At 38.3% G+C, this 144,179-nt stretch overlaps 1 protein-coding gene and 1 long non-coding RNA gene across 16 annotated transcripts; both read right to left on the bottom strand.

Moving 5' to 3' along the window:
* Positions 1 to 66,496: 66,496 nt before the first annotated feature.
* LOC146400461 (uncharacterized) lies at positions 66,497 to 70,100 on the bottom strand. Its single transcript, XR_014812521.1, has 2 exons — positions 70,011 to 70,100; positions 66,497 to 68,246 (listed from the first exon to the last, which is right to left on the bottom strand). It is a non-coding gene; the product is annotated as an uncharacterized LOC146400461 (long non-coding RNA).
* A 4,330-nt stretch (positions 70,101 to 74,430) lies between these two features.
* TMEM144 (transmembrane protein 144) lies at positions 74,431 to 143,166 on the bottom strand. Of its 15 annotated transcripts, none has more exons than XM_084972172.1 (14): positions 142,842 to 143,166; positions 138,564 to 138,597; positions 127,031 to 127,074; positions 119,553 to 119,723; positions 115,834 to 115,956; positions 112,756 to 112,855; positions 110,095 to 110,175; positions 106,785 to 106,866; positions 104,709 to 104,785; positions 101,452 to 101,570; positions 97,058 to 97,177; positions 96,107 to 96,204; positions 89,632 to 89,685; positions 74,431 to 76,331 (listed from the first exon to the last, which is right to left on the bottom strand). In XM_084972172.1, the coding sequence occupies exons 4-14, from the start codon at positions 119,659 to 119,661 to the stop codon at positions 76,248 to 76,250; spliced, it is 1,047 nt and encodes a 348-aa protein (XP_084828298.1). In that variant the 5' UTR covers positions 119,662 to 119,723; positions 127,031 to 127,074; positions 138,564 to 138,597; positions 142,842 to 143,166; the 3' UTR covers positions 74,431 to 76,247. The 15 variants fall into 15 exon arrangements, 10 of the variants coding, with proteins under 10 accessions (XP_084828298.1, XP_084828300.1, XP_020956947.1 ...); XM_084972174.1 differs by having other exon boundaries at positions 119,553 to 119,720; XM_021101288.2 differs by lacking the exon at positions 138,564 to 138,597 and having other exon boundaries at positions 142,838 to 143,166.
* Between the last annotated feature and the right edge of the window lie 1,013 nt (positions 143,167 to 144,179).

Genomic DNA, 144,179 nt, shown 5'->3' with positions numbered 1-144,179 from the left:
CAACAATGAAATAGACCTCTGCAGTCTGACAGACTTTGAGTTCAAAAGGAAGATATTGAAAATACTGAAGGAATTAAGAGAGGATATGAACAGTAATGCAGATTCCCTCAGAAAGAAGCTAGAAAATACAAGGAGGAGTCACAATAAACTAGAAAATTCATTTGCGGAGATACAAACCGAGCTAAAGGCAATAATGAGCAGAATGAATAATGCAGAGGAACAAACTAGTGATGTGGAAGATAGACTAATGGTAATCACCCAAACAGGACAGCAGACAGAAAACCAAATTAAAAAAAAAAAAACATGAAAGCAATATAAGAGACCTATGGGATAATATAAAGCAGGCCAATCTACACATAATAGGAATTCCAGAAGAAGAAAAAGGGGATTGAAGATATATTTGAAGAAATTATAGCTGAAAACTTTCCAAATCTAAAGGATACTGATATCAAGATACAGGAATCACAGAGGGCCCCAAACAAGTTGAATCCAAACAGGCCCACACCAAGACATATTATAATAAGTGGTAAAAGTTAAAGATAAAGAGAGGATTCTAAAGGCAGCAAGAGAAAGGCAAAGTGTTAATTATAAGGGAATCCCAATAAGGCTATCAGCTGATTTCTCTACAGAAACACTACTGGCCAGAAGGGAGTAGCAAGATATATTTAAAGGACTGAAAAGAAAAAATCTGCAACCTAGAATACTCTATCCAGCAAGAATATCATTTAAAATAGAAGGGTAAGTAAAGAATTTCTCCAACAAACAAAAGCTGAAAGAGTACAGCAATATGAAACCCATTCTAAAAGAAAGAAAGGGCTTTTTTAAATTAAAAAAAAAAAAGAGGAGTTCCCGTCGTGGTGCAGTGGTTAACAAATCCGACTAGGAACCATGAAGTTGTGGGTTGAGTCCCTGCCCTTGCTCAGTGGGTTGATGATCCGACGTTGCTGTGAGCTGTGGTGTAAGTTGCAGACGAGGCTCGGATCCTGTGTTGCTGTGGCTCTGGTGTAGGCCAGTGGCTATAGCTCCGATTGGACCCCTAGCCTGGGAACTCCATATGCCGCGAGAGCGGCCCAAGAAAATGGCAAAAAGACAAAAAAAAAAATAGTAATAAAATAAAAAAAATAAAAAAAAGAGAGAGAGAATTAGGATGGAGGAAACCACAATTGGAAAGCAGTCACTTAAATAAACCAGCATACAGATCCAAACATGAAGATGGTTAAAAAAAAAAAAAAAAAAAAAAAAAAAGACATCAAAATCATACAATGTGGGTAAGGGAAGTAAGAAAAAAGAGATTCTTTTTTTTTAATCTTAATGATGTGTTTGAGTGTATACGATTATCAGGCTAAAGTAAGGAGATGTAGGAAGGTGTTAACATACTTAAAAAACAGGGCAACCACAAATCAAAGCCAAACATTACATTCACAAAAACTGAAAAGAAAAATACTTGAGTATAAAATAAATGGAAACCATCCAACCAAAAAAATAAAAGAAGAAAAGAGAAACAGAGCCAACTGGAAAACGTCTTAAAATGTCAATAAATAAATATCTATCAATAATCAGCTTAAATGTCAATGGACTGAATGCTCCAATCAAAAGACACAGAGTGGCAGATGGGATAAAAAACACAAACCTTCAATCTGCTGTCTACAAGAAACTCAACTTAGCACAAAGGACACATATGGATTGAAAGTGAGGGGATGGCAAAAGATATTTCATGCCATTGGACAAGACAGGAAAGCAGGAGTAGTGACACTATATCAGACAAAATAGACTTTAAAACCAAGGCCATAAAGAAAGATGAAGGACAATATTTAATGGTTAAAGGATCCATTTGAAAAGAGGATATTACAATCATCAATATATATGCCCCTACTGTAGGAGCACCCAAATACATACAACAAATACTAACAGACATAAAAGGAGAAATCTATGGGAATACAATCATAGTAGGAGACTTTAACACCCCACTCACATCAATGGACAGATCCTCTAGACAGAAAATTAATAAAGCAACAGAGATTCTAAAGGAAACAATAGAAAAGTTAGACTTAATTGACATTTTCAGGAATTACATCCAAAAAAAAAAAAAAAAGAAATAAGAATACACATTTTTCTCAAGTGCACATGGAATATTCTCAAGAATTGTTCACATTTTGAGGTATGAAGCTAACCGCAACAAATTTAAGAGTATAGAAATTATTTCAAGTATATTTTCTAACCACAATGGCATTAAACTAGAAATCAACCATAGGGAAAGAAATAAGAAAAAACCTACTACATGGAGACTAAAAAATATGCTACCAAAAACCAATGGGTCAATGAGGAAATCAAGAAGGAAATTAAAAAATACCTCCACACAAATGATAATGAAAGACACATCCACTCAAAATCTATGGGATGCTGCAAAAGCAGTGCTCAGAGGGAAACTCATAGCAATACAGGCCTTCCTCAAAAAAGATGAAAAAAATCTCAAATTGACAACTTAACCCAACACCTAAATGAATTAGAAAAAGAAGAACAAGAAAAACCTAAAGTCAGTAGAAGGAAGGGAAATCATAAAGATCAAAGAGGAAATCAATAAAATAGACATTCAAAAAACAATAGACAAAATCCATCAAACCAAGAGCTGATTCTTTGAAAAGGTAAACAAAATTGACAAACCTCTGGATAGACTCACCAAGAAGAGGAGCGAAAAGCCCCAAATAAACAAAATCAGAAATGAAAAAGGAGAAGTCACAACAGATACTACAGAAATACAAAAAACCATGAGAGAATACTATGAACAATTGTATGCCAACAAATTTGACAACCTGGAAGAAATGGACCACTTTCTAGAGACTTATAGCCTGCCAAAACCGAATCAAGAAGAAATAGATCAACTGAACAGATGAATCACAAGAAATGAAATTGAATATGTCATAAAAACACTCCTTACAAATAAAAATCCAGGACCAGATAGCTTCACAGGCGAATTCTACCAAACATTCAAAGAGGAAATCATACCCATCCTCCTTGAACTTTTTCAAAAGTTTGAAGAAGGAACACTCTCAAAGACATTCTATGATGCCACCATCACCCTGATTCCAAAATCAGACCAAAATACCACCAAAAAATGAAACTATTGGCCAATATCTTTGACGAATATAGAAGGAAAAATTCTCAACAAAATTTTAGTTAACCGAATCCAACAACAAAGAATCATACACCACAACCAGATAGGATTCATCCCAGGTGCACAAGGATGGTTCAACATACACAAATCAATCAACGTCATACACCACATTAACAAAAGAAAAGTCAAAAAGCACATGATCATCTCAATAGATGCAGAAAAACATTTGACAAAGTCCAACATCCATTCATGATCAAAACTCTTACCAAAGTGGGTCTAGAGGGAACATTCCTTAACATAATCAAAGCCATTTATGACAAGCCCACAGCAAATTCAATACTCAATGGAGAAAACCTGAAAGTCTTCCCACTAAAATCTGGAACAAGACAAGGATCCCTACTCTCAGCACTGTTATTCAACATAGTACTGGAGGTCCTAGCCTCAGCAATAAGACAATATATAGAAAGCCCTAAGGACTCAACCCCAAAATTAATTGATGAACAAATTCAGCCAAGTATCAGGATATAAGATTAACATTCAGAAATCAGTCACCTTTCTGTAACTAAAAATGAAACTTTAGAAAAGGAATACAAGAACACAATACCTTTTAAAATTGCACCTCACAAAATCAAATACCTGGGAATACACCTGATCAAGGAGATAAAAGACTTATATGCTGAGAACTATAAAACATTCATCAAGGAAATTAAAGAAGATGTAAAGAAATGGAAAGATATTCCATGTTCCTAGATTGGAAAAATCAATATTGTAAAAATGGCCATACTACCCAAAGCAATCTACAGATTCAATGCAATCCCTATCAAATTACCCATGACATTTTTCACAGAACTAGAACAAATAATCCAAAAATTTATGTGGAACCACAAAAGACCCAGAATTCCCAAAGAAATTCTGAGGAACAAAAACCAAGCAGGAGGCATAACTATCACTGACTTCAGGCAATATTACAAAGCCACAGTTATCAAGACAGTGCAATAGACCAATGAAACAGAATAGAGAACCCAGAAATAAACCCAGACACCTAGGGTCAATTAATCTTTAACAAAGGAGGCAAGAACATAACATGGGAAAAAGACAGTCTTTCCAGAAAGCATTGCTGGGAAACCTGGACAGCTGCATGTAAATCAATGAAACTAGAACACATCCTCACACCATGCATGAAAATAAACTCAAAATGGCTGAAAGACTTAAATATAAGACAAGAAACCATCCAACTCCTGGAAGAGAACATAGGCAAACATTCTCTGACATCAACCTTATGAATACTTTCTCACTTCAGTCACCCAAAAATAAACTAATGGGACCTAATCAAACTGACAAGTTTTGCACAGCAAAGGAAACCCAAAAGAAAACAAAAAGACAACTTACAGAATGGAAGAAAATAGTTTCAAATGATGCAACTGACAAAGACTTAATCTCTAGAATATATAAACAACTTATAAACTCAACAGCAAAAAAGCCAACAACCCAATTGAAAAATGGGCAAAAGACCTGAATAGACATTTCTCCAAGGAAGATATACAGATGGCCAACAAGCACAAGAAACAATGCTCAACATCCCTGATTATTAGAGAAATGCAAATCAAAACTACCACAAGATACCACCTCACACCAGTCAGAATGGCCATCATTAACAAGTCCACAAGTAACAAGTGCTGGAGGGGGTGTGGAGAAAAGAGAACCCTCCTGCACCGTTGGTGGGGGTGGGAATGGAAGCTCGTACAACCACTGTGGAGAACAGTATGGAGATACCTTAGAAATCTATACATAGAACTGCCATATGACCCAGCAATCCCACTCTTGGGCATATATCTGGACAAAACTTTCCTTAAAAAAGACACATGCACCTGCATGTTCATTGCAGCTCTATTCACAATAACAAAGACATGGCCATCGACAGACGATTGGATTAAGAATTTGTGGTATATATACACAGTAGAATACTAGTCAGCCATCAAAAAGAACAAAATAATGCCGTTTGCAGCAACATGGATGGAATTAGAGACTCTCATCCTGAGTGAAGTAAGTCAGAAAGAGAAAGACAAATACCATATGATATCACTCATATCTGATATCTAATTACAGCACAAATGAACTTTTCCACAGAAAAGAAAATCATGGACTTGGAGAATAGATGTTGTTGCCAAGGGGGGGGGGGGAGGGAGTAGGATGAATTGGGATCTTGGGGTTAATGGATGAAAACTATTGCCTTTGGAATGGATTAGCAATTAGATCCTGACGTGTAGCACTGGGAAGTATGTCTAGTCACTTATGATGGAGCATGATAATGTGCAAAAATAGAATGTGTACATGTATGTGTAACTGGGTCACCATGCTGTACAGCAGAAAAAAAATTGTATTGGGGAAATAATTTTAAAAAATAAAATAAAATAAAATAAAATCCAGAAATACAGCTACCAAAAAAAAAAAAAAAAGATTAGTTAAACTACATCTACTTTTATACTGTCAGCACACCTGTCTTGGACCTATAACTAGTTGATGTCAAAACACAGAAACTAATTTTGAAAAAACCCTCCAGTTTCCTTATACATCTGAACTGTTTGATTTGACTGCAGCATTTTTATTTCTTTTTATTAAATTTTTTTTCTGGAGTTCCCTTCATGGCTCAGCAGTTAACACACATGACTAGAATCCATGAGGATGTGGGTTCAATACCTGGCCCCGCTCAGGGGGTTAAAGATCCAACATTGCTGTAAGTTGTGGTGTAGTTCACAGTCGTGTCGTTGATCCTGTATTGCTGTGGTGTAGGCTGGCAGCTATATCTCCAATTTGATTTGACCCCTAGCATGGGAACTTCCATATGCCATGGGTGCGACTCTAAAAAGAAAAAAAAACAAAAAACAAAAAACCATTTTTTTTTTTCTTTTTATGGCCATACCTGCAGCATATGGAAGTTCTTGGGCTGGGGTTGAATTGGAGCTACAGCTGCAGGCCTATACTGCAACACTGTATCCAAGCCACATCTGTGAAATATGCTGCAGCTTGCCACAACACCACATCCTTAATGTACTGAGCTATGCCAGGGATCAAACCCATATCCTCATAGAGACAATGTTGGATCCTTAACCCATGGAACTACAATGGGAACTACAACTTTAGCATTTTTAAAAGATGGAAGAAAAAATAGTGAGCTAACTTCTTCAAAGAATTAAAAAAAAAAAAAACCCAAACAGCATCAAAACCAAATGAGAATAGAAAAATGAAGGAGAAAAACCCTCTATAATTTAAATTTTTAATATAAAACTTGCTACACACATATGAATAATTAGTAGAAAGACTCTTAGGCCCAGGAGGGTCCAGATTTATTGATTATTCCCTATTTTTAAAGGGGAAAATAGTAATGCCCACTTCCTGACATGTGGAGGAAGAGCTCCCACAGGCCTCCTCCTTAGGTTTCTAGACTACAGAAAAAAAAATGATGCAAATGAACTTATTTGCAAAACAGAAACAGACTCACAGACTTTGAAAGCAAACTTATGGTTATCAAATGGGGAAGGTGGAAGAGGGATAAAATGGGAGTTTGGGATTAACATATACACATTACTATATATAAAATAGATAAAAAACAAGAGCCTACTATATAGCACAGGGAACTATATTCCATATGTTACAATAGCCTATCATGGAAAAGAATCTGAAAAAAGATATATACATATTTATGTATGTATAACTGGATCACCTTGCTGTATACCTGAAACATTATAAATCAACAATACTTCAATAAAGAAGAAGAAGAAAAAGAAGAAAAATGCATGCCCAGTTGGTTTGGCTGCTACTTCTCAGTTTCACGTAACACAAACAATGTCAGGAGAGGGTCTTGGGGAGGATAGATGGAGTTGTATGAGGCAGGCCAGTAGCCCCTGAAATTAGCATCCTTACTCATTTCACAGTGGGGTTGCTTGCTGGCTTTGTCTGGATCAGCTGCCATCTGGGGGCTGGGCAGAAGAGGCTATGGAAGATGAAGCTGCTTTGCATGATGATGCTTCTGTGCTGAATAAGAAGGATGGAGAGGAGGCTTAGGTGGATCGGGGAAGCATGACTAGATAGAAATTGTTAGGAATTCCAGCAATTGGGCCTGTTCTCACTAACTCTTGTTTATCAAGGACATTGGTTATAGAATAAAAAATCCAAGAGAGTATAACAGTTGCTCAAACTGCAGTTATATTTGGCATAGAGACATACTTGATTCTTACGCCCAAATAAGATTTTACCAGTAAAAACTGAGGGTGTATTAAGGAGAAACAAAGTATCATGGGGTCCTTTCTCCTCCAGAGAGCATTCGTCTCCTATCTAAAATTGACAAGTTAAGATCAGCTCAAGAAACTCTCCTATTGCTGACAATTCTGCTTTACCAAATTGCCAGAGGGATATGTCCCTGCCCTTTTGTCTTTCTTGTGTTTGTGGAAGACAACTGGTGATTGACAATAATTTTGATTGCCAAGACACCCTGAGCTGATATGGGGAATCATTTGCAGGTTTCAATACATAAAGACTACAAATAAGGACATCCTGCTGTGGCTCAGTGATTTAAAAACCCAACATAGTATCTGTGAATATGTGGATTTGATGCTTGGCCTCACTCAGTAGGTTAAGGATCCCATGTTGCCTCAAGCTGCGGTGGAGGCCTCAGCTGCAGCTCCAATCAGGCCCCTGGCCTGGAAATTTCCGTATGTTGCAGGTATGGTTGTGAAAAATAATTACAGATAAAATAGAATAACAGCAAGCTCTTAAATAGATGCTTGAGCTTCATGACAAGGAGAATCACTACATAAAATAAGGAAGAGGGAATTCCAACCCAAGTCAGGAATGAGATGAGAAGAGAAGGTGTGCCAAGAGAATCAGGGTTAGGAGTGGGCTTGTGCAGAGGCCTGGAGCTGAGCTCCCCACCTAAATCAGGGCCCTGAGATGAAAACTTAGCACAAACTTGATCTTAGACTTGTGACACCCACTGGGTACTCAGAAAAAGAGAACTCAAAATTACTCAAGTCTCCCCTGACTCAGAGAACACAGGACTCCTTTGGAAACTAAGCTCCTCTCCAACATATAGTAAAAATGACAAACAAAAAGCCGCAACAATGACATGAACAAGAGTCAGAAAATGCAATAACTAAAAGAGTTTACATATGTAAATATTGTAGACATAACAGCAAGATACCAACATCATATGCTATCACTTATATGTGGAATCTAAAAAAAGGACACAATGAACTTCTTAGCAGAACAGAAACTGACTCACAGACTCTGAAAAACTTATGGTTACCAAAGGAGACAGGTTGGGGGATGGGGGCTGGGCTAGGGGTTTGGGATGGAAATGATATAAAATTGGGTTGTGATGATCGTTGGACAACTATAAATGTAATAAAATTCATTGAGTTAAAAAATATTGTAGACATTAAAACATCTGAAGACCATGAGGCAACAACTAGGCATAGAAAAAAGAACAGGTAATCCTGGAAACAAACAAAAAGAAACATTAAGAATAGGAGAATTTGTTTGGGATTAACATATATGCATTAATATATATAAAGTAGATAAACAAAGACCTACTATATGGCACAGGGAACTATACTTAATATTTTGTAATAACCTATAAGGTAAAAGAATCTGAAAAAAATATATAATATGTGTGTATATATATTATATATACAACTGAATCACTGTGCTATATGACTGAATCTAACATGATATTGTAAATCAATTATACTTCAATTTAAAAAATAAAATAAAAAATGAAAGGCAAAAGCAGAAGGGCACACAACAAAAAAAATCCTGTTGCAAGGAATAAATGAATAAATTATATAAGAATTTTTAAAAATAGTAAAATATACAGAAACTGAAGTTTTTTAAAATTCAACTAAAAGTGTAAAGGGCACCATCATTGGATTTAAAAAGTTAATTGAAAGATTAATGAATAAAAGCCCAGAGAAAAATTAGGCATAGGTATAAAGAGATGAAAAAGATGAAAGAAATGGTAAGATTCATAGAGGAGAAAATAAAAGTGTTCATCGACACATGCTAATAAAATTCCAGGAAGAAAAGAACAAGAAGTTAGGACAAAGGGTGGTATTAGAAGAGATAATGGCTGAGCACTTCCTAGAGTTGAAGACAGTTGGTTCTCTGGTTGAAGGAGTACACCAAGATCTAAAAGGAAGGAGAAAAATAAATTACATCTAGGAAAACCACAGCGAAATTGCAGAACCAAATGAGAAGAGGAAAAACTTCATCTGCCAGAGAAAAGAGCCAGCTAACTCATAAGGCATTATGATTAGACTGGCAACAGATTTCTCAGCAGGTGCAATCAATGCTACAAATAAGTGAAAATAACCATTTCAGTGTTCATATGTAAAAATCATTGTTCACCTAGAATTCTATACAGCCAAACTCTAACCTGAGCATGAAGGCAAAGTTAAGATATTTCCAACCATATAAAGATTGGAAACGTGTTTCCTGAGGATAAGTTGAATCCTTTTAGCTGTCGGCCTGTTGGTACTGACATTCTTATTTGGGACTTTAAATACTTGAGATAGGAGTTCCTCTTGTGGGTCAGCAGAAATGAATCTGACTAGCATCCATGAGGACACTGCTTCGATCCCTGGCCTTGCTTAGTGGCTTAAGGATCTGGTGTTGCCATGAGCTGTGGTGTAGGTTGCTGATGCAAATCGGATGTGGCATTGCTGTAGCTGTGATGTAGGCCAGTGGCTATAGTTCTGATTCAACCCCCAGCCTGGGAACCTCCATATGCTATGGGTGCATCCCTAAAAAGACCAAAAAACAAAAACCAAAAAACTTATTGGAGATAAATTCTGAACAACAAAGGTGGATGCGGGTGGGTTTGGTGGACAGAGGTTGAGCATCCATCGCTCCTTCTGGTGAAGCTTCCAGAAGGAAGAGGCTGAAGGAGCTAAAATCATGTTTCCCAGGCTCTGTGCAGTTAGATTCCATGTGTGACTTAGGCTCAATCAATCACCCTGATATTCATGCAGGGTTTGGGTTTGTTGTTTCAGCTGTTTCTGTTGGGGCACAGAGTTGTGGACTGTTCTTCCCCTTGCTGGAGTGTTAGTGAATCTCAGGGACCATGAGAAACTTTTTGCCCATGTTGAGAGGCAGTGTGGAGAGCAGCTGTTTTTTTGGATGCGGGTTGTAGCAGCTTGGCTTGAATTTTTTTTTATTATAGTTGATTTACAATATTCTGTCAATTTCTGCTATACAGCAAAGTGACCCTGGTATACATATATAGACATTCTTTTTCTCACATTATCCTTCATCATGTTCCATCACAAGTGATTAGACATAATTTCCTGTGCTATACAGTAGGATCTCATTGCTTATCCACTCCAAATGCAATAATTTGCATCTACTAACACCAAACTCCCAATCCATCCCATTCCCTCCCCTCCCCTCCCCCTGCAAATACAAGTCTGTTCTCCATGTCCATGATATGTTTCTGTTTTGTAGATAGACCATTTGTACCATATTTTAGACTCCATATATAAGTGATGTCATATTGTGTCTGTCTTTCTCTTTCTGACTTACTTTACTCAGTATGAGAGTCTCTGGCTCCATCCATGTTGCTGTAAGTGGCATTATTTTGTTCTTTTTATGGCTGAGTAGTATTCCATTGTGGATGTATGTACCACATCTTCTTAATCCATTCATCTGTCAATGGACATTTAGATTGTTTCCATGTCTTGGTTATTGTGAATAGTGCTGAGATGAACATAGGGGTTCAGGTACCTTTTTCTTTTTTGTTATTCATTTAGTTATTTTATTGTTATTTCTCTCAACACATTTTTTTCCCACTGTACAGCATGGGGACCCAGTTATATATACATGTATACATATTTTTTTCTCCCATTGTTGTGCTCTGTTGTAAGTATCTAGACATAGTTCTCAGTGCTACACAGCAGGATCTCATTGTAATCCATTCCAAAAGAAATAGTTTGCATCCCATTAGCCCCAAGCACCTGATCCCTCCCACTCCCTTCCCCTCCTCCCAGGCAACCCCAAGTCTATTCTCCAAGTCCACAACTTTCTTTTCTGTGGAAAGTTTCATTTGTGCTGTATATTAGATACCAGATATGAGTGATATCATATGGTATTTGTCTTTCTCTTTCTGACTTACTTCACTTAGGATGAGAGTCTCTAGTTCCTTCCTCTAGAATATACAAGCAACTTATACAATTCAACAGCAAAAAAGCCAACAACCCAATTGAAAAATGGGCAAAAGACCTGAATAGACATTTCTCCAAGGAAGATATACAGATGGCCAACAAGCACAAGAAACAATGCTCAACATCCCTGATTATTAGAGAAATGCAAATCAAAACTACCACAAGATACCACCTCACACCAGTCAGAATGGCCATCATTAATAAGTCCACAAGTAACAAGTGCTGGAGGGGGTGTGGAGAAAAGAGAACCCTCCTGCACCGTTGGTGGGGGTGGGAATGGAAGCTCGTACAACCACTGTGGAGAACAGTATGGAGATACCTTAGAAATCTATACATAGAACTGCCATATGACCCAGCAATCCCACTCTTGGGCATATATCTGGACAAAACTTTCCTTAAAAAAGACACATGCACCTGCATGTTCATTGCAGCTCTATTCACAATATCAAAGACATATAAACAACTCAGATACCTTTTTGAATGAATCTTTTGTTCTGACAGATGCCCAGAAGTGGGATTGCTGATTCATATGGTAGTTCCATATTTAGTTTTCTGTGGTATTTCCATACTGTTTCCATAGTGGTTGTACCAATTTTTCCCACCAAGAGTGAAGGAGAGTACACTTTTCTCCATACCCTCCCCAGCATTTGTTGGTTTTTGACTTGTTAATGATGGCCACTCTAACTGGAGTGAGATGGTACCTCGTTGTTTTGATTTGCATTTCTCTAATATTTAGTGATGCTGAGCATTTTTTTCATGTGCCTGCTGGCCATCTCTTTGTCTTATTTGGAGAAAAGTCTGTTTAGTTCTTCTGCCCATTTTTTGGTTGGGTTTTTTATTTTTTCGTTGTTGAGTTCTATGAGCTACTTATATATTTTGGATATTAAACCTTTATCTGTTAAATCATTTGCACAGATTTTCTCCTATTCTGTGGGTTTTCTTTTTGGTTTTTTTAATGGTTTTCTTTGCTGTGCAGAACATTTTGAGTTTAATTAGATCCCATTAAACTCATTGGTTATTTGTGTCTTTATTGCCATTATTCTAGGAGGTAGGTCAAACACAACATTGCTGTGATTTTTGTCATCATCTTGTATCTTGATAAAAGGGTAATAGCAGAGTTGCAGGGATTTTCTGTTTGGTTGTTTCTTGTTGGTAATCTTTTTCTCACTGCAGTTCAGATTATAGCTGTGAAAGGATAATTATTCTTTGAAGTGATTTAAAAAATATATATCACATCAAAGAAAAACTATATATATATAACTATATATATACAGTTATATAACTAGAACTATGGCTACATAAAATATACTCAATGGGACATCACTCAGCCATAAAAAGAATGCAATCGCATTTGTAGCAACATGGATGGACCTAGAGATTTCATATTATGTGCATTAAGTCAGAGAAAGACAAATATCCTATGATACCACTTATTATGTGGAATCTAAAAAAATGATACAAATGAACTTATTTACAGAACAGAAATATACCTACAAAATGATCTTTTGGTTACCAAATGGGAAAGGGAGCAGTGTGGGGGATCAATTAGGTGTTTGGAAGTAACACATACACATTACTATGAATAAAATAGATAACCAACAAGGACATACTGTATAGCACAGGGAACTATATTCAATATTTTATAATAACCTATAAGAGAAAAGAATGTGAAAAAGAATACACACACACACACATACATATGTATAACTGAATCACTTTGTTATACACCTGAAACTAACTTAACATTGTAAATCAACTATACTTATTAAAGAAGGATGGTTCTGAAGAGAGTGACTTCCAGATTGTAGGCAGGTTAGCAATTCCAGGAACCCATCAAAAAGTGTGGTGCCAGGATCTTCTTCATTTGACTAACACACCCATGCTCCAACTGCTGTGGGTGTTGGTTACTTACAGATCTTATCTAAAGGAATGCCCTGAATTGATGGCATCTGGATCCCCTGGAAAGCTAGACACCCTCTCCAGGATCTCATCTGATGAGAATTAACTATCAGAAATCTCATAGGAAACATCATTAATAATGGTGACTTACTGAAAACATCCTTGAATAGAAAGAACAAGACAACAGTACTTACTATCACCATTTTATTCAGTGCTGCCCTGAAAAAGAAAATAACTTCAAGTGTACATGGCCCTCAGGGTCCCTGCTTATGAACCACCAAGATAAAAGGGGGCTCTCTAGCAGAGCTCTAAGAGGCTCAAAGGGAAAGGGCTTTTATACACCACTGGCCACATAGCTGAAGCCAGACTGTGGAATTGCTTAAGCCAGGTGCTGACCATCAACCTACACAGCCTTAAACAAAGCTGGCCAATTAGCACCTCCAGAGGGATCTCGAATTTTAAACAGCACAATGTAGATCGCCAACTAGAAAATCAACTTCTCCTAGGCCGAGGATCGTAGCAGGCTTCTGTGCCTCCCTGGAGATAAGCAATGATCTGCCCACGCCAGCTGCAAGGTAAACCTGTTCTTACTCAAATGTATACAAATATCGGAAACAAAATTTTATACAATATTAACCTTTGCTAAATTCGTGTATGGGTAGATGAATCTGTATTACATTAATCTTTGACATTGTCTATAGTTTTTAAACTTTTCAAAGTCCAAAAGAGATTGGCAGGATTTTGTTGTGTTATTATGTGTAGAGTTTGTCTTTTTATACAGATATATATAATAATGAATAATATTATTTTACATACAACAAAAGATATTATGTATTACAATGTAAGATATATATCTAATTTATAAACTATGATAATCATAAATATAATGTGTGGTCAATTTTTGACCTTGTAATTATAAGCCAAGTACAATTAAATTGTTGGGCTCTCAAAGATTCCCATGTACAGTTTTGCCTCCTAATACATAACCATATTTTTAAATATATGATATCTTAGCAGGGGTTAGAGTTACTACCATGATTTTTGTTATAATTTAGACTGGCCCATTAACAGGAAAGATAAATTCTTGATAATAATGTGGAGATTGGCAAAGTTTTTACTTTCTAGGAGTATTTCAACTTCTTTCAAAGAAATTAAAAATTTCCTTAAAAAATTGTTATATTCTTACCATCTTAGGAAATCACAATGGTAATTAATTGCTTATTTTAATTAATTGTTTATTCTAAATTATAAAACTGCAACTGAATAGTCTTTAGCTCAGATATTTGAGTTATTTATATCTCTAGAAAAATAAATTGCGTAATTCTTAGCAAAAATTTTATAGAGGGTCTCACACTTAAGGTATCATCAGGGTCTAATCTGTTTTTCCAAATATTCTTCAGAGTCTTTTTTTTTTTTAAGTATCAATGAATTGTCTTTGGACAGAAAATTTTCTCTAACATTTCAAATAAATCCCCAGGTCTAAAGCCTCTTCCCAATAGTCCGTAAGGAAATTGCCTTTCATGATACTAGGAGGATTCTGCTAGTGGACCAATTTTAGAAGAACTTGTACCTTGCTCAGGAAATTAGAGTTATATTTGGGGCACTTATTGCAGTAATGTACTACTACTTTTTTTTTTTTTTTTTTTTTTTTTTTTAAGATAATGAAACACCCAAGTGAAGTGATTTGACCTAATACATCAGTATGAGAGCAGCAGCCAGATTCTGCTTGGGCTCAGATCACCACTCAGTTCCAGAAACAAACTGTTACTTTGCTTTTAAGTACAAGGTGGGGTCTCTGTATGCTACAATGGCCAGAAGAGTGCCTTTTGCAGACTAAGTAGTCCACATGTGTGCTTTCTGTCTAACATAAAGACATGTTCAGAAACAGCATGGATCCCTAGGTGACTTATGTTTGGAAATTTATAGGCCATGGATACAGAAACATCGTGAAAACAGACCTGTATTATTGGTGATATCTGATTTGATCAGTGTATATTAATCAATTTTTAAAGTCACTTTTCTCTGTGTGGGAGAGGTTTCAGAGTTTGCTAGGGACACAGCTTTCTCTAAAAGCTGAACATAATTTTAGACTTTAAGAATTTCAACATTTGGAAATAAATTAGGTGTCTTTGATACATTTGTAAAACCTGACTAAATTCACATTTCAGTTGGTACAGTGTTTTGACATCTTTCTCTTCCTTGATTGAAATAAAGCTATTTTTTACTAAGCCTTAAAAAACCCTTGGGGGAGGGAGAATGATAGCAAGTTTGCACAGTGGCTTATAGGTCTTGATTATAATGTGCTTTATCACTAAACAGTTATCTTAAAATCTAATGATTTTACATCTCAACAAGCACATGAAAACATGTTCCACATTGCTAATTATTAGAGAAACACAAATCAAAACTACTATGAGATATCATCTCACATAGGGCAGAATGGCTATAGTCAAAAAGTCTATGAATCACAAATGCTGGAGAGGATGTGGAGAAAAGGAAATCCTTCTATTCTGTTGGTGGAAATGTAAATGGGTGCAGCCACTGTGGAAAACAGTATGAGGTTTCTTAAGAAACTAAAAGCAGAGCTACCAGATGATCCTGCAATCCCACTCCCAGGCATATATCTAGTGAAAACTCAAATTTGAAAAGATACGTGCATCCCAATGTTCACAGAAGCACTACTTACAGCAGCCAAGACATGGAAGCAACCTAAGGTCCTTCAACGGAGGAATGGATAAAGAAGATGTGGCCCATATATTTCCAAGGAAATATTACTCAACCATAAAAAGAATGAAAAAAGGCCCATCTGAAGCAACATGGATGAACCTAGAGATTTTAATATTAGGTGAAGTAAGTCAGACAAAGACAAATACCACATCATATTATTCACATGTGGAATCTAAAACAAATGATACAAGTGAACTTCTTTACAAAATAGTAATAGACTCACAGATATAGAAAACAAATTTATGGTCACCAAAGGGGAAAGGAGGGGGAGGGATAAATTAGGAGTTTAGGATTAACATATATACACTACTATGTATAAAAGGGATAAAGAACAATGTTCTAGCACGTCACAGGGAACTATATTCAATATCTTACAATAACCTATAATGGAAAAGCCATTAATAGAAAAGAATGACAAAAGGTTACACACACACACACACACACACACACACACACACACACACACACACATTGGATGTAGGGATAACTAAACTGCCTGGCAGGTGCTGCAACAATCCGTTAGTTGTCTCATTGATACAACTGTCTCTTTCCTCTGGAGTGGCTCTGCTCTCCCTGAGCTGGGTCTGGCCAGGCGCCCCAGGACCTGTGGGCAGTCACACCAATGCCTAATCCCAGAGTGCTGGCCTCCAGCCTAGGGGCATGCGGTGACATACTGTGGCCGTGTTTCTGTGTTAGGATGAAATGCCAGTGCAAGTTTTTCGGATCTGCACATCAGACAAAGATAGTAAGTTGAAGGTGATAAAAAGCTCACGCCAAAAAAATCCCTAGAAATGAAAGTGCTCTTATAAAGACTATACCCTCTTTATTATCTTAAGACAGCCTGGATACTGGTCTCAGGTACTTCTAACCATCAGCTTTCAGTACCAGTTTGGTGACTCCTGGTCTTGCTATGAAAGGATGTGGATCTGATTCCAGCTCTGCCATTAATGATTCATGATGAGGTGGACACCAAAGCTCTGAGCTTCAACTTTCTGTCTGCAAAATGAGAGCTTTTGACTGGACTGGATGATCTCTGAAGATGCTTCTGGCTCTTTCAGTCTCATTTTCCTACTTGGAAGACACCGCCCCACTACATGATTCTGTAACAAAAATATCAAACATGTATCCCTTTCCTTTCCACGCAAACTTCCACACCCCCAAACTTCTCTGGTTTTCCTTGATGCCTCTGTTTCTTCTCCTTTATAGGCTCCTTTTCTCTCCTACCCTTTAAGTCCTGGCATTTCCCACACTCATGCTATTTTACCTTGTATTCACCCTCTACACTCCCTCCCTGTGGGGAACCTCATAAGTTTGAAGTTAGCACCGTATGCTGTGGGTGCCTTGAATTTAAGGAGTTTTTAATCTCACTGACTGCTGTGCATTGTCTTACTCATGGCTGTTCACACCAGTGTGTCCAAATGAACTGACCACTTTCCATTCTAAATCTCCTCCTATTTTCTAACATCACCATCATTCACTGGTCACCCCTGTATTTAGCCTTGATTCCTCCCTTTCCTTCACCATCCCCATGCAATCAGTTAAGTCTTGAGTCACGTTTTCACTGCCCACATGCAGAAAATCTCAAACGAAATAAATTATACTTCAAAACAACTTTAAATATACATACACATATAAAAAATGTATAAATATTAAAAAAAGAAAACCTCAAATGAAAAATTGCCCTCCCAACCTCCTTCTGCTCTCCTTGTCCAAGGTCTCCCTATATCATGCAATTCCCACCATTTCTCGCTAGGGTTTGAGAGATTTCATGGATTTTTTAATAGGCTACAGTGGAATACCCACTTCGTAGCCTGTAGGCTTGATGATATTTTGAAATTTGGGTTAATGTTTGAAGATCTATGTTGACTGCAAACTCTGATTATTGGCTGAACAAATATCCACTATGGAAAACAGTATGGTGTTTCCTTAAAAAATTAAAAATAGAGCTATTGGATGATCCAGTAATCCCACTCCGGGATATATATATCCAAAAAAAGTGAAAACTCTGATTTGGAAAGGTGCATGCAGCCTAATGCTCATAGCAGCACTATTTATAATAGCCAGTACATTGAAACAACCCAAGTGCCCATCACTAGACAATTGGCTTAGGAAGATATGAGATATATAATGGGATATTATTCAGCCATGAAAGGAATGAAATAATGCCATTTGCAGCAACATAGATGGATCTAGAGAGTATTATATTTAGTAAAGTAAATCAAAGACAACTACTACATGATATCTTTTATATGTGGAACCTAAAAAATAACACAAATGAGTCTATATGCAAAACAGAAACAGAGTCACAGACATATGAAAACAAGCTTAGGGTTACCAAAGGAGAAAGGGAGGGGGGCTTTAGCAGTATTGGATTAGAAAACTAATGTACATAAAATAGATAAGCAACAAAGATTTGCTGCATAGCACAGGAAATCATGTTCAATATCTTGTAATAATCTCTAATGGAATATAATCTGAAAAAAATGTATATAACCAAATGACTTTGTTGTATACCTGAAATTAATACAATATTTTAAATCAACTATACTTCAATAAAAAATGTCTCACACATAAATACATTACTGTTTTTCAAAAGTATGTAGATGTAGGTTATGACAAATAATATAAATAATAATTTTCTTAATGCTGCTGAATCTGTAGTAACTTTTTGACATTGTGTATTTTTTAATGTATACAACTATTAACAGTACAGTTATTATCACATGGAGGCCCTAAATTCATCCATGTTAAAAAGCAGGTCTTGATATTTGAAAAGGCGGGCAACCTGTAACGAAAATCTAAGCATCTTAAAATGACTCGCAGATCTTTGACCAGAACACTACAGCTCCTAGCTACCTCATTTTTTTTTTCTTTTTTGACCACCCTATGGCATATGGGGTTCCTGGGCCAGGGATCAGATCTGAGCTGAAGTTGTGACCTATGCCACTTAACACACTCTGCTGGGCCAGGGATTGAACCTGCATCCCAGTGCTGCAGAGACCCTGCTGAGTTGTGCCACAGCAGAAACTCCCTCTGCTTCATTTTTTATAACTACCTACCTGGGACACTTAACTCTTTGCGGTACTTATTATACAACATACTGTTTTTCTTCTATGTGCCTTTGCCACTATAAACCATTTTGCTACTGCTTGACTTTTCACTGGTGAAACTTATTTTTCCTTAAGACCCAAATCAGGGATTACTTATTTAGGAAGTTTTCCTTTATCTTAAGAACCCTCCCAGAGTTCCCGTTGTGGTGCAGTGGACATGAATCTGATTAGTATCCATGAGGATGTGGGTTCGATCCCTGGCCTCCATCAGTGGGTCAGGGATCCACCTTTGCCGTGAGCTGTGGTATAGTTGCAGATGCAACTCGGATCCCGAGATGCTACAGCTGTGGTGTAGGCCAGGGACTGCAACTCCAATCTGACTCCTAGTCTGGAAACATCCATATGCTGCAGGTGCAGCCCTAAAAAAGCAAAAAAACAAAAACAAAAACAAAAAAACCCTCTCATTTCCCCCAGTGGAAGTCTTCTCCCAATTCTTTATGCCTATCTCTGTCTTTATACTAATAAAATTGTATTATACTTAAAAATGATTGTCATTATATTTTATAACTCAAAATATTAAGTGTTTACCTCCTACAAGGACTGTGAACCCCCTGATATCTCCTACCTGCTTTTCCTTGGTCTCCTCAGACCTCTAGCATCTACTCTGCCATCAACAATCATTCAATATCCAGCCCTTCAGTCTTTGTTGAAACGTTATTACTTGTCTCCAGACATTATGCTGTTTATAGGGCTATTGAAAAGATAATTTTAGCAGGATACCTTTTATTACAAACTGCTTGAAGAGAATTTGGTCACTGAAAATTGTGACACTGTTTTGCTAGCTGTTGGTGACCTCCAGGATATAACATCATTGAGGGCTTCAGCTGTCCACAACCATGCTTAAAAGGTGGAGTGTGACACCTGTTGTCTCAGCCAAAATTTTGTCGCATATATAAATATTTGTTACCAAAGAAGCCAGAAAAAAGGGCAGAGTCTGCAAGCTTGATAAATTCCCAGCTTACTGTCATTTTGAGCATTTGGCCATCACATGAGTGAAAGGTTCGGTTAAGGCAGTTGGAACAATACGCTGGCAGCTTCATTCACCTAAACTTCCAGTTGGATAAGGTGCACAGTCCTTCAAGGATGGATATACAAAAGATTTGTCACTCAGGGAGCAACACAAGTGTTCCTAACTCTTGCCTCAGCCATCTCTATAAAACAAGTACACCTGTCTTAGACAAAGAAACTCCCCATTTCTAATACAAACCTCCCTCTGGGCAAACTTGCAGAAAACAAACTGACTGTATCTTCTAGCTGTGTTTACAAGACAGGAACAAGAGCGTTTCACCACAGGACCTCAGGATAAGCTGACTGAACTTCAAAATAGGGGCAAAAGTCCCTCTATAGCTTATAACTACCTCATTATGATGATAAGATCTCTGCCTACTTGGGCCATATTAGCTCAACTTGCTTCAGACCCAGACACCAAAGGGCAAACTATGGCAGAAAAGAGGCACTCTGGGATATGGCCATCCATTTCGACTCATCAGATGACAAAAGATTCCTGCTCCCCTATAAATTTCTTAACCCTTTTCTGAAATCAGGGAGACAGATCCTGTTTGTAATCAGGGAGAAGATACCTTTAGAACATGAACCCCCTCTTCTCATTCTCTGGCCATTGAATAAAACTCTGTCTTGCTTGCAACAGACTCAGTTTCCTTATTGTCAGCATGAACTTGACAGATGAGAGGCGCTTTGGTTCAGTCAGGACCCCAAGAGAAGGGCTGTCTAATCCTGGCCACAGCTTTGGAAGAGTCTTTTAGCCTGAGGAATGGCTTCTGAGGATATAAGCCCTAAGCTTTGCTAGATACCTCTCCCTTGTAAGAGTTGTGGTCCATGTGTAGTATTTCTAGTTGGTTGACATCTTGATCACAACTTATTGCATCAACAGGTAAAATGTTTTATATTCCTTATATTATATAACAAACTGTGTAGTATCAAAGAAAATGAGGCCAGAAACATTTGCAGCAGGTATGCCTTTTTTTTTCAGATATGTCTTGAGTGCAGGCTCTGATTAGTTTTTCAAATGTTAACAAACAACCCTGAGTTGAGATTAAAACTTTCACGCTCACAGGAATTCCCATTGTGGCTTAGCGGTAATGAATCTGACTAGTAACCATGAGGATGCAGGTTTGATTCCTGGCCTTGCTCAGTGGGTTAAGGATTTGGTGTAGGTCACAGGTGTGGCTTTGATCCCATGTTGCTGTGGCTGTGGCACAGGCTGGCAGCTGTAGTTCTGATCCGACCCCTAGCCTGGGAACTTCTATATGCTGCAGGTGTGGCCATTAAAAAAAACAAAAAAAAAACCCTACATGCTCACATATGTATAAAACATTGTCTAAGCTTAGATATTTTATGTCTCACACTGTAGAAGTTCCTTAAACTAGATTATTATGAATGGCAACTACCAAAATTAGAACTCATTTTATGCTTTAGTACCAAGGCAAAAAATAATCTTACATAGGCGTTCCCATTGTGGCCGAGTGGGTTAAGGTCCTACCACTGTCTCTGTGAGGATATGGATTTGATCCCTGACCTTGCTCAGTGGGTTAAGGATCCAGTGTTGCTGTGGCTGTGGTGTAGGCCTGTAGTTGCAGTTCCAATTTGATCCCTGCCCTGGGAACTTCAGTATGCTACAGGTGCAGACATAAAAGGAAAAATGGTAATAATAATCTTACATAACATTATTCTTGCAGTTGATGTTATACTAATACAGATTAGAAACAGATGTGTCGTTCATGAGAACTATATCCAACTTCTTCAGATAGAACATGATGGAAGATAGCATGAGAAGAATATATATATATATGTGTGTGTGTGTGTGATAGGGTCACTCTGTTGTATAGCAGAAATGGACACACTGTAAATCAAGAATAATTTAAAAAACATAAAAAAATAGCAAAAAAAAAAACAGATGTGTTGTTCACATGCAATAAATCAAATGTCATAATTTAAGTCTGTTTCCAACAATTATTTTGTGGCATAAATTCCATAAAAGATGTAATTCCTAGGTTCATGTCTAATAAAATTCACTTTTTATTACGAGTATGATGACCAAAGCTCCTTTTTTTATGATCTCTTGAGTGCATCTGATGATTCTTAACACACAATTATTAGACAAAGGGAAAAAATGCTTTCATATTAATTTGTAGAGATGGCTTGACTTATACCTTCAGAGACTCAAAGAGTATCTAAGAGCTTCTAGGTTCTTGGATTCCAAAGCATAGCAAAGAAAGGCAAAATGCTCCACTGGCCTATGTTTACAACCCGACCCTATGGTTTTACTCTCTTTTCTCAATGTCTTATATACACTTTCCAGACTTTTTAAAAATAAGCTTTTCCTTCAGTTTGGACTAACCTACCCCATATTTATGCTCTAAATGGACAATGCATCCTTGAAGGGGACTTATAACTTCCCCTTCTTCTTTTTTTTATTTTTATTTTTTTTATTTTATTTTCCCACTGTACAGCAAGGGGGTCAGGTTATCCTTACATGTAAACATTACAATTACAGTTTTTCCCCCACCATTTCTTCTGTTGCAACATGAGTATCTAGACATAGTTCTCAATGCTATTCAGCAGGATCTCCTTGTAAATCTATTCTAGGTTGTGTCTGATAAGCCCAAGCTCCCGATCCCTCCCACTCCCTCCCCCTCCCATCAGGCAACCACAAGTCTCTTCTCCAAGTCCATGATTTTCTCTTCTGAGGAGATGTTCATTTGTGCTGGATATTAGATTCCAGTTATAAGTGATATCATATGGTATTTGTCTTTGTCTTTCTGGCTCATTTCACTCAGTATGAGATTCTCTAGTTCTATCCATGTTGCTGCAAATGGCATGATGTCATCCTTTTTTTATGGCTGAGTAGTATTCCATTGTGTATATATACCACTTCTTCCGAATCCAATCATCTGTCGATGGACATTTGGATTGTTTCCATGTCCTGGCTATTGTGAATAGTGCTGCAATGAACGTGTGGGTGCATGTGTCTCTTTTAAGTAGAGCTTTGTCCGGATAGATGCCCAAGAGTGGGATTGCAGGGTCATATGGAAGTTCTATGTATAGATTTCTAAGGTATCTCCAAACTGTTCTCCATAGTGGCTGTACCAGTTTACATTCCCACCAGCAGTGCAGGAGGGTTCCCTCTTTTCCACAGCCCCTCCAGCACTTGTTATTTGTGGATTTATTAATGATGGCCATTCTGACTGGTGTGAGGTGGTATCTCATGGTAGTTTTGATTTGCATTTCTCTTCTAATCAGCGATGTTGAGCATTTTTTCATGTGTTTGCGGGCCATCTGTATATCTTCTTTGGAGAAATGTCTATTCAGGTCTTTTGCCCATTTTTCCATTGATTGATTGGCTTTTTTGCTGTTGGGTTGTATAAGTTGCTTATATATTCTAGAGATTAAGCCCTTGTTAGCTGCATCATTTGAAACTATTTTCTCCCATTCTGTAAGTTGTCTTTTTGTTTTCTTTTGGGTTTCCTTTGCTGTGCAAAAGCTTTTCAGTTTGATGAGGTCCCATGGGTTTATTTTTGCTCTAATTTCTATTGCTTTGGGAGACTGACCTGAGAAAATATTCATGATGTTGATGTCAGAGAGTGTTTTGCCTATGTTTTCTTCTAGGAGTTTGATGGTGTCCTGTCGTATATTTAAGTCTTTCAGCCATTTGGAGTTTATTTTTGTGCATGGTGTGAGGGTGTGTTCTAGTTTCATTGCTTTGCATGCAGCTGTCCAGGTTTCCCAGCAATGCTTGCTGAATAGACTTTCTTTTTCCCATTTTATGTTCTTGCCTCCCTTGTCAAAGATTAATTGACCATAGGTGTCAGGGTTAATTTCTGGATTCTCTATTTTGTTCCATTGGTCTGTCTGTCTGTTTTGATACCAGTACCACACTGTTTTGATGACTGTGGCTTTGTAGTATTTCTTGAAGTCTGGGAGAGTTATGCCTCCTGCTTGGTTTTTGTTTCTCAGGATTGCTTTGGCGATTCTGGGTCTTTTGTTGTTCCATATAAATGTTTGGATTGTTTGTTCTAGTTCTGTGAAAAATGTCATGGGTAATTTGATAGGGATTGCATTGAATCTGTAGATTGCTTTGGGTAGGATGGCCATTTTCACAATATTGATTTTTCCAATTCAGGAACATGGAATATCTTTCCATTTCTTTACATCTTCTTTGATTTCTTTGATTAAGGTTTTATAGTTCTCGGCATATAGGTCCTTTACCTCTTTGGTCAGGTGTATTCCGAGGTATTTGATTTTGTGTGGTACAATTTTAAAAGGTATCGTATTTTTGTATTCCTTTTCTAATGTTTCATTGCTGGTATACAGAAATGCAACTGACTTCTGAATGTTAATCTTATATCCTGACACTTTGCTGAATTTATTAATCAGTTCAAGGAGTTTTGGGGTTGAGTCCTTATGGTTTTCTGTGTATAGTATCATGTCATCTGCATACAGTGACAGTTTGATCTCTTCTCTTCCTATATGGATGCCTTTTATTTCTTTTGTTTGTCTAATTGCTGTGGCTAAGACTTCCAAAACTATGTTGAAGAGCAGTGGTGAGAGTGGGCATCCCTGTCTTGTTCCAGATTTGAGTGAGAAGGCTTTCAGTTTTTCCCCATTGAGGATTATATTTGCTGTGGGTTTATCATAAATGGCTTTGATTATATTCAGGAATGTTCCCTCTATACCCACTTTGGCGATGGTCTTGATCATGAATGGATGTTGAACTTTGTCAAATGCTTTTTCTGCGTCTATTGAGATGACCATATGATTTTTGACTTTTCTTTTGTTAATGTGGTGTATGATGCTGATTGATTTGCATATGTTGAACCATCCTTGTGAACCTGGGATGAACCCAACCTGGTCATGGTGTATAATTTTTTTGATATGTTGTTGGATTTGGTTGGCTAAGATTTTGTTGAGAATTTTTGCATCTATATTCATCAATGATATTGGCCGATAGCTTTTTTTTTTGGTGGTATCTCTGCCTGGTTTTGGAATGAGGGTGATGGTGGCCTCATAGAATGTCTTTGGGAGTATTCCTTCTTCTTCAACCTTTTGAAAGAGTTTAAGGAGGATGGGCACCAATTCCTCTTTATATGTTTGATAAAATTCACCTGTGAAGCCATCTGGTCCTGGACTTTTATTTGTAGGGAGTGATTTTATGACCTCTTCAATTTCATTTCTAGTGATCGGTCTGTTCAGTTGGTCTGTTTCTTCTTGATTCAGTTTTGGCAGGCTGTAAGATTCTAGAAAATTGTCCATTTCTTCCAGATTGTCAAACTTATTGCCATATAGTTGTTCATAGTATTCTCTTATGGTTTTTTGTATTTCTGCTGTATCCGTTGTGATTTCTCCTTTTTCATTTCTACTTTTGGTGATTTGGGTTCTTTCTCTCCTCTTTTTAGTGAGTCTGGCCAGGGGTTTGTCAATTTTGTTCACCTTTTCAAAGAACCAGCTCTTGGTTTTATTAATTTTCTCTATTGTTTTTTGAGTCTCAATTTTATTGATTTCTTCTTTGATCTTTATAATTTCCTTCCTTCTGCTGACTTTAGGACTTTTTTGTTCTTCTTTTTCTAATTCATTTAGGTGGAGGGTTAAGTTGTCAATTTGGGATCTTTCTTCTTTTTTGAGAAAGGCCTGTATTGCTATAAATTTCCCTCTGAGCACTGCATTCGCAGCATCCCATAGATTTTGAGAGGTTGTGTCTTCATTATCATTTGTTTCAAGGTAGTTTTTAATTTCCTTCTTGATTTCCTCATTGACCCATTGGTTTTTTAGTAACATGTTGTTAGTTTCCATGGAGTAGGTTTTTTCTCTTTGCTTTTCCCATGGTTGATTTCTAATTTCATGGCATTGTGGACAGAGAAGATACTTGAGACAATTTCTATGCTCCTAAATTTATTGAGATTCGCTTTATGTCCCAATATGTGGTCGATTCTTGAGAATGTTCCATGAGCATTTGAGAAGAATGTGTATTCTGATTTTTTTGGATGTAGTGTTCTGAAGATATCAATTAAGTCTAACTTTTCTATTGTTTCCTTTAGGATCTCTGTTGCTTTATTGGTTTTCTGTCTAGAGGATCTGTCCATTGATGTGAGGGGGGTATTTAGGTCTCCTACTATGATTGTATTCTCATCAATATCTCCCTTTATGTCTGTTAATATTTGTTGTATGTATCTGGGTGCTCCTATATTTGGGGCATATATATTGATGATAGTAACATCCTCTCCTTGGATGGATCCCTTAATCATTAAATAGTGTCCTTCTTTGTCTTCCTTTATGTCTTTTGTTTTAAAGTCTATTTTGTCTGATATGAGCGTTGCGACTCCTGCTTTTCTGTCATGTCTATTGGCGTGAAATATTTTTCCCCACCCTTTCACTTTCAATCTATATGTATCTTTTGTCCTAAGGTGAGTTTCTTGTAGGCAGCATATTGAAGGTTTTTGCCTTTTTATCCACTCAGCCACTCTGTGTCTTTTGATTGGGGCATTCAGTCCATTGACATTTAAGGTGATAATTGATAGATGATTATTTATTGCCATTTGATCCTCGTGTTCCAGTTGAGTCTATGGTTCTCCATTCTTCCTTTCTTTTTTTTTTTTTTTTTGGTTGGATGGTCTCCTGTTATTATCTGCTTGAGTGTATTTTTTTTTCATTTTTTGCAAATGCAATATTTGGTTTTGGCTTGTGGTTGCCCTGTTTTTTAAGTATGCTAACCCCTTCCCATAATTGTGTGTTTTAGCCTGATGGTCCTGTAAGTTCAAACACTTCATTATTATATTAAAATTAAGAAGAGAGACATACATACAAACAAAAAGGGTTATTTACCTCCTAACATCCCTTGCCCACATTTTATGGTTTTGATGACTCTTTTATTTTTTTCTTTTTAATTTTATTTTGTTTGAAGCATGTTCATGATTAAATCTGTATGCTGGCTTATTTGAGTGACTGCTCTCTGATTGCAGTTTCCTCAGTCCTAGTTCTTCCTCTTCTTCTTTTTTTTTTTTTCTTTTCTTTTTTCTTCCCTTTCCTTCCTTTCTTTTTGGTTTAGAGAAGCCCTTTCAATATTTCCTTTAACCTGGGTTTTGTGTTGCTGTATTCTTTAAGTTTTTGTTTGTTGGGAAAAATTTTTATTTCCCCTTCTATTTTAAATGATATTCTTGCTGGATAAAGTATTGTAGGTTGCATATTTTTTCCTTTTAGCACTTTAAATATCTCTTGCCATTCCCTCCTGGCCTGTAGCGTTTCTGTAGAGAAATCAGCTGATATTCTTATGGGGGTTCCCTTGTAGGTAACATTCTGTTTTTCTCTTGCTGCCTTTAGGATCCTCTCTTTATCACTAACTTTTGCCATTTTTATTATGATGTGTCTTGGTGTGGGTCTGTTTGGGTTCAGTTTGTTTGGGGCCCTCTGTGCTTCTTGTATCTTGAACCCAGTATCCTTTAGATTTGGGAAGTTTCCAGTGATAATTTCTTCAAATATATTTTCCATTCCCTTATCTTTTTCTACTCCTTCTGGAATTCCTATTATGCGTAGATTGGCCCGCTTTATATTATCCCATAGGTCTCTTATATTGCTTTCCAGTTTTTTGATTCGGTTTTCTGTCTGTTGACCAGATTGAGTGATTTCCATTATTCTATCTTCCATATCACCGATTCGTTCTTCTGCGTTATTCATTCTGGTTTTTACTGCCCCTAGTTCAGTTTGCATCTCTGCAAATGAATGTTCTAGTTTTTCTTGGCTCCTCCTTATATTTTCTAGCTCCTTTCTGAGGGTATCTGCATTACTGTTCATATCTTCTCTTAATTCCTTCAGTATTTTCAGTATTTCTCTTTTGAATTCCAGGTCTGTCTGACTGCAGAGATCTGTTTCATTGTTGACTGTTTTAGGTGAGTTCTCCTGTTGGTTTGACTGGGGGTGGTTTCTCAGCTTCTTCATCTTGCTTGTTGTTTTCTTTCTCCTGAGGGAGTTGTACTCTCCGTTATCGGGTAGTGTTTGCCTTGTCACTGCCGTGGAATATTTCCTGAGGGCTGGCGTTGTTGGTCAATCTTTTTTGAGGCAGTGTGGCTTTTCTGGAGTGTTGATGGGACTAACAGTGTTTCTTTGAAGCAAAGGAGGACTTCCTGAGGGCAGACAGGACTGGGAGGTCCACCCCACGATGGTAGCAGATTTCACTTGGTTCTCAGCACCCCCTGGGGTCTTGGGCGGGTAGCAGGGCCCTTGGAGACCCAAGAGGCTCCTCCCCAGGGCAGCCCGATTCAGAAAGACCGTCTGAGATCTTTTCCCGATTCGACCAGGCTTGTTGCAGCTTTTCTGGGCTGCAGGGGGTCCTGCCTGGAGCTGGCAGTCCTATGCAGCTGGTCCACTAGGTCTCAGCACCCCTTGGGGTCTTGGGCGGCTAGCAGGGCCCTTGGAGACCCAAGAGGCTCCTCCCCAGGGCAGCCCGACTCAGAAAAACCGTCTGAGATCTTTTCCCGATTCGGCCAGGCTTGTTGCAGCTTTTCTGGGCTGCAGGGGGTCCTGCCCCCTTCTTCTTGAAACAGGAACATCTCCCAGTAAGAATTAATATTTTCTTCCTTCTGTTTTCTTTCCAAAGCTCAATTTCTTGGGTCTCCATTATATCAGCATGAATTATGCTTATATATATTTTCCCCTCTTTGTGTCTCTAAATTTGAATTCTGGGGAGATAACCTATGTGTTATTTTGTTGTCTTTTACAGAGAACCTAAGAACAGATTTACCCACTAAAGATGTTCTACAAAAGCCTGATAGATTAAACTGACAGGGGGGCACACTGGTATAGATCAAAGAAAAGATGGGTTCTTCCCCATCCATACAAGTGTGCAATGGCCTTCATCCTTCACTGAAGGATGTTTATTACTGGCAGACCTTATTTTGAACCCAGAACCTAGAATACTGTCTGAATCTATAAAAAGTAAATGTGTTGTAAATATTTTTGAATATTTAAAAATTAAATTCTAGTCTTTTTATTAGTTTTTCATCTTTATCAGATATTTGAAACTATTTTATAAGTACTTTTTTCCCTTGAATTCCAAATAGAGCCAACAGATGTTTCTAGAAATCCCAAATAGATGATAATTTTGATAAATATAATTAACAAATGAAGATACTACGGGGGGGGGCTTGAATTAATAGGGTCTGAACTGATGAGGTTATGGGTAATTTAAATTTTGATACAGTGTAATGTTTGTAGAAAAGTTGGAAAGTACATAGAAATCTATGTGCCCACTGCCCAAATTCCTTAATTTTCAATATTCTTTTACATTTGCCATGCCAATTTTTCTTTCTCTTTCTGTCTGTATTTGTAAGTATATATATGTATGTATACAAATATGTATGCTGTTCAGTAAAATATCACCTCTTCAATCATTCCTATTACTATGATGGCTGCTGAATAGTAATTTTCCTTTTTTCCCCAGTTTTATTGAAATATAGCAGACACATAGGACTATATATATTCATGGTATACAGCATAATGATTTCATTGTATACATCATGAAATGATTACAACAGTAGATTTGATGAACAGCCATCATCTCATTTAGATGTAACATTAAAGAAAGAGAAACATTATTTTTTCCTTGTAAGAAGAACTCCCTTAACAACTTTCTTATATAATATACAGCAGTGTTAATTATATTTATCATGTTGTACATTATAACCCTATTACTTATTTACCTTAAACTGGAAGTTTGTACCTTTCGACCACCTTCATCTAATTTGCCCTCCCCCCACCTCCTGCCTCTGGTAACCACAAACCTGATTTGTTTTCTATGATTTTGTTTGTTTTTGAAGTGTCATTGACCTATAATACTATGTTAGTATCTGATATTATACATAGTGATTAGATAGTTCTATGCATTTCAAAACGATCATAAGTCTAATTGTCATCTTTCACCCTACAAAAATATAACATAGTTATCGATATATTCTCCACACTCTACCTTTTGTACCTACAAATCATTTATTTTGTAACTGAAAGTTTGTACCTCTTAACCTCTCACCTATCTTCTTTCATACCCTCAATGCAGGCAACCAGCTGTTCATTCTCTGTATCTATGACTATTTCTGTTCTGTTATGCTTGTTCATTTGTTTTGCTTTTTAGATTCCATATATACGTGAAATCATGCTATACTTATCTTTTTTCTGTCTGACTTATGTCACTAGCATAAGAACCTGTAGATCCATCCAGGTTCTTGAAAATTCAAAGATTCTGTTATTTTTATGATGCAATAATATTCCATTGTGTATATACCACATTTTCTTGAACAATTTATCTGCTGATAGACATACTAGTTGCTTCCATATCTTGGCTATTGTAAATAATGCTGCATTGAACATTGGAAAGCATTTACCTTTTCTAATTAGTGGGTTTTTTTCCAGATATATATCCAGAAGTGGAATTGCTGGGTCATATGATAGCTCTGTTTTAATTTTTTGAGGAACCTCCATAATGCTTTCCCATAGCGGTTGCACCAGTTTACATTCCCATCAATAATGCATGAGGATTCCCTTTTCTCCATATCCTCACCGACACATTTCTTGTCTTTTTCATAATTGCCATTTTGACAGGAGTGAGGTAATATTTTATTGTGATGTTGATTTGCATTTCCCTGATGATTAGTGATGTTGAGTATTTTTTCATGTGCCTGTTGATTATCTGTGTGTCTTCTTTGGAAAAGTGTCTATTCAGTTCTTCTGTCCATTTTTTTTTTTTTGTCTTTTTGTTGTTGTTGTTGCTGCTATTTCTTGGGCCGCTCCCGCGGCATATGGAGGGAGGTTCCCAGGCTAGGGGTTGAATCGGAGCTGTAGCCACCGGCCTATGCCAGAGCCACAGCAACGCGGGATCCGAGCCGCGTCTGCAACCTACACCACAGAGCACGGCAACGCCGGATCGTTAACCCACTGAGCAAGGGCAGGGACCGAACCCGCAACCTCATGGTTCCTAGTCGGATTCGTTAACCACTGCGCCACGACGGGAACTCCTCTTCTGTCCATTTTTTAACCAGGTTATTTGTTTTTATGATGTTGAACTGGATGAGCCGTTTAGATAGTTTGGATATTAACCCGTTGTTGGATATATTTTTTGCAAATATCCTCTTCCATTCAGGAGGCAGCCTTTTCATTTCATTGATTGTTTCCTTCACTGTGGAAGCTTTTTAGTTTGATGTAGTCTCACTTATTTCTTTTTGCTTTTGTTTCCTTTACCTGAGGAGACATACAAAAATTGTCTGTAACTTTTCAGTATAATTTGAAATCAGAAAGGACAATACCCCCGGTTTTGTCCTTCTTTCTGAAGAGTTTCGGTTAATCAGGGTATTTTGCACTTCCATACAAATTTTAGAAATATTTGTTCTAAATCTGAAACTACCATTGGCAAGTTGATAGAAGTTGCATCGAATCTGTAAACTGCCTAGGGTTGTACAGTTATTTTAAAAATATTAATTCTTCCAATCCATGAGCATCATATATTTTTCCATCTGTATATGTCCTCTTCAATTTATTTCATCAGCATCTTAGATATTTCTGTGTACAGGTTTTTTATTTCCTTGATTAAATTTATTATCAGGTATTTTATTATTTTTGATTTGATTATGAATGGGATTATTTCCTAAATTTCTCATTCTGCTAGTTTGTTGTTAGTGTGTAGAAACACAAGATATTTTTGCATATTAATCTTGCACCCTGAAACTTTACCAAATTCACTGATGAATTCTATGACTTTCGTGGTAGCATCTTTAGGATTTTCTATGTATAGTATCATGTCATCTGCAGTGACAGTTTTACTTCTTCCTTTCCAATATGATTTCTTCTATTTCTTTTCTTTTCTGATAGTTGTGGCTGGGACTTCCAATACTATGTTGAATAAAAGTCCTGAGAGTGGGCATCCTTTTCTTGTTCCAGATCTTGCAGGAAATGCTTTTACCTTTTTACAATTGAGTCTGATGTTAGCTGTGGGCTTGTCATATACAGTCTTTATTATGCTGAGGTATGTTCCCTCTATACCTATTTTGTTGAATCAATGGATGTTCAATTTTGAGAAAAGATTTTTTTGCATCTATTGAGGTGATCAGATGATTTTTATTCTTAAATTTCTTAGTGTGATGTATCACATTGATTGATTTGCAGATATTGAACCATCCTTGTATCCCTGGAATAAATCCAACCCCATCATGGTGTATGATCCTTAACGTATTGTTAAAATTGTTAATATTTTGTTATTTAATTTTGCATCTATGTTCATCAGTGATATTGCTGTTATTTTTTGTGATATATTTCTCTGATTTTTTTTTTTGTATAAAGTTGATGCTGGCCTAATAGAGTGAGTTGGAAGCATTCCTTTCTCTGCAATTTTTTGAAGTAGTTTGAGGAGGATAGGTGTTAAGTCTAGATGTTTTGCAGAATTCACCTGTGAAACCATGTATTTTTGGACTTTTGCTTGTTGGGAGGGTTTTTATTAATTACCAATTCAACTTCATCCCTGGTAATTTGTCAATTCATATTTTCTATTTCTTCTGGATATAGTTTTGTGAGACTGTACATTTATAGGAATGTGTCCATTTCTTCTAGGTTGTCTGCTTTATTGGTATATAATTTTTTGCAGTAATCTCTTATGATCCTTTATATTTCACTGGTGTCAGTTGTAATTTCTCCTTTTCCATTTCTGATTTTATTGACTTAGGCCCTCCTTTTTTTCCTCAATGAGTGTGGCTAAAGTCTTATGGATTTTATTTATCTTGTCAAAGAATCATCTTTTAGATTCACTGTTTTTTTCTATTTTTTCAAGTCTATATTTCAGTTATTTCTATTCTGATCTTTATTAGTCCTTTCCTTATAGTAGCTTTGGGTATTGTTTGTTCTTCTTATACTGTTTAGCTTCCATGTCTTTGTGTTTTTGAAGTTTTTTTCCCCTTGTAGTTAATTTCTGGTCTCATAATGTATTCAGAAAAGATGCTTGATATGATTTCAATCTTACAATTTAGTGAGACATGTTTTGTAGCTCAGCATGTGATGTCTCCTAGAGGATATTCCATGTGCACTTAAAAAGAATGTGTATTATGCTGCTTTTAAATGTGATGTTCTATATATAGTAGACTTGTTTTTAAAAAATTCTTTTTAGGGCTGAACCTGTGGCACATGGAATTTCCCAGGCTAGGGCTACAGCCACAGCAATGCAGGATCCGAGCTGTACCCAAGGCTTGTGCTGCAGCTTGCAGCAATGCCAGATCCTTATACCACTGAGCAAGGCCATGGATTGAACCCACATTCTCATGAATTATGTCAGATTCTTAACCCACTGAGCTAAATGGGAACACCAGTAGACTCATTTGTTTAATGAGTCATTAAAGGCCAGTGTTTCCTTTTTATTTTTCTGCCTGATAATCTGTACATTAATGTGTATAGGATGTTAAAGTCCCCCACTAATATTGTTTTACTAACAATTTCTCCCTTTATGTCTGTTAATATTTACTATATGTTGGGTGAATATTTATAATTGCTATATTTTCTTGTCAAATTGATTCCTTACTCTTATGTGATATCCTTCTTTGTCTCTTGTTACATTCTTATTTTAAAGTCTGTTTCGTCTGATATAAATATTGCCACTCAGCTTCTTTTCATTTCCACTTTCATGGAATACCTTTTTCATATCTTCAATTTCAGTCTGTGTGTGACTTTAGTATTGACATGAATCTTTCATACACAGGATTATCTGGATCTTATTTTTGTATTTATTCAGCCACTCCATGTATTTTAATTGGAGTATTTAATCCATTTACTTTTAAAGTAGTTATTGATAAATATGTATCATTACAACTTTTAAAATTATTTTTGTAGAAGGTTTTTTCCTATTTTCTTCTTTTCATCTCTTCCCTTGTGACTTAATGACTATCTTTACTGTTACATTTGGATTTGGTTTCTTTTTGTGAGTTTGTATCTATTACAGATTTTTAGTTTGTGATTTCCATGACATTTATATATATATGTAAACTTTATTTTTTGTGACATCATGTTTTACATCCTTTTTGTGAGTGTATTCCTTAACTAATAATTATGGATATAGATGATTTTACTACTTTGTCTTTACTTTTCTACTAAGTTTATATTGTTGATCTACTACCTTTATATTTGTTTTTCACCAATGAGATTTTTCCTTTTGTACTTTTCATTTTTCTAGTTGTGGTCTTTTCTTTTCCACTTAGAAAAATCACATTAACATTTCTTAGAAGCTGGAGTTTCCATCATGGCTCAGCAGAAACAAATCTGACTAGCATCCACGAGGATGCAGGTTCAATCCCTGGCCTCTCTCAGTGGGTTAAAGATCCAGCATTGCTGTGAGCTGTGGTATAGGTTTCAGACATGTCTCGGTTCTGGCATTGATGTGGCTGTGCTGTAGGCCAGTGGCTACAGCTACAATTAGACCCCTAACCTTGGAACCTCCATATGCCACAGGTGTGGCCCTAAAAAAATAAAATTTTCTTAGAAGTTGATTTGGCTGTACTGAAGTCTTTTAGCTTTTGCTTGTGCATAAAACTTTTTATTTTCCCTCCAAATTTGAATTAGAGCCTTGAAGAGTAGAATATTCTTGCTTGCAGGTTTTTCTCTTTCATCACATTAAATATATCATACCACTCCTTTCTGGCCAACGGAGTTTCTGCTGAAATATCAGCTAATAAACTTACGTGAGTTCCCTTGTACATAACTGGTTGCTTTTCCATTTCTTTTAAAAAATATTCTGTATTTAATTTTTGTCATTTTAATTACAATATGTCTTAGTATGTTCCTCTGTGGGTTAATCCTTTATTGGACTGTGTACTTTCTGGACCTAGATGTCTGTGTCCTTTACAAGTTTAGGGCAGTTTTGTCTACTGTGTCCTCAAATATGTTTTCTGTCCCTTTCCCTCTCCTCCTTCTGGGAAACCTATAATGGAATATTAGTATGCTTGATATTGTCCCAGAGCTCTCTTAAACTGTCCTAGTGTTTAAAATTGTTTTGTTTGTATCTTTGTTAAACTTTAGTGATTTCCTCTACTCTCTCTCCCAGTTCACTGATACATTTTGCTGCATAGTCTAATCTACTGTTGTGTTGATTTCTTCTCGTGATTTCAAAATTTCAGTTATTGTATTCTTCAGCTCTTTTTGGTTCTTCTTTATATTTTCTAACTCCTTGTTAGAAATTCTATCTTCTCTTTCTTCTTTTATCAAATCTTGTTCTGAGTTCATTGAGCATCTTTATGATCATTACCTTAAACACTTTATCAATAGATTGCTGATCTCTGTCTCACCTATTTTTTCCCCAACAGTTTTATGTTGTTCCTTCTTTTGGAACATATTTTTCTGTCACCTAATTTTGCCTAATATGTTCTTTTAATTTCTATGAATTTGGAAGTTTGGTTTTATTTCTCAATCTGGAGATGTAGCCTTATGTAACCAGTGTCCTATGGGTTTCAATACTACACTCCCCTCTGGCAATTAGATCCATATGCTCTAGGGGTGTCTTCTATGTAGGCTGATGAATTCTTCTGTTATAGTGAGCAGACTACTGTGGCTACACTGGTAGGTAAGGCTCGCATTTGACATAATTGATTGCAAAGCTCTGCCTGGGCAGAGCCTGCTGGCCACCTTTGGTTTGGGACAGAACCTGGTGCAAATGGCTACACTGCCAGGGGAATCCTGGTTTTGCTGCCATCCCAAGTTGGGTGGGGCTGGATAATGATGTGGTTGGCTACAGAGCTCCAGGGGCTTCTGGAGGATGTGTCAGCCTACTGATGGGCAGAGCCATGGCCTAGGGTATTCCTGGGATAGGTTCCTGGTGGTTGGGGTTGATGCTTGACTTTGTTGGCTGCCATATCTGGGGTGACCCTGGGCTGGAGCTTCCCACTGGTGGGTGGGGCTGGATCCTGATAGCTGGCTGAGGGGCCTGTGATGTCCTGGAGTTGGTACTGTCCTGATGTTGGGCATGGCCAGGGCCCAGGGTGTTCTTTGGTGGTGACAGCCTGGGAATGGGTGAGCTTGATATTGACACAGCTGTCTGTGGGTCTGAAGCTATTCCAGGGCTATTGTAGATACACTGGTTGGTGAGGCCAGGTCTTGCAACTAGTACAGGCCCTCTGGTAGGTGGGGCCAGGTCTCTGCATGGCTAGGAGCTCAGGAAGTCTTATGGAAGCTGGCTTGCTCTTGGGCAAGATGTGTCCCCTCCCAGTTGACTGGTCTTGGGCTTCCCAGTACTTGTGCCAACTTTCAGGTGGGCAGGGTTGTCTTGGTATGAATAAGCTAGAGAGAGGATTCCAAAATGGTGCTGGCGAGAACAAGTGTTTCTTTGTTGGGATGAACTCTATGTGTCCATGGCAAGTATCAGTTGACTCCTGCCTGCCTCTTGGAGGGCTCTCCCAGGCTCCTTTCAAATTATTGCCTCCACTCTGGGCCCCAGAGCATATGAGATTTTGTGTGCCCTTTAGGAGTAGAGTCTCTATTACCCACAGCTCTCTGGCTTTCCCGGAAGTGAGCTCCCCTGGCTTTCAAACCCAAATGTTCTGGGGGCTCATCTTCTCAGTGCAGTACCCCTGGGCTGGGAAACTCAATATATGGTTTAGAACTCTCCATCCTTGGAGAGAGCTACAATCATGGATCACCTACTCAGGGATACAGGACTTTTTTTTCTGGCTTTGGTCTTTTTAGGGCTGCACCTGCGGCATATGGAGGTTCTCAGGCTAGGGGGCTAATCAGAGCTATAGCTGCTGGCCTACAACAGAGCTATAGCAATGCAGGATCTGAGCCATGTCTGCAACCTACACCACAGCTCACGGCAACACTGAACCCTAACCCACTGAGCAAGGCCAGGGATTGAACCCATGTCCTTATGGATCCTTGTCAGATTCGTTTCCCCTGCTCCATGATGGCATCTCCTACAGGTCTTGATTCTATTGCATCTCCACCCTTCCTACTTTCCCTTGCCTCCTTGTGGGTCCTTCTTTATATCTTTAGCTATAGATCTATTCTGTTAGTTTTCAGGTCACTCTCAGGGCTAGTTTCTTGGTAAGTAGCCTCTGGGAGGAGGTGAGCCGAAGGTCTTCCTACTCCACCATATTCCAGTTTTGTTTTCCATTCATTTACAAATTCCATCATTTCCTCAATACTTATTAGTAGAGCTCAAAGTTAGAGTTTTTCTTATTATTATTCATTTATTATTTTTATATCAGTATCAATTTGAATTTTATGTAATGAGTTCTAATTCACTTATGCCTTCAATATAGTTCTTGAATTTTATAACTGGGGAAGTCAGAGCTTCATCAGATTTTCTCCTGAGTCTTTTTGATAGGTTACTGTCATTCTTGAGAATTTTCTTATTTTCTGGTACACGTTGGTCTAAGTTCATCTCATACTTTCACTTCCCAGTCCATAGACTAACCGTTTCTTTAAGAATGCTAGTTTCTTTTACTGGATAAGGATATTTAGAAACTGTTATGTGCTTATCATTGGCTAGTTCAGAGATGTTAATTTTATTTTAGTATACAGTTAATCTCCTCTTTGTCTTCCTTGTACATTTCCTGTGTAAGATAATCTCTAAGTGAAACTTTAAAATATATATATAATTAGCATCATTTAAAATAATCCATAAAATAAGAATACTTGACATTTAAAAATCCAATTTTTAATTCCCAGTTATCTTAGTAATATACATTCTTTTTTTGTTTGTTTTTTGTCATAACTTCATAACTAATTTAGCAAGGAGAGAAATGGCAGTACTTACTTTTTTTCATAACTACAAAAGGTCAAATTATTCTATATTTAGAAAATGTTGAAATGTGTAGATATATTTTCCTTCTAAGGTAATTACAAGTTCCAATTTATTTTACATTAATATGTGTAAAACTATCAAGTAATAATAATAAAGTTGTGATAATTAAAACGGACAGTTGAAATTTGCTTGTTCTATTTATATATGTTGATGAAAGGTCTATTTTCATAAGTGTGTTTCTATGGAAGACAAATACTTTCAAATTTCTAAAATGTATAATTATCCTCATGTGGCTCAAGGCATCTTTGACATCTGTTTAGACATATAAAAGAGTAGGCTTTTTTTCCATGGGAGTATTTTTGGCAAGGTAAATCTCAGATTTTCTCAAAATGCATTTTTAAATTCTGTGAGCTAACTCCTGCCTTTTCTTATGGAATGTAGAGAATATGTGAAAATCTTCTCAACTTTGTGCTGCTCTGACCCTCTTAACTAAGTACTAGATTCTTCTTAACTTCAACTCAGCCCAAGACGCTGAGGGGACCAGCCACTTTATGAATCTTAGTGAGGGGTTCCTCATTCCACCTGCCTTCCTGCTGATGCAGCTCCGCTAATATCCCCCAAGAACTGGAGTTCTTCCTGAAGACTAGGAACTGGCAAGGCTAGTGACTGGATGCCTCTCTTGTCTCCAGTGCTACATTTCTTCTATCACTACAACTAAGATAAGTTCTTCTATCACTACAACTAAGATAAGTTTCAATAAACTTAGACTAAACCATGTTTTAAAAATATTTTGGCAGATTTCAGTCTGAAAAATTTAATAGTTCTGAGTCTTTCCAGAGTAAAAATGAAAACTGTGTGTAGAGAAGAAAGAGCTCTCCTCTACTTTTGTAGATTTGATAAAGGAATTGATGAGATAAACTGACAAAAGGCAGATTAACAAGAGAGCAAGTACATGAATTTATCAATGTTTAATATTACATACACAGAGCACCATGGAAAAGTGGATATCAAAAATACAGTGATAAAGTTCTCACAGTGGCTCAGTAGGTTAAGAACTTGACATAGTGTCCATGAGGATGTGGGTTCAATCCCTGGCTTTACTCAGTGGCTTAAGGATTTGGTGTTGCTGCAAGTTGTGGAGCAGGTCACAGATGAGGTTCGGATCTAGTGTTGATATTGCTGTGGCATAGGCTGGCAGCTGTGGCTCTGATTTGATCCCAAGCTTGGGAACTTCCATACACCACAGGTGCAGCCCTAAAAAGAAAAAAAAAAAGGTACAGTGAGTTTTGAAAGTTTATATATCATCTTAATAGGGGGAGTGAGGTCTAGGCCATTATGGGGAGGGTAAATGTCTTTCAGGATGAGAAATGGGCCTTTAGAAGCACACTCGGGAGGTATGAGAATTTGTGGTGAGGTTTGTTTGAGGATGGTGACTTCCAGTCTCTCTTGCGATGAGTTCCCTGGTTTCTGAAACTCCCAGGAGGGGAGTAATTACAATGGAATTCCCTTTCTGTCTTTCACCACACAGGAAGAGTTCAGAGAAAGCCTCTGCCTACATTTGCTATTTTTCAAATATCTTCAGCTCAAAATAATCAATATGTCAAAGTGGCATATTTTGAGGTTACAAGCCCTAAACTCCTTGAATAATCATATATGAAAAAAAATCTATCAATTATGGTATGTTTTGTCTGGAGGAAATTTTGAAGATGAAGTGGAGATGAAGACTTATTAAACAACTCACCAACTGTTAATTTCTTTTGAATGAAGTGTAAAATAACCTCCAAGTTCAAAATCAAAATATGGCGTTGCCTCCTCTGAAGCTGCTCAGCCTAGGCAATAGTTCCTCTCAATTTCACCTTTTTCTTCCATTGTTATTCTCTGTTTACTTCTGTTTTCTCCAAATAAATAGCTAATTTTGATGACATTCTTAATAGTCTTGCCTGCTAATGACTTTAGTCTTATTTCTGGATTTTGGGATTATTTGCCATTTCTTTAATTCTAATTCAATGTTTTATTTTTATTTTTTTATCAAGTAGTCTTAATTGTAATCAATTGTTATTTCCAAATTTTACTTCAATGTTTTACACTTTTTGGAACCTAAGAAAGAAGTGTTGTACAGAAGGGATTTAGATTAACTCCTGTAGTCTTACTTCCTTGATTTACTGCAACTGAAGTAATTTATAGGTTAATTAAAAACTAAATTAGGGGAGTTCCCGTCGTGGCGCAGTGGTTAACGAATCCGACTAGGAACCATGAGGCTGCGGGTTCAGTCCCTGCCCTTGCTCAGTGGGTTAACGATCTGGCGTTGCCGTGAGCTGTGGTGTAGGTTGCAGACGCGGCTCGGATCCCGCGTTGCTGTGGCTCTGGCGTAGGCCGGTGGCTACAGCTCTGATTGGACCCCTGGCCTGGGAACCTCCATATGCCACGGGAGCGGCCCAAGAAATAGCAACAAGAACAACAACAACAACAACAAAAAGACAAAAAAAGACAAAAAAACCCCCAAAAAACTAAATTAGGGTAATTTCAAGTCAGCATATAAAAGCTCTGAAGACAATATACCCAATTAAAAAAAAAAAAAACTGAACTGAGCTAAGCACAAAATTCTGGTGGCTGTTACCTACTTAAAAATGGATTTCCAGGAGTTCCCGTTGTGGCACAGTGGAAATGAATCTGACTAGGAACCATGAGGTTGCAGGTTCGATCCCTGGCCTCAGTCAGTGGGTTAAGAATTTGGTGTTGCAGACGCGGCTTGGATCTGGCCTTGCTGTGGCTCTGGCATAGGCAGGCAGCAACAGCTCCGATTCGACCCCTAGCCTGGGAATCTCTGTATGCGCAGGTGTGGACCCTCAAAAAAAAGACAAAAAGACAAAAAAATAAATAAACAAAATAAAGATGGATTTCCCAAGTAACAGAAATAAAACCAAAAATAAAAACATGGAACCTAGTCAAACTTATAAGCTTTTGCATAGCAAGGAGAATTATAAACAAAATGAAAATACAGCTTATGGACTAGGAGAAAATATTTACAAATTATGTAACCAATGCATTTAATTTCAAAATATAAAAACAGCCCATACAACTCAATAACAAAAACAAAAAAACAACACAACTGAAAAAATAGGCTGAAGAGCTAAATAGACATTTCTCCAAAGACAGACAAATGGCCAAAAAGCACATGAAAAGATGCTCATCAGCATTGCTAATTATTGGACAAATGTAAATCAAAACTACTATGAGGTATCACTTCACATCAGTTGGAATGGCCACCATCAAAATTCTACAAACAATTAATGCTGGAGAGGGTATGGAGAAAAAGGGTTACTCCCACACTGTTGGTGGGGATATAAATTTATAATACCCGTATTGAAAAAAGTATGGAGGTTCCTTAATAAAGTAAAAATAGAGTTGCCATATGATCCAGCAATCCCATTCCTGGGCATATATCTGGAAAAGACAAAAACTATAATTTGAAAAGATACATGTACCCCAATGTTCATAGCAACCCTATTTATAATAGCCAAGACATGGAAACAATGTAAATGCCCACCAACAGATGAAGGGATAAAGAAGAGGTGACATATATTATCAATGGGCTATTGTTCAGCCATAACACAGTATGCAATAATGCCATTTGCAGTGGCATGAAGGGAACCAGAGATTATCACACTAAGTAAAGTAAGTCAGAAAGAGAATGACAAATATCATATGATATCCCTTACATATGCAATCTAAAATGTGATAAAAATGAACTCATTTTAAAACAGAAACAGACTAAGAGACATAGAAAACCAAAGGGGGAAGAAGATGGAGGAGGGATAAATTAGGAATTTTGGATTAGCAGATACACACTATTATATATAAAATCAATAAAAACAAGGACCTACTGTATAGCACAGGGTACTATATTCAATATTCTGTAATAAACCATAGTGGAAAAGAATATGAAAAAGAATATGCATGTTTAACTATATCTGATGTTGTACTATACACCTGAAACTAAAACAACATTTTTTTTTTTTTTGACTTTTGTCTTTTGTTGCTGTTGTTGTTGCTATTTCTTGGGCCGCTCCCGCGGCATATGGAGGTTCCCAGGCTAGGGGTTGAATCGGAGCTGTAGCCACCGGCCTACGCCAGAGCCACAGCAACCCGTGATCCGAGCCGCGTCTGCAACCTACACCACAGAGCACGGCAACGCCGGATCGTTAACCCACTGAGCAGGGCAGGGATCGAACCGCAACCTCATGGTTCCCAGTCGGATTCATTAACCACTGCGCCACCACGGGAACTCCTAAAACAACATTTTAAATCAACTATACTTGAAGAGAAAAAAATTTGACTTAATTATACTTTTAAAAGAACACATTGTATCTCTACTATAATGGAAAACCATTCTTACCTCTTATAAGTAGCAAGTAACAGTAAAATAAATGTAATGCAAAGAACAATTTAAATAAAATTTATATTTGAATAAAACAATAAAATGTAAGTAACACTAAATCTAACCAATTTATAAAAAGCATACTAGGATAAGAGTAAACTTATTTATACCGTCACTACCAAAAAGATATTCAACTTAATGTTTCTTAATTTCAGAGGTAAATTAGATTCAACTTAATTTGACAATTCCAGGTTTTAAAAATATTAACCAGAACAGAAAAAAGTAAAATTAAATTAAAAAAAATTAAACATCACAGAGAATCCAGACTCACATTATGACCAATAGAAATTCTCCAGTGATTTCCATTCAACAAATTTTTGTTTCAGGAAACTTGCTGAAGTGTGGAACCAATGCAATATTTTGAAATGATCAATTTATTTAATAATGTCCTGAAAGTGATGGGAAGATGTTTACCTTTCTACTCACTGATGCCTTCCAATTAACAACAAATTTATGAAGATCTTGTACTATCTTTTTGGTGTTCATAGTGTTCATAGTTCAATGGTTTTAGGCCATTCCTTAAAGTTATTCATGACCAGGTCATTTACAAAACAGGAGAGACCCACCAAAGCTTCATCAAGAATTATGTCCATAGTTTCTATTTTGTTATCACATCCACTTTGTGCTGCCCATAGGAAATTGATGTACCCTGAATTTTGATTGGTCCACAGTGAAAATAAGTCTCCAAATTATGCTACTTTATCAAGTACATACCAGCCAAGCTTGTGTTCTCCCAAGTTGAATGTTTTGTCCAGAAAATCCTCAATATCTTGAAACCTCAGCAGACCAAAAAGCTAGGATGGAACAAGAACTGTTTGTAGACACTTCCCAAATCTATAAAAAGTGGGGGAAAAAGTTACAATCTGTGACACTTTTGGCAATTTTAAGAATACTATGAAGGAGCTGAATATTATTCTTAAAATTTTGTGGTGATTTTGATTGCGAGGGCTTTTCTTTATAGACTTGACTAAGTAGCTTTGGTTTCTGGAGCAAAGGCTTGTATATGTGAATCAAACCCCATTTTTACACCCATTGTAGTTTTGCTAAATTTTCTATGTAATACTTTACTCTCAAATAGTTGTGGTAGAAGGTTCAACTATTGAAAATTGTACATGTTCACATTTCCCCCTGTGGTACAGTTGGTTAAGGGTCCAGTATTGCCACAGTTGTGGTGTAGGTCACAGCTGCAGCTTGGATTTGATCCCTGGCCCAGGAACTTCCATATGCCACGGCTGTGGCCTTAGAGAAAAAAAAATCGCACAAGTTCATATAGTGTGAAAAAGGAATATATCATAATATATTAACTTTTTAATCTATCCCTATCTATCTATGTAATCTATCCACCTAGCAAACATATGGTAGGTTTTTAATATCTGTATTTGTTCTTATATTGCATTTCTTAATCAAGGCAGACTTTCATTACTTAGAGCAATAACTGCAACAGACCCATTTTGCACCAACTCTTTTCTTTTCTAAGGCACTGAAATGAGAGCCAAATGGGCAGGCTTGAGTGTTCACATGGGACGTGAGCCTCAAAATTTGGAATCTGGGAGCTTACATAGGAGGAAGACATCTGTCCTGTCCCTTGAAGAGACAAAGACAAACCCAGTCTTTATAATGGAAACAAATTCCATGTGGAAATAAAAGGGGATGTCTCATCCCTTGGAATCTAAATAAATGCCCCCAGAGTGGAGATAAGTATTGCAGCATTTATAATCCAGGGTTGTATATATTTATATATGATCAAATGAAAATTTGGCATTTCTCCCTAAAGAATCATGGAATGGCAAGTCCCCATAGTTCTTTAGAATTGCCCTTTCTTGGAGATGGAATGAAGATGGCAGAATAGAAAGACTGGAGCTCAACTTCTCTCCTAAAAACAACAAGATTCACAACTAAAGACTGAGCACTCTTCACCCAAAAGGACCAGAAACCTTAAAAAAGACACCCTACTCCAGAAGAAAAAGAGGAGGACACATCAAGAGGTAGGAGGGGCAATTTCGCCATATAAACAACCCCATACCTCCTGGGTGGGAAGCTCCACAGACTGGAAACTAACTGGTTCACAGAGATTCACCTACAGGAGTGAGAGTTCTGAGCCCCACATCAAACTCTCACATGTGGGGATCTGGCACAGGGAGAAAGAGCCCCGAAGCACCTGGCATTGAAGGCCAGTGGGGCTTCTGCACAAGAACTCCACAGGACTGGGGGAAACGGAGACCCCATTCTTAAAAGGCACACACGGACATTCACGTGCACTGGGTCCCATAGCAGAGCGAGGTCTCCATAGGAATCAGGGTCAAACCTGACCACAGTTCTTGGAGAACATCCTGGGAAAACAGGGGTGAATATGGCTTGTTGTGAGGGAAGGACATTGAAAGCAAAGCTCTCAGGAATATTCAGCAGCCATGCCTTTCTCTGGAGGTGGCCATTTTGGGAAAATCTGGCCCTACCCATCAGTCACCACTGAGAAGCCCCAGGGCAAACAACAACCCAGGTGGGATCACAGCCCCGCCCCTCAGTAAACAGGCTCCCTAAAGACCCCTCAGGCACACAGCTGCCTCAAATCCCATCCAGAGACTAAGCCCCACCCACCAGAGGGATTAGAATTGGCTCCTCCTACCAGGGGGCAGGCATCAGCCCCTCCCATCAGGAAACCTACACCAAGCCCCCCATACTGACTTGAGCCACAGGGGGGCAGACATCAGAAGTAAGAGAGGCTACAACTTAATTATCTGTGAAAAGGTCACCACACCAAAAACCTATAAAAGTGAAAAGACAGAGGACTATAACTCAGATGAGGGAGAAAGGAAAAACCCCAGAAAATCAGCTAAGCCAGGAGGAGATTCTCAGCCTCCAGGAAAAAGACTTTAGACTGTTGATGCTGAAGATGATGCAAGACATTGGAAATAAACTGGAGGCAAAGATGGATAACTTACAGGAAACACTGAGCAAAGAGATACAAGATATAAAACTTAAACAAGAAGAGATGCAAAATACAATAACTGAAATAAAAAATGCACTAGAAGCAGCTAACAGCAGAATACAGGAGGCAGAAGAATGAATAAGTGAGGTGGAGGACAGATTAGTAGAAATTACGGATGCAGAACAGATAAGAGAAAAAAGATTGAAAAGAAATTAAGACAGTCTCAGAGAACTCTGGGACAACACTAAACATACCAACGTCTATATTATAGGGCAACCAGAAGGAGAAGAGAGAGAGAAGGGGACAGAAAAAATATTCCAAGATTATCTTATAGCCAAAAACTTCCTTCACATGGGAAAGGAACCACTCACTCAAATCCAGGAAGCACAACGAGTACCATATAAAATAAACCCAAGGAGGAACACCCCGAGACACATATTAATCAAACTGACCAAAATTAAAGACAGAGAAAATCTTGAAAGCAGCTAGGGAAAAGAAACAAGTAACATCCAAGAGAACCCCAATAAGGTTATTGGCAGATTTTTCAGCAGAGACTCGGCAGGCCAGAAGGGAGTGGCATGATATACTTGACGTGATGAAAGGTAAAAACCTCCAACCAAGATTACTTTACCCAGCGAGGCTCTCATTCACATTTGAAGGAGAAATCAAAACCTTCACAGATAAGCAAAAGCTGAGAGAATTCAGCAACACTAAACCAGCCTTACAACAAATACTAAAGGAACTTCTCCAGGCAGAAAAGAACAAGAGAAGAAGGAAAGAAAAAAGAGCAGCAAAAACAAATCCAAAGCAATTAGTAAAATGGCAATAAGAACATACATAACAATAATTACCTTAAATGTCAATGGACTAAATGCCCCAACCAAAAGACGTAGACTGGCTGAATGGATACAAAAACAAGACCCATATATATGCTGTCTTCAAGAGACCCACTTCACTTCTAGGGACACATACAAATGGAAAGTGAGAGGACGGAAGAAAATATTTCATGCAAACGGGGATCAAAAGAAAGCTGGAGGAGCAATACTCATATCGGACAAAATAGACTTTAAAATGAAGAATATATTAAGGGACAAAGAAGGACATGACATGATGATCAAAGGATCAATCCAAGAAGAAGATATAACAATTTTAAATATCTATGCACCCAACATAGGTTCACCACAACATATAAGGCAACTGCTAACAACCCTAAAAGGAGAAATCGCCAATCACACAATAATAGTGGGGGACTTTAAAACCCCACTTACAGCAGTGGACAGATCAACAAGACAGAAAATCAATCAGGAAACACAGGCCCTGAATGATGCATTAAACCAGATGGACTTAATAGATATTTATAGGACATTCCATGCAAAAGTAACAGAATACACATTCTTCTCAAGTGCGGATGGAACATTCTCTAAGATTCATCATATCCTGGGTTACAAATCCAACCTTTGTAACTTTTAGAAAATTGAAATCATATCAAACATCTTTTCCGACCACAATGCTATATGACTAGACATCTACAACAGGAAAAAATCTGCAAAAAAAACAAACACATTGAGACTCAACAACACACTACTAATCAACCAATGGATCAATGAAGAAATCAAAGAGGAAATTTAAAAATACCTAGCAGCAAATGACAATGAAGATAAGACACTCCAAAACCTATGGGATGCAGCACAAACCGTTCTAAGAGGAAAGTTTATAGCAATACAAGCCTACCTTGGGAAACAAGAAAAAGCTCAAATAAACAAGCTAACTTTACATCTAAAGCAGCTAGAGAGAGAACAGACAAGACCTAAATTTATACAAGGAAAGAAGTCATAAACATCAGAGCAGAAATCAACAAAATAGAAACAAAGAAAACCATAGCAAAGATCAATGAAGTGAAAAGCTGGTTCTTTGAAAAGATCAACAAAATGGATAAACCCCTAGCCAGACTTATCAAGAAGAAAACAGAGAGGACTCAAATCAATACAATTAGAAATGAAAAAGGAGAAATAACAATGGACATCACAGAAATACAAAGCATCATAAGAGACTACAATATGCAACTATGTGCCAATAAAACAGGAAACCGAGCAGAAATGCACAAATTCTTAGAAAAGTACCATCTTCCAAGACTAAACCAACATGAAACAGAAAAGATGAATGGAACTCAAGTTGAAACTGTGATTAAAAAACTTCCAACAAACAAAAGTCCAGGGCCAGATGGCTGCACAGGTGAATTCCATCAAACATTTAGAGAAGAGCTAACACATATCCTTCTGAAACTATTTCAAAAAATCTCAGAGGAAGGGATACTCCCAAACTCATTCTATGAGGCCACCATCACCCTGATACCAAAACCAGACAAAGATACCACAAAAAATGAAAACTAAAGGCCAGTTTCATTGATGAATATCAATGCAAAAATCCTCCACAAAATCCTAGCAAACCACATCCAACAATACATTAAAAGGATTGTACATCATGATCAAGTGGGATTTATCCCAGGGATGCAAGGGTTCTTCAATATCTGCAAATCCATCAGTGTGATACACCACAGTAACAAACTGAAGAATAAAAACCATATGATCCTCTCAATAGACACAGAAAAAACCTTGACAAAATCCAACACCCATTTCTGATAAAAACCCTTCAGAAAGTGGGCATAACGGGAACCTACCTCAACATGATAAAAGCCATATATGACAAACCCATTGCGAACATCATTCTCAATGGTGAAAAGCTGAAAGAATTCCCACTGAGGTCAGGAACAGGGCAAGGATGTCCGCTCTCGACACTACTCTTCAGCACAGTTCTGGAAGTCCTAGCCACAGCAATCAGAGAAGTAAAAGAAATAAAAGGAACCCAAACTGGAAAGGAAGAAGTGAAACTATCACTATTTGCAGATGACATGATCCTATACCTACAGAATCCTAACGACTCTACCAGAAAACTGTTAGAGCTTATCCATGAATGTGGCGAAGTTGCAGGATACAAAATTAATACACAGAAAATTGATGGCATGTCTATACACTAACAATGAAAGAGCAGAAAGAGAATTTAGGGAAGCAATCCCATTTACCATCACATCCAAAAGAATAAAATACCTAGGAGTAAACCTGCCTAAAGAGACAAAAGACCTGTACTCTGAAAACGATAAGCCACTGATGAAAGAAATCAAAGATGACACAAATAGATGGAAAGATATACCATGCTCGTGGATTGGAAGAGTTAATATTCTCAAAATGACTATACTACCTAAGGCAATCTACAGATTCAATGCAATCCCTACCAAATTACCAAGGACATTTTTCACAGAACTCGAACAAAATATTTCAAAGTTTGTTTGGAAGCACAAAAGACCCAGAATAGCCAAAGACCTCCTGAAAAAGAAAAATGGAGCTGGAGGAATCAGGCTCCTGGACTTCAGACTAAACTACAAAGCCACAGTCATCAAAACCACATGCTACTGGCACAAAGACAGAAATACAGAGCAGTGGAACAGGATAGAGAGCCCAGAATTCAACCCACACACCTACAGCCAACTCATCTATGACAAAGGAGGCAAGAATATACAATGGAGGAAGGACAGCCTCTTCAATAAGGGGTACTGGGAAAACTGGCCAGCTGCATGGAAAAGAATGAAATTAGAACACTCTCTAACACCATACACAAAAATCAACTCCAAATGGATTCAACACCTAGATATAAGACCAGACACTATCAAACTCTCAGAGGAAAACATAGGCCAAACTCTCTCTGACATAAATGACAGCAACATCTTCTCAGATCCACCTCTTAAGAGTAATGACGGTGAAAACAAACATAACAAATGGGACCTAATCAAACTTAAACGTTTCTGCACAGCAAAGGAAACCCTAAGAAGACAACCCACAGAATGGGAAAAACTCTTTGCAAGTGAATCAACTGACAAGGGATTCATCTCCAAAATTTCTAAACACCTTCTGCAGCTCCATACCAAAAAAAACAAACAACCCCATCAAAAAGTGGGTAGAAGGTCTAAGCAGACAGTTCTCCAAAGAAGACATACAGATGGCCCAAAAAACACATGAAAACACATTCAACATCACTCATTCTTAGAGAAATGCAAATCAAAACCACTCTGACGTATCACCTTACACAAGCCAGAATGGCCATCATCAAAAAGTCTACAAACAATAAGTGCTGGAGAGGGTGTGGAGAAAAAGCAACCCTAGTACACTGTTGGTGGGATTGTAAATTGGTGCAACCACTGTGGAAAGGAGTATGGAGATGCCTCAGAAAACTGAAAATAGAACTACCATTTGATCCAGCAATCCCACTCCAGGGTATCTATCCAGATAAAACCATGACTCACAAAGGCATGTGTACTCCGATGTTCATTGCAGCACTCCTTACAATAGCCAAGACAAGGAAACAACCTAAATGTCCATGGACAGAGGAGTGGATCCAGAAGATGTGGTGCATATACACAGTAGACTATTACTCAGCCATTAAAAAGAATGAAATACCGGCATTTTTAGCAACATGGATGGACCTAGAGATTAACATGCTAAGTGAAGTCAGCCATACAATGAGAAACCAACACCGAATGCTTTCACTGTCATGTGGAATCTGAAAAAAAGGACAGACTGAAGTTTGCAGAACAGATGCTGACTCACAGACATTGAAAAACTTATGGTCCCCGGAGGATGGGGGGATGTGCTTGGGCTGTGGCATAGAAATCCTGTGAAATCAAACTGTTATGATCATTATACAACTACAGATGTGATACATTCATTTGAGTAATAGAAAAAAAAAGGCAAGTAAAAAACAAAAAAACAAAAAAAAGAAACTGCCTTTTCTTACAAAGAGCCTCAAAGTTTGCCTGATAGGGAGAACGCTGTCTCATGCCTCCTAAGAAGTATTCTCCAGTGATCTTCCATGAAGATGGATTTCACAATTTTGTGGTTTCTTCTCTGCTAATTCCCAAGTGTTTATTTCCATGGAGGGCACCTGCTTGCCACCCATCACTAATGTGGTTGATTCAGACTGTGAAGATTTGGTCATAATTAGTTTTGTATCCTAGCCTACTGTATTTAGTCCTCTGCCTGAGACATTCTCAACTTCAGTATTTGCAGTGGGAGGCAGAAGCCCACTCCATTATGAGCTCCTCAGCCACCTTCAAAGATCTCACTTCTTTTCTGAGGTTTATCCCTCTGTGGATACATCTACTGTCTGTTCAGTTTCTTGCCTCTATACCAGCCACTGGATTTCTCATTAATTAATGAGTACATTGAAAGCTCAAAAAAGAAAACATTCTCACTTAAAAGACTTAAAAAGTTAAAAGGCATGGTTTGTATATAGGAGCAGGTGGCAAAGGTGTTACAGCAACTGCAGAGGTGGGTGGAAATGGTAACAGAGACTATTATTAGTGAGAGTTGGGAGAGCATTTCCAGAGGGAAATGATACGTATATTTTACCCTTGATTTTGACATTTAAAAAATGCCTTTCTCTTTATGCCTTTCTCTTATCCATACCCCACTCTTCTTTTATCTGTTTTAATATAAACAGTGAAGAAGAAAAAACTATGACATGAATGGATATAACTGCACATGATTTCTTTCCTGCTGCCCCTCCAGAATAAAATGGCTTTGAAAATACTCTTCTCTGGGAAACAGTCTCAATATCTTGTCATAACTTACAAGGGAAAATAATCTGAAAATTATAAACATATAATATATATTATATCTATATATATGAATCCCTTTGGGGTATACCTGAAACTAATACAACATTGTAAATCAACTATGCTTCAATTAAAAATAAAGAAGGAAGGAGTTCCTGTCATGGCACAGTGGAAATGAATCCGACTAGGAACCATGAGGTTGCGGGTTCAATCCCTGGCCTCACTCAGTGGATTAAGGATCCGGCGTTGCTGTGAGCTGTGGTGTAGTTTGCAGATGTGGCTCAGATCTGGCGCTGCTATGGCTGTGGCACAGTCTGGCAGCTGTAGCTCCGATTAGACTCCTAGCCTGGGAACCTCCTTATGTCGTGGATGCAGCCCTAAAAATGACAAAAAGACAAAAAAATAAAAAATAAAAAAAATAAAGAAGGAAGGAAGATACTCGTTTCCACATTCCTAGCCCTATAATCACTGGAACTATTTCAATATGCTCTCAATATTAAGGAAGTTTGTCTGATAGGCTGATTGAACAGCAGCAGCTTCAAGGTAATTTGGGTAGATTTAGTGATAACTAACAAGAGTTGAGAGAATACAGTGAGATTGCAGACAATATTTGACTTTAATTTCTCTGATGTAGAGTTGGGGTAAAAGTGAAGATAAACTCATGGTGCGGGAAAGTAAATAAATTAACATTGATCAAATAGAGCTACCACATGATCCTGTAATCCCACCCCTGGGCATATATCTGGAGGAAATCATAATTCGAAAAGATACCTGCATGTCAACGTTCATTGCAACATCATCTACAATAGCCAAGACTTGTAAGCAACCTAAATGTCCATCAACAGAGGAATGGATAAAGAAGATGTGATCCATATATACAATGGAATATTACTCAGGCATAAAAGGAATGAAATAATGCTATTTGTAGCAACATGGATGGACCTAGAAATGATCATACTAAGTGAAGTAAGTCAGATAAAGACAAATACCATATGATATCACTTATATGTGGAATATAAAAAAACATGCAAATGAACTGACTTACAAAACAGAAATGGACTCACAGATCGAGGAAAAAAGTTCTTGTTACCAAAGAGGAAAACAAGGTTGGAATAAATTAGCAGGTTGGGATTAACAGATACACACTATATAAAATAGATAACCAATAAGAACCACTGTACACAGACAGTAAGACCTTCTATAGTACAGGGAACTATACTTAATATTTTTTAATAACGCAAAAGGGAAAGGAATCTGGAAAAGAATATGTGTATTTGTGTGTGTGTAACTGAATCACTGTGCTATACATCTGAAATGAACATAATATTATAAGTAAACTATATTTCAATAAAAAAGAAAAATAAGTAAGGTCTAAGGAAAAAAACCTATCATTTGTCAAATACTTACTAGATGCCATGTAATATGAGGTAGGTACTTGACCATGACACTGAGAAGTGCAATAAAAAATATGAAAGGAGGGAAATAAGACTCCCTTTTGGGAGTTAACCTACAAAATCAGAAACATTTTTCTAAGAAGGCATTAATTATACAGTAATTAAATATTAATATGCTTTTTTTCATATATTGTGTCAATCCAAAGGGAAGCTGATTAGTAATGGAAGCTTAGAAAAAGACAGAAGGGAAAATATAGAGGATACCCATCTCAGTATGAATCAGGAGACTTCTAGATTGGCTAGAGTATTGGGGTATGTTATGTAAACATGACAGTTATAGTTGTAGGAAAGATTTTTCCTCTACCCTCTAAAAGTCTGTGGCTGTCTTAGAATTAAACTGACAAAAGACAGATTACCAGGAAAACTTTACAGATTGTATTTGATGTTAATATTTTGCTAGTATACAGAGGCTTTTCATACATAAGAAATGTAGACCCAAAGATGCAAAAGGGGCTGATTGTTTATATATCATTTTAACAAAGAATGATAACTTGTGGGGGCAAGACAAGACAATGGAAAAAAGAGGTTGGGCTAGAAGGTAAGTTGTGGGAAAGTGACTGGGAGGTTTAAGGAGAAAACTAATGGGGTTAGCAGATGTAAGCTATATAGAGAGAATGGATAAAAATAAGGTCCTACTCTACAGGACAGGGGACTATACTCAATATCCTATGATAGGCCAAAATGGAAAAGAATATTTTAAATAAGAATGTGTCTATATGTATAAATGAATCACTTTGTTATACAGCAGAAATTAACACAATATTGTAATCAATAATACTTCAATTAAACAAATCCTAAATATTAAAAAAAAAAAAAAACTAATGTGAGACAAGTCTTATTTTGGTAGGTTTGTTTCCTTTTTTTTTGCCTCCTGTCTTTTTGCCATTTCTAGGGCTCCTTCCGTGGCATATGGAGGTTCCCAGGCTAGGGATCGAATTGGAGCTGTAGCCTCTGACCTACGCCAGAGCCACAGCAATGCGGGGTCTGAGCCGCGTCTGCAACCTACACCACAGCTCAGGGTAACGCCAGATGTTTAACCTACTGAGCAAGGCCAGGCAGCTTTTATACTTTTTAGACAAAGAATATATTTGTGTGGATTTAACAGAAAAAAATTTTAAGTTTTGGGTGCTCAATTATTGAAGAATATAAATTAATAGATAAGTCTAATAAATAATTATTTATAATAATTTATTTAAATAAATAAAAATAATTTGATAAAAATTAATTTAATTAAATTAATTTATAATAACATAATGTTTATGTATTGAAGTATAAATTTATAGTAAATGTAATGCTTATATTCATAAATTTGTAGTATATGAATTTATAATTATATTAATTTGATTTAATAATTTAATAAATAAATAGATAATAAATAATAAATCTAATTGGTATTTTGGCTTAGGGTAGCACATTTTAAAATAAATATGGTTTTGGTGACCCAGTGCAGTAGAAAATTGACAAAACACTGTAAACCAGCTATAATGGAAAAAAATAAAAATAATTATATATAAAAAAAAGAAGTATGGTTTTAATTTAATTTAGGAGTTTGGGATTAACATATTCACACTGTTATATATAAAATAGATAACCAACAAGTGTCCTGGTCTGTGCATGTGCCTAGAAAAAGAATTTTCCAGATTCAAAGCAAGGTGAAGAAAAGACAAGTTTGTTGAGGCAAGAGACACTGTTAACACAGTGGGTCAACTTCCTGATAATCAGGGAGAACGGACCCTGGGTGCATGGTTGTGTCTATTTTTATATCCCAGAGACAAAGGAGTTCAAGGTTTCTATAGCTTAATCTGGGAGTCAGCTCCTCATCTCTAGTGATGAGGATGTTCTCTTCCTGGTACAGAAGAGCATCCTTCTCATGGGAGATTTGTGCCTTACTTTTAGGTAGAAAGGCAAGGTCAGAGATTCCTTCCTACATCTGCTTTTTCTCAATTGCCTTAGGCTCAAAGTAATCAAAATGCCAAGGTGGGTGGTATGATCCCCTTTATGGCCATATGATAAAGAAAGATACATCCAGTTATGTTATGGACCCAAATCCAATCACCAGTTTATCTCATTCTGATTCTTTACTCAGTGAGATTGCTCTGTTCAGTTGGTTTTCCATGCAATTCACCTTTCAGGGACAGGATGCAGCAGGGAGCATCACATGGCTGAGACCTTTCTTTAAAATGAATGTATTAATGTACAATTTATACTTGTTTCTTCTGTTTTATTAGCTTGACTCAGAATGGCTGAGGCCAGTATATTCTGGGGTCCCTTTGATTTTCAGCTTCTGAGTTTTCAGGATTGAGTCCAGAACCCAAATGACAGAATCACTGAGATCAAGGGCAGCTAGCAAGCACTAGACTGGTGACACCCTCTTTTTCTTATGTCATCCACTCATTGAACTTGTCAGCATTCATTTCTCCATTTTACAATTGAGGAAATGGAAGCTTAGAAGGTATAACATGCCCGAGTGTACCCAGATAACAAATGGGGGAGCCTGGGATTAACTCATGTTGATAACAATGCCAGTCTGTTCTTATCAGTCGCTGCATGGCACACCTTTTTAGAAGTGGTGCTGAGGTGTCTGGGAGCAGGAAACAGCCTAAGCTCACAAGTCATTATTTCCTGGGGCCAACTTTGTCATGCATGATTGTTGACTCCCATTCCAAAGGCAATCATTTGCATCTATTAACCCCAAGCTCCCAATCCACTACCCTCCCCTTCTCCTTGGCAACCACAAGTCTGTTCTCCAAGTCCATGATTTTCTTTTCTGTGGAAAGTTTCATTTGTGTCATATATTCGATTCCAGATATAAGTGCTTTTCTTTTTTTTCTTTTCTTTTCTTTTTTTTTTTTTTTGTTTAATTTTGGCTGCCCCACGTCATATGGAGTTCCTAGGCCAGGCATCAGATCTGAGCCATAGTCGTTGACTTAAGCTGCAGCTGCTGCAACACTGGATCCTTAAGCCACTGTGCTGGGCAGGGATCAAATCTGCATCCCACTGCTCCCAAGACACTGCTGATTCCATTGGGCAACAGTCAGAACTCCCTGTTGCTACTTCTTTGAGCTGTGGCTGCTTTCTGCTTTGTTCACTGTCACCCAGTTAACCCATTTTGGATTTGGCCTTTTTCTGAATTCATGCTTGTTCTAGTGGCTGCTAATAACCTTTTGTCTCTAGGCTCATCTTTTGCCCTCGGTTGTGACAGGTTCTGGAACTTCTCTATCTCTCTTCTGCTATTTTTCACTTTGGCTGATAGTGTGTCCTTGCAATAGATATAGAAATCAAGGCTCAGACAGGTTAATTCAACTATCTAGTAGTAGATAATTTACTACTGGTAGGTAGGTGGCAGGATTTGGATTTTATTTTATTTTTCTTAAAAATTTTTTTATTAAAGTATAATTGATTTACAATAGGATTGGGATTTTACCTTTTGCCTCTCTGATACTGTAAGCAGCTTTGGGCAGGAAAAGAACTCTCTGCAGGAGGCCTCTGTGTCTTGTCACTAACCTTAAACCAAATACACTCATACCCTATTAATCTCTGGCCCAAGCACACCTTTCAAATCTTTTGATCACATAATACCTTGCCTAACCTGTTGGCTTTTTTCTGTAGATCAAATAAGCAGACATGAAGAATAAGTAAGTCATTAACAGATGACCAGATCTCTTCCTCAGCGTCCCCTTTCTGTAATGTTATGAACAAACTGTGTTAAAAGGTAACACCTAAAGAAAGACCACAAAAGTCCACAAGCTTGCACAAAAGGAGATGGTGAGGATTCTGAACTCCCCTCTCAATGATTAACCAAGACTTCTTCCTTTTTCCCTTTAAAACTTTCATGGCCAAGCAGACTCTTTGGAGTTGCTTTGCTTGTTTGTTTGTTTTTTATTTCAGTTATTGTATTTCGCATTTCTTCTTGTTTAAGTTTTATATCTTGTATCTCTTTGGTCAGTGTTTCCTGTAAGTTATCCATCTTTGCCTCCAGTTTATTTCCAATGTCTTGCATCATCTTCAGCATCAACAGTCTAAAGTCTTTTTCCTGGAGGCTGAGAATCTCCTCCTGGCTTAGCTGATTTTCTGGGGTTTTTCCTTTCTCCCTCATCTGAGTTATAGTCCTCTGTCTTTTCACTTTTATAGGTTTTTGGTGTGGTGACCTTTTTACAGATAATAAAGTTGTAGCCTCTCCTACTTCCGATGTCTGCCCCCCTGTGGCTGAAGTCGGTATGGGGGGCTTGGTGTAGGTTTCCTGATGGGAGGGGCTGATGCCTGCCCCCTGGTAGGTGGAACTGATTCTAATCCCTCTGGTGGGTAGGGCTTAGTCTCTGGATGGGATTTGAGGCAGCTGTGTGCCTGAGGGGTCTTTAGGGTGCCTGTTTACTGAGGGGCGGGGCTGTGATCCCACCTGGGTTGTTGTTTGCCCTGGGGCTTCTCAGTGGTGACTGATGGGTAGGGCCAGATTTTCCCAAAATGGCCACCTCCAGAGAAAGGCATGGCTGCTGAATATTCCCGAGAGCTTTGCTTTCAATGTCCTTCCCTCACAACAAGCCACATTCACCCCTGTTTTCCCAGGATGTTCTCTAAGAACTGTGGTCAGGTTTGACCCTGATTCCTATGGAGACTTCACTCTGCTATGGGACCCAGTGCATGTGAAAGTCTGTGTGTGCCTTTTAGGAATGAGGTCTCCATTTCCCCCAGACCTGTGGAGCTCTTGTGCACAAGCCTCACTGGCCTTCAATGCCAGGTGCTTTGGGGCTCTTTCTCCCTGTGCCAGATCCCCACATGTGAGAGTTTGATGTGGGGCTCAGAACTCTCACTCCTGTAGGTGAATCTCTGTGAACCAGTTAGTTTCCAGTCTGTGGAGCTTCCCACCCAGGAGGTATGGGGTTGTTTATATGGCGAAATTGCCCCTCCTACCTCTTGATGTGTCCTCCTCTTTTTCTTCTGGAGTAGGGTGTCTTTTTTAAGGTTTCTGGTCCATTTGGGTGAAGAGTGCTCAGTCTTTAGTTGTGAATCTTGTTGTTTTTAGGAGAGAAGTTGAGCTCCAGTCCTTCTATTCCGCCATCTGTTTGTTTTTGTTGTTTGTTTCTTTCAATGAGTCCACCATCTCCCCAGACTGCTGGCATTCTGATTAAAAGCAATTTTCTACTGTACAGCAAAGTGACCCAGTTACACATACATATGTACATTCTTTTTCTCACATTATCCTCCATCATCATGGAACTAGAGACTCTCATACTAAGTGAAGTAAGTCAAAAAGAGAAGGCAACTTTCCTTTCCTTTCTTTGGCTTGGTGAACAGCCAAACTGAGTTTGGTAATAATATCAAACTGTATGTTCATCTTACTAGCTATACTGAAAATGATCATCTCCAATATGACGACATAGTGCTTTGTATTAATTCTAATAAAGATGCTTCCAGAGCTTAAGCCACCTCAGCTGAAACTTTTTAATGTCAAAGACAGAAAGCAGTGGGTTCAGTTGTTAAAGCAATCTCTGAAGTCAGGTCCAAGGATCATCTGTATTCTTGCTGATTGTCCCTCATCTGGTAGTTTTTCAGTCAGCTAGAGGTTGAAACATCATCACGGCATGGGTTTTAAAGTTTTGCCTAACAGAGCTGTAGGCAGAGCATACAGCATAGGCAGTTCTGCTACTGAGGAAATGTGATTAATTACAGAAAAACAGGCTCTTTGCAAATCATGTGCTTGAATTTCCCCTGACATTTTAATTTTTCCTTTTGCAAATCTTTAAAATATTTTAATCATTGGCAGTACCATTTTTGGAACTGTGTATTTTAAAAAGTATATATGTTTTGGGCTCAGCAAGATCCCATCATAGCTCAGCAAGTTAAGGACCAAACATTGTTTCTATGAGGATGCAGCTTTGATAACTGGGCTCACTCAGTGAGGCCTAAATTGCAATCTGCCATTGCCACAAGTTGCATCATAGGTTGCTGTTGTAGCTCAGATCCAGTGTTGTTGTGGCTGTGGCATAGGCCTGCAGCTCTGATTTGACCCTTAGCCTGGGAACTTCTATATGCCACAGGTGTGGACATGAAAAAAAAAAAAAAAAAAAAAAAACCAAAAAGGGAATTCCTATTGTGGAGCAGCAGAAATGAACCAAAGAACCATAGGTTGTGGGTTTGATCCCCGGCCTTGCTCAGTGGGTCAAAGATCTGGCGTTGCTGTGAGCTGTGGTGTAGGTTGCAGATGTGGCTTGGATCTGGTGTTGCTGTGGCTGTAGCATAGGCTGACGGCTGTAGCTCCAATTTGACCCCTAGCCTGGTAACCTCCATGTGCTGCTGGTGTGGCCCTAAAAAGACACACACAAAAAAGTATATATGCTTTAAAATGATTTTTCACTCAAAAGTTTGATTCCCATTTTAGAACTTAGATCCTTTTGTGATTAGTTTTGTGTTGAGCCAATGTAGTTGAGATTTTGAGTTTTGGAAAACTCAAGAGTCAGTAAGTGTAAGAGTCAGTCTGTCATCCTGAAAAAGAAAAATGGAGCTGGAGAAATCAGGCTCCTGGACTTCAGACTAAACTACAAAGCCACAGTCATCAAAACTGTATGGTACTGGCACAAAGACAGAAATAGAGAGCAGTGGAACAGGATAGAAAGCCCAGAATTCAAACCACACACCTACAGCCAACTCATCTATGACAAAGGAGGCAAGAATATACAATGGAGAAAGGACAGCCTCTTCAATAAGTGGTACTGGGAATACTGGACAGCTGCGTGGAAAAGAATGAAATTAGAACACTCTCTAACACCATACACAAAAATCAACTCCAAATGGATTAAAGACCTAGATATAAGACCAGACACTATCAAACTCTCAGAGGAAAACATAGGCCAAACCCTCTCTGACATAAATGACAGCAACATCTTCTCAGATCTACCTCTTAGAGTATGGACAATAAAAACAAACATAAACAAATGGGACCTAATCAAACGTTTCTGCACAGCAAAGGAAACCCTAAACAACACAAAAAGACAACCCACAGAATGGGAGAAACTCTTTGCAAGTGAATCAACTGACAAGGGATTCATCTCCAAAATTTCTAAACACCTTCTGCAGCTCCATACCAAAAAAACAAACAAACAAACAAAAAAAAAAACCAAACAACCCCATCAAAAAGTGGGTAGAAGATCTAAGCAGACAGTTCTCCAAAGAAGACATACTGATGGCCAAAAAACACATGAAAACACATTCAACATCACTCATTCTTAGAGAAATGCAAATCAAAACCACTCTGAGGTATCACCTTACACCAGCCAGAATGGCCATCATCAAAATGTCTACAAACAATAAGTGCTGGAGAGGGTGTGGAGAAAAAGCAACCCTAGTACACTGTTGGTGGGATTGTAAATTGGTGCAACCACTGTGGGAAGGAGTATGGAGATGCCTCAGAAAACTGAAAATAGAACTACCATTTGATCCAGCAATCCCACTCCAGGGTATCTATCCAGATAAAACCATGACTCGCAAAGGCATGTGTACTCCGATGTTCATTGCAGCACTCCTTACAATAGCCAAGACAAGGAAACAACCTAAATGTCCATGGACAGGGGAGTGGATCCAGAAGATGTGGTGCATATACACAATAGACTATTACTCAGCCATTAAAAAGAACGAAATACCGGCATTTTTAGCAACATGGATGGACCTAGAGATTAACATGGTAAGTGAAGTCAGCCATACAATGAGACACCAACATCGAATGCTTTCACTGACATGTGGAATCTGAAAAAAGGACAGACTGAACTTCTTTGTAGAACAGATGCTCACTAACAGATTGAAAAACTTATGGTCTCTGGAGGAGACAGTTTGGGAGGTGGGGTGATGTGTTTGGGTTGTGGGATGGAAATCCTGTGAAATTGGATTGTGATGATCATTATACAACTACAGATGTGATAAATTCATTTGATTAATAAAAAAATGTAAAAAAAAAAAAGAGTCAGTCTGGTATTATTCCCATCATTAAACACACATTTCACCTGAGAAAGGACTCAGCCTTAATAAAAAAATCCCCTGAGAGCAAAGCTTCTACAGGTTTAACAAACACCATTTTCATAAATCAGGCAGTCCAAAATTCCTGAGTAGGATGGGTAATGACAAGGATTGCTTACAGTTGCTTCATCCAGTAGACACTAAACAAGGCCATTCTTGGACCATCCTGTGAAGTCTTTGAGATTGATTTTCTGTGAAGATACATATTTTAGGGAATTATTTGATAGCCAGTTCTATTCATGTATGAGTGGACTGCCTTTTTTGCAGTAGTTTTTTTCATTTATAAGCAATTTTCATTTTTAGCCAAGGGTATGATTGTAAGCCTATTGACTATAAATTGTGAAATAAAAGGCTTGCCCCTTGTTAAAGGCATTACTATTAAAGACATCCAGGCAGTAGCATATTTGATTTCAGTAAATACAATAGGTATTATTTACCCATACTGATTATGTACAAATAGGCAATATAAAGCAGTGGTTAAAAGCATGGATTCTGGAGTCAGACCACCTGGCCTTGCATTCTGTCTCAGGCAACTATTAGCCCTATGTCCCAAGGCAAGCTGACTCTGTGCCTCTGTTTTTCAATCTGTAAAATAGAGAAACTGAGCAGCTATGTTAAAGACTTACTGTGAGGGCTGTGTATTAATATGTAAAAAACATTTGGGACACAAAGCTGTACATGGGTAAGAACTCAAGAAGTATTAATTACTATTATAAATAAATATGCTAGATTGACATGACCACTTCAATTGAAAAAAAAAAAAACACACAAAAATATATTAAGCATATACTACTTTTACTGGGCTTGCCTCACACAATGTAGTTTGTCCCTCGATCTTGTTTTTTTTTTTCCCTTCTTGCTTATGGATTTAGTAGACCAACTATAAAGCCTAGACTGACCTATTCCCTAAGATGGGTAAATTGCTTAGAGCTGTGATGTCAAGTGTGATAACCACTAGCCATATGTGGCTATTAAAGTTGACATTTATATTAATTGAAATGGAATAAGCTAAAATTCAGTTTCTCGGAGACACTAGCCACATTTCAAGAGCTCAATAGCCACATGTGGCTGGTGGCTACCATAATAAACAGTACACACAAAGAGCATTTCCATTTTTGCAGAAAGTTCAATTGGATAGTTCTGATAGAGTTTGGTAGCATGCCAGCTCTCTTGTTCCATCCTAACATGCAGCTAATACAAATAGCTTCTAACTACAAGAGAGATGCATGCTCAAATTTCATTTGCATGCTGTTGGAAACTTTGACTATAACCCCCTGTGGACCAAGCACATTAAGATTATGGCAACATAAGTCCTATGAAGAAGCAAATGGCTATGAATAAGAGAGAGTGTTTGGGCTCGTTGGAAATGGAAATTATGACAGTGAGTTTAGTTTTCATCAGCCAACTGGAAATATTAAAGCAGTGGTCAGGTTCAATGCTGGTAATTGTTCAGTGAAACAAATATTTGTGCATACATGTTTTGGAAAAACTTATCTATAAAATAATTTGGCAATACACATTGAAAATTTTGTTTGTTTGTTTTTTGCTTTTTAGGGCCAAACCCTCGGCATATACAAGTTCCCAGGCTAGGGGTCAAATTGAAGCTATAGCTGCCAGCCTACACACCTCAACCATCACAATGCAGGATCCAAGCTGTGTCTGTGACCTATACCACATCTCAAGGCAATGCTAGATTGTTAACCTACAGAGCAAGGCCAGGGATCAAACCTGCATGCTCATAGATAATTAGAGGTACTTTCAAGATTCAGTACAGAGGTTCTCATAACCCTAGTCAGGTTTGTTTCTGCTGAACTGTGAAGGGAACTTCCACATCGAAAGTCTTAAGGTTGTTTTTACCCTTTGGCCCTATAATTCACTTTCCTGGACTTTAATATGAGAAAATAATTAGAGACAATTCCAAGATTCAATACAGAGGTTATCATAACAACATTAATTATAGTAACAGTTGGAAACAGCCCAAGTGTCTTACAATAGGGAGAGGAAAGGGGCAATTTTGATTTGGATATACTGGAATGCTATATAGTCAATAAAATGTTCTCATGTCACATTTTACCATGTAGGAAATACTCATATAGAAATAAATGAAAAATAATATTTAGTACTACACATCATGGTTAAATAAAATATCCTTAGGAAACACTTGAACATATACTAAAATATTAATAGTGATATCTAAGTTTTATGGGATGCTACGTGATTTGTTTTTACATTCTTTGATAATTTTAAGTTTTCCTCAGTGTGTATGTAATCTTTCTATCATCAGGAAAAAACCTTCAAGAATACCTCAAAACTGTTTAGTACAGATATTTAATAATGACTCTAACAGTACTAGAATTGATCAGATGGAAGTTTGAAATGGTCGCTATTTTTTTTTTTTTAATTTTCATAGCCATATTCATGGCATATGGAAGTTCCTGGGCTAGGGGTAAAATTGGAGCTGCAGCTGCAGGCCCACACCAAAGCCACCATGACAACAATGAATCTAAGCCACATCTGTGACCTATGCCACAGCTTGTGGGAACACTGGATCCTTAACCCACTGGGCAGGACCAGGGATTGAACCTGCGTCCTCATGGATACTAGCTGGGTTTTTAACCCACTGAGCCACAATGGGAACTCCAGTCAGTAACTATGTACTGAACACATCATCTGTACTATGTTCTGCCTGAGATGCTTAGGTTAAAAAATAGAACTGATGATTAAATAAAATTATATAAGTATGAATAATTAATTTAATTAGGGTTTCTAAATAAGATATTGGCATATCCTACCAGATTATGCTGTAGAAACAAATGAAAACCAAATAGTGGTCACTTACAATAAGGATTTATTTTTGTTCATGTTCCATGTTCCATGGCTGTAATCCATGGCCTCTTCACTTGGGCACCTAGATTAATGGAGCAGCCCCTACCTGGCACATTGCTGATCCACATGCCATAGGGAAAAAAGTGGAGGTGGAACCCAGGATGGCCGAGCTTCTGCCATGACAGAGCTTCCCTCCCTTTACCTTTCATTGGTCAGTGTGAGTCACACGCTGTTTACTTCATGTCAGTGGGCTGGGAGGTACAATCCTGCAGAGGAGGCCAAACCTCAAATGAGACAGAAGCTTTTTTGGATGCCACTGAGATTCTGGGATTAGCTGGCAATACAGCCTAATTTAATGCCGAAACCGAATATGCATGATTGGTCTGTTCATCTTTATTAATTCTTTCTCATTCAGTCTTGGAAGATTGTACCCTTCTAAAAATGTTTCCATTTCTTCTATATTGTCCATTTTATTGGCATATAATTGTAGTAGCCTCTTACGATCCTTTGTATTTCTGTGGTGTCAGTTGTAACTTCTCTGTTTTCACCATTAATTTTATTGATTTCAGCCCTTTCTTTTTTTCTTGTTGAGTCAGGCTAAAGTTTTATCAATTGTGTTGATATTTTCAAAGAAAAAGCTTTTAGTTTTATTGCTCTTTTCTACTGTTTTCTTCATTTATTTTGTTTATTTCTGCTCTGATCTTTATGATTTCTTTCCTTCTACTAACTTTGGGTTTGGTTTGTCTGTTTTTCTCTAGTTGCTTTAAATGTAAGGTTAGGTTGTTTGAGATTTTTCTTATTTCCTGAGGTAGGCTTGTATTGCTATAAACTTCCTTAGAACTCCTTTTGCTGCATCCTGTAGGTTTTGACCATCAGAGGGGACAAGTTGGTGGACTAGAAAGTCTTGAGATCACCTCTTCTCATGTAAACACCAGAATAACAACTAACTGCTGAATAACTCTCAACAAGAAAGACTGAAACCTAGACTTCATTGTAGAGGAAGCCACAAAGAGACATTGGAAGGGTGCTTTTTGATATAATCAAATCCCATACCCACCAGTGGGCAACCCAGACTAGAAAAAACTCTAAACAGATACTCTCTCACAGGAGTGAGAATTCCAAATCCCACATCAGGTTCCCACCCCTGGGGGTCTGGCATTGGGAGGAGTCCCCAGGGGGGTTTGTGCCCAGGACTGGGGGAAACAGAGTCCACTCTTGGGGTTGCACACAAATTTCACATGCACTGGGGCCCAGGGCAAAGGAGTGACTCGATAGGAGCCTGGGCCAGATATACCTGCAGGTCTTGAAGAGTCTCCCAGGGAGGCAGGGGTTAGCTGTGGCTCAGTGTGGGCAAGGACACTGGTGGGAGGAGCCCTGGGGAATAGTCATCTGCTAAGCTCTCCCAGAGCTCATCATTTTGGCACAGAGACCTGGTCCCACCCAAGAACCTACAGGCTCCAACGCTGGAATGCCTCAGGCCAAACAACCAATAGGGTGGACCACAAATTCACCTATCAGCAGACAGGCTGCCCAGAGTCATCCTGAGCCCACAGCCCTCTCTAAACACATCCCTTGACATGGCCCTGGTCACCAGAGGGACAAGACCCAGCTCCCCCGACCAGTGGACAGGTACCAATCCCTCCCATTGGGAAGTTGGCCCAGGTCCCTGCACCAACCTCACCCACCAGTGGGCAGACACCAGTGCCTCCTACCAGGAAGGCTGCACAAGCCCAGAGACCAGTCTCACCTGCCAGGGAGCAGACACAAGAAATAAGAGGAACTACAATCCTGTAGCCTGCAGAAAGGAGACCACAAACACAGAAAGTTAGATGAAAGAGACAGCAGGGCAATATGCTCCAGACAAAGGAACAGAAAAAAGTTATTTCAAGAAATACTGGCAGATTAAATTTGAAAATATTTGGTTTAGGGGTTCCTGTCGTGGTGCAGCAGAAATGAATCCGACTAGGAACCATGAGGTTGCAGGTTTGATCTCTGGCCTCGCTCAGTGGGTTAAGGATCTGGTGTTGCCGTGAGCTGTGGTGTAGGTCTCAGATGTGGCTCAGATCCAGTGCTGCTGCGGCTGTGGTGTAGGCCAGCAGCTGTAGCTCTGATTAGACCCCTAGTCTGGGAACCTCCATATGCTGCAGGTGAGTTAATCAAATAACCTGAGAACCTGAATTTTATGACACCTTATTTTCAAACTTCCATTACATATTTATAGAAATTGATTCTTAGTGTACAAAAAGAATTCAATAAATTTTCATAAATAGAAAGAATAGAGATTACATTAATTATATAAAAAATAGAAAAATAAAAATTTAAAACTTTAAATTTTTAAATGCTGTCTTAATTATTTTTGTGTTAAGTAGGATACTGAAATTGATAATACAGAATATCTAGAATATGAAAATAAATCTTTAGATATCAAAACTTTTGTTACTTGTTTAAAACCATATTCATTGAAAAATTAATAGACCTGGGAGTTTCCGTCATAGCTCAGCCTTAACTAGCCTGACTAGTATCCATGAGGGCGTGGGTTTGATCCCTGGCCTCGCTCAGGGGGTTAAGGATCCAGTGTTGCTGTGGCAGTGGTGTAGGCCGGCAGTTGCAACTCTGATTAGACCCCTAGCCTGGGAACTTCCATAAGCCTCGGGTGTGGTCCCCAAAAAAAGACAAAAAAACCCTAGTAGACCTAAGTACTTATACTTACTAAGAGATTGATTAAAATACTGACTTAAGGACTTTGTCAGGTTAAAAATAAATAAGATTGAAAAATTAAACATAAATGTGAAAGATAAATAGTAGAATTGATAAATGAAACCAAGAACTAGTATTTAAAAAAAAAAACCATGCAGCATGCAGTAGTACAACCAAAATACTTTAAAAAATGCTCAAAGACATTAAATTCTCTGGAATGGGAAGATTCAATATTTGAAATTTATGCATTTGAATTATTATTCAAATATAATTCAATATGTCAATTAAATTTACAAATTCAGATGCCATCCAATCAAAATACCAACAAACATTTCATTGCTGTTGGGTATGTTTGCTTGGAACCTGATAGACTTTTTCAAATACATCCAAAAAAGGAAACATGTGGGAGTTCCTGCTGTGAAGTGTTAAAGATCTCATATCTTCTGTATGGGGGGCATGGATTCAATCCCTGGCCCAGTGCAGTGGGTTAAGGGTACAGAGTTGCTACAGCTGTGGCACAAATCACTGCTGCAACTTGGATTTGACCGCTGGCCTAGAAATTCTATATGTCATGGGCGTGGACATTAAAAAAAACAAAAAAAAGTAAACATGTAAGAGTAGCCTGGAATAATCTGAAAGAAAGGAATAAAAGTAACAGATAAACTAAACAATTTTAATATTTTATTTAGTTAAATAATAATTTTAAATTATTAAGACAATAATTACAACTCTGTGGTCCTAGCATGAAAAATGATTACATGATCCAGAGATTGAGTCAAATATCTATAGGAAGTTGGCATTCATTAAAAACATTTCAGAACACCACAGACAAGCAGAATTACACAACAAATGGTGTCAGAATAACTTAAGAGGTGTTTGGGAAAATAATACAGGTAAATCTTCACCCCTTACTCTAAAATTAAAATTTTAAATATAAAACATGATAATAAAAGTGGAAAACAAATCATAGAGATTAAAAAAATAATTACCTTGAGAGAGCATGACCAAAATCTGTTAAAATGGGACATTTAATACATTTTATCATATAAGAATTAATTGTATGGTAACCATCAACAAAACCAAAATAAAAAATAAACTCAGAAAAATGTTTATCAAAAATTATACCATAGGCAAAAAGATTAATTCCTTTACTATACAGAGGGGTCTTATACATTATAAAATCCCAAAACTTCCTATAAAAAATTGTCAACAGTAACAAGAAGAAAATTCACAATACAGGCAATACTATGGGACAGTACACATAGAATTCATCAATTCTGCCTACATATATGAACATTAACCACTTAGACACACTTGGATGCTTAGGTGCCATTTTAATCACATCATATTGGGAAATAAATTAAGAAACAAATAAAAATAATTTTGGTAAGCATATGGAGAATCTTAGCAGTCTTAAAATTTATTTACAACTTTTTGCAGAGCATTATGAAAATACCTATTAAATTTTAAAAATGTTTATCTAGCTAATGATACAATAATTCTCCAAGGAATATGCCTTGTAAACATATAAGTTCCTAAAATATATATGAGCAAAGGTATTAATTGTGTTTTATCTTTTCGTAACAAACACAGGAAACTCTTAAGACCCCATGTTCGTCAGTGCAAGAAAAATAGAAATTGAGAGACTGGGAAAGAATGAGTGAATCAAGGTGCTATTTAATTTTCAGTTTTGTTTGTTTTTTTGTTTTTTGGCTGCACTCATGGCATGCAGAAGTTCCTAAGGCCAGGGATTGAACCCAAACCATAGCAGTGACATCACCAGAGCCTTAACCCTCTGAGCCACCAGGGAACTCCAATTTTCAGTTTCATACTTTTGTTTTTTATTGTTTTTAAAACAAACTTGTTGGTAAATAAACAAAATCTATGTCTGATCCAGAGAGAATTTAGATGGAGAGTATTAAGTTACATATATTAAAAAAAGAACCAGAATCTTGTTCTATAAATAATTGTCTCTTGGAATGCCCTGTGGTTGCAGTGGTTAAGAATCCCAATACAGTGGCTCCAGTTGTTGTGGGGGCACAGGTTCTATCCCCAGCCCAGTGAAGTGGGTTAAAGTTTCCACGTTGCTGCAGTTGTGGTGTAGGTCTCAGCTGCAATTTGGATTCAATCTTGGCCTGGGAACATCCATATGCCATGGGTGCAGCCATTAAAAACAAAACAAAACAAACAAAAACCTTTCTTTTGGAGTTCCTGTTGTTGCTCAGTGGGTTACACACTCGACTAGTATCCATGGGGATGTGGATTCAAATCCCTGGCTTCGCTCAGGGAGCTGGGGATCTGGTGTTGCTGTGAGCTGTGATGTAGGTCGCAGACAAGGTTCGGATATGGTATTGCTGTGGCTTTGATTTGACCCTACCATGGAAACCTCCATATGCAAAGAGAATGGCCCTGAAAAGAAAAAAAGAAAAAAACAAAACACGAAACTTCCTTTTAATGTAGTTTTAAACTCCAACTAACATGAATAGCAGTTTATGTTAATGTGCTTCTTTCTCTCTTGAATAAACTGCTGAAGAATGGATCATTTTGGCCGTGTTGGATTTCTCAGAGACTTTTCTGAAAAGTTTGCCTGAATAAATAGTAAGTCAAATAGCTGGGCTGCAGAACCCTATAAAATTGCATAGCACCTGAGGATAATCACATTTTATCCTTTTGATTCATGATCTTGCCTCATATTTTCAAGAGGAGAAATAAACTCCACAAAGCCTCAAAATCAAATAGTGATTATGCAACACTATTTGACTTTAGAATTCTTGCAACAGTCATGTGAAAGAGATCCACATTTACAGAAAACAGTGCAGCGTGTAGAGACAGCCTGGTTTCTGCAGAAAATCTCTTCTCTATGAAAGTGTCCAAGATCAAGTTGCCTTCCAACCCCTCCACTCTCAATAATATGCACGAGTCTATTGATATATATTGTGAGAGTTAAGTATATAGTTATTTTTCGCCACACATTTTAGAAATATGTCACATTTCCATGTTAAAGCTTAGCTTTATTACTAAGACAACACCTTTACGTGATTTTAAATTTCAGACCTGACTCCTTCAGTAGACAAGACTATGTAAGTGAAGAGACAGGATTCTAAGTGACTTTTGTTGTGCAAATGAAGAGAAATTAAGAAGATTCTGGAAAATATCTCAGTGTATGATTTGAGCACTTTAGACATGTCCAACTTTCCTATCTCCATGGAATTTGTTTCACGGTAATCTTCCACTAGTCATTTCAGAGCTCAAACAGACATCAGGCTCATTTGCTACCCCTACTTGACATCAAACATTCACCCAAACAAAAAACTTAGTTCCGTACCCAGGAAATAGGAGCTGAAGATACACCTTCCTCAAGCCAGTCTCCCAGGGATGGTAAAACCCTTAAGAATCCATATTTAGAATCCACCCAAATACAACGGGATGATTACTTAATAGCCTATTGGGAAAACATTTCTGCCTCTTGGTTGCAAAAAGTTCTTCAAAAATAGCAGGGCAAATAGTCCCAGGTCTCTGTGACCTAACGTGTCTAAAGAAGCAGAAGAATTATTAGAGCATCTTAGAGAAGCCTGAGGCCATTCAGCCTGATGATTTAGTAATAACGTCTCTGTCACAGTATCAGACAATTACGAGACTTCTAGCTCGGAATTTGTTCAACATTGTTGGCGGCACATGCGGCAAGAATTCTTGTGTCCCGAAGAGTCTAAGGCAACAAACTCTTCCGTTTGAATAACTCTAGTTATGACTTTATTTAGGGATGTTTTCAACTTCGAGGAAAACAAATGATAAAGTCCAAATAATAAAGTTAAAAAGGTATGAAACCCTGAAGACTGAAAGGCAGACTCACACTGAGGATTCGACAGATAAGATAAAATAAATTTCTTTCCTAGTTCAGATTTTTAAAATCCATAAATGGCAAAGTATAGTCATTTTAAAAGAGGGGTACAGGGCAGGGAATGAGGGATGAAGTAGAGAGAGGAATCCTAAATTTAAAAAAATAGTTTACATTTTTAAAACCAAGACATCGCAACTGGACCTACACTGTCCTCTGGTGGTCAAATGTGAAAACGTATTTACAGAGATGAATTAAATTATTTAACATACACCGAAAATAACTATAGGCCACCAGATGCCTCACTTTGTATGAATATTCCATTTTAAGCAACTCACCTGACTACATTTTCCTTAATTATTAAGTCTGAATAGTTCCTTTCTGGAGAGTACTCAATTCTTCCACACTTTTAAACTTCATTATAAGAGCTGTAATTGTAGTGAATTGTATTAGATGATACTTATATATTTGGGGTTTAAGTATTCATGTATGTTACAGTTTATTCAGAAATAGTAAGAAAGAATATTTTAATTGTTACACTGCTTAATCTTTTAGGAGTATGATTATTTAATGCTTTAAATAATTTTACCATGCATACTTTATCTTGAATATTAAAATGAGAATATTTTAAGAACACAGACACATACATTAGAATGTGTAGAATATCAGTTTATAGACTCTTAACCTATCAACCAAGCCTAATGATCTTTGGTGGTTACTGTGGGTAAACCTTAGACACATCTTACAGTATTGATTCTGAAGGAAAGAAAAGTATGTATAATTCATTAGAGCTTTAAGAAATATATTCAATTCCAAGATTACTTAAAATATTAATTTTTCTGTCTAAAGAAAAGTCAAGTTTGTATTCTAGCATTTTTTCTGTGGGTTAGTTTTACCATCATCTTGAATAATTTTATTTGGGAGTCAGAAAAATTTTTCAATTAGTGTATTTCCTGAGCTTCAAAGAAAAAAAAGGAAAACATATATACATCATTTTATTTGGTCTTTCTTTATATTCTAAACATGAAATATCCTTTTGACTAAGGAAGATAAAACAGAAATTTTTTGCTTTTGTCTTTTCAAATAATTAAAGAGGATTTCAAATAGTTCCCATTATGCTTTGTAAGTTTTATCTACTGTTTTTACTTTTAATTAAAACTTAAAACTTTTTTAACAATCTTTTTTTTTTTTTTTTTTGTCTTTTTAGGGCTGCACCGGAGGCACATGGAAATTTCCATGCTAGGGGTGGAATTGGAGCTGTGGCCGCTGGCCTACACCACAGCCACAGCAACACCAGATCCTAGCTGTGTCTGTGACCTACACCACAGCTCACAGCAACACCAGATCCTTAATCCACTGAGTGAGGCCAGGACTGAACCTGTGTCCTCATGGATATTAGTCCGGTTCATTACTGCTGGGCCACAATGGGAACTTCAACCATGTGGAATGCTTTAATACATTATTTCTAGCTTACAGCCTAATATCTCCACCCAAGAATATATTCTCACCTTCCTCTCCAATGCATCTCCAGTGATTGGTTTCATTAGATCTTGTTGCAAAATACCATTTGGAAACTGGATTTTTGTTTGTTTGTTTTCATGGGATCCTGTCATGGTGAAGTGTGTTAGAAATTTTATCACTGGATAAAGAAATAATCAGTCTGCAGAATCTGAAGTGATAATAGACTTGGCTACCAACCAGTTAAGTGGTTTGAGCCAAAGAAGAGAGATAATATGATGCCTGGTTTTTATTGTTACTTTTTTGCCCCCAAAATCCCACTTTGCCAGAATGGTCTTAAGCATTTCATTTTTTTTTTTCTTCTAAAAACCTTCACAAAATCAAATGGATACTTGTTCTTTTATATCTTCTTTCTCTTCTCTAGGAGTGGAAGACAGTATTCTTTCTAAATTTTTAAATAACCTAGTGTTTTGAATTCTTTTAGAATATCAAGGTATAAATCACAAATGCAAAAAATTTAGAGCACAAGTGTGATAAGAATCGCCAAGAATATAAGTAAAAAAAGCAAATTCATGTTTTCAGTCCTCAGAGAATCTAATGCATTAGATCACTGAAGGAAACCCAAGATGATGCATTTTTTTTTCAATATGTAGAAAATGGAGGTGCATTTTCTAATAAGCAGTTCCATATTTTACACCTCCTCAAAAGAGAACATGATAGAAGAGGATGGCAAGAATTCTTCTCAACTACGCTATTAACTTAAAACAGTGAATTTCTGGAACGTGACACATCGCACACTCCAACATAATAACTCCAAATGTTCGTCATTTCTGCTTTTGTTGTTCATTTGAATACACACGTATGCTTTTTTCCATGAGGGAAAATAATTGAGATGAGTTGTAATTGTTTTCATCAGTAAACATTGTTTGGAAACAGTAAGAAGATGAAAGAAATCAGATGTGAAGGGTACCTTCTATCTGATCCCATTTATATGATATTTTAGAATGAAATGTCTACTTTAGCAAAAGTAATCTAGGATGACAGAAAACAGACCACTGGTGGCCTGGAGCATAGGGTTAACTAAAAGAGGCCTAAGGGAAGTTTTGGGGATGCTGGAAATGACCTGTATCTAGGTTGTGTGGTGATTACATGACTGTGTATACTGGCTGAAGCTCAGCATGGTCCCCTACAAATGGAAGAATTTTATTTGATGAAAATTATACCTCATTAAGGTTAATGAAAATAGGCTATAAGATATTTATGAGTTTTTTCTAAATGATGCCAAATGTCTGAAACATCTTTATTAGGTAGCTGGCAGAATCTCCAGCCGGACCATAGCATTGGGCACGACATCCACAACCTCAGGAAAAACACTTAGAAGCTACTGCAAGGGAGGCTAGGAAAGCAAGTTTCCAGCCTCCACTTTCAGGAAGTGGGATTCTCAAGTTGGAAAATTTCCCAACCTCATCTTGATCTTTGTCTTTTTTCTTGTGAGACATGGGGTGTGTGTGTGTGCATCCTTGCTTTGAAATTTTAAAAAGTGATAAAAAGAACAGAGAGGAACACTTTGCTGTACACCTGAAAGTAACACACCAATGTAAGTCAACTATATTCCAACAAAATGAAAAAAAAAAAAAAAGGAGTTCTCATTGTGGCTCAGGAGTAACGAACCCAACTGGTATCCCTGGGGATGTGGGTTCGATCCCTGGCCTCAATTGTGGGTTAAGCATCCAGCAGTGTAGGTTGTAAACATGGCTCAGATCTGGTATTGCTATGGCTGAGACAAATTCCACCCCTAGCCTGAGAACTTTCCTATGCCGTGGGTGCAGCCCTAAAATAATAATTAAAAAAACAAAAATAGAGAGGAAAAGAACATACATCCGTACTCTTTACCTGGGTTTACGTACTTTAGCATTTAGACATATGTTTCTGTGTCTTTTTGCTGTTGATTCTTTAAAACATATTGAACAACACATAGATGAATTCATTGCCATAAAAATTAGAATATTACAGGGATGCTCAAGGTCACCTTGACTCAGCGTCATGATTTTGATCTCCTTTATCCTCACTAGAAGCGAACCTTGAGTTTGGTCTATATGTTTTTCTAATATATGAATATTATATCGAATTATATTCTAATATACAGAATTATAATTAGAATAGTAATAGAATATATATAGAATATACAATATATAGATATAATAGAATAATTATAGCCTAATAAAATATATATTATAGAGTGTCTATATCTATATATATTATATAATATGTAATATCATAGAATAATCCTAATAGTTCTAAATATATGAATTTATGGAAAATGAACATAATACTTCAATTTAAAAAAAATTTATTTAAATGGCATCATACTGTGCACACAGCCTTACAACTCACCTTTTCATTGAATGTGTTTTTCAATTCTCCTGATATTGATACACACAGGCTGGTAGATAGCAACTCTACATACAAATAAATCGGTAAAACAGGACTAAAAGACTTGGTAGTTCAGGAGAAATGCTGTACTGTTAATTCCTTAAAGTTCATTAGGAGTTTTCAGTAATCAGGAATTTTTATTCTGATAGTAGAAAATTCCCATAATCTGATGCCAGCCTCATTGGGTTCTAGCCCCTCTGTGAATAGGGAGGCAGAAAGCCCAGTCAAACACAGTTATGCAAATATAAGAATCTGACCGTGCAGACAAGGAGAGATAAAAGCCCCCAAACATCAAGAGACACAGGCATTAACTTCCTAAGATAAGCAACAAAAATGGAGATCTGGAAATTGCCCCTTTAGTCTAACCGCTACAAAATAAGTTGTCTGTTTGGTAACTATTTTGAAAAAGCTTGTTTTTTTCCCACACTACTTTTACTAACACTGTAGGCATTATCTAGTAGCCACAACTGTATGGGTAGAAAGGTGTTTTTTTGGATTTCCCATTGTGGCTCAGCAGGTTAAAAACCTGACATAGTGTCTTTGAGGATTCAGTTCTTTAATCCCTGGCCTTGCTCAGTGGGTTAAGGCTCCAGCATGGCTGCAAACTGCAGCTTGGATCTGGCATTGCTGTGGCTGTGGTGTAGGCCAGTTGCTACAGCTCCAATTTGACCCTTACCCTGGCAACTTCCATATGCTGCAGGTGTGGCCCTGAAAAGGAAAAATGAAAAAAAAAAAAAAGCTTTTTTCATTTTTCTCTTACAATTGCTTTACTTCACACTTAAAACTGGGCATACAAACTGTCCACCTCAACTAAACAATAATTCAATGCTATTAATAAAATTTTAAAAGATTGATAAACAAGAAAAATAACTTTGTATCATGGCAATTTATTCAAAGTTATCAACATAAGTAGTGACATTACAGGTTAAAATTAGATTTTTGGAAGATGTTACAATCAAATATTTATTTCTATTATCAATTGAATAATTAAACAGGGACTCCAGTATCAGTCTTAAATTGTACCCAGAGAGAGGAATAATAAGCAGCTGTTTGGGGTGGGGTGGTGTGAGGCAATACAGTAGCTCTTAAAACTATTCTCCGATCTACAGACATGTGCAGGTTTTCCTTCTCAGACAAGATATCATAAAAATAACTAATGACTATATGGTGTTTGTCAAGTGCCAGGCAGTCATGAAAATACAGATCTTCATTAATTTGAACTTCACGGTGCCCATTAGAGACAGGTGTTACCATTACCCCCAGGTAACAGATGAGGAATCTGATACAGGGCAGGCGGGATCTTTATCCAACAGTATCCATTAGAGACCAGTGTTATGTCTGATATAAGGCCTCACGGTCTTTATCCAAAGTTGCTCAATTAAGATGAAGCAGAAGTGGGATTTAAACCCACAGATTAGCTAGGGTCACACGCTTTCTCTCTCTCCTAACAGTAAAGCAATGTGCTACCAGGTGGGAGTGGGAGAAATTTACACAGCACTATTCTATTTTTTTACTCTATTCTCTTGAGGGTTTTGGGAACCACTGTGATAAACATGGTACTAGCAGTTCCATTTTGTTTCTTTTTTTTTTTTTTTTTTTTCTTTTTGGCTGAGGCAGTGGCATGCAGACGTTCCCAGGTTCTGGATTGAACTCAAGCCACAGCAGAAACCTGAGCTGCTGCAGTGAAAAATGCCAGATCTTTAACCCACTGCGCTACAAGAGAATTCCCTCCATCATCTCACTTTTCTTAAAGAAAACTATCATTTTCTATGAACTTCTTTTACCTAGTGGAAACCACCAATCAAAACAGGAAGAAAACCTCCAGTTAAAAGAGGGATTTTAAAGAAGTATATTTCAGAAAAAAAAAAAAAGATTAAATTGTACATCTAAAGAAGTGTGTTGGTTCTTTAAAATTCTCACTCCCATAAGCTAGATTCTCACTTCAGCAACTCTGGAATTTCCCCCAATTTGGCATAGTACCTACATATATGAGTGTGCAGTGTGCATTCATGGGTGTACACTTGCATATGTATGCATATGTTTCATACAAATATTCTTTGTTCTCCAAGGATGGGCTTTATCTGGAGATAATCAAAAGCATTTTGAGCTAAGTTGGGTGGGTGACGAAGAGTTTGGCAACATGAGCTTGAAGTAAAAATAAGCCTGGGCTGAAAATAATGAAATGGCCTTTTTAACATTCCGTTGCAGACTCTGACATTTACTTTTTCTAGCAAAGGCTCCAGATTCATTTGGATTCTAATTCCATTATAATGTAAGTCTTCTCTCCATTCCTCCCCCCACCCCATCCCCTCTTATGCCTCTCTTCATGAATGAGGGTAGTATGTTGGATATTTGGGCATATACAAAATTCTTTGTGTATGAACTCCATACTGTTTTTAGATTATGCACCACTAAGGACATTGGGTGGTTAAAGCAGTACCCTTAGGTCTTGCACTGTGGAGTCCTACCTTCATAAAAAGTCTGTTAGAAGAATTTTTCATTGTCATACTGAGGCTCGGTTTTCCTTCCTTCTCACATTTGTGGGAGAAAAAAAATCATTTACTCTAATCCAGGACGGGCAGAGATCCACTGGCCGTAGGAACAGGAGCCCTGTTCTTAGCATCGTCTCCATCGTCGCATCCAGGAGAGATGTTCTCTCAAATGCTGCTGCCCTCTGCTGGTCATTAGATTTTAGAAAAAGCCGTGCATAAGGCTCCGGTCAAGATGATGCAAAAGGCAAGTATCATCAGCAGGTAGTTTTGTCGGCCCTGAATAATCAGAATGAGTGACTGTCATTAAGAAAACATGAACCAAAGATTTTCTCCCATTCTGTGGGTTGTCTTTTCATTTTGTAAAAATAGTTTTCTTTGCTGTGCAAAAGATTCTGGTTTAATTAGGTCCCACGGGTTTTTGTTTTCATTGTCATTATTCTAGAAGGTGGATCAGACAAGATATTGCTGTGACCTACGTCAAAGAGCATTTGAGAGTTTGGGGTTGGCGGATGCAAACTCTCACATTTAGAATGGATAAGCAATGAGGTCCCGGTGTATAGCACAGGAAACTAAATCCAATCTCTTGGGATAGAACATGATGGACGATCATATGAGAAGAAGCATATATATATATATATGCTGGTCATATATATATGACTGGGTCACTTTGCTGTATAGCAGAAATTGACACAACACAACATAAGTAAATCCACTATAATAAAAAGAAAAAGAAAAAAAGAAAACCTGGACCAAGGATGTAAAAAGCACAAACTCTCAAGACGGCTAAGGACTTTACTAAGTACCACCAGCTCCCAGACTCTCTGGAAAGCCCACAAAGCCTTAGTCATTTACTCATTCAGCAAATACACCAGGCAGACACATGTGCTGGGGCCAAAGTGGTGAGCAAACAAGCACCCTTATTCAGCTCATCATAGAACATGGGAGATAGGAATGAATAAGATGGTTACAGAAAGGGATGTTAAAAAGCCAGAGAGGTGGAGTTCCTCTTGTGGTGTAGCGGAAATGAATCTGACTGGTATCCATGAGGATGCAGATTTGATCCCTGGCCTCACTCAGTGGGTAAGGATCTGTGAGCTGTGGTGTAGGTCACAGATGTGGCTCGGATCCCAAGTTGCTGTGGTTGTGGTAGAGGTCGGCAGTTGTAGCTCTGATTTGACTCCTAGCCTGGGAACTTCCATATGCTGCCAGTGTGGCCCTAAAAAAAAAAGCCTGAGAGGTTAACAAGAAAACACCATGTGTGTGTGTGTGTGTGTGTGTGTGTGTGTGTGTGTGTGTGTCGCAAAGGGGCCTTAATGAGGCAGATCTGGAGTTCAGTTAAGCTTCTAACTATGAGCATCAGTAAAATTGGGCTGGAAGGAGAGCAGCAGGGAGGGACTCCAGGTATAAAGAACATGTGTGCCAAGCTCTGTTGCACCTGCCAGGGACTGAAAGAAGGTCTGGGTGACCAGGGCAGTGAATTAGGTGCAGACAGATGTGGCTGGAGGCTATGAGCCTGAGCTCATGGGCATCTTATTGGTCGTGCTGTACTTCTGGGTTTTTACTTTTTCCAAGCAGTGGGAAAACATGAGAGGAATGGGCAGAGCTGGATGTAGGGAAAAGGTGGCATTTGCATTTCTTAAATCCCATGCTTTAGCAGATGGTGACCGGATTGGAGGGGGCCAGGATGGATGCAAGGGACCAATAAGAGGGCGACCCAGTCCTCCTGGGCAGAGATGGTTATGTGCAGATGGAGAGACAGAGATCAATCCAAAGGCAAGGAAGGAACAGATGAAGTCTGACCCACTCAGCTATGCATGGGTGCGCTGATCCTAAAGATGAAGGCACTGAGAGCCACTGCCTACTGAAGTCAGTTCATCTTAGATTAACAAAGAAATACCATCCTACATTCAGGAGTAATATTTTATCTCTCATCTGTAGGGGTACAGACAGATCAATTCTAATTTCTCTTCCACAAGATAAATTTCCACACATAGAAAAGTAAGTGTCTTATATCCCTGAAGCATCTTTTTCCCTGGTCTGTATTTTAGCTCTTTTGACCATCTTTCATATTGGAACAGTTTCAAGCTCACCCATGGTGCTGGCTGCTCCCGTTGGCATGACTGCCAGGCTGTCTATTATACCTCTTGAAATATAGGCCCAATACTTTGAGGCGAATAAAACAGGATCTCAATTACAACTGAGATCTCCAGATAGCAAAATCATATACCATTATCAGTTTTTGTTAAGATTAATGACAATTAATACATAGCTCACATGTCAAAAATGCATATCCCATTTTTTTTTTTTTCATCTTAATGCAGAGCTGGGTTACAGTGGGTTCTTTTGCCTGTTTGATGACCAGGATTGTCTTTGTAAATTGGGTTGGGTCAGTTGAATTGTCTGATTCACTGTCACATGAACCCTATCAGAAGTCACTCTAATACAACTTCCACAAGTGAAAGACAGCACAAAACCTTGCCGAGTGCAGGGCAGCACACACACACACACACACACACACACACACACACACACACACACACACACACACACACACTCTCCTGCATGAAGGCTCTAATGGTCCCTGACATCTTTTCCTTAGTGTTAAAGGCTGCAGTCTTTGCCCAGATACCAGCACTGGTACAGAGTAGACAATAAATATTTGTTCAAAGAATTGGTACACTAAGGCAATTTCCAAATGTGCTTTGTGATTAAGACAATTGATGCAATCACTGAAATAAGAAAAAAAAAAATCTAACAGATGCAGCCCCAATTATCAGCACTTTACAACCTAATTATGTGAATGCTTTGTAAGTCTCTATTTTATTGTCTATGTAGATGGAAGAACATTCTCAGGGAGTAAAATATTTTTCCCTTTTAAGGGTAAGAATCTGCCCAAACTGCTTAGTCTCCTAGAGAAAAAGACTGCTTATATTTGGGCAAAAGCCATGGTTTTCCTTTGTTGATGGTGAATGTTTTAGAAAGATCAAGCTAACATTCTCCCCCAAAGCAAAAAGTGTTTAACTCGGATTTTTGAAACAGCTACTTAAGATGGCGAATCACCTCATTCTTTTCTTGGAATAGCCACTGACTTGTAAATTGTAGTCATAATAACGTGTGGTGGATTATTGTGGACATACTGCCTGAAGTGTGCTGCTAAAAATTTAATGGATTTCTAGCTTAAAACAGCTGAATATAAAATTCTCAAACTTCCCAAAGAGGAACAGATACCAGGTATAAAAAAAATCACAGTGCAAAGAATTGCAACCGTGAACCTATGACAGTAAAATGAAATAAAATCAATAAACTCACCCAAAAAGTGCTTGGATCTCTGATTAAGTCCTTATTGCTACAGATTGTAGGCTTTTAAATACATCTCCTCATACTGCTTCAAGTCATACCTGACAGGACCTACACGTCATCATATGTTTTGCTTTTGTTTTCCTCTAGGGTTTTATTTTGTTTTTAAGAAAATTTAAAAAACTCTGACACTATCTTGGTTTCAGTGTCTAGAACAACTCTCTCTGAAACTCGCTAATATGAAAAGTATTTAAAACTTTCCTATAAGTCAGCTGTCAAGAGGCAACGAGGCATCTGCATTGAATGACAAGAATCACTGGACACTTTAGTTTTCTTTGTAGACAGGTTTGTAAGACTTTTTAACAAGAGTTAAAAGGTAAAAACAAACAAACAAACAAACAAACAAACCCTTGCTATACTTTCAGCTTTGCCTTCTCTCTCTCAGTTTTTACAAACCAACTTGGCCAAACTTTAACACTCTCTCTCAAAACTACAGAAGGAACACACTGTGATTTTATAGGAATCACACTGAATGTAATTGGAGATGCTGCCAAGTTATAAGAGTGAGCTGTTTCACCAGGAATATGGTGAGTCTTTCATTTGTTCTGATCATCTTTTATTTTTTTTCTTTTTTCTTTTTTCTTTTTTTATTACTCAAATAAATTTATCACATCTGTAGTTGTATAATGATCATACAATCTAATTTCACAGGATTTCCATCCCACAGCCCAAGCACATCCCCCCAGCCCTCAAACTGCCTCCTCTGGAGACCACAAGTTTTTCAATGTCTGTTAGTCACCATCTGTTCTGCAAAGAAATTCAGTCTATCCTTTTTTTCAGATTCCACATGTCCGTGAAAGCATTCAATGTTGGCGTCTCATTGTATGGCTGACTTCACTTAGCATGATAATTTCTAGGTCCATCCATGTTGCTAAAAATGCCGGTATTTCATTCTTTTTAATGGCTGAGTAATAGTCTATTGTGTATATGTACCACATCTTCTGGATCTGCGCCTTTGTCGATGTACATTTAGGTTGTTTCCATGTCTTGGCTATGGGAAATAGTGCTGCAAGGAACATCAGAGTACACATGCCTTTGCGAGTCATGGTTTTCTCTGGATAGGTGCCCCGGAGTGGGATTGATAGATCAAATGGTAGTTCTATTTTCAGTTTTCTGAGGAATCTCCATGCTCCTTTCCACAGTGGTCGCATCAATTTACAGTCCCACCAACAGTGTACTAAGGTTCCTTTTTATCCATACCCTCTCCAACACTTTTTGTTTGTAGACTTTTTGGTGATGGCCATTCTGGCTGGTGTGAGGTGGTACCTCAGAGTGGATATGATTTGCATTTCTCTAAGAATGAGTGATGTTGAATGTGTTTTCATGTGTTTTTTGGCCATCAGTATGTCTTCTTTGGAGAACTGTCTGTTTAGATCTTCTCCCATTTTTGGATGGGGTTGTTTGGTTTTTTTGTTTGTTTGTTTGTTTGTTTTTTTGGTATGGAGCTGCAGAAGGTGTTTAGAAATTTTGGAGATGAATCCCTTGTCAGTTGATTCACTTGCAAAGAGTTTCTCCCATTCTGTGGGTTGTCTTTTTGTGTTGTTTAGGGTTTCCTTTGCTGTGCAGAAACGTTTAAGTTTGATTAGGTCCCATTTGTTTACTTTTGTTTTTATTGTCCATACTCTAAGAGGTAGATCTGAGAAGATGTTGCTGTCATTTATGTCAGAGAGGGTTTGGCCTATGTTTTCCTCTGAGAGTTTGATAGTGTCTGGTCTTATATATAGGTCTTTAATCCATTTGGAGTTGATTTTTGTGTATGGTGTTAGAGAGTGTTCTAATTTCATTCTTTTCCATGCGGCTGTCCAGTTTTCCCAGCACCACTTATTGAACAAGCTGTCCTTTCTCCGTTGGATATTCTTGCCTCCTTTGTCATAGATGAGTTGGCTGTAGGTGTGTGGGTTGAATTCTGGGCTCTCTATCCTGTTCCACTGCTCTGTATTTCTGTCTTTGTGCCAGTACCATACGGTTTTGATGACCGTGGCTTTGTAGTTTAGTCTGAAGTCCAGGAGCCTGATTCCTCCAGCTCCATTTTTCTTTTTCAGGAGGTCTTTGGCTATTCTGGGTCTTTTGTGCTTCCAAACAAACTTTGAAATATTTTGTTCGAGTTCTGTGAAAAATGCCCTTGGTAATTTGATAGGGATTGCATTGAATCTGTAGATTGCCTTAGGTAGTATAGTCATTTTGAGAATATTAACTCTTCCAATCCACGAGCATGGTATATCTTTCCATCTATTTGTGTCATCTTTGATTTCTTTCATCACTGGCTTATCGTTTTCAGAGTACAGGTCTTTTGTCTCTTTAGGCAGGTTTACTCCTAGGTATTTTATTCTTTTGGATGTGATGGTAAATGGGATTGATTCCCTAATTTCTCTTTCTGCTCTTTCATTGTTAGTATATAGAAATGCCATCAATTTCTGTGTATTAATTTTGTATCCTGCAACTTTGCCACATTCATGGATGAGCTCTAACAGTTTTCTGGTAGAGTCGTTAGGATTCTCTAGGTATAGGATCATGTCATCTGCAAATAGTGATAGTTTCACTTCTTCCTTTCCAATTTGGGTTCCTTTTATTTCTTTTACTTCTCTGATTGCTGTGGCTAGGACTTCCAGAACTGTGTTGAAGAGTAGTGTCGAGAGCAGACATCCTTGTCTTGTTCCTGACCTCAGTGGGAATTCTTTCAGCTTTTCACCATTGAGAATGATGTTCACTGTGGGTTTGTCTTACATAGCCTTTATCATGTTGAGGTAGGTTCCCTCTATGGCCACCTGCTGAAGGGTTTTTATCAGAAATGGGTGTTGGATTTTGTCAAAGTTTTTTTCTGTGTCTATTGAGAGGATCATATGGTTTTTATTCTTCAGTTTGTTAATGTGGTGTATCACACTGATGGATTTGCAGATATTGAAGAACCCTTGCATCCCCGGGATAAATCCCACTTGATCATGATGTACAATCCTTTTAATGTATTGTTGGATGTGGTTTGCTAGGATTTTGTGGAGTATTTTTGCATCGATGTTCATCAATGAAACTGGCCTTTAGTTTTCATTTTTTGTGGTATCTTTGTCTGGTTTTGGTATCAGGGTGATGGTGGCCTCATAGAATGAGTTTGGGAGTATCCCTTCCTCTGAGATTTTTTGAAATAGTTTCAGAAGGATATGTGTTAGCTCTTCTCTAAATGTTTGATAGGATTCGCCTGTGCAGCCATCTGGTCCTGGACTTTTGTTTGTTGGAAGTTTTTTAATCACAGTTTCAACTTGAGTTCTTGTGATTGGTCCATTCATCTTTTCTGTTTCATGTTGGTTTAGTCTTGGAAGATGGTACTTTTCTAAGAATTTGTGCATTTCTGCTAGGTTTTCTGTTTTATTGGCATATGGTTGCATATTGTAGTCTCTCATGATGCTTTGTATTTCTGGAATGTCCATTGTTATTTCTCCTTTTTCATTTCTAATTGTATTGATTTGAGTCCTCTCTGTTTTTTTCTTGATAAGTCTGGCTAGGGGTTTATCAATTTTGTTGATCTTTTCAAGGAACCAGCTTTTCATTTCATTGATCTTTGCTATGGTTTTCTTTGATTCAATTTCCTTGATTTCTGCTCTGACCTTTGATTTCTTTCCTTCTACTCCCTTTAGGTCTTGTCTGTTCTTCTCTCTCGAGCTGCTTTAGATGTAAAGTTAGCTTGTTTATATGTGCTTTTTCTTGTTTCCTGAGGTAGGTGTGTGTTGCTATAAACTTTCCTCTTAGAATGGCTTTTGCTGCATCCTATATGTTTTGGAACGTGGTATCTTCATTGTCATTTGCTTGTAGATATTTTTAAATTTCCTCTTTGATTTCTTCATTGATCCATTGGTTGATTATCAGCATGTCGTTTAGTCTCCACATGTTTGTATTTTTTGCAGTTTCTTTCTTGTTGTTGATTTCTAGTTGTATAGTGTTATGATGGAAAAGATGCTTGATATGATTTCAATTTTCTAAAAGTTACTGAGGTTGGATTTGTAGCCCAGGCTGTGATCAATCTTAGAGGATGTTCCATCTGCACTTGAGAAGAATGTGTATTCTGTTACTTTTGCATGGAATGTCCTATAAATATCTATTAAGTCCATCTGGTTTAATGCATCATTCAGGGCCTGTGTTTCCTGATTGATTTTCTGTCTGGTTGATCTGTCCACTGCTGTAAGTGGGGTTTTAAAGTCCCCCGCTATTATTGTGTTATTGTCAATTTGTCCTTTTAGCGTTGTTACCAGTCGCCTTATATATTGTGGTGAACCTATGTTGGGTGCATAGATATTTAAAATTGTTATATCTTCTTCTTGGATTGATCCTTTGATCATCATGTAATGTCCTTCTTTGTCCCTTAATATATTCTTCATTTTAAAGTCTATTTTGTCCGATATGAGTATTGCTCCTCCAGCTTTCTTTTGATCCCCGTTTGCATGAAATATTTTCTTCCACCCTCTCACTTTCCATTTGTATGTGTCCCTAGAAGTGAAGTGGGTCTCTTGAAGACAGCATATATATGGGTCTTGTTTTTGTATCCATTCAGCCAGTCTACGTCTTTTGGTTGGGGCACTTAATCCATTGACATTTAAGGTAATTATTGTTATGTATGTTCTTATTGCCATTTTACTAATTGCTTTGGATTTGTTTTTGCTGCTCTTTTTTCTTTCCTTCTTCTCTTGTTCTTTTCTGCCTGGAGAAGTTCCTTTAGTATTTGTTGTAAGGCTGGTTTAGTGTTGCTGAATTCTCTCAGCTTTTGCTTATCTGTGAAGGTTTTGATTTCTCCTTCAAATGTGAATGAGAGCCTCGCTGGGTAAAGTAATCTTGGTTGGAGGTTTTTTCCTTTCATCACGTCAAGTATATCATGCCACTCCCTTCTGGCCTGCTGAGTTTCTGCTGATAAATCTGCTAATAACCTTATTGGGGTTCTCTTGGATGTTACTTGTTTCTTTTCCCTAGCTGCTTTCAAGATTTTCTCTGTCTTTAATTTTGGTCAGTTTGATTAATATGTGTCTTGGGGTGTTCCCCCTTGGGTTTATTTTATATGGTACTTGTTGTGCTTCCTGGATTTGAGTGAGTGGTTCTTTTCCCATGTGAAGGAAGTTTTTGGCTATTAGATAATCTTGGAATATTTTTTCTGTCCCCTTCTCTCTCTGTTCTCCTTCTGGCACCCCTATAATATGGACGTTGATGCGTTTAGTGTTGTCCCAGAGTTCTCTGAAACTGTCTTCATTTCTTTTCAATCTTTTTTCTCTTTTCTGTTCTGCATCCGTAATTTCTACTAATCTGTCCTCCACCTCGCTTATTCGTTCTTCTGCCTCCTGTATTCTGCTGTTAGCTGCTTCTAGTGCATTTTTTATTTCAGTTATTGTATTTTGCATCTCTTCTTGTTTAAGTTTTATATCTTGTATCTCTTTGGTCAGTGTTTCCTGTAAGTTATCCATCTTTGCCTCCTTCCAGTTTATTTCCAATGTCTTGCATCATCTTCAGCATCAACAGTCTAAAGTCTTTTTCCTGGAGGCTGAGAATCTCCTCATGGCTTAGCTGATTTTCTGGGGTTTTTCCTTTCTCCTTCATCTGAGTTATAGTCCTCTGTCTTTTCACTTTTATAGGTTTTTGGTGTGGTGACCTTTTTACAGATAATAAAATTGTAGCCTCTCTTACTTCTGGTATCTGCCCCCCAAGTGGCTGAAGTCGGTATGGGGGGCTTGCTGTAGGCCTCTTGATGGGAGGGGCTGATGCCTGCCCCCTGGTAGGTGGAACTGATTCTAATCCCTCTGGTGGGTGGGGCTTAGTCTCTGGATGGGATTTGAGGCAGCTGTGTGCCTGAGGGGTCTTTAGGGAGCCTGTTTACTGAGGGGCGGGGCTGTGATCCCACCTGGGTTGTTGTTTGCCCTGGGGCTTCTCAGTGGTGACTGATGGGTAGGGCCAGATTTTCCCAAAATGGCCACCTCCAGAGAAAGGCATGGCTGCTGAATATTCCCGAGAGCTTTGCTTTCAATGTCCTTCCCTCACAACAAGCCACATTCACCCCTGTTTTCCCAGGATGTTCTCCAAGAACTGTGGTCAGGTTTGACCCTGATCCCTATGGAGACTTCACTCTTCTATGGGACCCAGTGCACGTGAATGTCCGTGTGCGCCTTTTAATAATGGAGTCTCCGTTTCCCCCAGTTCTGTGGAGTTCCTGTGTACAAGCCCCACTGGCCTTCAATGCCAGGTGCTTTGGGGCTCTTTCTCCCTGTGCCAGATCCCCACATGTGAGAGTTTGATGTGGGGCTCAGAACTCTCACTCCTGTAGGTGAATCTCTGTGAATCAGTTTCCAGTCTATGGGGCTTCCCACCCAGGAGGTATTTGGTTGTTTATATCGCAAAATCACCCCTCCTACCTCTTCATATGTCCTCCTCTTTTTCTTCTGGAGGAGGATATCTTTTTTAAGGTTTCCAGTGCATTTGGGTGAAGAATCCTCAGCTTTTAGTTGTGAATTTTGTTGTTTTTGGGAGAGAAGTTGAGCTCCAGTCCTTCTATTCCACCATCTTAATCCTGTCTCCTCAGCCAGAAGTGTTCTTGACAGACAATTCCAGGGCTCGCAGGAAGGCAAGGGGTTCCTTCAGTGCCCGGAAGGTTCCTGCTGAGGTCAGCTGACTCACGGGGTCCCTTGCTCATCTTGCTCGGGCTTCTCGCCCAGCGGTGCCTTGGAAAATGAAGTTCCAGGGCCACCACTGTCCTCGTCCCTAGGACCAGATGCCTTCTTTTGGGAAAAGCCAAAGGAGCGAGGTGGGGGAGAGCTGGGTGCCCAGTGCAGGCTTCCGAATGCTTGGCTCCAAAAGCCTGCGTATGGGTGCAGTGAGCACAGCAGCAAGGGTGGGAGGGGTGGAGGAGCAGTGTTCTGATCATCTTGTAAGGCCTGTAGTAAACTTCTGTAGTAAAGTAAAAGATTTTATAAATCCAGCACATATCTTAATTATTTTCTTACATTTTTATTGATTTTGTAGATATATATAGCATTTCTTTTCTGCTTTTGAATGGGGTATTGGTGGCCTATTGGAAAGCTACTTATTTAATATGTATCCTATAGTACAGCACCTTACTAAATGATCTTATGGATCTCAAAGTTTTCAGCTGATTCTCTTAAAGTTTTAAAGAATAGAATGGTATATGCAAATGACAATATTCCCATTTTCTTTCCTATATATATGCCTCTTATTTCTTAATTTTATCTTATCACAATGGCTAGGATCTCCAGAAAATACTGAATAATAGCAATGATGTAAAAAATCTTTGACTTCTGACTTCCGGAGAACTCTAATTTTTTTCAGCTCTATTGACATGTAATTGACAGAGAACTCTTATGTTTCATCTTAGTTATGAATTTGCAATTGCTTTTTGATGGGTATCTTGTATCAACTAAAGCTTTCTCCTGTTTGTAAGAGGTTCCTCCTATTGTAAGTAGTTTTCCTAATTAAAAACTTTTTTTTTAATTTTTGTAAATGCCTTTTGAATATATATTACCAGACTTTCTCTTTGTTTATCTAAGAGTATAATAAATTATATTAATTAATTTGCATATTATGAACCATCCTTGCATTCCTGAATTAAGCTACTTGGTCATGGTTTATCATTTTTAAAAAGTTCTTCCTTTATTGGGTCTGAGCTTTTTTTTTTAAAGTGTCTCAAAAAAAATCCTTATTTGCCTTTTAGTGTCTTTTTAGTGGACTCTGAGAAATTAACATTAGCCTCAATAGTTGGAGATTCTTTCTCTCTCAAGAGAGTTCTTATACCTAGGGGAGCATTTTAATTCAGTATCATTATTACTATAGTAGTAACTGAAATAATTTTTAATGCTTAGTAATATATCTATTCTTAGATTGTGCTTATTTATACCTATAAATGTAAATAAGCTACAGTCACTTGTGATTTTCTAAGGCTTCAGCATGTTATGCTGAATAACACTCAATTCTTAAACAGAAAGCATTATCTTTCATGAAGCAGATGAAATATTTGCAAAGAGATTTACAGCATGCTTTGGGCATACAATTATTTTCTGTGGAAAGCAATCCTAACTAAAATAAATAAGAAACATGATCACAAAAGTAACTCATGGGTCTATAAATGTTTTAAACTGTCTTATAAATTTAGAAACAAAAACTAACATGGCAATTCAAATATCTTCTAAACAAATTTGTTATTTAATTTGAGAATTTTACTTGTATTAACCTATTATGGCTTTCTAAATTAAAACATTTCATTTGGAATGACTGAAATAATGTTTTAAATATAAAACTGAATAATCACTTTAAGAATTATCCAGGGGAGTTCCCACTGTGGTGCAGCAGAAACGAATATGACTAATATCCATGAGGATTAAGGTTTGATCCCTGGCCTCACTCTGTGGGTTAAGGATACAGCATTGCCGTGAGCTGTGGTATAGATTGCAGAAGCAGCTTGGATCCTGCGTTGCTGTGGCTGTGGCCTAGGCTGGCAGCTGCAGCTCAAATTCAATCCCTAGACTGGGAATTTCCATATGCCATGAGTGTGGCCCTACAAAACAAACAAACAAACAAACCCAAAAAATAAACAAAGAAAAAAAAGAACTATCCAGGGACATGTTCACTTTATGGTTCCCAGAGATTAGAAACATCAAGTTATCTTCAAAATAAGAATTATCTGCTGCTTATTAAGATGAAAATACTATGTCTATAATGCTTTGACAGAGTGTCTCTAATTTATACTGCTTTTAGTAAAAATTATTATAAGATATTATTCACATGGATACCTCAACTGAAGAATTTCCACAGATCAAGGTAAAGGGGACAAATCCTAGAACAATTTTTAATGAAAATACCCACACATGCATACTAGGCTAGTTGACAGATGCAATTCTAAATCACCACCACTTACAGTTGAGAGGTAAGTGGTGTTAGTCACCTGTTATCATACTGTTTCCTATAAGGCTGCTGGTTGGATTTGGATATAGGGAACTTTGGGAGGCCTGAGAACCAACAACAAAAAATTCCAACTACAATGAGGCACCACCTCACACCAGTCAGAATGGCCACCATTAACAAGTTTACAAATAACCAATGCTGGAGAGGGTGTGGAGAAAAGGGAACCCTCCTTCACTGTTGGTGGGAATGGAAATTGATACAACTGCTATGGAAAACAGTATGGAGGTTCCTCAGAAAACTAAATATGAACCATATGATCCAACAATCCCACTCTTGGGCATGTATCTGGAGAAAAATATAATTCAAAAAGATACATGCACCCAATGCTCTTTGCAGCACTACTGACAAGAGCTGAGACATGGAAACAACCTAAATGTCCATCAACAGATGAATGGATAGAGAAGATGGGGTATATAAATATACAATGGAATATTACACAGTCATTAAAAAGAATGAAATAATGCCATTTGTGGCAACATGGATGCAACTAAGATTCTCATACTAAGTAAGTCAGAAAGAGAAAGACAAATGCCATATGACAGCACCTATTCGTGGAATCTAATATATAGCACAAACAAACCTATCTACAAAACAGAAACAGACTCAAAGACACAGAGAACAGACTTATGGTTGACAAGGAGGAGGGGGGAGGAGTGGGATGGACCAGGAATTTGGGGTTGGTAGATACAAAAATTCATATTTAGAATGGATGAGCAATGAGGTCCTAGCTGTATAGCACAGGGAACTATATTCAGTCTCTTAGGATAGAACATGTTGGAAGATAGTATGAGAAAAATAATGTATGTATATGTATGACTGAGTCATTATGTTGAACAGCAGAAATGGACACAACACTGTAAATCAATTACACTCTAATTTTAAAAAATTAAAAAAATTTTATCCTCTGGTTCCATTTGCCTTAGGGATATTTTGATTGTTAGTATTAAAAAAACTTTTATCTTTATCCACCATATTTTACACTAGATTAAATTTACCTTCGTCACATTTTATTGGATTATTTAACCAAAATCTTTTAAGGGAAAATAAAGTCAATGAAAGCATTTTCCTACTGAGGTTGGGTAGAGAGAAACATGTTCATACTAATTTCATATTATTAATATTTTCTTTCCTGGATGGAGATGATGACATTTTGAACATCTGATCTGTCAAATTCATTCATGTTTTTTCTGCCCAAGGCTTAGGAGTCATTGACAATTTTCAGAAAATAATATATAGTGTTAAATACCATTCTTAACTGGATCTACCCCTTTCTTGTACATACCTGTATTTCCTTAAACATGAAGACACCCCACATTGCAGCTATAAATCCTGGGCCCTTAAAATAAAAATAAGAACTTGAATTAAAGTGGTTATTTTTCTGTGATTGTACTCTACTCAAATCAGTAAGCTGGACAGTTGATATGACATGTTCATCAAATCAATTACTAAAGTAAAAACAAAATAGCAATATTGTCAGGAAAAATTATTCAAAATCTCGATCCTAACTCAACATTAAGTGAAACTAAGTAGCATTAGATGAAAAACGAAGCTTCTTTTTTTCCTTTACGGTTTTCATTATTTTTTGACAATGCTATAATATTTTGTGCCAGAGAATGTTTTTCTTTCATGTGATTTGTAATAAAACATTTTACAGTATGGAGGTACCTTAGCAAACTATACATAGAACTACCATATGACCCAGCAATCCCACTCTTGGGCATATATCTGGACAAAATTTTCCTTAAAAAAGACACATGCACCCACATGTTCACTGCAGCTCTATTCACAATAGCCAAGACTTGGAAACAACCCAAATGTCTATCAACAGATGATTGGATTAGGAAGATGTGGAATATATACGCAATGGAATAGACTCAGCCATAAAAAAGAACAAATTAATGTCATTTGCAGCAACATGGATGGAACTAGAGACTCTCACACTAAGTGAAGTAAGTCAGAAAGAGAAAGCCAAATACCATATGATATCACTTATATCTTGAATCTAATATATGGCACAAATGAACCTTTCCACAGAAAAGAAAATCATGGACTTGGAGAATAGACTTGTGGTTGCCAAGGGGGAGAGGGAGGGAGTGGGATGCATTGGGAGCTTGGGGTTAATAGTTGCAAACTATTGCCTTGGGAATGGATTAGCAATGAGATCCTGCTGTGTAGCACTGAAAACTATGTCTAGTCACTTATGATGGAGCATGATAATGTGAGAAAAAAGAATTTATACATGTATATGTAACTGAGTCACCACGCTTTATAGTAGAAAAAAAAATTGTATTGGGAAATAACAATAAAAAAAATTTAATCAGCAAATAGTTTATTTTTTTCTAGTGAACTACCTATTTAGAATACTAGAAATGAGCTAATATGAAAAAGTGTATGAATAAACTTGTAACTTCCTTTTCTATGAGATAACTTCATAACTGAAGAAACTTTAGTGGGTCCTTTGGACCTAGAAAATAATGGGAGCAGCAGTACTTTAAAGTTGTTGGTTTTTTAACTTATATTACTGCACAGCAATTAACTAACATTAAATTCTAATGAATGCTAAAGATAGTATTCTGGGAAGATGGAAAAATGTAAGGAAAAATAAACAATGGGTTAGTAAGCAGGAGACAAAGGCAGGAATGAAATAATATAGGACAAAGGAGAAGACCTGAGATGGTGAAAAAGATGATTCTATCAGCAGTTAAAGCTAATTAATTATTTTAGCTGCAAAAAGAAAAAACTGGAATTGAGATTAATTGCAGTCCTTGTGGAGAAGATGTATTTCCTCAGCATTTTTATGATTCCAAGCCCTGAACAAACTCTGGAAGAGTTTCAAATAAACAGTTCTGGACTGTTTTCCCTCCACCACTCCAACCCTCTACATGATTAGGACAGCAGGGTTGGTCTCCACTCCTGGCAGGTAAGGGAGGCAACAGAAACACATCACTCTTTGTTATCAGGATCTGGAAAAGTCAAGGTCAAACGAGCTGGAGAAATAGGTCAAAGGAATTGTCTTCTACCAATGACGTATAGCCTTAAGCCTCAAAATCCAAACCAAATAAGCAGCATCTGGGTCCACACTGACTTTGGACATGATGGGAGGAAGCAATAAAAGGGAGACTATAATATTAATGTTATCATGCCAATCACTCAAGAATTTTATCCTTTTAATCTGGAAATTCATTTCCCTTCAGAGTATGTGGCAGAAGATAATACCAAGCGGTACCACTAATCTTTGAGGCTATAGGGTTGATGATTTTTTAAATATGAGTTAAGACATGGCCTGAGGGTTGTTGTGAGGGGCAATGTGGTTGCAGGAAGTGGTGCTTTGCTAGAAGTAATGCAGGTGAAGTCCGAAGTGGGTGTGGGCTCCGATCCAGGCAAAGGAGAACAGAGTAGGAAGGGCATCTTATATGAGACACAACTGTTTTGGTATTCGGATAATGTATTTTTCTCTTATAAATTAATCCAGTTTACACATTCATAAATCAGCCTTTGAAAAGATGATGAGGTTGAACCCATCTGGAGAGGCTGAACTTTCTGAAGAAGGTGATTTGCTTGTTTAGCTCCTGAAGACTTGGAGCAGAGGTACCTGCCCTTTGTCCTGCTACGTGGACTTTTCTTTTGTGTTTTATTTTATTTTATTTTTGCTCTTTAACTAAACTTTTGCCAAGAAACAATATAGATGCTGTTTTCAAGGAACTCCCAGTCTACTCCTAACAGTGGAAATACATGTACTTGGGAAGACCAATGTGCTGCCAGGATTTGAAAAATATACTCTTGATTAAACGCTTGACCATATTCTTAATTGTTTAAGCTGGATGATGAGTATACTTGAAATTTTCCGTGAAAGTAGTTAAATTTTGAGTTCCTGTTGTGTCTCAGTGAATTACAAACGTGACTAGTATCCACGAGGATGTGGGTTTGAACTCTGGCTTCACTCAGTAGGTTAAGGATCCAGTGTTGCTGTGAGCTATGGTATAGGTTGCAGATGTGTCTTGGATCCTGTGTTTCTGTGGCTTTGGCATAGGCCAGCAGCTGCAGCTCCAATTCTACCCCTAGCCTGGGACCTTCCATATGCTGTGGTTGTGGACGTTAAAAAAAAAAAAAAAAAGTTAAATTTAGGAGTTCCCATTGTGGCTGAGCAAATTAAGGACCTGATGATGGTTCTGTGAGGATTTGGGTTTGATCCCTGGCCTTGCTCAGTGGGTTAAGGATCTGCCATGGCCATGGCCATGTTGTTAGAATCACAGCTGCAGCTCTGATTCAACACATGGCCTGGGAATTTCCATATACCAGAGGTATGGCTGTAAAAAGAATAAAAAAAATTAGATGACTCTAGCTCTAGCAGGAAGATAAAATAAAGACAAAGTAAGTTCCCGAAGGGCAGGACTGAATCTTTTCTGCATGTGGATAAGGCTGTACTGAGTAACAATAGTGAAACCAAGCAAGAACCTTGGTACAATAAAGACTTGGTCCCTCACTTCCCAGAAACACCAGTCCCTCCCAGGAAATAATCCCTAGCACCCAAGGTGAGATGACTGTTTACATTGGGCAAGTCTCCAAACATCACAGTGACCACTCCCACCAGACCTCTAGCCACACCTCACTTAACCTCAGCAATTAATTTCCACTGAATTAGGTTTTAAGGTTTTGTCCTGAGACTTTACCATAATTTAATGCAGGAAACAGTAGTAGGAAAATCATATCTCTGTCTCCTGCAAAATTTTTGTGAAGGATATCATTTTTTTGTTGTTCTGTGTCCCCTGTATAAGGCTCCATAGGATAAATTCTATTAAAAATTTTGTGTTTAAAACAAGTTTTTTTTTTTTTTTGTTTTTTGTTTTTTGTCTTTTTGCTATTTCTTTGGGCTGCTCCCGCGGCATATGGAGATTCCCAGGCTAGGGGTCGAATCGGAGCTGTAGCCACCGGCCTACGCCAGAGCCACAGCAACGCGGGATCCGAGCTGCGTCTGCAACCTACACCACAGCTCACGGCAACGCCAGATGGTTAACCCACTGAGCAAGGGCAGGGACTGAACCCACAACCTCATGGTTCCTAGTCGGATTCGTTAACCACTGTGCCACAACGGGAACTCCTAAAACAAGTTTTAAAAAAAGAAGTTAGTGTTAGGAAATCACTGTTGGGTTCGTTAACTGCTGAACCGCAATGGGAACTCTGACTTGATCTATTTTAATAAGCATCATTCCTCCTTAAGTAGTGAAATACAACTGTCAAGTAACCTTTGGCTCTAGAGCATAGTCAAGGAGCATGGCACACTATATACTTTCTTCTTCAACTTTTTTTTTTTTTAATTTTCAATTTTTGTGGTTGTGCCTCTGGCATCTAGATGTTCCCAGGCTGGGGAACCCAAGACACTGCAGTGACAATGCAGGATCCTTAACCTGCTGCACCACTAGGGAATTCCTACAAATTTACCTTTAACTGGTAAACTTTATATCCCATTGCCCATTATGATTTCCTATTATATGGTCACTTCTAGCATTAAACATATTTGAAATAATGAGGGGCACACATTTTTTTGGAAAGAAAGGGGTCTTTTGCCCTTCCAATGGTGAGGGCTTAAAATAATTCCTTATAACTTGTTCACTCTTGATAACATTTTCCCTCACTAGACATTAAGAACGTCAAAGTGTGGGTTCTTTTTTTTTTTTAATTTGTTTTTTAGGGCCACACATACAGCATATGGAGGTTCCCAGGCTCGAGATGGAATTGGAGCTATAGCCACCAGCCTATGCCACAGTCACAGCCTATGCCACAGATGAGACCCAAGCCGCATCTGCAACTTACACCACAGCTCATGGCAACACAGAATCCTTAACCCACTGAGTGAGGCCGGGGATCAAACCCACAATCTCATGGTTCCTAGTCAGATTCGTTTCCACTGGGCCACAACAGGTACTCCAAAGTGCGGGTTCTTTAAAAAACAAAACAAAACAAAAAACAAACAAAAAAACTCCAAACTGCTATTTGACTTTATTTGTACACTAAAGCTAACAATAGTTATGAACAGTTATGAACACAACAGAACTGTCAAAAATATGCTGTCTGAAATCCAGGATTTATATTAAAATTTAGGATGTTTCAAACTTTTATTCAATTGCATTTTTTTTTTATTTTTATTTTTTGTCTTTTTGTCAATTGTATTTTAGACTGGACAATGCGCTTTTTAAAATAAATCAGATAAAAGAGTTCCCATTGTGGCTCAGTGGGTTAAGAGCCCAACATAGTGTCCATTAGGATGTGGGTTTGATCCCTGACCTTGCTCAGTGGTTTAAGGATCTAGCATTGCCATGAGCTGCGGTGCAGGTCACAGATGCTGTTGGATCTGGCATTGCTGTGGTTGTGGTGTAGGCTGGCAGCAGTAGCTCTGATTCGACCCCTAGTCTGGGAACTTCCATATGCTATGGGTGAGGCTGTAAAAATCCAAAAAAAAAAATTAGATGGCTCGCACAGGTGTGTTGAGAAAATGTTTTAGGTAAACTCTGTTTATCCTGATGATTCAGGAAGTAGAAGAGTTAGGGGAATAACACTGTAAGTTACCTAGAGTAGAAATAAGAGTTCAATGCCAAAGCAGTTAATTAGTGTTTGTGTGTGTGTGTGTGTGTGTGTGTGTGTCCTAGTACCATAGGAACCTGAAACAAATTCTAAACTGGATTCTCTACTGAAGGCAGAAAGTGGCCTGTGTACTGGAAACTTTGTACTGAAAAGCCTTGAGATTTCTATGCAGCTAATTCCCTTCAGCTTCAGAGCTATTTCTCTCTTAGCTATGGCCTCAATTTTCTCATCTTCCAAATGGGGACAATCTTATTTTGCGCTGCCGGTCTCAAAAGAAACAATTTTGGGGAGTTATCATCGTGGCTCAGTGGAAACGAATCTGACTAGCATCCATGAGGACCCAGGTTTGATCCCTGGCTTTACTCAGTGGGTCAAGGATCCGGTGTTGCCCTGAACTGTGGTGTGGATTGCAGATGGGGCTCAGATCCTGCGTTGGTGTGGCTGTGGCGTAGGCCAGTGGCTACAGCTCCGATTTGACCCCTAGCCTGGGGGCTTCCATATGCTGTGGATGTGGCCCTAAAAAGACAAAAAAAAAGGGAAAGAAACAATTTTCTTTTTCCATTACCTGACTATGTGCCACATGATTGGCACCTAAAAAAAAAAAAAAAAAAAAAATCAGATGCAAATTGCATAGGAATGCATGATAAATAGCATCATCCAAAGATAATACTTTGCTTTGGCACTTTATGAAAGCCTTCTTAAAATATTAATGTTTCACAGGAAGAGGGATCTGAAATACTTTCTGTCTCACAGGGTTGTCATGAAATTCAAGTGGGATAATATACACAAAACCATTTTTCTATCTTTGAACTGTTATATATAGAGATGACTATTGTATCAGTACAAATTACAATGTATCCAAAATGAAATTAGGTAAAATGACTGAACAAAAACTGCAAGAGTATCACGGGTGAACAAACCTGCTAAAATGAGGTTAGTGATATTCCCTTAGTGATCAAGAGATGAGATGAGATGAGAGGGTGATGAGATGAGATGAGATGAGAGATGAGAGATGAGACTAGAGGGTGTCAGTTTGTCTACATGAATCTGTTATACTAATTGTACTGCTAAAAAAATTAAATTCCATGACAGTCTTCTGGGATTCACCAAGAATGCTTCAGAAAAATTAGATTTACGCTTGCAAAAGAAAAATTTGGAGAAGCAATTAGGCTACTTACAGCAGTGATAATTGGAAAACTGACCACAGCACTGAGAGAACGGTTGGCTACGAACCAACAGCAGGTAGCAATCGCCCACAGTACTCCTGACAGGAATCCTGGAACACACAGACAGCATGTCCTGAGAAATCCACACTCCAGGCAGAGCAGAAAAATAAAGCCCACATATCAACACTCATGGCCAATGGCGATTTTTTTTTTTTTCTTTCCTTTTTTCAGGGCCATACCAGTGGCATATGGAAGTTCCGGGGCTAGGGATAGAACTGGCGCTACAGCTGTTGGCCTACACCACAGCCACAGCAACCATATCTGAGTCTTGTCTGCTATCTTCACCTCAGTTCACCACAATGATGGATCCTTAACCCACAGAATGAGGCCAGGGATTGAACCTGCATCCTCATGGATACTAGGCAGATACATTTCTGTTGAGCCACAGTGGGAACTACCCCCAATGGGGATTTTTGAGTCATGTTTTAGGACCATTTAAACTCTAAAACAATTCTTTCTAACTTTTTGGAGAAAATGTTTGTTTTCCCAAGTGAGTGCAGATTCGTATTTGTTGACACCTTAAAAAAAAAACAGAGTCACAGGAATGTGACTTTTAATATTTATCCTTCATTAGTAAAGAAGATATACTAAAGTCTGATGCTCTATACACAAGATGCTTCTGCACAGGCAACAATCTTAAGATTCATTGTTCAAGTTCTAGGTTATGTAATGATGATTTGGAGTTTCAAACCCAGTCTCATGGTGGGTTTGGTGGTGCCTGGGTCAAAGCAATGGAGGGAATGAACACATATACACACAGACACACAAAAACAGACACATACCCACAACATACACACACAGAGAGAATGGTTTTGCTTCCAGAAGACGATTTTTCAAGGAAAATGAAAGGAGAATGATACTTTTACACAGAGTAAGAAGATTTTCTGCAGTATGTATTCTTACCTGGCAAGACTGCCTCAGGATAAAGTTTAGGAGTATTTTTCATGGCTATACAGTAGGCCAGGAAGTAGACTGTGCTTGTGAGGAAGATGCCGCTGAAGTGTGCAAAAACGTAGTCTAAATCTGGGAATATAGATTATACCACCTTCAAGCATATCATTTTACTCATTTCAAATATATTTAGAGTTCCAAGAATAAAAGAAACCCATTAAAATTAACCTTAAATGTAAGGGAACCATTAATTATATCTTACCATACTAGTTTTCTCCATGCTGGTTTATATAGAATTTTAATTGATATATTTAAAATATAAAGAAAAGTTAGTTACTATAATCAAATCTAAAAGCCTGGTTTTTATGATTATCTTGGAAAGCTAAATAAGAAACAACAAACATTATGTAACAGAATGCTACTATTTTATTTATTTTTTTAAAGTTATTATTATTTTTTATAGTTGCACCTGTGGCATATGGAAGTTCCTGGGCTAAGGGCTGAATCAGAGCAGGAGCTGCCGGCCTACACCACAGCCACAGTAATGTAGGATCGGAGCTACATCTGCAACCTATGCTGAAGCTCCCAGCAATGATGGATTCTAAACCCACTGAGCGAGGCTAGGGATTGAATCTACATCCTCGTGGATACTAGTCGGGTTCTTAACCTGCTGAGCCACAACGGGAACTCACTATTTCCTTTTTAAAGAATAAGTGTTCAAACCTAATTTTACTAATGGCTTCAGCAATTATAGCAAATCTCCAAGTAGACTGTAGTTGGGGGATGGTGTGTAAAAAATTTGAGAAGTGCTAATTTTATATGTCTGTTGATCAATGTGGAGACCTGCATCTTGGTTACAGGTGGCAGCCATACAGAAGGATATTCAGCAAGTTATTCCAAAGAGGATTTTACCTATTGTTTACTATAAACCTAATTACATGGTGGAGTAAGTAATAGAAATGGTGGTCCAGTATCTGAGAACCTCCAAGTCCACTGACGATTTAAAGCAGATGGTACTTTGGCCATACAGATAGGTGTACTACAGGTTCTTGTCTGGGTTTTTGTTATAATGTTTCTCTCAACTAAATTTGGAGAAAGATGAGTGACCCTGTCTAGGGAGGAAAGTTTTAACGTCAAAGAGTTTGTCTCTTCTAAAATCTTATCTCCTCCTTCTATGTCCTATCAGAACAACACATCCAAACAAAGACCATCACAAAAGGCAGCATAACATAGTGACCAGAAACACAGACCACCTAGCAGGAGTCCTCAACTCACTACCTGCTAACTCAGAAACTTTTGGGTGAATTACCTTATCTCCCTCTGTCTAAATGTTCTCAATTGTAAAACAAGGATAATCATGGTATCCAATCAGCGAGATTGCTATAAAGGTCAATTGAGTTATTAGACTGCGCCCATTGTGGCTCAGTGGTTTAAGAATCCAAGAGAGTATCCCTGAGGATGTGGGTTCCATCCCTGACCTCTCTCAGTGGGTTAAGGATTCTAAGTTGCCAAAGTTGTGGTGTAGGTCACAAATGTGGCTGGGATCCCACACTGCTGTGGCTGTGATATAGGCTGACAGCTGCAGCTCTGATTCTACCCCTAGCCTGGGAACTTCCATATGCCACAGGTGTGGCCTTAAAAAGCAAAAAGCAAAAAAAAAAAAACCAAAAAAAAAAAAACCCCCCCCCCCAAAAAAAAACGCACTTAGAACGGTGCTCAGCAGAGCCTTGTGTGTTACTTACATGATGGTTAAATAAATGAAGTTAAAAAAATTATACCCTCCCTGAATTATTTTTGAATAAATCGGAATAAAGTGTGTTTCCCTCAGACTACATTTGAGTTGCCATAAGAAAGATTCCCTAAATGGGAGTTCCCACTCTGTCTTAGCAGTAATGAGCCCGACTGGTATCCATGAAGATGTGGGTTTGATCCCTGGCCTCATTCAGTTGGTTAAGGGTCTGGCATTGCTGTGAGCTGAAAAACAAACAAACAAACAAAAAACAAAAAAGAAAGTTCCCTAAGAACGGACTGCGCTATGTATGTAAAGAGACTGTTGAAGACATTGTTTATTATGCCCCAGTACCAAGAACAACTGTGCTCCTGAACAATGAGTGGTCTTTATCTTGTGTTTGCTGAAGTGTGGGACTGATCTGATTTCCCTTGTGGCTACTATGACTCATCACTAGCAAGTGTACAAGTGTGGTGCAGATTTTAGACTCACTTAATGGCTCTGTTTTATTTGTGTCATATGTTTTTCATTCTCTCTTAATTTATTCTGTTATTTTGTTTTTACTATTTTACTAGTTTTTATCCTTAAAAATTAAAAGAGCAAAAATACTAAAAGTAGGAGTTCCCACTGTGGTGCAATGGGATCAGTGGCATCTCTGCAAGCCCTGGGACCCAGGTTGGATTCCTGGCCCAGCACAGGGGTTAAAGATCTGGCATTGCTGCAGCTGAGGCAAAGGTTGCTGCTGAGGCCCCCATATGATTCCTGGCTCAGGAACTCCACATGCTGCAGGGTGGTTGTAAAAGAAAAACAAAAAACAAAAAACTAAAAGTGTAAGGATAAAATCTTAGAAAAAATATGGCCTAGTAGGTTAAGGATCCCACACTGTCACTGCTATGGCTCAGGACATTGCCGTAGTAAAGGTCTGATCCCTGCAGCTAGTGCACAGCCAAAAAAATAATAAATAAATAAATAAAAATAAAAATAAATTTAAAAAATGTAAAAATCTTTTAAAAATGTGGTACATCAGAAACTGTTGAAACATTGTAAATCAACTCTACTTCAATAAAACTTTAAAAAATGAATTCCCCAATCCACCAAAACACTTAGAAAAAACATAGTAATAAAAGCTGTGAGTACTGTTCATGGGGCTGAATATAAAAAGGAAGAAAAAAAGTTTGGTACCTACTTAGTCTATCAGCTTTTCCATCAATTGTTCCCTCATTACTTGCCTTCCAAACTCCCTTATCTGAATATAGATAACATTCATTTTCTGTCCATCACTGTAGAACTATATTATCCATGACCTCATGCTTTTATCACTTCATGGGTGCAAGTCAGGTTTCCATGTAATTATAGGACCCTGAATTAGACACTCTCATCTCCTTCTGAGCCTGTAGAAGGCTGCCACACCTAGTGTGGAGGTGACATCTGAGAAATTAATTCTATTACTAGAAACTGAGACAATGTAGGAGCATCACGTTGGGCCTTTCAATGCACCACTCTGTGCTTAAAAAATAACATCCTAAGTAGGCTATATTTTGATCTTTACTTGATTTTAAAGTACTATATTCTGCAGTTTAGCTTTTTTTTTTTTTTCTTTTTTTTAGAGGAGAAGAATAGTTATTTCCCAGAGATCATCAAACTGGAAAATAATCTCTAAATCTTGCTGTCTAGCCAGAAACTGTGTGTTAAGATCCAATAGCTGAAATGAATTCTGGCTAAAGTTGATTGTATGTGTAGGTTCAAGATCATGTGAAAAGTATTCCTACAGTCCTTTATTTCTTTTAGTTTCTGGTGCCCTTCTTTTCTTTTTTATTCTTTTTAGGGCTGCACCTGCAGCATATGGAAGTCCCCAGACTAGGGTTGAATCTGAGTTGAAGCTGCTGGTCTACACCACAGCCACAGCAATACCAGATCTAAGCCACATCTGTAAACCATGCTGCATCTTGCAGCAATGCTAAGCAAGGCCAGGGATCAAACCCCCATCTTCATGAATACATTGGATTCTTAACCCACTGAGACACAACGGGTACTCCCTCAGTGGTGCCCTTCTAATTCAACACTTCCAATGAAAAAAAAAATCAGATCTGATGAAATGAAATGTATATTTTAAGGTGGGACAAGGACATTTAAACAATGTTCTCTCTGTGACCATTTGCATCTCCTGCCGCCCTGCCTAATGTGCAGAGTGCCTCTGCATTGCATATTCACTGGAGCTTCTCAAAGATGGGAATGTCTCCTTAAGTAAAGATCAATACTTTCCCTTTTTTCTGAAGCTAGCAATATAACTTAAAAGATCAGCATTCTTTCTCAGGTCTGTAGGGGGCCATGGTGACCTGCTATTCCTTTGTACCTGCTTATCTGTACCATGTATCTTTGGTGAACTTTATGTAAAAGGTCAGTATGCCATTGTGATGTACGATTCTTTGCCTTGAAAATTTACATGATCGTGCCTTGGACTTATAACAGGCATAGCAGTTCTCAGAGATAGAGTCAGTCTCCTGGGTTATAATCCTCAGCTCAGCTCAGATAAAATTCCCTTTCTTTCTTCTTAACTTGAATGTTAACTGACCCATCAATATACTGATATTTACTATAGTCCCATTATTTTTACAGTTAAAAGCAGAAAAACAGGTATTGAGTTTATCAATAAAGTAAAATCACATTTTCCTCTCACCATTCTGGCTCGCCCCAGCATATATGCTGTCATTTCTTTTGCTGTGGTCCTTGATGTAAATAATTGGCACAAAGGTAGATCCATAGAGTATGCCAGATATCACTGCAAGACTGCAGCCCCTTAAAAAGCAAATAAATTACTCTTTATCTTGGCCCGAAGCAATACTTATACCAAACACACAAATGGAGTCATAAGCAAAGCATGCTTCAAAATGTACATGACCAGCCATCACCTAGCAAGCACCCATTCATCTGGAGCAGGGTGACTAGTAGACACGGGAATGCCCTTCAGTGTCAAGGTGGCATCAGGACTAGGAGGCAGCTTCAGCCCTCCACCATTTTAAGGTGGAAGGACATGACTGACAGATGTAGTAATGGATTAAAATTATAAATTGTCATCACACAGATGAGACTATTGCCATCATCATATTTCATAGGCGACATAAATACACTTGGCTTTCCAGTTAAATGATGACATATGTGTGGACGGGCAGTGTGCCTTATGCTACTTTTTTAAACCATCTGTAAGAATAACACAGATGAGTTCCCACTGTGGCTCAGTGGGTTAAGAACCAGACATAGTATCCATGAAGATGTGGGTTCGATCCCAGGCCTCACTCAGTTGGGTAAGGATCCAGCATTGCCATGACCTGTGGTATAGGTCACAAATGCGGCTCAGATCCCAAGTTGCTGTGGCTGTGGTGCAGGCCAGAAGCTGCAGCTCCAATTTGACCCATAGCCTGGGAACCTCCATATGCTATGGGTACAGCCATTAAAAAAAAAAAAATAGCACAGATGATAATAATGGCTGGAAGAGACCAAGTACCAAATGTTTGTTCAAAACAACTACTGAGACCCACAGACTTGTCTACGTCTTGCAGAATCAAGAGGCAGTGCTAATTTAATTAAATAATTTGAATATTGCAGGCAAATGATTACTTTGGGTGAGAAGAAAATGTTTTGTCTTAAGCACTTGAGTCATGTTTGACCCCCCAGATTTGGTCCATATCTGCATGAAGCTAGTGTTTCCATTGATTTTAGGAGGTGATTAATATTTTGGAACAGTCTCTATAATACAAAGGACAATATCAGGAAACAGGAAAGAGTTTTGGGCAAAAGCCATTCCTTTTCAAGCTTATAAACAAATTCTTAAAGTCTTTTAATTTTTTTTAAAGGCCATACCTGAGGCACATGGAAGTTCCCAAGCTAAGGGCTGAACTGGAGCTGCAGCTGCAGGCCTACAACACAGCCCACAGCATCACAGAATCTGAGCCACAGCTTGTGGCAACACTGGACCCTCAGCCTACTGAGCAAGGCCAGGGGTCAAACCCACATCCTCATAGAGACTATGTTGGATTCTTAGCCTGCTGAACCACAATGAGAACTCCTTAAAGTATATTTTATTTTTTTATTCTTTATTTTTTGCTTTTTAGGGCCAAACGTGCGGCATAGGGAGGTTCCCAGGCAAGGGGTCGAATTGGAGCTACAGCTGCTGGCCTACACCACAGCTACAGCAACATCAGATCCAAGCCATGTCTTCCACCTACACCACAGCTCATGGCAATGCTGGATCCTTAACCCACCGAGCGAGGCCAGAGATTGAACCCACAACCTTATGGTTCCTAGTTGGATTCATTTCCGCTGCACCATAGTGGGAACTCCAAAGTCTATTTTAGAAGTTCTTTAAGGAATATGAGATTGTAGGCACTCAGAGAGCCAGTGAGCTCTGTTCACACTGGTAATTGTGTCCTGCTGAAGCCCGGACCATGTGGTCCTAGTGAAGAGTCCCAAACAGGACCAGACAAATAGACCAGGCTGGCCAATGAGACAATTGAAAATGTCCTTATATATGCCTTTCATAAAGGGGATGCTTTGTGAAAAAACAGCAACATTTTTATTGCTTCCAAAGCTTGTATATTAATTCACTCTTTCAATCATTCTATTTATTCAAATATTTATTGAGCATCTGTCATGCATCCAGCACTGCCTCTTTCCCTTGTGAGGATGGCTTAGATAATAATAGAGCTTTAGCTGCCATAATATAAAGTCTAAAAGAGCCATCAACTGAAAAATGTAAGCTATTTATTAATACCTATTCATATTTCTTATATAAAATATATAACAGGAGTTCTCATTGTGGCTCAGCAGTAACGAACCTAACTAGTATCCACGAAGACATGGGTTCAACCCATGGCCTTACTCGGTGGATTAAGGATCCAATGTTGCCTTGAGCGGTGGTGTAGGTGGCAGACATGGCTCAGATCTTATGTTATGGTTGTGGCTGTGGTGGACAGCTGTAGCTCTGATTTGACCCCCAGCCTGGGAACTTCCACATGCCACACATGTGGCCCTAAAAAGAAAAAAAAAAAGGGCAAAAAAATTATAACATTTTCATATACAAAACATATAAACATTCTCATATTTCTTCACCAGCCCCATAAATCCTAACATACAGGGACTGTGATTGAGCCTAACTCTCCCCTCTCCAGGTCTTTATAGAGACAGTGGCAGCAGGGGGAAGTTAGGACCTACATGGACACAAAATATTCTACTACATTTAGTAACAAATATCTTGGGATTATAGAACTAACCCACAAGGGGAGGGCTTTTCAGTGGCAGCAGGCATCCTGGTTAGAGCAGTAGAGACATGGATTGTCTAATTCAGTTGTGATTGCTGAGATGCTGAGAGCATACTGCTTTACACCCTGTGGCCTATGCTTTTACTTTACTTCTTTTTTTAGGGCCGTGTCCACAGCATATGGAAGTTCCCAGGCTAGGGGCTGAATCTGAGCTGCAGCTGCTGGCGTACACCACAGTCACAGTAACGCAGGATCCAAGCCACATCTGTGATTTACAGCAGTGCAGGAACCTTAACCCACTGAGTGGGGCCAGGGATCAAACCCGAGTCCTCATGGATGCTAGTTAGGTTCTTAACCCAGTGCCCTGCAAAGGGAACTCACACTTTTTTTAAATTATTATTATTTTACATTAGGTGTAAAAGGCCTGCAAAATCGACTGCTTTTGTCAGCTACTTATTGATTGACTAGAATTACTGCAGTGGCTTAGCAATTCCTTGAAGCACTGAGATCAAGGGCCTCTGTACCTGAACATTCAGCAAGGGACCAGAAAGTCAACCATGGAGGCAAGAAGTCAAAGCTTGTGTTACCATTTTCCTCTTGAACTTGGATGAATATAACTCCACTCCGGTTATCCTTGCTTTAACCAAATATGAAAGAGAATAACAGAACCTCTTCTTACACTAAGCGGTGCTGCACTGTAGAAAGTTTATCTACCCAGGAACAATGAGGATCGGGATCTTGAGTTTTATTAATCACCTGTTGAAAACATTGGCAAAAACAAAAATAGCATTCAGTTGATAGTCACATGGGTGACAAGCGGATTTTCAGTGTTTTTCTCTTCTCTTTCAAACACACTATATTTTCTTTTTTCTTAAGTTTTATTTATTTTTATAGGAACTTTTTAAAAATTAAAGTATGATTGATTTACAATGTTTCTTCAATTTCTGTTGTACAGCAAAGCGACCCCATCACACACAATTCCCTGTGCTGTACAGTAGGAGTCCACTGCCCACTTTAAAACACAAACACATTACCCTACATTCCGATTCCATCAACATCTCTAGACACAAATGTTTCTGATTTTGTTTCTCTTTCATTCAGAAAGGTCTGGCAGTTGGCAACTTCTCTGTTTAGACTTTTTCACAGTTTAATAAATGACTATTTTGATACACCTATCAAAACTACAAAAGTTTTTTTTTAACTAAAAATATTGAAGTATACTTATCTTTTTTAATTAAAAAAATTACAAGTTATTAATGCCTGCATTTTATTTAAATATTTTAATAATCTGCAAGGGAATTAGAACGTAGACCCTTCTACTAAGGAATACCTAAGAACGACAGGCATATTCAGATTTTTTTTTTTTTAACAAATTGGTTCCTGAAGCACCTCCAGCCTTGTTTCAAGATGAACTAATATTCTAAGTCAGGAAAAATTATGAGCATATGTACACTATTTCTACTATTGGATGCAATCATCTTTGTCTCTTGGCTGAAGTTTCCTTGAGTTATATCCCTCCTCCTGCCTTTGTAAGAGATGAGAAACTTGATTTGAAATCTTTGTCATGTGCTAAGTCAAGCTTTCCTTGGCAATAACGCTTCCTTCACTCCACAAGGATCTTGACTATATCCTGACCAACACTGTTTGGTGTATCTTTATACTTAATTTGCTCACATTCTTCCATCTTGATGGAAAAAAAAATCTAAGCCTACTATGATTCTTTCACCAAGTTGCATTTACTTAATTTTCTTTTTCCCCCCCTTTGTTTGAAGAGTAGTTGGTTAGGCAGCATCTGGATTCCTAAGTAGGCAAGAAACACCAGACAACTCTGCTTTCATTCATTTATTCTCTCTGAAACATCTCCCTGATTAGAGATGCCTATGGATTAATAGACCTCTTTTCTCTTATGCTTAAGGTACTTATTTTTTAACTGTAGTGTCAGTTTAATGAAGGTTTTGGTCATCTTGGTTGATGATGAATTTTGATAGGGAGAAGAAGGAAAGGAGAAGAAAAGATTAGCTTTGATGTAAGAAGCCGAGGCAGCGCCTTCTAGAGAGGCACTACCTCAGTGGGGGGTGGAGTTGGGACGTGTGGTTTAGAGGACAGCTAGTTTGGGCTCATGGCCATGGGGCTTTGCCCTGAAATTGCTTTTGTAAGTGGAGCCACTGGCACTTGGGCTGTGTTCCTGTTTAATTCAGACTTGCTATTCCAGACCAATTCAGGGTTTTCAAGGTCAAAATAGTGACTCCTTATATATTTCCTGTCTTGACCTTGGAGTGGAACAAGATAAAGCAGAGAAGAGAAATGGGAAGAAGATCAAGTCTAATTCCTACTTCTAGATGAATTGATTTACCCTTTCCCTGGCTTCCTCCGATCTGTTCTCCCCGTCCTCCCTGGGCTTTGTTAAAGCCTTTTTTTTCCTATTTTCTAAAGTAATGTTACTATTCCTCTTCAGTATGTGGGGTTTCCCAACTGTGGAAATCCTTAAGTCATTCCAGAATATGGTTTTGTAGGTGCAATTCCTCATCAGGAACTACCCATAATAAAAATAAATACACCCCTGTGTTTGTTGAGAATCTTTGCTGCAGAAATATCAATTGCTATGCAGACCTAGCCAAAATAAGTAGGTTTACATAAGCTAAGATATTTCAGATAGTCCTGATTAAGAAAAGTCCCCTCATCTGTGTTCAAGTCTATGCATTTTCTTTGTATCATTTTACATTTCAGATCAAGTTAGCTCTCATTCTATACTCACGTGCTCTGTTATTAATGGCGTGGTGTCCACAGAACATGTGCTTTTTGGTATTTCACTTTTGATGAACAAAAATATGAAAGCACTGTAAAGAAAATACATGTTAGTGATGTTTATCACAGCCCTGGGTCCTATCAAGTTGCCTGAATTTTAAGGGAAAACAACAGCTTAAATGAAGTCTTAAACGATAGAGTGACTACTGTCTTGCCAGTGGTCCTGCCATTTCTCCAGCACTGATGTTCTCTCTGATGGCCCTCCTTGTCCTTCCCTGCAACAGGTTAAAAGCTAAACTGTGCATCATCTGGGCTTTGCCAGTGGGAGGCACAGGAATAAGATGAAAGGTGGAAGGTGCCATCTTGCCTGGGTGGCAGCTCCAGCAGCCAAGGTTGCTCAGGGCAGAGGTGTTGGTCCCTGAAAGTGCCAGCTGGGGATGGGGGCTTCAGGGCTGTGGGCAATGCCACCTTCCTCCCCTCACTCCACTGGGCCTCATCACACTTTTGTCAACAATCTCCTGTGTTCAGTCCTCTGCTGTTTAAGACACGTGGAATGGTCTTGGATGTGGAGACCAACTGATACTTATCTTAGATATCACATAAGGGACATGTAAGGCTAGACGTGACCTAAGCAACCCTTTACAAATAAGTGTATGGAGAACGGGACCATCATTTCCATCTTAAAAAGAAAAGCAACATCCTAACCTATGTAACATAGTCCAAGTTTCCTTATACTGACCCTGAAACTTCAAGGTATTTCAATGAATTCCCTTCAGAACTGATTTAACTGAGTAAAAATAACGAAATGAAGGTTTCCAGAAATTTCTCTTAGTAAAGGGTAAAACATTATAATAAACAGAATCCTGAATTAAATAGAGTTGGGAGACCACAAGGGGGAGCTCTCATGCCCTTGAGGATAACAGCCCAACAGGAAGGAGAAAGACCCCTCCTTTTTCATGGCAAGGACCCAGCCCATGAGAAGCCAACGAGTCTTTGTTTACTCCAGCACCCCCAGCTTCCTTTCCTCTAGTGAAGTGGAGTCTGGCACTTGCTATCTGCCTCTACACAAATTGAATCATGAACGGCTGCAGCTGCCAACCCTGAACACCCTCTGCAAGAAGTTCAGGGTGGAGATAGGAGAGAGGCACTCTGTGCTCTGGGAAAACTGGCAGAACAGGGTTTCAGATAGTTAGATATTTTTAGATTTTGTGAGCCCAGTTCTTGCATCTTCTCATATCTAGAAAAACACTAACATTCTTTATGGTGACGCCTGCTCCTCATGACAGCAGTAATCTTCACGAGACTAGCAGCAACCTTCCATAAAATGTGTGTATGGTTGCATGTACCTCCCCCTTCACCAAAATCACATATATACTGACCTCCGCCCCGCTTCTCTGCAGCAGTATCTCAGAGCTCTCTGAAATGCTGCCTTTCAGACCATGGTCCTCATTTTGCCTCAAATAAAACTTAAGTCTCAACTTTTAGGTTGTATGTATTTTTTAAGTCAACACTCCCAATAAGAGTTTTCCTTCCCTTGCTGTGCAGGGGACTTATCCTGGCTAGCCCTGGTTGCAGACCCCAAATTGATATTCTCCAGTGATCCTGAATAAATCCTTTCTGGCAGGAGACTATCTGGCCTATTTGTTCTAGGTCAATAAAAGAAATAAAAGAAAGGATGCACCCTAGGAAGAGACCATTGCATTTTCCTCCTTCTGACCAAAGTGGGTGACTCCCCAGCCTTGCAGACTAATTTACTGTAGATTTGGGCAACATGTGCCCAAAGGGGAAATAGTAACAGAACATGAAATAGTTATTAAGAGTGTTTTACAGCTATAATTAAAATTACCCAACCTATGGAGCACTAGCCATGTACCTAACATATTTAATTTCATTTCATCCTCAAAATACCATAGGAGGCTGGTGCAATTACTATTCCCACTTTATCCCTAGGTGAAAAAAACTGAGGTTTAGAGAAATTAGGTGATTTGCCCACGGTCATACAGGTAGAAATGGTAGAACATGAATCATTTGTAATTTTAGGGAATGCATACTTTCTAAAGGAAGAAGAAATATGAAGAAAAACAAGGCCTGATGTACTGGGTAATTTACCATTAAATTACCATTAAGTCAAAACTAAGGCTGGTGTTGCTGTGGTTGTGGTGTAGACCTGCAGCTACAGCTCCAATTTGACCCCGAGCCTGGGAACTTCCATAGGCTTCATGTGTCATCCCCACCACCCCCAAAAAAACAACAAAAAAAAAAAAAGAAAGAAAGAAAAAAAAAGGTATGCTACTTTCCAGTTTGCGAGGTATAAATAAATGGTTTTTGAGAGAGGTATTAAAAGCCAGAATGCTGTGTGAATTGTACAAAATATACCAAATTGCCTCTAACCAAAAACGAATACGAATACGAATTCGAATACGAATCTGCTATTTTAGAATAATCTATGTTATTTCTTCTCTGGGTGGCCTGGAACTACTCTCTAAGGTGACATTTCAATAAACAAGAGATTGTTCCCGAATGTGGCTGGGGAAAAGCCATCAGTACAGGAGAAAGAGAAATCGTGTTCTTTTCCTGAAGAATAAAAACGTACTAACATCTCTGTAGGCAGTGCTATCCATTATGTGAGGCCCTGATGGGAAATACAGATGGAGTCTAGAGAGGAAAGGGGACTGAATTTAAGGTGACCTATTACGGTTTTATTGCCTGGATCCTGCCATACAGAGATGCAAAGTAACTGTCACCCTCATTCATACAGTGCAAACAGCATGACACAGATACTTCCCAAACAGATATTTAAATGAATGTGTGTTTTCACAGGTGAGAGAACAGGTTAAGAAGAGTTGAGTGAGGTGGCAAGAAAGTGGAAATGTGAGTGGCAAAGAGTACCTGAATACTAAAAAGAGAAAAATCAACGGCTATTCTGGGGCATCAGGAAGCCAGCCTACCATGGATTTGTATAGCATGTTCTAGCTGGCATGATATTTTGCCCTTTGATCCTCATTTATGAGCTATATCTTAGGATTTTCTGAATAGTACAGATAATGAACATGCACTTCACAGAAGCTAAAGGATTTTACGGCAGCTAAAGGATTTCACAGTATCTCAGAGCTTTTGAGCTGTAAAGCTGGGGCTCTGACCCCAGAGCTGGAAGCTTTTGTCCTCCAAAGTCAAGCCTGTCAGTGCCAATGAAGAATCTGAGAAAAAAATCACGTCAATTAATAAGATGTGGGCATAAAACTATGCAACCGCATGAGGGGCTTTAAAGAGTATTCTAAATGCTGGGAAGAAGAACTAAATCATTAGAAGTAGCCATTTACCTTACTATGGACAGCCCAGCTCCGATGTAATTTAGCAATGGTTTTGACACTTCTTCAGCATCCATTCCAAACCAACCAAACCTGGAAATTGAGAAAGTCACATTGAATCAGATATTGTCGAATATGTGCTCATCATAGTATTTAAAGACATGGATCTGGAGTTCAGATTCCTAGATTCAAATCCTTGGCCTCTCTTTACTGACTTGGATAACTGTCTTATCCAAGTGCCTCCGTTTCCCACGTTTAAAATGAAGATTACTAGTCCTACCATATAGGTTTCTTATGAAGATTAAATGAGTGTATATATGTAAAAGTATTTATACATATACTGAGTGTTCATTTGTCATTAAGACTAAGGAAGAAGGAAGAAAAAATAGATTAAGTGGCTAATCAAATGCTGATCAGTTGACTGCCATTTTGTAAACTATTTGAAACTGACTTAAACAACTGCTTGGTTAAAAATCCTGACTTTTTGATATCGCTTCCAAAAATTTTTTTTTCCATGCCTTGGTGTTGCAGTGATCATTACCAATAACCACTGTGGCCTCTGAAGGGGCAAGAGAAATGGAGGAAAAAGCAAATAGCACTTGTAAAAATCAGGGGTGGGGGATGAGGAAAGGACAGGAAGAATGAACTGGAGATGAGGTTGCTTTGTTATAATTGAGGTTGTGGTAGTGCTTTGAGTGGGAAGAGGAGCCATGAAAGTAAGATTTAGAGTAAGATCTTCCTTCTATTCATTTTCCTAAACCCAGCTTGAATGTTCATCTTCATGCTGACCAAGGGCAGTACAGTCCAACAGGACTTCCTCTGATGGTGAAGAAAACCCATGCACTGTGCAGAAGGGTGGCTTGAGGCTACCCTGTCAAGTCAGCTCTAGAGCTGGGAGTTGCGGGGTGGGGGTGGGGGGGTTGGCAAACTTTCCCTTAAAGAACCAGAGAGTAAATATTTTAGGCTTTGTGGGCTTGATGGTCTCTTGAAACCACTCAACTCTGCCAGCCTAGGATAAAAGCACCCATTGCCAAGCCTTAATTTATTTTATTTTAGTGGCTGCACCTGTGGTGTATGGAAGTTCCCAGGCCAGGAATTGAATCCAAGCTTCAGCAAAACTGGATCCTTTAACCCACTGCACCAGGCCAGGGATCAAAGCTGTTGCAGTCTGATTTTTAACTCTTCCTACCAGAGTGGGAACTCCTGACACATGGATGCATGTAACTGTGTTCCAATAAAGCTTTATTTACAAAAATGGCTGCAGAGCTGGGCCATGGTTTGCTGACCCTGCCCCAGATGCTAGAGGGAAGAACAGGGGCTTTAGAACCAGAAGACGTAGGTTTAAACCTGGCTCATCAGCTCTGAGACCTTCATCAGGCTACTCATATTCTTTGTGTAGCAGCTCTCTTCTAAGACACTGCTCACCTCCTGGGTTTGTGAAAATGGGGTGAGAATAATGTATATAACACTCCAGGAAACTGTCACATGGTAGAAAGGGAAAAATAAATATCAGTGCCCTTTCTCTCCCCCTACTTTGTTCCCGAGAAATAATCCTTTACTTTGTCTTGATCAGAGTGTCAGATCACTTCTTTAGAACTTAAGGCAAATAATAATTCAAGGTAGTGTATTCTCTTTCCTTCTTTCCTTCCTTCCTTCCTCCCTTCTTTCTTTTCTTTTTTCTTTTCTTCTCTCTCTCTCTCTCTCCCTCAATCCCTCCCACCTTATTAGGGAAGCAGTGCTGGCATATGGAAGTTTCCAGGTTACGGTCGAGCTGCATCTTCAACCTACACCACAGCTGATGGCAACACCAGGTTTTCCTTAACCTACTGAGCAAGGCCAGGGATCGATCCCATATCCTCATGGATATTACTCAGGTTCATTACTGCTGAGCCAGAGTGGGAACTCCCTCTTTCATTTTTTAAAGTTTGGTTGAAGTGTAGTTGATTTATAATGTTGTGTTAATTTCTACTGTACAAAGAAGTGATTCAGTTATATAGGTATACATATCCACTCATATTATTTTCCCATGTAGATTATCACAGGATATTGGGTAGAGTTTCCTATGCTATATAGCCCGTCCCCATTAACCAATCATTCCATATACCGCATTGTGCATATGCCAATCCCAAACCCCCAGTCCATCTCTCCCCTCTTCCCACCTGTCCCCCTTGGTAACCATAAATTTTTTGATGTCTGTGTTTCTGTTCTGCAAATAAGTTCATCTGTATCTTTTTTTTTTCAGATTCCACATGTAAGTGACATATGATGTTTGCCTTTCACTGTTTAACTTCACTAAGTATGATAATGTCTAGGTCCATCCATGTTGCTGCAAATGACATTATTTCATTCTTTGTTATGGCTCAATAATATTCCATTGTCTATATGTACCACATCTTCTTTATCCATTCCTCTGTCTATGGACATTTAGACATGGGTCCATGTCTTGGTTATTGTAAATAGTGCTGCAGTGAGCACCGGGGTGTATGTATCTTTTTGAATTATGGTTTTCTATGGATAAGGGAGCATATTATATGTGTATGCTTGCCGGTGGTAATCTCTGTGAGGGTAAGGACTGTCCATGTGTTACTCCTCTCGGCTAGCCCGATCCCTAGCATTTGCCTTACCGAGTGTGAGTGCAGAGAATCTTAGCTGCAGTAGTTTGCTTTGTGTTACCTTGAGCTTGCCCAGCCAGTTAAGGCATTAAATGATCCCCAGATTAAGAGTCCAAGGCCTAAGCCGATGGTTTTGATGATCGGGACAACTGCAATGTTCCCTATAGATAAAACACAGAAGAAAGTTATTTCCAATACAGAAAACACATTTATCCATCGAATGAATTTTTATTTTAATTTCAATGGAAGTTCATAGGATTTGGACAAATGTAGTAAACACAATTCCTTTTTTCTCTTTTCTTTTTTGTCTTTTTAGGGCCACGCCTGCAGCATATGAAAGTTCCCAAGCTAGGGGTAGAATTGGATGGCCTAGACCACAGTCACAGTAATGTGGGATCCAAGCCACGTTTTCAATCTACACCACAGCTCACGGCAACATCAGATTGTTAACCCACTGAGCAAGGCCAGGGATCAAGCCTACATCCTCATGGATACTAGTCAGGGTCATTACGGCTGAGCCACCATGGGAACTCTCCACAATACCTCCTCATTTTGAAAAGAAAACAATCACATTTTTTTTTTGCATTAAACTTATGATTACAACTGCCAAAAGAACAAGGCTTGGGGCAACATCCTGCATAGAAAATGTTGAATTAGCTCTTTTCCTAACTGTACCAATGTATTTTACATCCTTAGCATAGGTCACTGTGTTATGCCTTTTTGCAGAAGCTGGTCAATGATCAAATTAGTAGTGCCCAGGGAGTTCCCATTGTGCCTCAGTGATAATGAACCCAACTAGGATCCATGAGGATGAGGGTTTGATCCCTGGCCTCACTAAGTGAATTAAGGATCCAGGGTTGCTGGAAGCTGCAATGTGTTGCAGAAAAGGCTTGGATCTGGCCCTTCTGTGGCTGCGGTGTAGGTGGCAGCTGCAGCTCTAGCTCCTATTCAACCCCTGGATGGGAGCTTCCATATGCCTTGGGTGTGGCCATAAAAAGATTAAAAAAAAAAAATTAGTAGTGACCTTGTTCTCTCAGACTGGAACAAGGACCAACAACTGGCAGATGTCTTTGGCCCAATATGGCCCCAGGCTTTGCTCCCCATGCTCACTGACTTATCTTCTGGATTTGTACACCCAGCACCTTGTGCTCTTGAGGGTCTCTCAGGACCAAATGAATGGCTGTTTTTTTTTTTTCCAGTTTTTGACCCCCTCAACTGTTTTCCCATCTCCTCTTGAAAAGTTTTCTCTCTTGGTTTTCAAGATGTCTCATCTCCAGATTCCACCTCATTTCTCTCTTTCTTAGCTACTTCTGGCTACTCTTTTTCATCAAATCTTCTGGACCGGGGTGCCCTCTAAATATTTTCCCTAGAACACATTCCTCCTCTTGCTGTATTCTTCTTTAGTTTCAGGATTTCAGCTCTCAGCTAGAGACACATGCTCCCAGAGATGGCCTGGACAGTCTCCAGAGTTTTAATGCCAACAAGAGATTTCCAACCAGATGTCTCCCACTGTGGGAACATTGGGAACTTCAAACTGAAAAACTGCCAAGCTGAACTCATCCTTTTCCCTTTCAGACACATTCTTTTTCCTATTTTCCTCATATGCGTCAATGATAGCATCACTCAACAAGTAAGTCACCTATAATAAAATCCCTACATCACTTTTGGCTCCATCCTCTCCTCTACTTCCCATGTCCTGAGATCTACAGCATCCACATCTCAGCATATCTCAAATTAGACCCCCCCCCAACCCACTTACTCCTACTGGTTGGTACCTGTTAGATGAGCATAAGTACTATGGGGGTGGGAGTTTCTACTGTGGCTCAGTGGTAATGAACCTGACTAGTATCCATAGGATGTGGGTTCAATCCCTGGGCTTGCTCTGTGGGTTAAGGATCCCATGTTGCCATGAGCTGTGGTGCAGGTCACAGACATGGCTCAGATATGGGATTGCTGTGGCTGTGGTGTAGGCCGGAAGCTGCAGCTCTGATTTGACTCCTAGCCTGGAAACTTCCATATGTCATGGTTGCAGTCCTAAAAAGCAAAAAAGTACTATGGTGGTTATCAAGATTTGCAGGATGAATGGTTGCTTCCTCTGTTCCACACTCCCGTTAGACAAAATAATCACTTAATAAGGTGTAAGCAAGGTATAATAATGAAAATTCTAGTAGAAATTTAAAAGTTAATTTTTTTCCTTCAACTCATGAACTTCACTAAATCACTTAATTCTGTACAGATTCACCCAATAAAACTTTTAACATTTAAAAATTTATTTTCTTTCAATGGAATTACCTCTAGAGATCCTTGATACTTGGGATTCTCTTTGCTAAAGAGAAGAAAGCTCTCCTGGGATGTATTTAAATTAATACAAGAAAAGCATTCCTGATTGGCCAAGCAAAGGCATAAACTCTAGTTATAGAATTTCCGACAATGATAATAAGGCAACAGAGGGAAGATTTATGTTTACTTTTGTTTTTCTACCAGTGCTTTTGAAATGATAATGTGCTGTGTTTACTTTTAAGGACAGGTCCCAAATATGATATTAGTAGAAACAACTATTTAATAAGCATTTTCTGATTAACATGCTAGAGAAAGAAAGGCCAGAGCCCTTAAACTAGTATATGAGTTGTGCTTGAACAGGTAGCAAGTGAAACTTCTTCTTTTCTTTCCTTTTTTGGCTGCTCTGCAGCATATAGAGTTCTCAGGCCAGGGATCAAATTCAAGCCACAGTTTTGATCTAGGCTGCAGCTGTGGCAATGCCAGATCCTTTAACCCACTGTGCGAGGCCAGGGATTGAACCTGCTTCCTGGTGCTACAGAGATGCCACTGATCCCACTGAACCACAGTGGAAACTTGAAACATTTTTGCTATAATAATTTTATATATAATTTATATATATAATAATTTTACTACAATAATTTTCTACCAGGAACTAAGAAAGAAGCCATTGAAAGGAAAGAGAAAATGCACTGAAAATATTTATGGAACATATAAATGAAAGAAACTAAATTGTTAATTTCTAGAATCTATGACTAAGGATTATTCAGAATTACTGTTTTCACAGTTTCCTTCTATTATGAACCAAATTTATTTTGATCACAGTATCAAATGGTAAAAGAAAAAATATATCATACATTACCTGTTGCCCAAATGCAGCCCCCAACCATTGCAAAAGGCCAAAACTTAGGGCAGTGTAATATCAGATTGACCACGACAGCAACTAACCATATGGCAGCACAGAGTACCCACTGGAGAAACATCCCTGGAAATAAAAGAAATTGGTGTCAGTAGTTCAAACTGACTTAAGGAAATCAGCACTTAGGAATATCAATGATTTTATAGGAATGGCCACAATGTATTGAATGCCTACATGTCAGACACTTTGCAGGTTTATTGCAATTCTTGTTACTACTATGCATCATAATTAACCCCAGTTCAAAGACAGAGAAAATGAATCTGAGGTGAAGAGACTTTTCCATGTAGCTAACTAGCTAATAGTCTGAAACACTGTAATGTGAACTCAATATGACTTCAAAGCTTGCTCTACACTGTGCATTCCTGCTTCACAGAGAGAAAGAATTTTCTACCAAAAAAAAGAAAAAAGCCAGAATGGCCATCATCAAAAAGTCTACAAACAGTAAGTACTGAAGAGGGTGTGGAGAAGAACCCTCTTTCACTGTTGGTGGGATTGTAAATTGGTGCAACCACTGGGGAAAACAGTATGGAGATTCCTCAAAAAACTAAAAATAGAACTACCATTTGATCCAGCAATCCCACTCTGGGGCATCTATCCAGAGAAAACTATGACTCTGAAAGACACATATACTCCAATGTTCATTGCAGCACTATTTGCAATAGCCAAGACATGGAAACAACTTAAATGTCCATCGACAGAGAAAGAAGATGTGGTACATACACACAATGGAATATTACTCAGCCATTAGAAGGAACAGAATAACAGCAATTTTAGCAACATGGATGGATCTAGAAATTATCATGCTAAGTGAAGTCAGTCAGACAATGAGACATCAACATCAAATGCTCTCACATGTGGAATCTGAAAAAAGGACACAATGAACTTCTTTGCAGAACAGATATTGACTCATAGACTTTGAAAAACTTACAGTTTCCGAAGGAGACAGGTTGGGAGGTGGAGGAATGCTGGGGGTTTGGGATGGAAATCCTATAAAATTGGGTGGTGATGATCATGGTACAACTATAAATGTAATAAATTCATTGAGTAATAATAATAATAAAAAAATCCAGTTCCCATTGTGGCTCAGCAGTAACAAACCCAACCAATAACCTGAGAATGTGGGATCAATCCCTGGCCTCACTCTGTGGGTTAAGGATTTGGCATTGCCGTGAGCTGTGGTGTAGGTTGCAGACTCAGCTCAGATCTGGTGTTGCCGTGGAGGTGGCCTAGAGGGCAGCTATAGCTCCAAAATGACCCCTATCCTGGGAACCTCCATATGCTGCAGGTAAGGCCCTAAAAAGGAAAAAAAAAAAAAAAAAGAATTCTCTACCAGAGTTCCAGAGTTTTGGCAAGACCAAGTCGACATATTTTTATTCAGACACTATGCCTAGGGCTATTCCTCACCAAAGATAGGGCAGTAAGAACCTCAGAACAGCCAAACAGTAATTCAAACCTTTTGGCATCATATATTGTGCCACTTTAGGATAAAGATAAAGTCATTTATGGCCAGATGAACCTAGACTTGAGAGCCTGCAAGGAGTCAGACAGTCCAAATCAAAGAATTAGCTTTCTGGTCAGGGCCTCACTCTCCTTTCCATGCTCTGCACTGCCAGTTACTTGAAGGTCATGTGGTGACAGGAGGTATATCTGTACCTTTCTGAGGCTTAAAAGAGGGTTTAGAGATTAAAACAATAAAAGAAAAAGTCAACATTGGAAGAAACACTAAGGTAGTTATGACAATGTAGCACTATTGACTGTATTGGGAGGTGTTTGTTTTTTTGCCTATTTCTGTTCAATTTCATGATAGAGGAGAGATAAAAAGGCTGTTCGCCTCTGAGACAAAAAAAAAAAAGTAAGAACATAGAGATGAGAGGGGGTTTCATTTTATAAATTCTTCATTTTACAAATGAGAAGCAGAATAACATAGCTGAAGAGGCTTGCCTGAGCTCACACAGTTCTTGTAAAACGCCCCAAAGCCAGGTCCTCTACCCCTTACCATGTTTTTTGTTCTTTCAGTAGTTTTTCTTCCTGTTCTAACTCCAAAGAGAAAAAGAAGAAAGACTCTAGAGAAAAAGGATTTGAAATTCTATTGTCAAAGTAGTATAAAGACAAAAGGGATTGGGATAGGAACACAAAGTGACCTACCAGGCATCCACCATAGCATCTCCACTTTCCTCTCCTAGCTGTAACGTGAACGGAGGGAGACAAAAACAACCAATACTTTTTCTTCCCTAAAATGCACACTACAGTCAGCTCTACTATAATATGACATGAACCTTCCTAAAAATCACTGTGCTGTGTATGATCATGTGATAAAACCTACAGAGCTTATGGAGGAAATAGGGCTGAGAACATAACACTCAAAAGCTTTATCAAAAGGAGAGGGATAAATTAGGAGGTTGGGATTAGCAGAAACACCCTACTGTATATAAAAATAGGTCACCAACAAGACCTACTGTATAGCACAGGAAACTCTACTCAATATTTTGTAAAAACCTATAAGGGAAAAGAATCTGAAAAAGAATATATATACACATACATATATATAAACACATCCATCATACACACACACACACACACACACACACATTTGCATAAGTAAGTCACTTTGCAGTACAGCTGAAATTAACACAGTGTATATCAACTATACACACACACACCTTTGTGTGTGTGTGTGTGTGTGTGTGTGTGTGTGTGTGTGTGTGTACCTACTGAGCCACTGCTTTCTTTTGGCACAGCAGGTTAAGGATCCAACATTGTCCCAGCTGTGGCACAGGCTGCAGTGTGGTGACGTTTCAATCCTCGGCCTGGGAATTTCTGCATCCCTCAGGTGACGGGGAAAAATATATCTATCTACAAATATACATATATTTATATATCTATCTATAAATATATATAACTATATATGTTAATTTATTTATATATTAACATATATATATATAAAACTTCATCAACGTACCGAAAAAAATAGGAGCCTAATAAAATCGGTAGTAGAGTTTTATACTGGTTAAGTGGTTAAGAAATTCACAAATGCTGCAACAAATAAGGCACTTTATCTTGAAAAGGACCTGAGGTTTGCTTATGCAGATGGACATCATAAGTACTGCATGTTGTGAGTAACTGTGAATGTGGTGAGTGAGGTTTCAAACACCAGAGGTGGATGGGTGCTAACAGAGATGGTGTTTGTTGAGGAAGGGTGTGAGCACATTTTGTACCTTTCTGTGTGCTTTTATCCATATGGGTATACTTTTCTGTGTTCACCTAATGTTTGTCAAAGTCGAAACTGCATATAAGCAAACATAAAATTCACGTTATGCTCAAATTGTTCTCTATTATATCGATTGTGTTGTAAGTCTGTGTTTGCAAAACAAGTGTTATTAGCAGAATCGACTAATTTCCTTTTTTTTGTAAACCTAACAGGTTTGGCTGAAAAGCTTTCCTCCTCCTAGCTTTACCATGAAACACAATCTTATGGTTATGCTATACTGACTAACACTCAGAGAAGCTGTTATGGGCATGATCAAATGATGTGTTTTAAGCTCTATTCATTTGGCATCAGGTATAGCAAAATTCATTTTTATAGCCATTATTTTAAAAAGACCAAAAAAGTGAAATCACACTTAAAAATAATTTAAAGTTAACAGTGAAGGAAAAATAATTACCATCGCCAGTATCATATTTTTTCAGTGGTACAAAGTTTGAGCCAAACAAAACGATGGCTACAGTAGAGGAGATGAAACCAATGGTGAGGTCTGTTGCATTATTGTTCATGGTTCAGGAACTACTTGCAAGCCAGCTGGTTACTTAGGACTTGATTTTCTTTTTGAGAGCTTCTGAAATAAAAAGAATAAAAATGAAACAAGAAATTTGCAAATCTGTGAGCAAATTGTGATTGATATATTGATATTTATTGAAAAAAAAAGTATGCTAAGGTTCCTCCTTCCAGATGAAGGTTAGGACATTATGAAATTATGTTCATTATGTTCATACCCTGTGTCCATTCATTCATATTATCAGTTATTTTATCAGGAAGTATTTTTTATCACTTGCCTATGAGACAAATAAAACAAGTAAACTTTGGCTTCAGGGCTTGAATACCTAACTAATTGTACCTGGGTACAATTTTTGTGATATTCTAAAGAAATTCTCTTGTGTGGGTAGATTGGTAAAATGAACTGTGCACAAGACTTGCGTGAAGACCTTGAGAAGTTATCAGAGCCTTCCAAGCAAAAACTCTTCTATTTGGAACATGAGCTTAAGGGCACATTTAGGTTGCACTGCTTCTAAACAGTCAGGATTCCCTAGAGGCAAAGACACTTTCTTCATCAGTAGCACCCCTCAGTGTGTAATAGTTTAACTCATTCATGAAATTCTCTCATGATATTTTAAAAAACTGAACACATAGAAGAATCTCCTAAAGACGTCTGTCTTCAACAATCTCCTTATCTCTTGAAGGTGGCCAAAATGGCATAGTAGCAAGACCCTGACTTCACCTCCTCCCATGGACACACCAAAAATGCAAATATTTACAGAGTAACTGTCTGTGAAAGTGACCTGAAGAGCCACAGAAAATATCTCCTACAGCTACAGATACAAAGGAGGGACCACAAAGGGAGGAGGGGTGGGGATGCCATGCTGTCAAGACCAACACTCCTGGGTGGGTGAACCACAAACAGGAGGATAAGTACAAGTCCAGAGATGTCCCCAAAGAGTGAGGGGCCCAGGCCCCACATTGGGGTCTCCAGGCTGAGGATTCTACACAGGGAAGATGAGTTTCTGAACTTCTAGTAATGAAGGCTAGCGAGACTTGCATTTGGGAAAACCAGAGACTGTAGGAAACAAAGACTCTGCTCTTAAAGGGTGAACAAAATCTCACATGCTCCAAGACCCAGGGCAGAAGCATTAATATGGATGGAGCCTGGGTCAGACTGCTTGCTTATCTTGGAGAGTCTCCTGGAGAGGCAGGAGGGGACTGGAACTTACCCTGGGGACAGACATTTTTAGGAGTTCATTCTGCCATAAGGACACAGTTGCTGGCAAGCACCATTTTGAAGTCCTCCCCCTAGCCCATTATCACTGGGACCTGACCCCACCCAAAGGCCAGTTGGCACGAGTTGTGAGACATCTCAGACCAAGCTGCCAGAAATGCAGGGACACAGCCCAAACCAGTAACAGCATAGCAGAAACTATAGATAGGCTCCCTCTTAAACCCTCAGTCTCTCTGGGACTTGGCCTTATCAGGTCAATATTAGCCCTGGGATTCCTCAGGTTTGGCCCTGTTCACCAGTTGGCTGACACCAGCCCTGGGGCCACTGGGCCTTGACCCTTCCCATCAGGAAGCCAGGACCAGCTCCAGGACCTCCTGGCTTATAGTCAGCCACACCAGGACCTGACTCTGCACCAAGGGGTCATGAAGCTAGTGCCAGCCCACTGGGTAGAACACATGAAATTTTTGCATGCATCCTTCAAGAGCGGAGTTTCTATTTCTACCAGTGGGCTGGCACTAGTTTCATGACCCCCTGGCACACTACAGCCAACTACATTAGGAACTGGCTTCATTCACCAGTGAGTGGGCACCAGCCCTGGGACAACTTGTGCCCCATAACCAACCATGCTGAGACTTGGCCCCTTTCACCAGTGGTCAACAGCCTCTGCATCTGGGCTGAGGGCCAGTAGTTAACCTCAACACAATGCAATGGCTCAGACAGAGTATACGGCTAGAGTATACAGCTCTGGTGACCAGAAGAGAGTGTTCTTCTGGCCCCGCAAGGCCTCTACCACTTCTCCATGATCAGGAAATGTAACCAACCTACCTGATATATAGAAACAAAAACAAAGAACAATAATAACGTGGTGTCAGAGGAGTATTTTCAAAATATAAAAACAAGATAAAACCTCACAAGAAAAGCTAAGTGAAAAGGAGATAAGCAATTTACCCAACAAAGAATTGAGATAATGGTCATAAAGATGCTCAATGAACTTGAGAAAAGAATGGATGAACATAGAATTTTAGCAATGTGTTAGAAAATGTAAAGAAGAACCAAGCAGAGGTGAAGAATACAATAAGTGAAATAAAAAATACACTAGAAAAATAAAACAGTGGATTAGCAATACAGAGGAAGGGATCACAAACTTAAAGAGTAGTGGAATCACCCAAGCTGAACAGAAATAGGAGAAAGAATTTTAAAAGACAAAGATAGTTTAAGAGACCCCTTAACCAACATCAAGCATACTAACATTCACACTGAAGAGCACCAGAAGGAGAATAGAAAGGAGCAGAGAACATATTTTAAAAAATTAATAACTGAATCTTAAACAACCTAGGAAAAGAAATAGATAGCCAGATGCAATAAGCAAAAACAGTCCCAAACAAGATCAAACCGAAGAGAACCACATTAAGACACACTATAATTAAAATGGCAAAAATTAGAGAAAGAATCATAAAAGTAGCAAAGGAAAAGCAACTAGTTACACACAAGGGAATACCCATAAAACTATCAGCTGACTTTTCAGCAGAAACTGCAGGCCACGAGGCAGTGCCATGATATATTTAAAGTGATTAAAGGAAAAATCCTACAACCAAAACACTCTACCTGGCAAGGATGTCATTCAGATTTGAATAAGAGAGAAAGAGTTTTATAGACAAGCAAAAGCTTAAAGAATTCAGCACCACTAAACTGGCTTTACAAGAAATATACAAGGGAATACTTTGAGTGGAAAAGAAAGGACTACAATTAGAAATATGAAATTATTTCTAATTTAGAAATCTCACTGGCAAAGGCGAATATACATAAAGGTAGTAAATCAACCACTTACCAAGCTAATAGGAAAGTTAAAAGACAAAAGTAGCAAATCATCTATATAAACATAAATAGGTAAGGGATACAGAAAACAAAAAATGTAAGATAAAATGTCAAAAACATTAAATATCTGGGGGATTAAAAATGCAGGTTTGTTAAAATGTGTTTATACTTGAGAGATCATCAACCTAAAATGCAATGCACACACAGATACATATCTGTGGGTTGCTATATAAAAATATCATGGTTACCATGTACCAAAAATCTATAATAGATACTCACACAAAAAAAATAGGAAGAAAATCTAAACATAGTACTAAAGACAGTAATCAAACCAAAGGGAAGAGGACAATAGAAGAAATGAAAAACAACTAAAAAATGTTTTTAATGGTAATAAATAAATACTTATCATTAATTACTTTAAATGTAAATGAACAAAATGCTCCAATCAAAAGACATGGAGTAGCTGAATGGATAAAAAAATAAGACCCCATTTATATGCTACTAAAGACTCACTTCAGATCTTAAATCATACCCAGATGAACGTGAGGGAATAGAAAAAGGTATTCCATTTTGTGAATAAGAAAAATGAATTCAAATACAACACTAAAGATAGTTATTAAACCACAAGAGGAGAGAACAAGAGAAGAAGGGAAGAAAAAAGAGCAAATCCAAACAGTTAATAAAATGGCAATGAGAACATACATATCAATAATTACCTTAAATATAAAGGGACTAAATGCCCCAACCAAAGAAACAGACTGGCTGAATGGACATGAAAACAAGATCCATATAAATGCTGTCTTCAAGAGACCCATATGAATTCTAGGTACTCATACAAATTGAAAGTGAGAGGATGAAAGAAAATATTCCTTGCAAACAGAAATAAAAAAAAAGCTGGAGTAGCAATACTCATATCAGACAAAATCGACCTTAAAATAAAGAATATTAAAAGAGGAGTTACTGTCGAGGTGCAGTGGTTAACAAATCCGACTAGGAACCATGAGGTTATGGGTTCGATCCCCGGCCTTGCTCAGTGGGTTAAGGATCCAGCATTGCCGTGTGCTGTGGTGTAGGTTGCAGATGCGGCTCAGATCCCACGTTGCTGTGGCTGTGGTGTAGGCCGGTGGCTACAGCTCTGATTTGACCCCTAGCCTGGGAACCTCCATATGCCCGTAGGAGTGGCTCAAGAAATGGCAAAAAAAAAAAAAAAGAATGTTCAAAGAGACAAAGAACATTACATAATGATCAAAGGATCAATCCCAGAAGAAGATATAGTGATTGTAAATATACACACACCCAACATAAGATCACCTCAATATATAAGGCAACTGCTAACAATCTTAGAAGAAGAAATTGACAATAACACAATAATAGTGGGGGATTTTAAAACCCCACTTACAGCAGTGGACAAATCATCCAGACAGAAAATCAACAAGGAAACACAGGCCCTAAATGAAGCATTAGACCAAAAGGACTTAATGGATATTTATGGGACATTCCATCCAAAAGCAGCAGAATACACATTCTTCTCAAGTGTATACAGAAAATTCTCTAGGACTGATCACATTCTGGGCCACAAATCAAGCTTCAGTAACTTTAAGAAAACTGAAATCATATCATGCATCTTTTCGGACCACAACACTTATATGATTGGAAATCAACAAGAAACAAACTGCAAAAAATACAAACACATGAAGACTAAACAACATGCTGCTAAACCACCAACAGATCACTGAAGAAATCAAAGAGGACATTAAAAAATACCTAGAAGCAAATTACAGTGAAGATATGACACTCCAAAACCTATGGGATGCAGCAAAAGCTGTTCTAAGAGGAAAGTTTATAGCAATACAAGCCCACCTCAGGAAACAAGAAAAAGCTCAAATAAACAAGCTAACTTTACATCTAAAGCAGCTCGAGAGAGAACGAATAAGACCTAAAGTTAGCATAAGGAAAGAAATCATAAAGATCAGAGCAGAAATCAATGAAATAGAAGCAAAGAAAACCATAGCAAAGATCAATGAAACAAAAAGCTGGTTCTTTGAAAAGATCAACAAAATTGATAAACCCTTAGCCAGACTTATCAAAACAGAGAGGACTCAAATCAATAAAATTAGAAATGAAAAAGAAGAAGTAACAATGGACATCACAGAAATACACAGGATCATAAGAGACTACTATATGCAATTATATGCCAGGAAAATGGAAAACCTAGCAGAAATGGACAAATTCTTAGAAAAGTACCATCTTCCAAGACTAAACCAAGATGAAACAGAAAAGATGAATGGACCCATCACAAGAACTGAAATTGAAACTGTGATTAAAAAACTTCCAACAGGAGGACAAGATGGCGGAGGAGTAGGAGGACACGCTCACCCTCTCCCACAAACACAACAAAAAAAGCACATCTACAGAATAAATGACTCGCACAGAACAGCACCAATCGCTGGCAGAGGAACCTAAACTCCAATAATGGCAAGAAATTCGTGACATTATTGGGCAGAACGGGAGAAAAGAGGAGAGTGAGAGAAGGTGAATCCGAGCAGGACGGGGGCTCCCGAAAGGGAACTGCGGAGGAGAAAGGGATCCCGCACCCTGGAAAGTCACCTACCGGGCGAAAGATCAAACGAACCGGAGGAATCTCCAGATGCAGAGAAGAGTGTAGCAGTAAGTTGGAGTATGGAAAAGCCGATCAAGAACCCAACGGACCATCTGAACTACGGGCACAGTCACCAAAAATTGAGACGCCTGGGTGGGGGCTGAACACCGAGACCTCGCCGGAGAAGGTTAGTCCCCGAGAGGGGGCCGGGGAACGCCTGGGAGGGGGGCTGGGCACCGAGACCTCGCCGCGGAAAGTTAGTCCCCGAGAAAGGGCCGGGGGGCGCCGCCTGGGTGGGGGCTGGGCACCGAGACCTCGGCTCCAGAGATTAGTCCCTGGGCTGCGGGGGGGGGGGGGGGGGCAGGGCGGAAACTGCTTGGGAGGTCTAGAAACCATTTGACCGGGCAGAGACTGCCTGGGAGACTAGGAAACAAAGCTGTCGCAGAGGAAGGGAGCAATACTCCAGGGGCGGAGAAGTGGAAAGCCACATCAGAGGGAACCTAGGAGAAGAGCCTGGTCTGCGCCCGTGCTGGGGAGGGGAGAAAAGAAGGGGTGGGTTCCCATAGAATACCCCCCACGCCACAGCAAGCTTACAGGCCTGCTAGCTAGCAGAAAGCTGTGCTTCCCAGTGCATCCCCTCTCCCCACCCCTGCCACGCCCTACGCTCTCACAGACCTGGGGCTGCCTGCCATCCAGGAGGGCTTGGCCTCAACAATTGCCTGAAGCCTACCACCACAGGGGCTGTCCCTGCACAGGCCTGCTTGCCCTTTGGTGGGGCTACACTTCCGCAGAGCAGCACCAAACACCACCAGCCCCTGAGAAAAGACCTGCAGCCCAGAAAAGCTAGAACAAGCTTAGCCAGGCTGTGAATAGATCGGCCTAATTCTCGGACGGTTTTTCTGAGTCGGGTTGCCCCGGGGAGGAGCCTCTTCAGTTTCCAACAGCCCTGCTACCCGCCTAAGCCCCCAGGGGATGCTCTAGTGGACCAGCTGCATAGGACTGCCAGCTCCAGGCAGGACCCCCTGCAGCCCAGAAAAGCTGCAACAAGCCTGGCCGAGTTGGGAAAAGATCTCAGATGGTTTTTCTGAGTTGGGCTGCCCTGGGGAGGAGCCACGTGGGTCTCCAACGGCCCTGCTACCCGCCCAAGCCCCCAGGGGGAGCCCCACTCCCGTGAAATAACTGCTCAGCACCACCAGCCCCCTGGAAGAGCCCCTGCAGCCCAGAAAAGCTGCAACAAGCTCGGCCAGACTGTGAAAAGATCCGCCTACATTCTCAGGCTGTCCTTCTGAGTTGGGCTAACCTAGGGAAGAGCCTCTTAGGTTCTCAGTGACCCAGATAGCTGCTCCAGCCCCCAGGGGGTGATGCACCCCTGAAGAGCAGCTGCCCAACATCGCCAACCCCCTGCAAGAACCCCACAGCCTAAAAACACCAGAGCAAGCTCTGCATGACCAAGTGAAATCTGCTACCATCGTGGGGTGGACCTCCCAGTCCTGTCTGCCCTCAGGAAGTCCTCCTTTGCTTCAAAGAAACACTGTTAGCCCCATCAACACTCCAGAAAAGCCACACTGCCTCAAAAAAGATTGACCAACAACGCCAGCCCTCAGGAAATATTCCACGGCAGTGACAAGGCAAACACTGCCCGATAACGGAGAGTACAACTCCCTCAGGAGAAAGAAAACAACAAGCAAGATGAAGAAGCTGAGAAACCACCCCCAGTCAAACCAACAGGAGAACTCACCTAAAACAGTCAACAATGAAACAGATCTCTGCAGTCAGGCAGACCTGGAATTCAAAAGAGAAATAGTGAAAATACTGAAGGAATTAAGAGAAGATATGAACAGTAATGCAGATACCCTCAGAAAGGAACTAGAAAATATAAGGAGGAGCCAAGAAAAATTAGAACATTCATTTGCAGAGATGCAAACTGAACTAGGGGCAGTAAAAACCAGAATGAATAATGCAGAAGAACGAATCAGTGATATGGAAGATAGAATAATGGAAATCACTCAATCTGGTCAACAGACAGAAAACCGAATCAAAAAACTGGAAAGCAATATAAGAGACCTATGGGATAATATAAAGCGGGCCAATCTACGCATAATAGGAATTCCAGAAGGAGTAGAAAAAGATAAGGGAATGGAAAATATATTTGAAGAAATTATTGCTGGAAACTTTCCAAATCTAAAGGATACTGGATTCAAGATACAAGAAGCACAGAGGGCCCCAAACAAACTGAACCCAAACAGACCCACACCAAGACACATCATAATAAAAATGGCAAAAGTTAGTGATAAAGAGAGGATCCTAAAGGCAGCAAGAGAAAAACAGAATGTTACCTACAAGGGAACCCCCATAAGAATATCAGCTGATTTCTCTACAGAAACACTACAGGCCAGGAGGGAATGGCAAGAGATATTTAAAGTGCTCAAAGGAAAAAATATGCAACCTAGAATACTCTATCCAGCAAGAATATCATTTAAAATAGAAGGGGAAATAAAAATTTTTCCCAACAAACAAAAACTTAAAGAATACAGCAACACAAAACCCAGGTTAAAGGAAATATTGAAAGGGCTTCTCTAAACCAAAAAGAAAGGAAGGAAAGGGAAGAAAAAAGAAAAGAAAAAAAAAAAAAAAGAAGAAGAGGAAGAACTAGGACTGAGGAAACTGCAATCAGAGAGCAGTCACTCAAATAAGCCAGCATACAGATTTAATCATGAACATGCTTCAAACAAAATAAAATTAAAAAGAAAAAAATAAAAAAGAGTCATCAAAACCATAAAATGTGGGCAAGGGATGTCAGGAGGTAAATAACCCTTTTTGTTTATATGTATGTCTCTCTTCTTAATTTTAATATAGTAATGAAGTGTTTGAACTTACAGGACCATCAGGCTAAAACACACAATTATGGGAAGGGGTTAGCATACTTAAAAAACAGGGCAACCACAAGCCAAAACCAAATATTGCATTTGCAAAAAATGAAAAAAAAAATACACTCAAGCAGATAATAACAGGAGACCATCCAACTAAAATAAAAAAAAAAAAAAAAGAAAGGAAGAATGGAGAACCATAGACTCAACTGGAACACGAGGTACAAATGGCAATAAATAATCATTTATCAATTATCACCTTAAATGTCAATGGACTGAATGCCCCAATCAAAAGACACAAAGTGGCTGAGTGGATAAAAAGGCAAAAACATTCAATATGCTGCCTACAAGAAACTCACCTTAGGACAAAAGATACATATAGATTGAAAGTGAAAGGGTGGGGAAAAATATTTCACGCCAATAGACATGACAGAAAAGCAGGAGTCGCAACGCTCATATCAGACAAAATAGACTTTAAAACAAAAGACATAAAGAAAGACAAAGAAGGACACTATTTAATGATTAAGGGATCCATCCAAGGAGAGGATGTTACTATCATCAACATATATGCCCCAAATATAGGAGCACCCAGATACATACAACAAATATTATCAGACATAAAGGGAGATATTGATGAGAATACAATCATAGTAGGAGACCTTAATACCCCCCTCACATCAATGGACAGATCCTCTAGACAGAAAACCAATAAAGCAACAGAGATCCTAAAGGAAACAATAGAAAAGTTAGACTTCATTGATATCTTCAGGACACTACATCCAAAAAAAGCAGAATACACATTCTTCTCAAATGCTCATGGAACATTCTCAAGAATCGACCACATATTGGGACACAAAGCGAATCTCAATAAATTTAGGAGCGTAGAAAATATCTCAAGTATCTTCTCTGACCACAATGGTATTAAACTAGAAATCAACCATGGGAAAAGGAAAGAGAAAAAACCTACTACATGGAGACTCAACAACATGCTACTAAAAAACAAATGGGTCAATGAGGAAATCAAGAAGGAAATTAAAAACTACCTTGAAACAAATGATAACGAAGACACAACCTCTCAAAATCTATGGGATGCTGCGAATGCAGTGCTCAGAGGGAAATTTATAGCAATCCAGGCCTTTCTCAAAAAAGAAGAAAGATCCCAAATTGACAACTTAACCCTCCACCTAAACGAATTAGAAAAAGAAGAACAAAAAAGTCCTAAAGTCAGCAGAAGGAAGGAAATTATAAAGATCAAAGAAGAAATCAATAAAATAGAGACTCAAAAAACAATAGAGAAAATTAATAAAACCAAGAGCTGGTTCTTTGAAAAGGTGAACAAAATTGACAAACCCCTGGCCAGACTCACTAAAAAGAGGAGAGAAAGAATCCAAATCACCAAAATTATAAATGAAAAAGGAGAAATCACAACGGATACAGCAGAAATACAAAAAACCATAAGAGAATACTATGAACAACTATATGGCAACAAGTTTGACAATCTGGAAGAAATGGACAATTTTCTAGAATCTTACAACCTGCCAAAACTGAATCAAGCAGAAACAGACCAACTGAACAGACCGATCACTAGAAATGAAATTGAAGAGGTCATAAAATCACTCCCTACAAATAAAAGTCCAGGACCAGATGGCTTCACAGGTGAATTTTATCAAACATATAAAGAGGAATTGGTGCCCATCCTCCTTAAACTCTTTCAAAAGGTTGAAGAAGAAGGAATACTCCCAAAGACATTCTATGAGGCCACCATCACCCTCATTCCAAAACCAGACAGAGATACCACCAAAAAAGAAAACTATCGGCCAATATCATTGATGAATATAGATGCAAAAATTCTCAACAAAATCTTAGCCAACCGAATCCAACAACATATCAAAAAAATTATACACCATGACCAGGTTGGGTTCATCCCAGGTTCACAAGGATGGTTCAACATACGCAAATCAATCAGCATCATACACCACATTAACAAAAAAAAGGTCAAAAATCATATGATCATCTCAATAGACGCAGAAAAAGCATTTGACAAAGTCCAACATCCATTCATGATCAAGACCCTTGCCAAAGTGGGTATAGAGGGAACATTCCTGAATATAATCAAAGCCACTTATGATAAACCCACAGCAAATATAATCCTCAATGGGGAAAAACTGAAAACCTTCTCACTCAAATCTGGAACAAGACAGGGATGCCCACTCTCACCACTGTTCTTCAACATAGTTTTGGAAGTCTTAGCCACAGCAATTAGACAAACAAAAGAAATAAAAGGCATCCATATAGGAGGAGAAGAGATCAAACTGTCACTGTATGCAGATGATATGATACTATACATAGAAAACCCTAAGGACTCAACCCCAAAACTACTTGAACTGATTAATAAATTCAGCAAAGTGGCAGGATATAAGATTAACATTCAGAAGTCAGTTGCATTTCTGTATACCAGCAATGAAACATTAGAAAAGGAATACAAAAATATGATACCTTTTAAAATTGTACCTCACAAAATCAAATACCTCGGAATACACCTGACCAAAGAGGTAAAGGACCTATATGCCGAGAACTATAAAACTTTAATCAAAGAAATCAAAGAAGATGTAAAGAAATGGAAAGATATTCCATGTTCCTGGATTGGAAAAATCAATATTGTGAAAATGGCCATATTACCCAAAGCAATCTACAGATTCAGTGCAATCCCTATCAAATTACCCATGACATTTTTCACAGAACTAGAACAAACAATCCAAACATTTATATGGAACAACAAAAGACCCAGAATCGCCAAAGCAATCCTGAGAAACAAAAACCAAGCAGGAGGCATAACTCTCCCAGACTTCAAGAAATACTACAAAGCCACAGTCATCAAAACAGTGTGGTACTGGTATCAAAACAGACAGACAGACCAATGGAACAGAACAGAGAATCCGGAAATAAACCCTGACACCTATGGTCAATTAATCTTTGACAAGGGAGGCAAGAACATAAAATGGGAAAAGGAAAGTCTATTCAGCAAGCATTGCTGGGAAACCTGGACAGCAGCATGCAAAGCAATGAAATAGAACACACCCTCACACCATGCACAAAAATAATCTCCAAATGGCTGAAAGACTTAAATATATGACAGGACACCATCAAACTCCTAGAAGAAAACATAGGCAAAACACTCTCTGACATCAACATCATGAATATTTTCTCAGGGCAGTCTCCCAAAGCAATAGAAATTAGAGCAAAAATAAACCCATGGGACCTCATCAAACTGAAAAGCTTTTGCACAGCAAAGGAAACCCAAAAGAAAACAAAAAGACAACTTACAGAATGGGAGAAAATAGTTTCAAATGATGCAACTGACAAGGGCTTAATCTCTAGAATATATAAGCAACTTATACAACTCAACAGCAAAAAAACCAATCAATCAATGGAAAAATGGGCAAAAGACCTGAATAGACATTTCTCCAAAGAAGATATACAGATGGCCCACAAACACATGAAAAAATGCTCAACATCGCTGATTAGAAGAGAAATGCAAATCAAAACTACCATGAGATACCACCTCACACCAGGCAAAATGGCCATCATTAATAAATCGACAAATAACAAGCGCTGGAGGGGTTGTGGAGAAAAGGGAACCCTCCTGCACTGTTGGTGGGAATGTAAACTGGTACAGCCACTATGGAGAACAGTTTGGAGATACCTTAGAAATCTATACATAGAACTTCCATATGACCCTGCAATCCCACTCTTGGGCATCTATCCGGACAAAGCTCTACTTAAAAGAGACACCTGTACCCGCATGTTCATTGCAGCACTATTCACAATAGCCAGGACATGGAAACAACCCAAATGTCCATCGACAGATGATTGGATTTGGAAGATGTGGTATATATACACAATGGAATACTACTCAGCCATAAAAAAGGATGACATAATGCCATTTGCAGCAACATGGATGGAACTAGAGAATCTCATACTGAGTGAAATAAGCCAGAAAGACAAAGACAAATACCATATGATATCACTTATAACTGGAATCTAATATCCAGCACAAATGAACATCTCCTCAGAAAAGAAAATCATGGACTTGGAGAAGAGACTTGTGGTTGCCTGATGGGAGGGGGAGGGAGTGGGAGGATCGGGAGCTTGGGCTTATCAGACACAACCTAGAATAGATTTACAAGGAGATCCTGCTGAATAGCATTGAGAACTATGTCTAGATACTCATGTCGCAACAGAAGAAAGGGTGGGGGAAAAAACTGTAACTGCAATGTATACATATAAGGATAACCTGACCCCCTTGCTGTACAGTGGGAAAATAAAAAAAAAAAAATTAAAAAAAAAAAAAAAACTTCCAACAAACAAGAGCCCTGGACTGGATGGCTTCACAGGTGAATTCTATCAAACATTTAGAGAAGAGTTAACACATATCCTTCTGAAACTATTCCAAAAAAGTGCAGATGAAAGAACACTCCCAAACACATTCTATGAGGCCACCATCACGCTGATATCAAAACCAGACAAAGATACCACAAAAAAAGAAAATTACAGGCCAATTTCACTGATGAACATCAATGCAAAAATCTTCAACAAAATACTAGCAAACCAGGAGTTCCCATTGTGGCACAGGGGAAAAGAATCTAACAAGGAACCATGAGGTTGCAAGTTCATACCCTGGCCTCCTTTAGTGGGTTAAGGATCTGGCGTTGCTGTGAGTTGTGGTGTAGGTTGCAGATATACATGCAGGCTCAGATCTGGCATTGCTGTGGCTGTGGCATAGGCCAGTAGCTGTAGCTCTGATTCGGCCACTAGCCTGGAAACCTCCATATGCGGTGGGTGTAGCCCTAAAAAGACAAAAGACAAAAAAAAAAAAAAATACTAGCAAACTGAATCCAAAAATACATTAAAAGGATTATACATCATGATCAAGTGGGATTTATCCCAGGGAAGCAAGGATTCTTCAATATCCTCAAATCAATCAGTGTGATACACCACATTAACAAACTGAAGAATAAAAACCATATGATCTTCTCAATAGATACAGAAAAAACCTTTGACAAAATCCAACACCTATTTCTGATAAAAACTCTTCAGAAAGTGGGAATAGAAGGAAACTACCTTAACATAATAAAGGTCATATATAACAAACCCAGAGCTAATAGCATTCTCAATGATGAAAAGCTGAAAGAATTCCTGTAGGGATCAGGAACAAGACAAAGATGTCTGCTCTTGCCACTACTATTCAACATAGTTTGGAAGTCCTTGCCATAGCAATCAGAGAAGAAAAAGAAATAAAAGGAATCCAAATTGAAAAGGAAGAAATAAAACTATCACTATTTGCAGATGATATACTATATATAGAAAATCCTAAAGACAGTACCAGAAAACTGCTAAGAGCTTATCAATGAATTTGCCAAAGTCACAGGATACAAAATTAATACACAGAAATCAACTGCATTTCTATATACTAACAATGAATGATCAGAAAGAGAAATTAGGGAAATTATCCCATTTACCATCACATCAAAAAGAATAAAGTACTTAAGAATAAACCTACCTAAAGAGACAAAAGACTTGCACTCTGAAAACTATAAGACACTGATGACAGAAATCAAAGATGACACAAACAGATAGAAAGACATACCCTGCTCTTGGATTGGAAGAATCAATATTATCAAAATGACTATACTACCCAAGGCAATTTACAGATTCAATGCAATCCCTATCAAATTACCAAGGACATTTTTCACAGAACTCGAACAAACTATTTTAAAGTTTGTTTGGAAGCACCAAAGACCCAGAATAGCCAAAACCATCCTGAGAAAGAAAAATGGAGCTGGAGGAATCAGGCTCCCTGATTTCAGACTATACTACTACAAAGCTACAGTCATCAAAATCAATGTTACTGGCAGAAAGACAGAAAAATAGATCAGTGGAACAGGATAGAAAGTCCAGAATTAAACCCATGCCCCACAGTAAACTAATCTATGACAAAGGAGGCCAGAATATACAATGGAGAAAAGACAGCCCCTTCAATAAGTGGTGCTGGGAAAACTGGGCAGCCACATAGAAAAGAATGAAATTAGAACACTTCTGAACACCATACACAAAAATAAACTTGTAATGGATTAAAGACCTAAATATATAGGTTTTATACTATAAAACTCTTAGAGGAAAACATAGGCTGAACACTGTCTGACATAAACCACTGCAACATCTTCTAAAAACAAAAATGAAGAAAGGGTACTTAAAAGTTTCTGCATAGCAAAGGAAAACCTAAACAAAATGAAAAGGCAACCCACAGAATGGGAGAAAATATTTGCAAATGAAGCGATTGACAAAGGCTTAATCTCCAAAATTTATAAACACATTCTGCAGCTCAATACCAAAAAAACCAAACATCCCTATCAAAAAATGTGCAGAAAATCTAAATAGACAATTCTCCAAAGAAGATACATAGATGGCCAAAAAAAACACATGAAAAGATGTTCAACATCACTAATTATTAAGAAGTGCAAATCAAAACCACTATGAGGTACCATTTTACACTGGCCAGAATCAAAAAGTCTACAAACAATAAATGCTAGAGAGGGTGTGGCAAAAAGGGAACCCTCCTGCACTGTTGGTGGAAATGTAAATTGGTATAAGCACTGTGGAAAACAGTATGGAGATTCCTCAGAAAACTAAAAATAGAATTACCAGCAATCTCACTCCTGAGTACCTATCCAGAGAAAACTGACTCGAAAAGACACATGTATTCCAATATTCATTGAAGCACCGTATGCAATAGCCAAGACATGGAAACAACCCAAATGTCCATCAACAGAGGAGTGGATAAAGAAGATGTGGTACCTATACACAATGGAATAATACTCAGCCATTAAAAGGAAAGAATTAATGGCATTTGCAGCAACATGGATGGACCTAGAAATTATCATGCTAAGTGAAGTCAGTCAGACAGTGAAATACCAACATCATATGCTATCAGTTACATGTGGAATCTAAAAAAAGGACACGATGACCTTCTTTGCTGAACAGATACTGACTCAAAGATTTTGAAAAATTTGTTGTTTCCAAATGAGACAGGCTGGGGGGTGGGGGGATGGGTTTGGGGTTTGGGATGGAAATGCTACAAAATTGCGTTGTGATGATCATTGTATAACTATAAATATAAGAAAATTCATTGAGTAATTAAAACAATAAAATAAAATAAAGACTATAACAAGAGACAAAGAAGAACATTACATAAAGGGATCAATACAAGAAGATATTGGGTGAAAATATATGTGTACCCAATATAGGAGTACATAAATAAGGGAATAAAACTTACATCAATGGACAGATCATCCAGGCAGAAAATCAATACGAAAACATGCTCAATATATTAAATATATATATAATCCATATTTTCTAACATGTTATTTAAAAAACACATATGTGTGTGTATGTGTGTACACATATATATATATATAGATAGATACATTGATAGATATAAACCATTCCATCCAAAAGCAGCACAATGCACATTCTTTTTAAGTGCAAATGAAACATTCTCTAGAAAAAAATCACATGCTGGGCCACAAAATAAGTCATATTAAATTTAAAAAAAAAAACCCTGAAATCATATCAAGCACCTTTTCCACCCATATTGTTCTGAGATTAGAAGTCAACTACAAGAAAAAACTGCCAAAAACACAAACACCTGGAGGCTAAACAATATGTTACTAAATAACAAGTAGGTCACTGAAGAAACTAAAACGGAAAAAAAAAAAAAAAAAAAAAAAAACTGGAAACAAATGAAAATGAAAACACAGTCATCCAAAATTGATGGGATGCAGCAAAAGAAGTTCTGAAAGGGAAGTTTGTAGCAACACAAGTGAGCTCAGGAAACAAGAAAAATCTCAAAAAAAAAAATCTCATTTAAAGTTGAGGGAACTAGGAAAAGAATTAACAAACAAATCCCCAAATTAGTAGAAGGAAATAAATAATAAATATCAGAGCAGAAATAAATAAAAGAGACTAAAAAAACCCAATTAAATTAAGATTTGATCACTGAAATTAAGAGCTTATTCTTTGGAAAGAAAATTGATAAATAAACCTTTAGCCAGATTCATCAAGAAAAAAAGAGAAATTCCAAATAAATTAACCATAAATGAAAGAGCAGTTATAAGTGACATCACAGAAAGACAAAGGATCGTGAAAGATTACTGCAATTATACATCAATAAAATAACCTAGGAGAAATACAAATTCCAAGAGATGTATAATCTTCCAAGATTGAATCAAGAATAAACAGAAAATATGAACAGATAAATTACCAAAATGAAATTCACTCAGTTAAAAAACAAAAAACAAACTCCTAACAAACAAAAAACCAGGGCTATATGGTTTTATTGGTGATTCTACCAAACATCTAAAAAGAATTAATGCCTATTCTTTTCAAACTGTTCCAAAAAACTGAATGAAAAGGAATACTTCCATACTAATTCTGAGACCAAGATCACAAAAAAAGAAAATTATAGGCTAATGTCCCTGATGAACACAGATGCAAAAATATTCAACAACATATTAACAACCAGAATTCAACAATACATAAAATGGATCAAACATTATGATAAAGTAGGATTTATTCCAGTGATGCAAGGATATTTTAATATCTGCCTTTTCAATCAGAAAAACATCGCATAAACTGAAAAATAAAACCCATATAACCATCTTAATAGATGAAGGAAAAAGCTGTTGACAAAATTCAATATTCATTTATGATAAAAAAAAAAAAAAAACTTTCAGCAGGAGTTCCCACTATGGCTTAGAGTGTAAGCAGGTTATGAACCCAACTAGTATCCACGAGGATGCAGGTTCAATCCCTGGCCTCACTCGGTGGGTTAAGGATTCAGTGTTGCCATGAGCTTGGTATAGGTTGCAGACTTGGCTCAGATCCCGTGTTGCTGTGGCTGTGGTGGAGGCCAGCAGCTGCATCTTTGATTTGACCCCTAGCCTGGGAACTTCCACATGTCACAAGTGCAGCCCTAAAAAGCAAGAAACAAACAAACAGAACACAGAAAACAAAAACTTTTAACAAAATGGATATAGAAGAAACATATCTCAACATAATAAAGGCCATCAATGAAAACCCCACAGCTAACGTCATACTCAATGATGAAAACCTGAAAGCATTTCCTCTAAGACCAGGAAAAAGACATGGATACCCACTCTCACAATTTTTATTCAATACAGTATTAGAAGTCCTACCATAGCAATGTGAGAAAAAAAAGAAAGAAATAAAAGGAATCCAAATTGGAAAGGGAGAAGTAAAACTGTCACTATTTGCAGATGACATGATACTATAGATAGAAAAATCCTCAAGATGTACCAAAAACCCATTAGAATGAGTAAATGCATTCAGTAAAGTTGGAGGATAGAAAATTAATATACAGAAATCTGCTGCTTTTCTGTACACTAATAACTATGAAAGAAATTCAGAAAACATTAGCATCAAAAAGAATAAAATATCAAGAAATAAATTTATCCAAGGAGGTAAAGATCTGTACTTGGAAAACTGTAAGACACTGATGAAAGAAATTGAAGATGACACAAATGGAAAAATATCCCATCCTCATGGATCAGAAGAATTAATAGTTGAAATGACCATACTCTCAACGCAGTCTACAGATGCCATGCAATTTCTGTCAAAACACAAAAGGCATTTTTTTACAGAACTAAAACAAACAATTCTAAAATTTGCATGAGGAGTTCCTGTTGTGGCCCAGTGACAACATATTTGACTAGTATCCATGAGGATGCAGGTTCAATCCCTGGCCTTACTCAGTGGATTGGGGGTCTGGCATTGCCATGAGGTGTGGTGTAGGTTGCAGATGTGGCTTGGATCCCATGTTGCTGTGGCTGTGGCCTAGGCTGGCAGCTGCAGCTCTGATTCCAGCCCTAGCCTGGGAACTTTCATATGCTGCAAATGCAGCTCTAAAAAGAAAAAAAAAAAAATTATGGAAACACTAAAGACCTAAAATAGCCAAAACAACTTGAGAAAGAAAAACAAAGTATCAAGCTTCCTGATTTCATACCATATAGTAATGGAAACAGTATGGTACTAGCACAAAAACAGATACATAGATCAGTGAAACAGAATTAAGAGCCCAGAATAAACCCATGCATATACAGTCAGTTAATCTGTGACAAAGGAGGCAAGAATATATAATAAGGAAAAGGAAGCCTCTTCAATAAATGGTGCTGGGAAAACTGGACAGCTACATGCAAAATAATCAAACTGAACCACTTTCTTACACAGTATACAAAAATAAACTCAAAATGGATTAAAGACTTCCATGTAAGGTCTGAAACCATAAAACTCCAAGAAAACACTGGCAGTACACTCTTTAATACTTGCCTTAGCAATATTTTCTTTTTTCGAATCTGTGTCTCTTCAGAGAAGGAAAAAAAAAAGCAAAAATAAAAAAGCAAATGAGACCACATCTAATTAAAAAGCTTTTGCATGGTTTTGGAAATTATCAATGAAATGAAAAAGCTACCTACTAAATTGGAAACCATATTTGCAATTTATACATCCAATGAGGTTAATATACAACATGTATGTATGAAGAACTTATAAAACTCAATATCAGAAACTCAAATAACCTAATTTAAAAATGGGCTGAGGGAGTTCCTGTCGTGGCACAGTGGTTGACGAATCCGACTAGGAACCATGAGGTTGCGGGTTCGGTCCCTGCCCTTGCTCAGTGGGTTAATGATCCGGCGTTGCCGTGAGCTGTGGTGTAGGTTGCAGATGCGGCTCGGATCCCACGTTGCTGTGGCTTTGGCGTAGGCTGGTGGCTACAGCTCTGATTGGATCCCTGGCCTGGGAACCTCCATATGCCACAGGAGTGGCCCAAGAAATGGCAAAAAGACAAAAAAAAAAAAAAGGGCTGAGCACCTAAAACCGACATTTTTCCAAAGACAGCCAACAGACACATGAAAAGACGCTTAACATCACTAATCATCAGGGAAATGAAATCAAAACCACAATAAGATAGCACGTCACACCTGTGAGAATGGCCACATTCAGAAGGTCTATAAAGGATAAATATTGGCAAGGATTTGGAGAAAAGGGAAGCCTCACATACTGTTGGTGGGAATGTAAATTGGTGCAGCCACTATGAGAAACAGTATGGAGGCTCCTCAAAAAATAAAAATTGAACTACCATATCATCCATTTCATCCAGAAAATCCAATTCTTGGTATCTTTTTGAAGAAAACTAAAACATTCAAAAAGATACATGCACATCTCTATCCACTGCAGCATTATATACAACAGTCAAGGTATGGAAGCAACAGAGGCATGAATAAAGAAGATGTGGTACATATATACAATGTAACATAACTCAGCCATAAAAATAAGGACTTCTTTTTTCTTGTAATTTGTGACAACATGGATGGACCTAGAAGGTATTATGTTAAGTGTAATAAATCATATGGAGAAAGACAGATACCATATGATCATATGATTTCACTTATATGGGGAATCTAAAAAAAACAAAAACAAAAACAAAAAACAAACAAAAAAGGAACAAACATAACAGAAGAACAAACTTACAGATCTGGAAAATGAATAGGTGGTTACGAGAGGTGATAGAGTTGGAGGCTGAGTAAAATAGGTGAAGGGGTTGAAGTACAAACTTCCAGTTATAAAATAAATGAGTTGCAGGGATGAAGATGAAATGAACAGTATGGAGAAAATTGTTAATTACATTGTAACAACTTTTTTTTCTTTCTACAGCTGCACGTGTGGCATATGGAAGTTCCTGGGCTAGGGATGGAATCAGAGCTGTAGTTGCAGGCCTATGCCACAGCCAAGGCAACACTGGATCCAGGCCGCATCTGCCACCTACACTGCAGCTTGATGCAACACTTGATCCTTAACCCAATGAGCAAAGCCAGGGATCAGACCCACATCCTCAGGGATACTGTGTCAGGTTCTTAACGCTGAGCCACAATGGGAACTCCTGTAATAACTTTATATGGAATCAGATGATACTAGACTTATTATGATCAATTTGCAATGTATAGAAATATCAAATCACCGTGTTGTGCCCCTGGAAATAATAGAGTGATTGATGTCAACTATACCTCAATTGGAAAACAATACATAGATACTGGGAAGAAATGTGTCAAAATGCTAAAGATAGTTATCTCTGGATAACTGGAGGGTGAGGATTATGGGTGACAGTATATTTTTACTTTATGCTTTTGTGTATTTCTAGTAGTCTGCAATGGACATGTATTGCTTGTAAAATGAGAAATAAAACAATGAATGTCATTAAAAATGAAAAAAAAAAAAAAAACCTGAATCTCTTAAATCCTTTTAAGATTGTTTCCTTTTTTTTTTTTTTTTTTTTTAAGGGCTGTACCTATGGCATAAGGAAGTTACCAGGCTAGGGGTCAAGTCAGAGCTATAGCCGGCCTATACCACAGCCACAGTAACAACAGATCTGAGCCTCATCTGCGATACACCGCAGCTTATGGCAACATGGGATCCTTGACCCACTGAGCAAGGCCAGGGATTGAACCTACATCCTCATGGAAACTAGTCAGACTAGTTTCCACTGGGCCACAACAGGAACTCCCAAGATTACGGTTCTTAACAAATACCTTCAGAACTCTTTTTTTTCCAAAGTTCAAGGTCAGCAGTTGTGTCTTGCACAACAGTATCAGCCAGCCAGCAGAAAAAGGAAAATAGCTAGTCAGCTATCTGTGCAAACTGGTAACCACTAGTCACATCCAGATAACTAAGTTTTCATTAAAATTACTTAAAATTAGTCAAAGAAAAAATTCAGTTTCTTAGCTAAGTTAATTACATCTCAAATGCTCAATGGCCATGACAGGTAGACTATTTCCATCACTGCATGCAGAAAGTTCTATTGGACAACATTGTTAAGCTTATAAAAATTCTCAATTTCATAGGGAAAAAAAGGACCAAAACCCAAATGGCCAATTACCAGACATTTTTCATAACAGGTGGGAATGACTATTGACTATAATTCACCTTTTTAATTGTATGTGAGAAAAAATGATACAAAGAATCATTTTTATCGCAGGAGGCAACTCAAGTTGTGCCACAATACCATTTTGACATTGCATTTTGCACACTATCCTTTTGGTTCATTTACGTCTCTATATAAATCCTCTGGAATGGAATTTAAAATAATCATGTCTCTTTTTCCTCCGAAGTTTAATAATACAGTGGTAACTTCCTGTAGCTATGTATTGAATCAAGTATATCTGAAATCGCCTTTCCTTATTATTTTAATTTACAATGATTAATATTTACTTTTAAGGTGTTTCTCATTTTCTCATGTATTGTTCCTTATGTGTTCTTTGTAGAGGATATTAAATATACAACTACCTACACTATATCTTCATTGGGATTATGTGAAGATAGTTTAACCCTAAACAGGAATAACTTCATAACTGATCAGTAAATTTTAGTAAAATGTATTTGAAATTGTGTGTGCTTTCTTAAAACAAAGCACAATACAATGCTAGTAAGACAGTACCTTCCACCGGACAGCAGTTGAGGAAGAGATACTGAGACAGATTTAAACACCCACACAGTAAGAAGACTACAGTAAAAATAATACATAATAGTTTTACTGGTCCCTGCAGAGATAGCTTTAGCCCTTGGGCATCCATTAATGGTTTACATAGGTTTTGCTCAAGGGTTAAGATATCAAAGTTGCAATGGGTCAGAGGGGCAAGAAGACTCTGGGAAGAATATGGCTGGACTAAAGTCACATGATTAGGTTCAGCTAAGAAACTAATTTTTGTTTCCATTTTAACTAAAATCAGCTAAGCGAAAGAAAACCTTTATAAGCACATTGCTAAAAGAATGCCTAAGGTGAAAAAATGGAAATGCTAGTGAAGAGATGGCTCTATTGAAGAATATGGATAGCCCTAAACGTCTCAGATTTCCTTGAAAGAATAATCTCTTGTGCTAACCAGAAAGCAAAAACTGCATTTTGAATGCTGAACAAACATTAACCAGTGTTAGCTATTACCTGCAGATAAATGAAATTTATTGCATGTACCCCTGGAACATTCAGAAAGCACGAGATCTAATTTCAACACCAGTTGGCAATGTTTACTATTTTTAAGAGTTTACTTCTTTCTAAATTGATGAAAATTTTGTGAAAAAGAAAAAAAAATCATTCTGGCGCATGATTCCCAATTCTTTCTAATGCAAACATGTCAAGTTAACAAGGCTCAAATTACTATAAAATAATGTTTACCTTAATACACTTTAAAATAATTTGTGTATGTCTATTTTAAGTACCTACTGATATATTGTTAAACTATATTCATTCATTTTTGTTCTGGTGCCTTTGTTTCATTGATTAGTACTTTCCTTCTAAATCTCTCCTAGCAATTTAAACTTCACTGCAGATCTTTTTTGTTAGTGCTTGGTATGTCCTGATCAATACTGCTTGTTCCACTTCAAGGAAGATTTTTCCTCAAGTCTGGCATGCTCTGCGGGTATCTTGGCTAAAACTAGCAGCGACGAATTTACTTTTTCTGAGCCTTGATTTTTTTCTTTTAATCACGAGAACGTTTTGAAAACTCATTGAACATTTCCCTCTAAAACTGCTGTATTTTCTTGAGTTGTCTTACTCACTGTGCTCCCTGGGGGCTGGCGGCTGAACTTCCCTCTGTCTCTGAATTCGCTTAGTCGCGTCCTCCACGTTGGCGCCGAGACTACACCCGCCTTATTCCCTCTGCCGCCCGGCTCCTGGCCGGCATTAATTTCCCGCGGGACAGTTAACTGTGTACCGGGCAGGAAGAGAGCCTGAGACTCCAGCACCCACGACCCAGATGTCCCGTCCCAGGTGGCCTGGCCAGCCTTTCCTTCCCGCGGAAAGGAAGCTGGCTCAGAAAGAAGAAGGGCTTAGCCAAGGAGACCATGGACCTTGCTCCCGGAGGTAGGTCAGGAAACACCTTCCTTGCACTGCCCGGCAGTGCGGGATCACGTGACTTGTGTGGCTTTGCTGTGAAGTCATCAGGCCCTGTCAATCAACCAGCCAACTAGAAAGGCTTTTGTGTATTTTAAGAGGTGATTGTTTAGGGAACTCTGAGCGTGTCACCCTCTCCCCATGTCCCAGAACTTGGTATGATTTGTACTATTTATGGATCGAACAGAAAGCCAAAGAATTTCACACAACTGGTTAAAATCATCTAAAGCTGAATTTTTGTTTTTTCACCGCACGTTAAGAAATTCATCTGAACCACTAATGTTACTAATATCTTTTGTGATACCACAAGATTTCACTTGTAATAATGAGAGATGACAAGTATGAAGAATGAACGCCCCTGATCATTTATCTGTACATTTACCTGATATATTCCTAGCGCCATGTGAGTCCAGGTCTTCTAAGGCTCTCAGGCTTGACTGCATATTTCAGCCTGTAGGGAGATTTTCTATTTCATTTCATTTTTAAAATACTAATACCTGGAATTTCCCGTCGTGGCTCTGTGCTAACATACTTACTGGTATCCATGAAGACAGCTATATTCCTGGACACACTCAGTGAGATTAGCGCTTTTGTGAGCTGCCCTGCAGGTCGCAGACAGGGCTTGGGTCTGGCATTGCTGTGGCTATACCTGCGGCATAGGCCAGTGGCTTACAGTTCTGATTTGACCCCTAGCCTGGGAACTTCCATATGCCTTGGGTGTGCCCCTAAAAAGACAGAAAATAAAAAATTTTTAAAAATTAAAAAAATACTAACACCTGGATCCCACACCATAGCAATTGAAATAGAATCTCTAGGGGGTGTGGCTGAGACACATTTTCTTTTAAAACCTCCTCTGGGGGTGATTCTATCATGAAACCAGGATTAAGAATTTCTTTCTAGAACAATAGTTATGAAATTTTATTTCTGAGAAGCATTACCTGTAGAATGAATGGGTCAAGAAGCAGATTCCTGTTATCTTGATTTAGATTTTGAGGAACATGGTT

Source organism: Sus scrofa, chromosome 8, assembly GCF_054392235.1.
Source record: "Sus scrofa isolate SSC_HxYL_T2T_F1_AM1 chromosome 8, Sscrofa_HxYL_maternal_Yorkshire_Landrace_v2.0, whole genome shotgun sequence".
Lineage (NCBI taxonomy): Eukaryota > Metazoa > Chordata > Mammalia > Artiodactyla > Suidae > Sus > Sus scrofa.
This window is presented reverse-complemented; position numbering and strand designations above follow the sequence as displayed.

What these genes read in the sequence shown, in the direction of transcription:
- TMEM144 (XM_021101288.2), bottom strand. Translation starts at nt 119,661, where the DNA reads ATGAACAATAATGCAACAGACCTCACCATTGGTTTCATCTCCTCTACT. An exon ending in ACTGGCTGGGCAAGCTCAAG is followed by an intron (nt 110,176 to 112,755) that starts GTAACACAAAGC and finishes CTCAATTTCCAG; the next exon opens with GTTTGGTTGGTTTGGAATGG. An exon ending in CGCCATTAATAACAGAGCAC is followed by an intron (nt 104,786 to 106,784) that starts GTGAGTATAGAA and finishes TGTTTTCAACAG; the next exon opens with GTGATTAATAAAACTCAAGA.